This window comes from Dicentrarchus labrax, unplaced genomic scaffold, assembly GCF_905237075.1.
Source record: "Dicentrarchus labrax unplaced genomic scaffold, dlabrax2021, whole genome shotgun sequence".
NCBI classification, from domain to species: Eukaryota; Metazoa; Chordata; class Actinopteri; family Moronidae; genus Dicentrarchus; species Dicentrarchus labrax.
In genome coordinates, this window is record NW_026136709.1 from 15,214,115 (window position 1) to 15,323,077 (window position 108,963).

A 108,963-nucleotide genomic window follows, 5' to 3' on the forward strand; every position below is an offset into this window, starting at 1 on the left:
TCGCAAAAATTGTGTGTCAGTGTGTGCGTGTGTGTGTGTGTGTGTGTGTGTGTGTGTGTGTGTGTGTGTGTGTGTGTGCATCAGCGTTGTCTGGACATAATGTATGGACTCTGCTTGCTGATGGGTGTTTGCATCAGTGTGAGTAAGCCCTTACCTATTTCTAAGAGCCAACTACAAGAGTGCATTATCCCACTATTCAACATGGTGTCATGAGGTGCTTTCAGCTGGGACAGAAAATCATCAAAATATTTACGATCTCTCCCAGCAGAGTTCTTAAACTGCTTAAGTTACTGACAACATCCATTTGTTGTTCCCTAAAATGATTTGAGAGAGGCATAATTGATATATCTGGAACTGAATTTTGATTCACTTTGTTTATTGTAATGATATTTACTGCAAAGAGCAAGCTTAGAGGCTGTCATATACATTTACATACGTAAAGTTAGTCTGTGGTATCTTGTTTTGCACAGTTTTGAAAAATACATACAAATTACAAGGATAATGAATAGTATATAGTGCAGGGAGAGGCAAAAAAAACCCCAGGTGGGTTTATTTGAAGCCGCCACCTAAAGTTACAATTTCACAGTATACACACATAATTAACATACAGAAAATAGTATGACTTTAGATTAAAAGTAATGGCAAACAACAACAACAAAAATAATAATAGTAATAATAATAATAATATCTTCTTATTAGATGTACCATCCCTTGTTTCACAACCAATATTTAACAGTATGTTGTGGCTGATTAGTTTCTTCAAGAGGCATATAAAAATGTTAAAATTAATCAGTAGGAAAAACCTTAATCAGCATTATAACTGCAAATTATGAATCAGAGATTGTGTGTATCTGCAGCTAATGATGCATGCCAGCAATTTATGGATTCCTCCTTGTATACAAGTAATTATACAAAAATTGGTCATGCTTTCCTGCATTACTTATTCTGTGCCTGATTTTCATAATGCTGGTGAGAGAGGGATACCTATCAAGTTCCCCCCAAGAAAGTCTGAAGATTGACATTGCTAAGACACAACACTGCATAAATGAGTTATTTAAGGATGACAGTAACATATAACACCCGCTGTCAGAGGCTAGATTAAGATTAAACAGATCAGTCCCCGTGCTGACACATCTAAAGGGGGAGTTTCTTTTGTGAAAAGCTAAACGAAGAGCACCGTAAAGCCCATCAAGTGAAACCGCTGCAGCGAACTCTGGAGACATAAACTAATCTGCAAATGATTTCACCTTGGTGATTAGTACTTTAATAAGACGTGCTAGACTGTGACTGACTGCTGATGTCACCGCACAAGATCTTACAAAACTAGTGGCTGCCTTTGAGTATGACTTAACCTCAGAAAGCTCCAGCTGTGCTCTGACATTGAGATTGTGTGTGGCTACAGACAGTTTAAATTTGGATAAAAGGCTCAGACACAAACGCAGACAACAGGGGTACAGATGTTGCAGACATGAGTTGTGCAGATAAAGACTGCAACATGGCACATTACACCGTGTGACATAACACAAATTTGTCTTGTGAAGAAAATGATTAAGGGGATGTTTTCAAAAACAAAGCCCACTTTCTTTGTGACTCAGATGTTTTCAGCCACATCTTATGGCCTTCCTCAGCAGATGGAGACAGTTTAGTGATTATAATGTGGAACTTCAGTCTCTTGATGTGGTCTTATGTGGGGTTTATTGGGGGCAGATGGAGTCTTTGTAACCTTCGGTGTGAACGAGGCTTCAGGACATCACTGCTGTCAGCCCCAGGTCGCCATCAAAATAGTTAAAGCCCCTAACTCTCTGTAAAACTACAATTTGTTGTTTTTACATTTCTGTTTGTGTACAGATGAGTTACAACTTGTAACTTTAGCTTTAGAGGTCCTGGTTGGTCAATTTTCTTTTCCCAGGTTTCGAATCTTAATGCAAAGCTAAGCTAATTAACTAATTGAGCTGAATACTTAGCACACAGACATGACAGTGATATCAGTTTGCTCTCAGTGAGAAAGCAATTAAGCATATGTTTCCCACAATGTCGAACTATTTATTTGATCTGAGATAATACATCCTTTGTGTCTATGTGCATATTAGATATTTAATAACTGATTTTCTGGCCCCTTGGGAGCAGCATACACAAGCTGTAAACACCAGCATAATATTTAAACCTTTTAAGTTGATATGGCAAACTTGTTTGCAAACAGTTTCCCATTTATACACCCAGTGGATGTGGAGAATCCTATGCAGTAACTTCACAATAGTTGCTTACTTAATGCATCAAAACAGTAAAATTGTGGTCCATAATATCTAGCATTAAAATGCTGGAGCTCAAGCTCAATTATTCTCAGTGGGTTCATGTGAACAAGTAGTCATATGAGCTATTTTTAATATAAAAAATCAGAACCACTTTCAGAAAGTGTTCTCATTACACGAAAGTCCCATAAATACGTATAATCAGTATACAGCGAGCGTATGGTCGCCAGGCACACTCATACAACACCCTTCAAAATCCACCAAAAGTCAAACTTTATACATATTCTCTCAAGTGGTGAAGGAGCCTAACTCATCAACATCATCCAGTTGTTTATGTAACATGGGGGCCACAGTAATTATGCGAGTACACCATTGTAATTTATGGGAAACGTGTCCTATTTTGATGTAGAAGGATTAAGAAGCCTCCAAGGCTTTTTGACACCAATTCACGCAGGAATGAATGCAAAAACATTCTCTGCATGTCACCAACAGCAAGATCTGCATCAACAACATTGTGCTGGGGAAAAGATTACACTGATGATGTGTGCCTTCAGTGAGTGTTGTCATCCAAACAGTTTGTTACTTTTTTTCCTTGATGTAAAACAGTCTGTCCTCATTTCTCCAAAACTGTTCTCATTCCATATATATATATATATATATCAGTAGATTTTAAGTTAAATACACTTCAGGTGAGACATTCTTTTCCACTACCTGTCATTTAAAGTGTAGAGACCTTCCATACACCTGTAAAGTCCTGCTAGATGTAATTGTGTATGTAATAAGATAGAGGATCCAAGTTATCCACTTGCTGTACTTGAGAGCTACACTATACCGGAATGAGATAGCTATGTTTCAAAAGAAAGTCTTCATATCAAATAATTGCATAATTAATTGGAATGTCCAACATAAGAGTGGCATTAAATATTCAGCTATTTAATTTGAACATTCTCTCTCAACAATTTATTAAAAAAAATCACCACTTCAAATTAATATAAAATGATGCCGGAGGGTGGGCAAGATTTATCTGGAATAAACAGACACTGCTCTTTGGGCAATGAGTCTCTACTGTCATCTTTTCACAGGGACTAAAAATCCTCCTGCTCCCACTTAAAACATCAACAACTCCAACCATGTGGGCAGGGTAAATAAAATGGTTTGACGGAATGATACGGCTTTTCTAGCCTGACCCTCAACCCCAGCATGTTTGTTTTCCTTTCCTGCAAACTTTTGCGTAGGTTTGATTTGTCGGTTTCCTCTTGTGTGTCTTTTTTTCCTCCAGAATGAACATGAAACCAAAGCAAACAAATTTGTTTTTGTGATATCCTCCTCAACAGGGGCTCCCTTTTGGGAGACACGCAGAAAAAAAAGACCTCCCAATAGTTGGATTGACACAATAATTACATCAGAATTGTGGTTCTATGCATATTAGTATTTCATTCCACTGTTGTAGATTCTGACAAAAAATTACATATTTGTAAATATTAATACTGATATTGAGCTGTACAAGTAAAGTTGTTGTTTACACGACATTGTTTTTAGATTTATATTGGCTTCATCCATTGTTATGAAGCCAAGATCTATATTCATTTACTGTCAGATGAGGACTGCAAAAAGATTTTTATATTAGCAACACCATAACAATCTATGGTGTGGACCCATGATTTATAGACTCACTTAAAAATGGATTTGAGCTGTAATAGAGAGGCAAAACATGTTCCTTTAAGGTTCACAGTACAGAGACAGACTGAATGAAAGTGTGTCACACAGCATAATCCCAGTGATTGTGTTCTTTGCCCAGGATGGTGCCATTGTTTCATGGATCTGTTGATGGCTGGTTTCCAGCACAATCTCCTTTGTCACATCTACAGCTCATCATCCCATCTCCCTCTTTCTTTTCCTGGAAGCAGCCCTCTTATCAGGCTTTGCCTCTTCCTTTCTTCCATTGCTTTAATGCATCTTGTCAGATTGAGTGTCTCCGAGTCACAGCTCTCTCATTTTTTGGATTATAGAGCCCTCGAGGGTTTGTTTTTTTTCTGCAACCCCGCCTCCGCTCTTTTTTCCTCTTCAACTTCCTCTTCTTTATCCTCCTGTTTTTTCTCCTGTGATGGTAGACTGGTATTCCCAATAAACCTCTTACCTCAGACCCACACTTTCATCTCTCTCTGTGTCCTCATTGCGCATGACGTCCATGATATCCAGGAAAGTCCATACTCACTCCCTGGATCATGTTGAGAAGGGTTGAGGGTCTCCGTCACCTTAGAGATCCCTACGTCTGCTATGCACAGTTATCAGTGGCTACACTCGGCATTCAGTATTCAGCCGCGCCGAGTGAAAGCACATCTATATCACAATCTCTTCCTCTGCTAAACCAACAGTTTCCCCAGAACGTGCGAGGCCAGAGCACAAAAATAAAGCAACAACTCAGCAGGAGTGGCCTACTTAAGTCGGCAGTTTGATGTGCTTCCGTTTGACTGATTTCACAACTGCAAGTTCCAGGAAGACTTAGCTTTTAAACCCCACTGAATGGTCTTGAGGGTCCAGACCTCACAAAAAGATCAACTTGATGTCTTTTTATCTTTAATGTCTTTGGTTTCACTGTAACAACAATACATTTAAAATATTGATAAATGGACTGAGAGCTGTAGAGGGCACTCAAGGTTCTGCATCAGTAGACTCAAGGAATGCCCTCTTTGTTTTTCAGTTTTTCATCTAGAATAATGAGATTTGTGTCATAATGTATGTGGTTTAAACTACAATCCCCATCAGCCTTTTGTTTGTAATGATGTGTTTCACACACATACGTCACAGTAAGATGATTCCTTGTGGTCTTAGGAGTAGATTCAGATTTTCTGAGCGAGGCCAGTGAACCGCCATTTATTCTGATTTTTTTACCTCAGCTTCTTTTTCATCACTGCGGGAGGTAGTGTTTGTTAATTTCTCACATCTCTGCACAGGATGGAGCGTGTGTTGCCGGGATGAAAAAGGAAACTTTCTCCCTCCTGTCTTGTCCCCCCGTTCTCCTCCCTTCACTCAGCTCAGCACCCTATGGCGCAGCAAGGCTAAGCAGACGGCTGTCCAGACTCCCCAGATCATTACACAGGAATCACACTGGGAGAGGTGTGTGGGAAGTGGCTGTGACTCAATGTGTGCACCAGTATTTACTGACATTCATCTCCATATGTCACGACCCTGGCCAATCAGAAACCACGGACGTGGATTTGGCTTTGGGGGTATAAATACATGCAGTTGCCTGTGGTAGCTGCATGTTACACATTTATTATCACACTAGATAAGATTGTATCTCCACAGACACAGTTAATTTACATTCCCTATCTGATAAGTTTACATTTTTCCCGTTTTGCACCATGCACACTGATCTAGTATAGGCAGGGTGAAACATTCTGTTTAGACAGGGAAAAAAATCGCAAACCGCAAATGAACACCCTCAAATCTCAAATGAAAACGACCAGCTCTTGTACCGACTCCAATTACATTTTGGCATATCAGTATGAGAATACATACTCCAGAGCAAATTAAACCCCTTGCTTAACCAACCTCCCCCCAGCAATTCAATTCTATGCAGTGCTGAAATCACTTCCCTGACTGCACTGCCAATCTCTCCATATTGAGGGGAGAGATTCACTCCAGTCTATTTCTGAAAGTCTAATAAGATGAACCCTCACACTTGCCATGCTTAGATAAGGAGTCGCTTGAGTGTGTTGAAGTGTTTACCATGGCTCAAGCCTGCCTTCCATATACACAATACTCCCGCTGAATGTCTTAACCCTTTAATTTCCTTTCTAGAAATTAGATTCTAGGACAAATTTGTAACAAACCAGCATTAGAAAACTTCCTTTATTCATAGCACTCCTTTACATAATGGATAATGTTTCAGTCCAGTCAGAGCCAGTGTTTAGGTTGGTCATTTATAGAGATTCGGGGTAGCTATAGTAACACTTCAGGGCTGACCTAAGGGGAGATTGGAAGAGGTAGAAGATAAAGAGGTTGTTCAATTGGTGTTCTTCTGGCCTCACATCTTATTATTAACCTTATCAGCTTCAAGGCATACATTTCTACTCTGTTTATGTATTCCTTCTATTATTGAGCGCCCATAGGCCATGCAGCCATTTCATCATAGCCTGTTAAATTGCAGAGTTGAAAGATAGCCTATCCAATCAGCTAGACCGCTGTGAATCGCTTTTTTTTGTATGATGCAAAGCAGAAAATGTCATCCTCGTGTTGATTCTTGTGCCCTCCGAGAGGCCAGATCCACCTCCAATTTATACGCACCAACTTGCTCTCCGACTCCCACGCTGGCACATAGCTCACCGCGCAGCGGCTGGCATTTAGGTTGTTTTGAGGAGGCCATGCAAAGTGCATGAGCAAAATGCGGCGTGTTAGTTATTCATTAATGAAATTATTCTGTCAAGTGGGCAGGGAGAGGTTTGCAAATATGCCTCTGCGTGATCATTCTTTACACACACTCCCACTCGGACGGGCTCAGAAGCCTAAAATGGTCAACTGAATATCTCCATTAACTCATCTCTCAGTGTGAATGGTTGAACTGGATAACACAGAAAAGTAAAATATTTTTTTCACTATCTGATGTTTTCTATACTTCATAATGTTCATCCAGAATGATTCTTGGAATTACTTTTCCTAATGAAAAAATGCTTTTGATGATTTCTGTGCACATATTTATAAATAGATTCCAGCAATGACCAACGTCTATTTATAAGCACTGATTGCATGATCACTAGGGCACAATCAGGCTGAGCCGACGTAGCAGAACTCCATTGGCTGATTGTTCTCTTTGAGCTACTAGTTCCCTTTGATTATTGCTGATGATTGCTACAGAGCGAATGCAGTCACACACACACAGCTGCACACACTAACACATGTACTCTTTGTACTCTATAACTAATTCAAAATGTGACCTGTAGTAATCAGTGTAACTGTTTTGTAATCACTGACTGGTTGATCTGAGTCTGGATGAAGGAATGAGTTTAAGTAGAATACAGTAGAGTCAGCCACTGTTTAATCTACTTGGCTCCTAGGTTGTAATCCTCCTTCTTATACCCTGACCTCCAGGGCTTAGAACACACCAATCTTATTCAGATGATACAATAATAATAATCATCTCTCCTCCTTCTGTCCCATACCCAGCCTGCACCACATGCCATCATGGATCTTTGTAATTATCCCTGCGCTGCAGATGGCAAAATTTGATTAAAATCCTCTCCAAAAAATCACGCTTTGTGCCCATTCCTCCGGACAACAGAGTGTAATACTCCACCTCAACGTTCAAAGTTACAGTAGCTGAGAGGGTGGCTGCTGTGAAAGTGGTTTATCACAGTAATTGGTGCTTTTCACATTGGCCCAGGGTGTGGAATGGAAGGTAACAGATGTCTGTCTGAAGGAGATGTAGGTCACTGAGTTTCCTGCGCTCCCATTGATCCCATCAGATAAGGAGGAGGTTGTTTCTAAGGCTGCTTCCCGCCATGACACCCTATCAGATCTGTAGCCCCATATTACTTCCTATGTTTGAGGAAAATCCATGTCTTTTGAGACTGCTGGAGAGGCCATGTCAGAGTAATTACCGCACCATGATATCATCTACCCCCACTTATCCTCTAATGGCAACAGAAGCTAAATCCCACTTTTGTGGCCTCCTTTTATGTGCTGTATGCCTGAATGTGACAGGATTTTATTTTGAGAATTAGTAAAAATTTGTATGTATAAATCAGGAATAAACACGGTGATAAAAAAGCATGGCTGATACGGTGTTGTTCCCACTTCCTATAAATATGCTTATCATTAATTACACCAGACAGTACCAGGGAATCCTGAACATGCATCCTTCTAAGCATCTCTCGTGACACTTAGGTTGGTTTCGTGCCACGGGGTTAACAAGGAGCTTAATGGTGTAATCCTCATCGGCTGCCAGTCTGACAGACTGTCCTCCCAGTAACTTATCCGCTGAGCCACAGGTCAAAGTGCACAGCCTGGAAAATGCACCACAGTCCAGTACAACTCCATGAAAACCTGAGAAAGTCGCAACATGTGATCATTTCAAGTGTGTGAAGACAAATTCTTGATTGGTTTCTACGGACAGATGTTTCCTGATGTTTTCCATAAAAGCCACACAACCCTAACACCTCTGACCCAACTGCTCACCCTCCCCCCTCCCCTCCCTTACACTCCTGCCAGCACATGGCCTGCACAACCCTCACCATCCATGGTGGATTATGGGAAGGCCTCGGGGCAGGCTGACTGGCTGGTTTCACTGTCTGCTATCTGGTGTGACCCACATCCTTCTCTCCGGCTAATCCTTTTGTTCCTGCGATCTCTGAGTGCCTAACCGCATCTAATCCTTTGTGCTGCTTTATTTCAGCATTAGATTTCATCTCATCCAAGCGTCTTCCTGATGGTACCCTTCATTCCCCTCATCAATTGGTTTTGGATGTGCATTGAACCTTTTCTGCCACAGGTTCAAATAAAGGGAAAGGAGTTCTGGTAATTTGTAGTGTTATGTTCTGATCGCATCCTATCTTATCAACCGAAGTACATCAGATTAGTGGACAAGCAATTATTACATGCATGTAACACTGAGCTCACTGTATACTGTTTGTACTGTTCATACCCTGAAACAGTCCGGGATCAGTTTCAGACAGTGAATTGATTCATCTTCCCCTTAAAACGCTTTGCTCCATTCAATACATCATTAGTTCTTCATGACTGTGGATCTGAGCATGCCGAGTTCCTACTTGTTTTTCGTCCAGACAACGTGTCAGAAGACATATGCCACGCTATATTAACCCCCATCTATTGATCAGTTTGATACAACAGTTAATACAGTGTGACACATTAATGTTGACATATTTATTTCTCCTCATAAAAGGGCAAGTTCCGGGATAAAATATGGAAGAAAAACTTGGCTTCTTGTTTTGGCTACAGTAACCTGACTGGATTTCAAATCTCTGATGGAGATTCAAATCATGGTGGCTTTCAGGTTTAATGTTTTTTTAATGTTTTTTTAATGATACTACAAAGAGAATAGTCCATATTTATTACCATCTCTCGCTCACGCAGACACATATTTATGCACACACACAAGCACACACACACACAAGAATTAAATTGGCCAGAGCCCCTTGAGCCACTTGGAGCCCCTCAACAACAAACCCAGTATACATTAATAAATAAATAATCTATTGTACATGAATATACTATATGGACATATGGAAGAGATAAAGCTACATATTAAACCAATGCTATTCTGAACTGTAGGTGAATTATTATATATTATTTTGTGAAGAATCAGTTGTACACTCAACAGAATGAAGAACGCTTTAGCAGAAGCAAAAACAGATGTAAATGTCAGACGACATACATACACATGTGTGCACAATCCTCCCAAATACACAATTCGTTCTTTCTTTTCTTAGAACTAAAGTACATCCAATGCCAACTATGCTTTCATAGCCCTCTGAAATGCCCTACAGTATATCTTTCCCCTCTATTTGATGTTATCTGTGAGTAAAATTGGCCTTTCTCCTCATCTTTTCTGTCTTTTATGACCTTTCATGACCAGTGGAAGGGAAGCTTCTTCCACAGACTTTAATTCTCTCTTGATTAAGGTTATATTGAATATAGCATATAAAGCACCTTTTTCACATACCCCTTCACCACAGAACAGTTAGTAGCCACAGTCAATTTTCCATCCAAGACACAATTAACAACACGGCAGAATTTCTTTAAATCTTTCAGCATGGCTCTGGTGGGGCTGTTGTTTAGGGATCTATGCTTATATCATTCATTTTTAATTAATCCACAGCCAGGCATTGGAGCACAATGAAAAAAAGACTAGATACTAGAGTGTATAGATGCAACAGCTGATGATGATAAAAAAGCTTTAACACATATACATTTAGACAGTTTACAACAACACTAGAGGCAGATTTTCCAATCAATTTCTTTTAACGTTTCTAAACATTGGATCTATGATTTTAGCCTTAAAGCAGGCATCTAGTCATTACTAATGATTTTTTAAACAACATTGTACAACGGCTGTAGATAGCTAACTAAAAAAGCTAATGTTAGCTCCATCCACACACTCAACATCCACGCCAATTAATAACAGAAGACGTGAATATAAAGAGAAAGCAATGCAAAGTTCATTTATTTATCATTCTGTAACACAGGACTGTACAGTGAAATGCAAGCTGTAGTTCCTTTAAGCTACACACAAAATAAAAAATAACTATTACTACTACTATAGGGTTTGAGTCTTGCAGCTTGAGGAAAGAAGCTGCTCTGTAGTCTGGTGGTATTGCAGTGGATACTTCTGTATGGCTTGGCAGGCAGCGGCAGGGCGAACAGTGTGTCTAGTACATACTGTAACAATTTATGTATCCTGTAACTCCTTAAAATGATGCTTATGTTGTATGAAAGGGTTTTTGGGTCAGGGTACTAGATATTAAGATAGTTTGATCTGCTAATAATATGTAGATAAACATTCATTTTTGGCTCTTATATTTTTGCTTTAGGGTAGTATTAAAAGATATACCACCATCCAAAATCTCTATTCACAGAGTATCGCTCTGCCACCTGTACACCGCTTCAGATAATGATTAGACAATTGCTTTAGCGAGGTAGCAGGTTAAGTGAACTGTCAATTACAAAATAAATCCTAAAATCCAGAATTTCACTCAGTCAGAATTAATTACATTCCTTTCTGGTTATTCATATTTTCCAACTCTCAAGATGGAACTTTTGCCTCTTTGGGTAAAGATCATTAAATCTGTCATGTCATGTCAGGGCAGACTTGACACATGGTTTTTCCTTGTAGGATACTATGGTGTGAGTGCTGAAAATCACAATTTCACCTGCATAATTGAACACCAGTCCTGTTGCAAGCTCTGTGTATAAAATCAGTCATAACATTTAAAACTTAGCATGAAATGCAAATGCAGAACATATTTAATAGATAACAGGGTGTAAATACCACCTCGAATATCAGACTGCATGGTCCTTATACTTCAGCTCAGTAAAAGTCTGCAGTTACTTTCAACACCTTTTTATATCTCCCCTTCGTTCCTGTAAAGTCTCTGATTGGCCAGTCAAGATCCAATTTGTGCAGTATGTCACTTCCAAGGTCAGACTTTTGCACTTTGCTCCCCTGTGCTCAAATCTAATTTTCTCTTAACTCTTACTGTCCTGCTGTTTTTGATGCCAACTTAGAACGAATGAACCACCAAACTGGTCATCTGGAACTCACAATTGACCAGAGATAAGCAGTTAACAACCAGTACTTTATTGTCAGGATTAAAGGATATAATTCTTCTAAAAAAATCTTTGTATCTACTATCTTTATTATCTATTTTAAAGTTAAAGAAGAACTGGTTTAAGATGAAAAGAATTCTTCAACTTCATATGATGTTTTTCAAAGCCAGAAGGGAGCCATAAAATGAAAGTGTGGGCTGTTGGCGGAGGAAGACAGGGGTCATGTTTTGTCTGAACATGTGGATGCACTCACACACCATCTCCTTTTTTCTCTCTCTCTCTCTCTCTCTCTCTCTCTCTCTCTCTCTCTCCACACACACACACACACACACACACACACACACACACACACACACACACACACACACACACACACACACACACACACACACACACACACATACTTACGCAAAAGGCAAGACTTGGCAGTCAGACACCATAACTACTCAACAAATTGCTGTCCAGCCCGCTGTAGGCCTGCGTGCATCATGTCTCAGCATTTGAACGACAGCTTTGAATTGCTTATTATGCAGTTTCTCTGGAGTGCTCTGCTTGCACATGCAAGCCACAATCTCTGTGCAGCAGCAGCACCAGCAGCGGCAGCAGCTGACTAGGGAAACTGTGAAAATAATTGTCTGTCGTTCCTTGTTGGCTGCTTTGACGTCTGGTGAATCCCTTTGTGGTGCACTAACATAGTTGTTTGAAGTCTCTGTCAGCGTGGTAGGCTGTGGCATGGCGCGAGTGTGCGCTACATGCTAGTTCACATCTGTGGTGCATTCCACGATCCGCACAGTGTCAGACTCGCTGGTGGGCAGATGAGAGGTTGGAGGGAAGAGCAGGCTGAGCATAATAGCTGCAGGTCTGACCCTGGTAGAAACAGCTTCTGAATGGAGATTTATTTTTCAAATATCATCTTGCTTGCTTCTGAGACAGGCCAAACACACAGACAATAGCAAACAGTGGTGTCCAACCATGCATCTGTTATCATTTAGAGTGCCAGAGCTGCTGCTTGATGATGCACATGGTGAGATTTCATGTGAAATTGATCATTTGCGGATGTGCAAAAGGCGCTGATTGTATGCATATAATGATGTTTTTAGACAATTATATATTTTTGCTGCTGTGCTACTAGCTTTTTTTTTCCAAATTGGAGTTTTTGAGTCAACATATCTGAAGCATTAATCAAAAACTTGAGAAAATAAAATAGCCTCAGAGGTCACTATCGACCCAAACGATAGATGTGTGTCTGGTATTTGCTCAAGCGTTGTTTTTCAAATGTTTACTCCTGTAGTGCTTTAAATCAAATATGTAGAGAGCTGGGAATCTTTGAATAGCTGTAATCAACATTTCATCAATTTTGCACTTGTCAGAGGGGAGCTATTGTTCATGAAACAAATGCACATTGGCAGAAGAACAAGGAAGGATGCATGTTTTCCCAGGTCACTTTGCTCTATTGGAAATAAATACATTTGACTGCAAGTAACTTAATCATGGTGCCTGCAGAGTGGAATCATGATGAGAGGGGGTGTGGTGTACTTGTTTCCAGGGGTATCCGCTTTCATACTACCTGTGCACTGTTAATTCCATTGCAGAGCTCACACGGAAAATTCAGCAAGAGGGACAGAATCATCGGCTTATCAGCTTTAGCCAAATGTCACTCAATGAGGTGGACAGTCATCAGAGAAAATGTTCCATTTTGTCCACCCAAGTGTCACTAATTGACGGATGCCTCCAGAGTGAGCTGGACTGCAGTTCGGCTGCTGCCTGCGGGCCAAATGTGTAAAGCACCAAGGATTTTAGCACTGCTTTTCACAGGCATAAGGGAGATGCCATGTGAGGTCACAGAGGGGTAAATATAGCCCAGAGAAAGTGTTAAAGACCTCGGTCTGGGTCCAGGCTCATGTCAGATGTGCCGTCCTTTCCATGCTCTGGAGGGCAGGGAAACTAAGCATATCATTGTGTATCAGTGTTGGTGCACCAACGAGGGTAGGACAGGTGAAGGGCTGTAGTCGGTTATAGGCTTTTACAGCCATGCAGTTCAGTCTGTTCATATAGACATGTTTGATTTATCTTATCTTGAGTGCTGTGGTGGCGTCCCTCCCTGCTAACAGTCAGTAGGTTGCCTCTGAAGTGGAAGCGTGAACAGTTACCACAATCAGTGCAAATGTCACCTAGTATCATCTCCAACTTGCTAAATGCTAATTACATCTTGCTTGAGTCACAGTGTACCATATGGCAAGTGATAAGATTTATTATTTTTTTTACAAAATTCTTATCTCAGCTTCACTGCAGACGCCCTGAAAAATTGAAGTAAAGCCTCGATTTTGAACAGATGTGCACATCAGAGTTTGATTCATTGCGCGACTGTGTGCGATTGGCATCCTCTGCTATCTAGACTGCCGGTGCTCATACTGATCTGCGTGTGCCGTGGATAATATTTTGTCTTTAGTGGGGATGAATACAAGCCTGGATAAGTGAGTCTGCTGAATAAATGATGTTTATAATCATAGCCCTGGGTGTCAGCTAATGTGCCTGGGGAGACGTGGGTGGGGAGTGGGGGGATGGGAGATGAGTTCCAATCATTTGTCCAAGCAAGCCCCTCCAAGGCAGATGATAATGTGGGTCTAAACTGCAGCACGGGTGGGTAATGGGATTGTGAGCACGCTGGTCTCCTGCTGGTTAAGCTCCCCTGATAGCACCACTGACCTCCTCCCCCCCGATAGCTGGGAGAGGGATGCACAGCGCGGGCTCCATTAGGTGTGTGTGTGTGTGTGTAGGTTGCAGGTATCATATATGATACAAAAGGGCAACAGTAGATGCGGTGTTGAGATGGTGAAGAGGCAGGAGCTGTACACATTTCCCCAGCCAGAACAAATAAAAAAAATTTTAAAAAGGGAGGACGGTTCAGGAACGAAGGCCGAGGAGGGGTCATATTTGCTGTGATTAAACTTCTGTGAGATTTATTAAAGCTCATGGAGGATTCTTGTCCTGGCTGCAACAGTAGGAAGGCAAAATTATAAAGAATTTAAATATTGAAGCAGCAAGCTCACCATTCAAACACTGTTGTGAGGGAGTTTTTGTCACCCTCCCTGTCATCTCTCTGTTGGTTGGTTTCAACTCGTGACAGTTGTTCCTCTTTGTGTGTGCAGCTTGCCTCACTTGGTCATGATTTTCCAGACAGTTCTTCTTGACATATTGAGTAATTTGGCAGTTTTTTCTGTTTGGACACAGATGATTTGTCCTCTTTGGAGCTCTGTTGGTTGCCTCATGTTGCAAACTGCCTGATTGCCAGATCTCTTCAATGGCTGACATATGCTGTTAATAAGCATTCAACTGAACATGACAACACCTTCGCAAATGAGATTAATTCAAAGTGAAAGTCATTTTTCTTGAACTTGAAAGGTCATGTCATTCACCCTGAGTGCCCTTGGCCTTTAATGACAAGATTGCTTTCTTGGGCTCTCTTTACCTCCATAAGCGCCTTTAGATGTCAAAATGTGCAGAACTAGAAGATCAACCTAAAACCAGCTTAACTTACTAAAAATTAAAATAAACTGACTCTGAAGATGAGTCCTTTTAGCCCTCGTCAGGCACGGTCGCTGTACTTCCAAACAACAAATAACTTCAGCCGTAAATTTTTGTGTTGGGCTGAAGTGTGCGACAGCTTTAAAAAAAAAAAAAAAAAAGGAAAGCCTCAGAAGCAGAGTGCTATCTAAATGAGGCATAATAGATGTGAGAGTGACATAACCATGTTGAAGGGATGTAAGCAGTCTGACAGGAACATTGCTTCTAGCAACTCCTGTGTTGCATTAGTGATGATTTTCCAGGAGGCGCTCACAAAGAGTCTTCAGAGTGTTCTCCTGAGCCCCAGCCAAACCCGGAAGAGCCCCCAAAACAAGAGACCATGTGCACACGGGCGAGCACTGCCTGACAGTGCTTCACACGTTCCCACCCTCAGCACTGGCCAAATCTACCCCCCACCCCCCACTTCTAAAAAAATATATAGGTCATTTTGGTTCTAAAAATGGTTGCCTCTCCCTGGGGCTTGCCAGAGCATGAAATAGACTTTACATCACGTTAGCCAAGCAAAAGCAACCAAGAAACTTTCTTTTTTTTGTCGTTGCTCATTTTTCATCCCCTTTTGTTGCTGTAATCTAACATATGGCGGGCTCTCTCACTCTCCCCTCCTCTCTTTCAGTTTATGACCTGAATAAGATATCAGCAGTTTGCCAGGTTTGGAATATGACAGGCGAGGCTAAAGTCATGTAGAGATTTAGATAATATGGTTGCGGAACACTTTACAATGCCTTTCCACCTCTGCCTTTCAGACTTCCCTCGTGCTGATAAGCTGGAATTCGGGGGTGGATTTCAAAATGCTTTGGATTTGCAGAATGCTTGCTGATATGACGAAGGCAGTCACATGACAGATGGCACAATCGCTTCCTACCTGTTTGTAATGCTACCCCCATCCCCTCCACCACTGGTAGATGAAATAGAACTAAATCCACTCTTCCTTTGGGGTCGTGGATGCAACGCTGCAAAATACGCAGAAATAAGCCGCTCTCGCCTCCGCTGCGGCTTTGACAACTTCGACTGCAATTTATGGAGGCGAACTCACTTGCAGCAAATTGGATAATGCAGCGAGGAAATTTCTGGGGTTGCATTTGCTGTAGTTTAGAGTTTACACATTTCCAGATGCTTTTCCTCCACAACCATATTGTCTTTTTAAGTTTGAAAAAACAAAAAAAACTAAAACATTTCCACCTCCTTCCTCTCTGTGTCCAATGCATAAACTCCCCAGTGGCTGGCCCTTGAAATTGCCTCATGTTTATTTAAACTCAGGGCGGCAGTGGAGTGCCTGGTGCCCCATTCCTATTTTCTGTGGTGTTTTCTTATAGCCAACCAACCCCGGAGCCATTCATCAGCCGGGGCTAAGTGTAGCTACAGTGCAGAGGGCTAAACAGCACTTCACCACAATGAGTGTGACATCAACTCTCCACACAAACCAGTGGGTGTGTCAAAGAGAAGCACAATTACAGAGGAGACGGAGAAGGGAAGAGGTGGAGAAATGACCATGGAGAGAGAGAGGGAGACAAAAAAGAGACAAAAAGGAGAAGCAGAGAGTGTCAGTCATGTTGCTTCTAATTTTGGTTCTGGCTTGAGCGCTACTTTGTTCCACCACAGGCTTTTATGCTACGAGCATGAGCTGGCTCAAGACAGACAGAGGGAGACCAAAGAGCTTTTGAATTAGCAAAGACCACACTCACCAAAAATACCATACACACACGCACACACACACACACACACAGAAATAATAAGTAGGAAAAGAGTGTTGAAATAAAAAAAAAAATTCAAGTGGTGGTGAGTGTTGTTGCATGTGTGCCAGCATACAGTAATGTTTATCTTGTATGTTTTATAATTACAGCTCCTCTGAATGTCAGGCTTCAAAATTGTAATCTAATGTCCTTGTAAAAAAAACATTTCACACAAAATTCCACACAGCCACAGTAAACCGTTTCAAAAATGATCTCCCCAAATAAGGATAAAAGAGAAGGACTTGCATCCTAGTTGAGTGGAGAGCACAACAAAGGGAACTCGGGCTAGGATCCAAATTAGAGGAAAGATGAAGATATAAAAGATCAAAACCAAGGAGGAGGACTGAGAAAAAAAAGAACAGGAATTGGCAAACACTGACATCCAGCTGTGCCACAGTGAATCAAATTTTAAAAAGGCAATAGGAACTAAAGCCAAATCGCCTGTAACTTACACAGGAAATGATGAAAAGAAGATTGAGACAGAATCAAAGAGTCAACACAGCGGAAGTGAATATATCTATATATATATATTTATATATATATATATCTTCTTTTTATTTTAATATTTAAACCCACTAAAAGTTGTCAATACAACTTTTGAATGAAAGGCACAGGAAAAATCAGACAATGCTGATATAATACTCAAAAGAAAAATTACAGTACAAAAGTGGACAGTTAGTTACGCACGTACAAATCCCTCCAGGTTCAACATCCTCCAGACAGGGGAGACATATCTGACACAACAAAGAGGGGTTGGGGGGAGGAGGGCTATTTCAAAACCAGAAATCCATTCGCCAAACTTCTCTTTATTGCTTTTCCTGACTGACAAGGGTCACGTCAGTTCCCCGGGTCTTGCAAGAAGGCCAAAAAGCAACTGATGTGCTTTCTAGTTTCCCCGCAGATGGAGTGGCTCATATTTACTTGATTATTGACCGTGATACACATCACTCCTCTGGGCATTTAGCGTCTGATTCACAATATCAAGACAGACAACCTAAATAACAGATGGAGCCAGTCGTTTTAGAAAGGAAAAAAATTCATTTATGTAAGATCTCTCATAATCCGTTACCAAATGGGCCTATATTTGTGAATATGTTTTAATTTGTCGGTCCGCCAAGTGTAAAATCAACCCAACCTCTAAGTGGTGCTGAGTGTTTAAATATTCAACAGAAATTTCTGGGCTGCAAAATTTCTAAGTGCAGGTCAGAAGCCAGTTCTAGAGCAAAGAAGTAATTTAGGATATCTTCATTCCCTTTTTTATTTTCCTCCAACATTTACTCGATAGAGCTTACTGCACTCGACACTAGTGGGAGAAGTTTGACAATAGGATTCATTTATCAATTACAGACATTTTAAAGAGAATTTGGCACTGGAAGCCAATACTTTGCTGTTTTATTGTGTTTACAGTCCTCTTAAGAATCACCTCATCTCCCACTCTCATTTAGTCAACATATTTTTTTCACCTTGTTGGAAGAAAAACATGTCTGTGCCTATCTGTCTTCGTTTGTCAATCATATGGGAGACTTAAAGAAGAGATGCCCAATCTTTGAATTGCATACTTCTGGATTAGGTTTTTATTGGGAAAAGTCTTTATGCAGACCTGCCAGCTCATATAAGATTGTGTACACATTACGGTTCCTTTGGATAGCTCTAGTTGGGAACAACTGGAGGGAAAGGTGCTGTCATTCTGTACTGCTCAGGGTTCTTAATATTATATATAGCCTCTTTGGTATAGGCACATCTGCATCGAGGGACCACCACTGTCCAATTATTCCCTTCCTTTTCCTATGTGCAGCTGTCTCACTCTCTCTCGGTTTCCTATTAAAAAGGGGAAAGAAAAAAAAAAAACGCACATATAAAAAAAAAAAAAGATGATTGCCACAATCTTGGAACCTGGAAATCAAGTGATTGATTGGAGTAGTAGGAAATTAGACTTATATAGCCGTCAAGGGTTTTCTTTTTCTCCAGCGTGAAAACCAAAGCTCCAACCCCCTGCCTCTCCTCTCTACCTTCTGTAGTTTGGCCTTCCCTGCTGCCTGACAGCAGGAGATTCATGCTACCTTCGCCTTCCCTGCAGCCATTCTACAGAGAGAGAAAAAAAAGCCATGGCACAGCAAAATTGTAAACGCACCAATCTACTTAAATTCAGCCCTGAAAAAAAGAAAACACAAAAAACAAACAAAAAAACAAACGAGTTCCTGGGGGCAGAATGAAACCGGTGTTAAGATTCAATGTTATGAAACACAACAGTTCTGATAGATTGAGTAGTGACCGGGAGGACGAATGTGGTCAGGGCTGTGCGATGTTGTTGCTGCTGTTGTTGTTGCTTGGATGCTCTGGTTTGCGGTAGCCTGGGTCCAGTGAAGGACGCGTTTGCCAGAGCCCTTTCTCCCCCTCCCCACCCCGAGGGTGGCAGCCCACCCTGGGAGAGAAGAGGTTACCTCTATCCCCTCTCTATCCTGGTTCTAACTGGAATCTCTTAGCGCCACACTCCTTTTTTTTTACACAAGAGCACAGTCAGGTAAAAGCCAGAGCTTTAACAAATCTGCTTTGAAGTTTGATTCTTACACTTACTGATGCAAGACCTCTAACACTTTCCATCTCCAGTGCACAAAGGGGGAGCGAATGACATCATGTACAAGAACCAGGATCTCAAGAGTCCGGAGATAAAGAGTACAGGATCCAGTCTGTCAGTGCGTCAGGCTAACGCCGACTCCATTCATTACCTGGCCGTGGCAGAGGAGGAAGCGGCAGCTAGCTGCGTGAGGTATTCGCGCAGTTCCTTGGCCGCCTGGAAGCGGCCGTAACGCTTTTTGGGTTTGGTGCACTCGTCCAACAGGGCCTCGAGTTGTCCATCTTTGGCTATGTGGGCAGGGGGGTCGTGGAGGAGGCCTCCAGTGGTGCCCCGCCACGTAGCGTACCGCGACAGCAGGTTCTGGCACACGGCATAGTAGTTGTGGTCCACGGTGACCCTGGAGCAGAGGGAGTCCTTAGAGAAAGACAGGCAGGCCTCTCTGTCACACTCCTCAAAGCGGCTCTCGTACCACACGTCGTAGTTTTCTGGCTTGTCTGCGGGGAGACAGAGAGAGAGAGCGGGAGTGAGACACAGACACAGACACAGACACAGACACAGACACACACACACACACACACACACACACACACACACACACACACACACACACACACACACACACACACACACACACACACACACACACACACACACACACACACCGCAGTAAAAAACCTACCGATCATAAAAAATAGTCAATAATATTAATAGAGCTGTAGGTGCACAACATTCATTTCAAATGTATAAAAACATTTATTGGATTGTAAGCTTGTTTCTTACAACCTTCAGGAGGTGAATATGTAATAAGATCTTGCAAACGTTGTCTGATCAAAACTAAACAGTCAAAATGTCCAGGGACTATTACAAAGAAATACGCATTTATATTTAGTTTTTTGCATAAAGCTTGGGAGTTCCAACCAGTTCGAGCTTGCAGCTAACATTTTAGATGGCTTCCCTGTGGAGTAAAAAAAAATTGCTTTCACCAAGATAACTGTAAAAATGTTAACAACTATGGAAAATGTGTAGCATAACCAACTATTTGACTGCGTCTGATCATGAAGAATAACTATTTATTCAAGGTTAAAAAGTATTACCAGAGAAATGAACCTGACCAGACGCTGACAAGGCTGAGGTGCCACTTTTGACATCCCACGGGCACTAGCAGGAAATTCTTTTTCAAAGCACACAGCCAAACAACTCATCTACCGTTTCATTTGACAGAAATGAACCACTTTCCAGATTTATTGAGCAAATAAAATTCTTTCTCCAGCTCATTTCACGTTGCTTTTTCTCTTTAGAGGATTGTGCTGGGAAAGGAGGGAGCCAAGAAAATAACCTGGAATGATGAGAGAGCTATTGGTTTGTGCATTAAAAAGCAGATCAATAACATTGTGGGGGGGGGAATGGAAACACATAATCAGTGTATCAGCGCTGTAATGCACTTCTCCTCTGGCTCATCAGAACAACTCAATCAAACACCCAGCGCTGCCCTGTTAGCAAGGGGCCCCTGTGGCCCCCTGAAAGAGGAGGGGCACATCAACCTCAATCAGTGTGGGTGATGAAGATGGATCTGCCTGCGTATACGTGCCATGAGCGTGCGTGCACACACACACACACACACACACACACATATATATATATATAAAGATGGGAGCGTATAAGCAGCAAGGTGAGGTGAAAGCAATTAATGTTTCAGAGCTGGCCATGCATCACACCTTAGCGTTGATTGACAGATGGCATCAGGAGAGTGTCCTATTCTTGTTCACTCGCACTCGAACGGAGACACACACACACACACACACAGTAGTCAGACACAAAGCCTAAAAAGAACAAGATGGGAAGAGAAGGTTCATACTCAAGGACGAAGATGAGCACAGCAAAAAAACTACTTTGAGACTCAACTGAAGGCTGAAACAGGTCTGAGGCCTATTTACTAGCAGCACAATCCCCTCTGTTCCACTCTTACTGCAGGCCTGAGTGTAAAAAACACTCCAACATTTCCAAAGCAAACGAAATCATTTCCAATTCAAATGAGCGGGAGAGCGGTGGACGAGGGTAGGGCTGCCTATCCCTCTCTCATCTCCTGCGTATCCGGTACCTTCCATGTTAAGGAGCTCAGGTCGGACTTGTATACATTCACCTCACTCCCTCCTTCCCAGGGCTACATTGAGAAGGGACACTGGGCCTGAAATGCTTGTTAGCGTGGCCTTACTACTGGCATTCAAGAGTACGAGCTAGTTTTAACAATGCATGCCTGTGTTAGCGTGCATTATTGAATGTGAGAGAAAGAGAGAGACAGAGAAAGAGAGACTGTGAGTGTTTCAAGTGCTGTTGCAATGGTGTGTGTGTGTGTGTGTGTGTGTGTTTGTGCAAGCCAGCGAGCGACCGTGTCGGGAGAGAAGAGAATGAGAGTGAGTGAAGTGTGTGTTACATTAAACAGCATGTGTTTCCAAAAACCACTGGGGGTGAAACCATCCTCAAATGCTATAAACTCAATGATGGGGAATGGTTCCTTTCGCACCAGTGGACTGTGCAAACACATGACGCACGGCACCACTTGAGCACGGCGTGCGTTTTTATCTCCCCGAAAACCCCGGCGCATCAATATGGATGCCACTAACGAGTGGGTGGAACTGCGCGTGGCTTTCTGCGTGTTTGATTTGCAAATCAATTGGCCTCAGTTTAGACTGATGAGATTGGCACCGCGCACTTTAGCTGGCTTTCAATCTCAGGCTCTAATTGTAGGGATTGGATTCTCTGCTTGTGGAGCCTTGGGAGGTTACCGCGCCTATTTCCTACTGCTGTCCGACACATGGCCGTGACCTCGTAATGCTCATTACCGCCGTCATCCCTCTTTCTTCCTGCTGCGTCCCGGCACTTGGCACGCACAGACACACAAACAGATCCGACACACAAACATGCGAGAAGCACGTAAACATTCTTGAGGCTTAAACTCTGAATGGCCAGGGTAAGCAGCTTGAGTTGTCAAGCTCCAAATGTGTCAGCCAGACAAAGGCGGTCTCAACCTGGATTGTGCTTTGGGGCTACTGTGACAGGGTGGAAAATTGAAGCTACTGGCAATAAGGTGAATATATACACTTTTGAGCATGGTGCACACACAGATCCGACACACAAACCCCAACATAATCACACAGGAATTGAACTCGAGGGGAAAAACTACAGGGCATGTCAGAGTACCTTGACATGTTGTACATCTATTTGCGGTTTTCTGGTGTCAGATCTTGTAATTTGGCAAAGCGGCACTTTATCACAGGATAAATTCATCACAATACTTCCCCTCCAACCACGTACATACACACACTCCCTTTCACACGCATGCACACACACACACACACTCCCTTTCACACACACACACACACACACACACACACACACACACAAGTTCATATCTGTCACAGGGTACAATGGTGGAACCTCAGTACCTAACGACACAACAGTTTATCACTTTAATAGGATTTCTGCAGTAAGGGACAAATCTAAGAGCCTGGCTGGGTGGCCGTCCCTCTCTTTGAAGTAGCCCTGGGAAGGGGGACGGAGGGGTAGGAACCTGCCACACCGAGTGTGTGATGTATAGCTTTCTCTGTCCTTGTTATGAGGTTTATTCTGAGAGGCAAAAAAAAAAAAAAAAAAAAAACTAGGGCAGCGGAGATGGCTTGTTATCCAAAAGATCTATGCTTTGATGGGGACGAGCGTGTCGGAGGCAGAAGGGGTGCTGGAGGAGTGTATTCTTAGAAGAGAGGAGGCTTCGAGCATGTGCAGATTTGCCCACAGCCGCCTGTCTCTCGAGACCTTTCCTCGACCCTTCGTTGCTGCCTCATAAGCTACAGTTGGCAATTATAGTTCTGACATAAGAGTGCGCTGTTTTCTAGAGAACCCAAGCTGTGGTCAGTGTTTGAATCGCACTCTGGCTTTTGAGGAAGTCTGTGATGAACAGTTTGAGGACTGTGGAGGAACAACCACTGCATGACTAGACATGTTATGAATAAAATTAATGGTTAATTATCCCTTTTACAGTTTTAGAGAAGCAATCTTACAGTATAAAAAACACCTAACGACAGCTGCATAATTTGAGTGTGAAGTAGTTGAAGTGTTAATGTAAATACTATACTGTGCAAATAAACAGCATTTATCTTCTTATATAGCTCCAGAGCAAGTAATGCTTAAAGGCGTGACACACATGCATGTTTGCGAACAAAGAATTGTCATGGCAACTGGAGAAATGAGCTGCACTAGGCATAACTCGCAGACATATGGACATACACCCACGCACGGCGAGCGCATGTGTTCAGGTAATGATGGAAGCCACTACTCACTCTGCTTGATCAACCTTTTGTCTGCCACAAGAACATTCTCCGCGTCAACAACTATGACCTTCCCGTCGCGTGGGCCGACCGCAAAGTTGTCAAAGCTGACATCGAGCAGGTAGAGGGCAAACTCAAAGTCGTTGTTGGTGAGCTGCTCGGCGATGTCCATCAGCTGACGCGCCAAGTCTACCCTCTTCTCCCAGGGTGCGTTGTAGAAGCTCCACAGCTCCTCGCCCACGTAGTTGACAGCTACCATGCGCCCACATGCTCCCAGGTACTTGGCGAACGGCCACCCTTCGTCTGACGGAAAGCTCTGGGAAGGAGAAACAGATGAGACCACAAATGATTTAAAAACATAGATAAAAAGAGGTCAGGCTGTGTAATGTAGAGTTGGCTGGAAGAAAGACAGAAATACCCAACTGGCTTCCAAAAGCAGAGGCTAACAAATGAATGGTAAGAACCTTCACATTGTTAGAAAAAAAATTGTTAAACAGAAATCAGTTTCTCAATAAAGAGAGACAAAAGACAAAAATCCCAGATGCCAAACACAGAGTTGCCTTGTGCAGACTTGAGTAATGTTTGATACACAATTCTAAGCACAATAGTTGAAAATCTGCCAAAGGATCATATGAAACAGAGCCAGCACTGGGTATAATGGATTAAATTTAATAAAAGAAAAGAGCAGGTTTGTGTTAAAGCCCTACAGCTATGAGCTGATGTACGCTGCTGTACGCGGCTGTACTCAGTGCTTCCAGAGAACTGATAGGAGGTGATTTGTGGTAGCAGCAGTTAGCAGGAAAGCCTCATGTGTTGTGATGCAGCAGTGGGGCGATTTAAACTGCTGCATGACGTTGGCTAACCAAGTTAATGCAGTTTGGGCAAGCTGACAAGAAATCGCTGTGTATTACAGGTTAAAACTGATTAATAATAAAGTAATACCGTTAGTAAGAAGTGGTATCACGGCACAATACCCTAATCTCACTCCGATTTGCTCAACTTTATTGAGGTCAAACAAAAACAGGCACACATGCGCAATCATCTGCCATCAGTCAAGACAAGTGGTTCCGTCTGTGAAGGCGAACACACACAATCACAGACAACTTAAATGAGTGTGAAGCAGCTGCATAGATTGGCAAACGTGCACGGCTGCTAAGGGACTGGATTCTGTGTATCACTTTACTGCTTCCATCTCTCTTCATGAGCTCTTCATGAGCTCTAGTGTCTCACACTTTCCCTACATCACTTTCTTTTCTCCTGGTCCATTTCACTGCCACAGGCTGTCACAACGGGTGGACAAATTAATGGAAAATAATAGAATGAGATCCGCCCCCCCCCTTTTTTTTAGCAGCCCACACGAGTTCTGTGACACGTGATAAGCTTCCATATTTCACAATAAACCCCCCCTGCCATTGGCTTCTATCTTTTACAATAAACACCCGGCCATATGCTAGCTTAGTGATAGCCCACAGTTCCTATGTAACAAATCTCTCCTAGGCTGCTGGTTCTGGCAGGCAGCCGCCGCACAGACACAGAGAGAATCAGGAGTGCTCATGTTTCACAGGAGCGTCTGTAGCCCTCCCTTTCAGAAACCCAGTTGCATCGGAGATATGGCAGGGAATGCGCCATGTCACTGCAGGTAAGGTGTGAACTGCTATGACTGTTGCGTTTCACGTTACACTAGTGGTAATTCAATACTTCGCCAGCCTTCAATTTCTGTCGAAATGGAGGATTTTAAATATGCATGGCTGCCCTAACTTCCTTTAAACTTTAATGAAATACAAATTATTTAAAAACATACATTTAACCCCCCCTCCCCCTCCCGCCAGCCATGCAGCTGCTGTATCTCAAAGACAACAGCTGGACCCCTGCCACATAGAGACTGTGGCACTGAGTGGGGCGTATGTGACAAAGAAACCATGGTTCTGAGCGGATGACTATGCAGCGACTTGCAGGTTCACTAGTGCACCACTGACTAGTGTGGAGACATTTGTATCTTAGACGCTCCTCAAATTATGCTGTTCTTAAGTTCCTTTATTAGGCTATAAAGTGTATTGAAGGCCAAAGCATATGGACCCCCCCCACCCCCCCCCACTGTGCTATAGTAGAAGATGTATCAAGCTGAATTCAATTCTGAGTGAAGCTAAGGATACCTAGGGGTCATTGACTGGACAAACAACCTTGGAATAATCTCAAGGATGAAAAATCAAGATCTTGATGCAATAATTATGACTCAACTTTCTGCAATCTTATCAGAAACAGAGAGGCAGACTTTTACAGTCTATCACAGTCTGTTTTAGTGCTGTAAATCTACACCTTAGGCGTATCTCTTGTTCCCATCAGTTTTAAGAAACATCCACCACCAAGAGGGGAGGACAATGATAAGTTGCATGCAATGCAGTTTTGGTTGAGCCCATTTCCCTGAGGTGACCCAATCAATTGTGGGCCAGACAAAAGTCTGTCCAGGAAGCACTACTGGCTTCCAGCAGCCTGTCTGTCTGTCTGTGCTTGTCATGCTTAGACTTGGCAATGACTCACCCCAACTTTCCCCAAAACTCTTGGCTTAATAGCCTTCCTCCACATTTTCTGATAGAGCAATCTTGACAGGAATAGGAATCTGAGGAAGCAGACATGTCTCAAAAAGTGAAAAAAAAATCCAGCGGATGCTGGGAAACAAAAGATAATAGTGGGCTGAATGACCTCCCAAATACTGAGTCCTGGCTGGGAAGGAGACAATCCCAGACTACTGAAATGTTGCTAGCCAACAAGGCAATCCTACATGAGAGATTCTGGGATTAGAGACTAAACAGGCTAAATATCTAAAATGGCTTTCTAATTTCTGAAGTTGGTATGGAACGATTAGGTTGAAGCTGGATCAGTTGGTGGTACATCCCTATTAGGCCCGCTTCCCTTTGACCCAGATTCAAACCTCAGATCGTTTTATGTTACTGCAAATCTAAGCGGCTCTCGGCCTTGTTGACAAAACTTAGCATGCCCAGTGTTACGGCTAAACCTGCTTTGTAAAAACACCATCCTCCCTCTCTCACCCCTGCCAGGCGGATGGATGGTTGTGAGGGAGGGGTGGTGGTGGAGGTGGGGGGTGGGGTTCGATGGAGACAGCAAACAGAAGAGACAAACAGAGTGTCTTTCACTTCTCCGCTCCAGTGGACAGGAGGATAAAAACTGGCAAAGACCTGCCTGCTAAACACATCTCTCTCTTTGTTGTCAGGTTGCAGCCTGAATGGGAGCAAAAGTAGAGCGACGGCAGATGGGGGGGGATGGCTGATGGGAGGGAGGAGAAGGATGAATGCCCTAAGGCTACTTTCAGACACTGTCAACGACTGTTATGAGAACGCCTTCATGTCTGCCCGGCCCTCGTCCGCAGTTCTTAACATAGATGTCGCTCATTCACTTCTCTCGCTGACAGGCTCATTGCGCTGCATCAATTACCGGCTGTCTGACGACTCATACCTATGTGCCATCTTTATGAGCTTCCTATATTTAAGTTTCATATGCAAAGTCTGAAGGTGAGAACTACTGTACAGTGTAGGCAGGCACATGGGAGTGAACACCTGAGCTTTGGATTCACCTATTGCAGAGGTTGATAAATACTCCACGTGTCCCACCAATCATTCTCCCTTAGCGCTCTTTAAACGGTTACTCTGCAGAAGTCATTAAAGTCTGCAATGAGGCGTTGAGGGGGGGAATAAATTGGAAAGCCCAGCCTAATGTTACATCCACCGCACTATCTCCGAGCAGAAATGGGAGGTACTGTTATGTGTGTGCGCTTGTATGTGTGTGTACTGCACAGGTAGTGAATTTTACCAGTTCAATTCCCAATAATGTTATGCTATTGAAAAATGCTGACGGTGCAGAACTGCCAATGACACATCCCAGCGACTTTTACTGCTTTACAGCTCTTATCACTTTCTTGTTCATGTCATTGGATAAAAACCTTTTATGTCCTGCTTAGCAAAACCTTTAACTTGTAGAACTTTATGCCAAATCCTCTTCTTATTTTCTCAAAAAAAGAGAAAAAAAAAGAAAAAGAATTTCTTGCAGTGTTACAGAAATAATGAGGCCTGGCTCGAGAGACAATGAACACGAGGGTAGAAAACAGACCAAAACAGAATAGTCTCATTAAAGACGACCTCACAGTGACTTCTAGGCCCAAGTCTAACTAATCTAATCTTAAAGGTTGTGCCGGTGCCCGGTAGTAGCATTGACTGATGGGGGGGGGGGGGTTGTGTTTTCCACTCCCCTCCCTGTAATACTACAGACACACTGGCATCCTCTTGGGGGGAGATTGGAGTGGGCTGAAATGAAACAGGGCCACAGACAAATGGGAAGCCTCTGGAGAAGAGGATGAAACGAATGGAGCAAGAGGCACAGGAACACACACCTGCGTCCTGACATCTGCTGACAAAGGCATGCCCTTCTACTAGGCCACTCGGGGGAGGGCGTCGGCGTGTGCGTGTGTGTGTGTGTGTGTGTGTGTGTGTGTGTGTGTGTGAGAGAGTGAGAGAGTTCGAAAGAGGCTCTTTGTGCGTGTGTGTTTGTGTGTCTATGCGAAACTGTATCCAAGTGCATGTGAATGAGAACATGCAACGTGACCAGGGCTGATAACAACCTCTATTCAGGGGCCGAGTAAACATGAGCGGCTCCCAAGATATTGCCTTGGCTGGCCTGCAAAGAACACTGTTCAATCAAACACACACATACCGTATACATAGAGAGACGCACACACGCGCAAATACAGCGGGCACACAGAGCTGTGTGTTGCCTTCTTCCTGAAACCACAACTACTTAAGGCAAAAAGGAAATTAGTAGTTTGCCACAGAAGTGTTTCATGTGTGCAGCTTGTTAAAGCCCTGAGCAGGGTGTGGTAGAAATTCTCAACATTTTCTGTCCTCAACAAAACCCCAGCGCTTCATAGCAAACAAGTCAGGACAGGACTCGTCAGGAGTCCGGAGATCAAAAGGTACAGTTGAGGAAGCGTGGCGGACAGACGGATTCAGTCAGACAACAACAGCAAAAAAAAAAAAAAAACCCTCAACAACCCTGATGTTGCAAAGTGAACATTATTCAGCCCGTTTATCAAAGGGGCTTAGCGTTAAGAAGGAGTCACATCTGCTCTGCAAGGTTGGGGCTGCCAAGCTGGACTTAAAAAAAAAAAAAAAAAACATGTCGCTTTTCTGTGCAGCTCTCCCGTTGACCTTATGTGTCTGGAGGATGTGTGGCGAGCCCCGTCTGGCATTTTGCTGGCCATTTAAGTTTAAAATCCAGTTGCTTGGTCTCCGCAGCAAGAGCTCAGGCCCCACAGGGGAGCCAGCGCTAACTCCTCATCCTGGCACACATGGCGCTAGCCCTTTCTTCTCTTTTGCTCTCGTCTCCTGCTGCTGCTGCTGCTTCTTCTGCTAACCCTGCTTTTTCCCTCTCTCTTTGTTCCACCCCCAAAACCTGCAATACGGGGCAGTGATGCTGTCTGTTCCAGACATGGAAGCCAGGAAATGCCTAGTCAGAGCACCAAGCTGAGGAGAGAAAATCTGTGTCTGTCTGTAAAGGAGAAAGGATAGCAGGGAGAGACAGAGACTGTTAAGCGTATGTATCTGAATTTAGAATAGGCCCTGCCTCTTTCTTTACCAGACATGCAGTTCAAAGAGTGCAAAGTCACAGTGTGTAGAGCTGGCAGCAGTCTTGGGAAACAGGAATATCACTGAATGAAGAAGACTGAAACTAGAAAGGACTGCTGGTTGTGCGCGCTTGTGTGTGCATGTGCATGTTTGTAGAAGTCAGAGTCAATGAGAAAGTAAGAGGTCAAAACACTGAACTCCAATAAGAAATAAAAACTCAGAGGTCAGGTAGATGGATCGGGTAAGACCACGTACAGCCAGCAAGTGCAGCGCAGAAGGAAAGAGCATGCACATGATTCAGTGAGCATCGTCGAGTAGTGATAGAAATGGGTTAGCTAGGTCTGAGTTCTGCAGGCCTCTGCTCTGTAGAGAGAGAGAGAGAGAGAGAGAATGAGAGCAGGATGAGGAATGGGAGCACAGGACAGTGCAGCTCGGGGCTGCTAACACTCCGCCGCTAGCTGATAGCTGAAACCCTTTGCCGACCTGAACCCGAGCCACAGCGCACAGAGCCACCTCATAAATCCCCTCCACTGGAAGACGAGGAATGTATTAAGTCATAGGCAGTGGTGTTGACTCAGTCTAGGTGGTATTGCCGCCCACACGGCCGGGGAGGAACCCAAGTGAAGCTTGGCCTGAGACCTGAGGGCTGTGGGTTTGAGGCCTACATCAAGGGTTGTGTATTTCAGACCAGGCTCCAATTATCCCGGGGGCAGCCGGGCGGTGTTGTGAGTAGGGAGACTGCTGTCACTGACCCTGCACTCTAACCTCTCTGCAGAAGAAGGGCAAACACGGAGAGAATTTCCCCTACAAGGAGCAATTACGTATCTCACATGGCAGAAAAGACGTCAACTAACATAATAAGAGCTGCCAGCCCATGAGGGACTTATGACTTCACATCTAGACTACCAGTAAGGAGTTTGATTAAATAACAGTTGTTTTTTTATTGAAGATGCTACAGTATATCCCTGACCGCTCACATTTTCTCTGAGAGGAACTAGGTACCTGCTTTAATGCAGTGGATGATTTTATTACTGCGGGCAAACTGATGGGCTAAAAAGCATATTCTTTCTCTAACGTTAGGCTCGACGCTCTCCAGGGGATACGGCAGCACAGTAAAACAGCCACTCGTTACTGATCCATATTGGCCGTCTTAAGGGGCCCAGGGAGAGTTTTGAATGGGGTTAGACTCTCCAGCGTTGCAGGACTGCATCTTCAGGAGCTGGGCATAACGTAGGTTGGGGTTCAGGCTGTAACAGTAGGAAGCTAAGGGGAGTGGGGGGGGGAATCTAAAAAAGGAGCTGGTGGGTGGGATGAGTGTGGGGGGGGTTCCCAGCCACAGGCATTTACCTAACCAAACACAGCTGTCATGCATGTGTGTGTATATATGTGTGTGTGTGTTTGGAGAGAGGGGAGAAGGAGAAAGGGGATTATGGTAACACAAGCAGTCTGGCTCATTCAAATGGGGGAAAACACCACAAGGCTCTGGCTTGTACAACACAAACTCGCTCACACAAACCCTCCACTCCTCTCCTCCTCCTTCTCTTCTCCCCTTTCCACCAGGGCCTCCATCCAGCGAGGGCAGCCAAAAGAGGGGAGTCGGGTCCAGATAACTCCCTGTCTTATCCTAACAGGATTCAGTCTGTACACAAAGGCCTATAAGAATAATGAAAGGGGGTTTGGGAGCACTTGAAGCAGGGTTAAGCGGCGTACACAGCCTCCTCTCTTATGTGCTAAGAGCGTCACAATCCCCCCAGACCCAAAAACAAAGGTTCTAATCACAGACTAGCAACTTAAATACCATTTACCGGTGGACCTTAGCCACTGAGCCGGCCTTAGAGACAGAAGGCTCTCACTTAAGCCGGGATAGCATGCAGTGTTTGTGATTACATGAAAAGAAATAAATAAAACTAAAAACCAAACAGGCTTTGATCCTCTTTGTAAAGAGGCATGACCCAGAATGCCAGACCATAAGATTGTAGTTTTTCGTGCAAAGAGTCTACATTTCCTTTGTGCATCCTTTGCCTAATCATGTGGATAATAGAGTTACTTTTAATGTGCATCGATCAGCCAAAACATTATGACCACTGACTGGTGAAGTGAACAACACTTATGACCACCTGGCACCTGTCAGTGGGTGGGATATATTAGGCAGCACGTAAACATTTAGTCCTCAAAGTTGATGTGTTAGAAGCAGAAAAAATGGGCAGCGAGAGGATTTGAGCGACTGTGACAAGGGCCAAATTGTGATGGCCAGACAACTGCAGCTCTTATGGGGTGTTCCCAGTCTGCAGAGGTCAGTACCTATCAAAAGTGGTCCAAGGAAGGAAAAGGCTTTGGCTGATCGGTGTACATTATTGTATAAATGTTGTACCACTTCATCTATCTTAGCTTGCAAAACCAGCATTTCCCACTTGAAATACAACATAACCACAAACTACCTACAGTATATAGCCTCTGACACAGTGTCAGAAAAGACAATAATCAACCTTCATAAAAGATTTACAGCAGGGCTGTTTCACTGTTCCCATTCTGCTTTTCCCATGTATATTTCATGCACCATACAGTAACAATAATTGCTTTTGTGTTACAGATGAGGTGGTATGTCAAAATAATTTCTTTGCAATAATGACTTTTTTTTTAGCTTTATTGATAAATTGAAGACATAGCTTAACACTGTCATTTTTTCAATTAAACAGTTTTAAGGTTATCTGCCAAATAGCTGGTGTAGGCAGGTTGCACATCGGCTCATGATCTGATGCATTTAAATGCATTTTCGTTATTAAAAATAAATCAAGGTTCAGTAGGTCACAGTTGAGGTACCAACTTTACCTCCGCTTGCGCCAGGAAAAACCCTGAATTTATACCATTTACTTTGGCTTACTTTCCCGAAGTGGATGAGCATCGTAATAGATTATGCAGAGCCTCATTAAATCAACAGCATAGCAAAGAGGCACCCCCCAACCCCCATTTTAAAAAATTCAAATATGCTGCTAGTGTGTTTGCTCAAAGCCCTATGAATGTTTACTTTCACATTTGCGTTAAAATGCTGCTGTCAAAAATCTTGGGAGGAATACGAGATAAGGTCATCCATCTAATCTCTCTCTTCTGTCTCTTCTCCGATTTAGTATCAATGTCAGATGTCTGTGTTCTGGGAAAAAACAGACAGTGTTCGGTGAGAGGCTCATGCCTTCTGACGAGTGTGTCTCTGTGTCAGGTGAGGGCGGGGTGTTGAAAGAGGAAGTGACTCTGTGAAAGGTGGGTAGAGACGGTAAAACAAAGAGGGAGAGGGGTGTCTGGGAGTGCAAAGCTTTGAGTCTAGAGGAGATGACTGAGTTAACCCCACAGGCCTGTCACATCCTATTCTCAGCTTCACTGAGCAAGACAGGGCTGAGGACCAAAAAGGGTGCGAGCGCAGTCACATGCTCCTGGCTAGCTCACCAAGCTTAATGATTTGGAAGGGAGGACTAGGCCAAATCGGACTAATTTAAGGTTGGGCCAGATGCACTCCATCAAACACAACCATCACCTGATGAATCAGTGAGTCATCTAGCCATAGGGAAAGAAGCCAAGGATGGCAAACAAGATTCTAGCCGGCAAAAACGGGAAGAATTTATTACCCGCTTTTTATGCAAACCAAGTTATTGTCGAATAAGAGGTAAAATTAAACAGCATCATGTAATTTCTCTGGTTGGCAAAGAGGCAACCCCTTGACACAAGTAGATTTATCACAGAAACAGAGAAGCGTTTCCAGGCCAACTCTTCTGTGAAACTAAACTTAAGAGGAAATAAGAGAGAAAACAGATGAAGTTGCATAAGGTGCCTCTCACAGCACAAGGATTTTCTTGTTTGGCTGTCGTCATTTTGTCTTCCAAAAATATTTATTCCCCAAAGCCAAATTGTCTTCCACGTGACAGAGGAGAGGGGGTGGTGTGTGTGTGTGTGTGTGTGTGTGTGTGTGTGTGGTATTTGTGTGCGCGTGTTCGCTTGTGTACCGCAGAGCACACAGAAAACGCATTGTTGGCCAGACCCAAAACAACACAGCAGATTGTTTCCCACTGACAAAGAAGGTCTGGTTTCTTATAGTGAAACAGGGCCGATTTACTGCCTGTGGCTTCAAAAAGACTGGAAACAGAAGCCATTCTAAAGAGAGAGAGAAAGAGAGAGAGAGTGCAGCTCACTGAGTAGACAGCAGAAATGTTATTGGCATTATTCAACTGTATAAAGCCAGAGGAAAGAGATAGAGAAAAACCACAAAACCACAACACTGGCAACCAACGACAGTAGGGAATCATTTACACTAAATATAGCAAACTTAAATTATACACTGAGTGATAATGGCCTCTCCAACTTCGTGCAGAGACAACCATGCAAAATGAAGCGTTGCTCTAGGCCTGACAAGCAGCCGGAGTGATAAATAGTCGAAATAAGGCTCAGGTTTCATTAAATAACTGGTCATGAAACTCAGCCCACATTCCTCTACCTTTTGTTAAAACCAGTCCCTAACGCAGTAGCAACAACCTCCGGGAAAAAAAGGAGACCAAGGTGTTGTAGTGCACCATGTATCCTGTTCAATCTCTATAGAGACACCATTAATTCTTTATGGTCTACTGCTGCCCAACCTTGTGTATAGGGTCTCTCTGCAATTTTTCTCCTCATCTTTTGAGTTCAGTGATGCCGACGGAACAGTCAGGGCACTCAGGATCTGTGAATCTCTGAGATGTCTGGCACATTTCTTTGTATATCATCCATCCACAAAAGCCTCGCTCACCATCTGTTACCTGGCCTGGTGCACACACGCAGACCCTACGATTCCTTCTTATGCCTGCAGGTCACAAGTTCAGGGTGAGATAACAAATTTAAGAGTCTCTGTAAACATGCAAAGGCTACACGGAGCAGAGAGTGAAGAGAGCTGTGGACAATGCATGATGTGTAGCTGTGTGCAAGATAAGGATGGCGGGGGTGATTCACCGAGCCTCTGAACTGGGGCATAATGGCATTAAAAACACTGATGGGAATTAATCTGGCTGGAATTTGTGGAGCGTACACGAGCGGGCAGGGAAATATAGGGGGGTGGGGGTGGGGGTGTGTGTGACACAGATAGAAGAAAGACGTACTAAGAGAGAAAAGAGGAGAAAGGAACAAGGGGACAAGGCAAGCGACCACACATGGCTAATCAGATTTTATAGATTGACTGGACTAAAAGGCTGATCTGGCCTTTTGTCCTCCGAAAGGCCTGGAGGTGTGCAGCCCTATGTGTGGCAGGGGGGGCTGGAGGTCAGCGTAAGTTATTGAATGTCTACACGGCCCATGACCATTGTTGTTCTGTCCCCTCACGAGACACAGTCAATGCCTGATTGAAATTGAAATTGATTGGTTGCTTGTAAATCAGTGACAAAAAAGGATGGGGGCCGTGCTCACATGATATACAGTGTGGCTGCTTTGACATGCAGTATGACGTTTTCACAGGCACCATTTTGATTTTATCAGCATGTACCATTTGTTAATGAACTCAATGTCAAATTAAAGATTTCTAATGTTGTTTCACAATGTTATTACACTAAATGCATTAAAAATAGTGTTTATTTTGAAACACATTTCAACTCAGTCTTATTTTTTGTATTGCAATGCTGACATAATTACATAGGTCAAAAACTTTTTTTCGGAAGACTGGCGAAGGAATATTTAGGATACCACTTAGCAGCCTTACAAATGCCATCTCCCACAAATGACGAGAATCCAGTGGACATAGACATATATTAAAATTAAAAACAACTTGGGCCATTTACAGATGCACCCTTGAATAATTCAAAACTGCCCTACATATAGTGTTAAATATGCAGTATTGCCGCCAGCCAAAATCTCTCATCTTTTGGGAGGCCACCGCTTTTAAACCCGTCTCTATTCTAAGCAGAGACATATTCGTGCTCCAGATAGCGGACGTGTAGCCTAGAGTTTCGGGAGGGTGTAATGGCTTGTCTCAGATCTATGGGAGAGGAAGGAAAAGGAGGATTCCCACCCTGTAATTTACTGGGGGCTTTGTGGGCCAACACCCTGGCTTGCTTTGTGCTGATGCTCTTATCCTTTTTGTAGCAAAGGTAATCCAGAAACTGTGGCTTATCAACTACTCCCAAAACACCTGGTGCCACAGATCAGCTGGCACACATCTCTTTATCAAGATGCAATATTTTCTTCAAAAGACTGTAATAATCAAACATCACTCAAGAAAAAATAACCTTAAAAGCCTCAAATGGTATCACACACAAATTGCCTGTCCTGAAAACACACAACTTTGAAAAAAAGACACAGTACCTGTAGTACGAGCGGTTCCGGGTTGAATGCCAAGGTCATGAGCAGCTGCATTCTCTCTGTGTCCTTGAGGTTCTTTAGCAGGAAGCTGCCTGAGTCTTTGGTCTCGGCGTACCTGCGGACCACGCGGTCCAGCAGCCTCTGAGAGGGGCAGTGCACCAGGTCTGACCAGCCCTCCACCACCTCTGGAGTGAGCAGACGAACGTCGCCATTGATCCGGGCAAATTCAGTCTTGTACATTGCCTGGATGAGGTCACAGCGCGGCCTGCCTGTGGCCCTCTTGCAGATTTTCTGGTCTATCTCGGCCAACTCCTGGTTGGAGCCGAGCCGTTTGAGCACCACGCGTCGGGTGCCCTCCCTGGGCTCGCCGTACTGGGCAAAGTAAACATTCTTGACATTGAAAACATCTAGGAATCGTAGGCGACCCCAGGTCTCAAAGGAAACTTGCCCGTTCATGAATTTACGGCACCAGCTGGTGCCAAAGCAGGCGGGACACTTGTTGAGGTTGATGAAGCGTCTGTCAGTGAGCTCATTCTTCTGGAAGGAGGCGAACAGGTTGTGGGTGTTCATCAACAAGATGACAAACAGTCCCACCACCAGCAAGAGCTTCAGACAGCGGTACAGGCGGCCAAGTTTGAGAGGCAGGAAGCGCAGCATGATGGGGACGGGGCAGGGGCGGGGATTCTTGAGGGATAGGGAGGAGGAGAGGTATTGAGATGATCGTCAGGGAGCGAACCTCAATGCCTCTCCGTCATGGTGTACTGGGGTAGCTTCTAAAGCGGCAGGCAGGGGCGAGGTTGGCACAGCTGCCCCGTGCCAGTCTCTGGCAGGGGCCAGTGAGTCATGTTCTCCCTTCTTGGTGTTTGTGTGCAACGGCGAGCCAGCAGGCCTGAAATCAAGCAAAGAAAGAGAGAGAGGGGAACTCATTACATCAGGGCAAATAAAAAAAAAGCAACATTTGATAACACCGAAATTGGCCCTTTTGGTCATGCATAACAAGTGAAGGGAGTTTATTTAATTTTTCTTCTGCAGGGGCTACAACCTGAACACCTGAGTCCTAACATGTGATACCTCCTATATAACAAAGAAGCACTTTCTCTGGCATATGAGATTGTCTCACAAATTTGAATTGCTTGGGTCATTTGAGAGATTTCATTACTTTTTGAGCAGAAATTAGATGGCCCACAGCCAATGCAATAAACCTGCCTGTGCCTGTTTGAGATTTTTCTCTTTGGGAAATCATTTCTTATATACTCCCCAAACATAAGAAAGATAAATAAAAGTATGGAAAAGGGGAAAATAAAGTGTCAGTGATCAAATTAAGAGGAAATGTACAACATCCTCTCCTAGTATAAATAAAATGTGCTGCACTCCGCGGATGATTCCTTGGAGGACCTCCCTCTGTAGCTACAGAAGTATCCATCACTTTTCCTCCGATGCACAGCAAAATAACATGCTGTCTGCATACCTCAAGTTATACCAAGCTCAGAAACCTTGATATTTTTCTTCTCACTTCAAATGGAGAAATCTCACTGCATTGTAAAGAGAGTCACGCTGTGCGTAGTTTAACCTTTGATCAGAGTTGCCCTGCTTCGTTTTAATCGCGCTTTGAAGTTGTTTCTTTGAAAATGGCTGGTGTCACTAAAATAAAGTCTGTGGTTGGGGGGGAATCTGTGAATACCTCCATTAGCTAAATCGATGTCAGCAGAGAAGGGAATAGTAAGAACCAAGCATGGACGAAAGAGACAACAATCTGGGCTCACACTACGAGAACAAAGCTCTCAGAAGCCCCCCCCCTCCAAGTCTGGCCATGATGAAGCCATGTTAGACCCCCCAATCAGCTTTTTAGCAATGAGTAAGTCTTATAAGTCGCTTTAAAAAAAGACAATGACTCAGGCCATGCAAATTAGCCATCCTCAATTAGAGCTCATTAGGACATGCCTATTAGGACAGCCGACTTGAGAGGGCATGGCTAACGAGCAGACACACTAGTGTGATTAGTGTGCATGTCGATGGGTTCCTTGCATTTTGCTTTCAGATCGAAGTGGCTGAGATTTGGAAAAGACATGGGGGCTCGAGGCAGCCAAGAGAGCAGCGGTTTGCGAGAGATGTGCAGCTGTGGAGTGTCAGATAAGAAGCTGAATACACTAGTTCTTACCTCACACCTCTGTCTGAAAATACCTCAAGCAGATCAGGCCAACATCACTAATGTAAAAATAGACCATATCCAAACAGACAGCTGCACTAAATAATTCTTTTTTAAGGAAAATAAAAATATTATTCATGCATTGTTTTCTATTCTTGCTGCAAATATAAAAGTCTAAGCAATGTGACTAAACAGTGAGCAGTGTACCATAAATGAGACGGGGATAATGAGAGTGACTTACTTTACATCACTTAAATAGAAGCAATCCTAAATCATTTTTAAAATCAATTAAACCAACTAAACCAAATAGCCACTCTAAATCTTAAATGGCAATGTTTCACAATTTCCCAAGACATGGGGCAGCATCTATTTATTTATTTTATGATAATAATGAAGCACAAAGAAAATGGCAATGGCAATTTGAAGCTTTTACGAATTAATCATTAGTGGACGCTGTTTGAATGTACCACTTTAGGCTCGCATTAACCTGCGAAATCTCAGAAGCAAAACTGTCCTTCAGTCTGAAACAGCATTTCATTGGGCAATTTTAACAAAGAACCTGTAGGTCCATGTTGAGCCGACTTAAAAAAAAATGCCTCTGGTGCGATAAATAACCAAATAAATGGGAAATCTAACTGGGAAAGAAAGATGCATTGGTACACGGTAAGCAAAGAAACAAAGTCTGTATGACTAACAATAACAATTTCAAGTGAGTCAAAAGGATGTGTGCCTTGTGCCTTCTACTACAGGGAGCGAGAAGAAACTGATTGCTTGAGGGGAAAACTAAAATATCCCATTGCTATAAGATGTTGATTCAAGTGCCATTTAGCATTTGACACAGGCAGTCAAGGCACAGACGTGGCTGCGAGATCTTGGGAGCAGATATGACATATAACTAGGATCAGTAAGAGGCTCAAAGAGGACAAAATACAACCTCTGCCAGGCCGAGAAGATGATCACCTCTTCACCCCTGAGAGAAAACGACAGAAACAGGGCAAGCTGGAACAAGCCCCGAACAAGGCATGGACACAGCAGAGTAATGAGATGCACGAGCTGGCACAGGCAGGATGCATAGCTTCCCCCTGTTCTCCAGAGAAAGTCTCGGGCCTCAATTACCTACAGAGCGTTACCTGGATTATGTCAATAGCCGTACTAATTGCTGGAGTGAAAGGATAAGATACAGGCTGCATTTTCATTCTGTTAACGAGATACAACCAAAAGGTGTTAGAATACTTTAAAATGTTGACAATGAAATGCACGAACCTGCCACCGAGGGCTTATCCTTGATCCTGTACTTTTGTTAAGCAAGAAGCAGGAGAGTATAAGAATTGAAATGCTACTAGATTAGGAGTTTTTATAGTGCTGCTACACACAGTAATACAGTAACTGTGTGAATGAGACCAAAACATTCAGCTTTATTGGAAGGATGGCATGGTCATTTAAGAGGGGGATATTTTTCCCTGGTAATTACCCCCACTAAATTGCTTCTTGTGAATTGTACACCTGCAAAAACATTTATTTAACTCCCTCACTGTCTATTGCCGTATGCCACCCCATGGCTGAGAGTTATTTAATAGGATGTGCAGAGAAGTATAGAGTTCTATGGCAAGGTTGCCTACTCAGGTTTTTGACAAGGGTAAAGTTCACTTAAAGCTATAATCACAGCCAGATGCTTTGTATTCTAACAGATGTTACCCACCGGAATAGAGGGGCAGTGAAATTTAAAGCAGTGTTTTCTTTTAGACGAACCTCATTGTGCCCACAGAAAACTCTGTTTTAAATTAGACCCCCCCCGCATTCCTCCCCCCATGTTGCCTCTGCTCCTTCTGCACTCTTGCAAGAAGGAGGGATGCACAATACCAAGAGGAAACCCTATTTAGAATAAGCACCAAATTACCTCTCATCATACACAGCCACTGCCAAAACTGGGGTAAGAAAGTTTTTCAGCGTACTCAGTCTACAAAGTACTGCGGTGAGCGCTTCGAAAGAGAGGCAAAGAAAAGAGGGCAAATCAAAGGATGCCTGACTCCTCATGCATGGGAGATGAGTCTCGCATTCAAAATGTTCCAAGTTTGGCAGATGTTAAGAGCCGCAAAACGGCTCATTACTGGGACAGAAAAGGCGCAAGATGAAGCAATAGGCCCCATGTTGGCTTAAAACAGAATGACAAAGGTCGAGACAGAAGAAGATGACATCGTAATATCCTAATATATCAACTTTTATTAAATTTAGATTTTGACAGAATAACCCAGATAAGAAAGAAGGAAGTTGAAAAGGAAATTTTCCTTCTTGAATAATCTTTTCCACAGCTCATTGTGTAAAACTGGTTTCAGATAATAGTGTACGAGGGCAAGGCTACTTTCGGGCTAACCCATTTCCTCCACTGCACCTGAGGCTAAACTTCATTATGATATAATGAAGTCAAGCCACACATGAACATGCCTGATTAATTCCACTGGAAATGCAAAAGAGAGTGCGAAGAGGAAGTGGTGAAAGAAACTGGAATACAGTGGAGGAGTTGGGGGGGGGGGTGGAGAGAGAAACAGAGAGAGGAAAGACAAAACCGATGTATAGCTACTGGACAGCAAGGTGAGAGAAACGTATTGCTCTTGTGATGAAGATGAATGGAAAGAGATCACTTGAATACAGAGTAGCAGTTCTCCACCTCTAAATGGACGCGCACACACACACAAACACACACGAATGTGTCTACCCCCGGAGACCACTGGCATTACCACCAAGCCCTACTCAAAGCTCGGAAAAAGCCTCCTCTGAACCACCCCCCTCATCCATTGCAATGTGCGGCTCTAGCTGGAGAGAGGAACTACTGTTGCCAAGGTTATCGACTGGGGGAGTCAATAATGTTTGATCACAAAAACATTCAGCCAAAGCCGAAACGCCTCAGTACAGCAACCACGTAGACAGTGATGGATAGATACAAATGACAGTAACATTCGAATGCCTAATGGAAAATTGAGTCCTCAGAATATAAGCACCAATTAGCAGCATCCCCACATGAACATTAGTCCATTCATCTCTGGCCCAAAGCAAAATGCTAGAGGTTTTAATGAGAATATCAATGGTATCTGCTTTGCGCCAAACTGCCGCAGCTGTTTGGAAGTACACACTTGAACTGGGGGAGACTTGCTCTGGATTCTTCAACTCATAGCAGGTTTGTTTTGTTTCATTTAAACAGCTGCACATTTTCACGAGCCAGCACCACTCTGCAGAAGTTTGAAAAGTTGTCACACATTTAAATCTCATGTTAATGCTATTGCAAAACAAACGTGTCCTCTCAGTGAAGATAGGACTGAACTGATGAAAACAAGCTATCAAAACAAGCTTCAGTTGAAACAAATGGAAAATATGTTCGGAGTTGGTGTGTGTGTGTGTGTGTGTGTTGTGAGGAGGCGGGGGATTAAATTGATTGCCTGACAGACATTTATTATTTCATCTAAGGTCATTCCTTACGTAGCTCCATCTGCCGTAGAAGTTGCTTTAACCAAGAATGATTTGTTGAGTTTTGGAGGTCAAAAACAAAAATATACTGCTCCAGTGGGAGCTTTTAGGCTACAATTACAAGACGTTGCCCTGCTGAGCGCTGAGAAACATTCAAATCAACCACCAGCAGAACGTCTTAAGTGTATCGGTCTATTTTCATTGTTCCCTTGTCGACTAACCTTGCAGAAAGGCTCCACAATTAGTCTCCCGATATGGAAAAATTAATTCTAAGCAGCCCATTCTATTCATTAGACTGCAAACAGAAATTCCTTAGGACTGATTAAAAAGCCTTTTTCTGGACCAAAGCGTACGACTGTTTGGGGTGAATGTTTTTTTCCCTTAAAAGAAATCAAGGGTGGAAGTTTGCAAACAGTGCACAAATCTCAGAAATCTCATGGTCGACTCAATTGAGTTATTACTGCAAATTACGCTTTTTCATGTTCAATGCCTGAGCCTTGTCTAGTCTGATGGGCCAATGGCTCAACCTGCCGTTAGCTCACGCCAACAAGGAAGACAAATACATAGCAAATCAATCCAAATCACGTTGGCCAAGTGGAAACCTGTTGAGGTACACTGTTTATGAGTAATCAAAAACTGCAGTGCCAAGTGAACGGGGAAGCAATGCAAAAGCCTTGTTGGACTTTCAGTGAGCAGATCTTAAATGTGAATTGTGCCTAAAGGGGGAATAAATACTGCTTTAACTTAAGTCTACATCTTAAATAACAAAAAGGAATATATATATATAGATTAACAAAAAAAAAAAAAAAAAAAAGGGACAATACGTTTTCACCTATCATATTATGCACACCTGTCTGGCTGTACAGGCTGTGCATGATGACACCCTCACTGCAGCTTGTGCTTATATACAATATTCTGTATTTCGACATGAGGTTGCGGGTTATGTACCCAAAAGATGGGCAGGACTGATAAATAACGGAAAGATAAAAATAATTCCGCTCTGTACTAACAAGAATGACAACACCACAGGCTCTATTGGAAATATTACAGTTCGGCGGATGCGGGCATCTGATAAGAGTTTGTTGCTAGAAAAAAAAGAAAACAAACTTGTCCTCTAGTGTTTTATCTAATCGGTTAATCATTTCTAAGTGTCAAGCATCCTAACACATACTGAAAACTGTTATTACTTCTAGCTTTATTCCCCTTTATTAAGTCAAGGCTCCAATAAATAAGAGTAAACAGCAACTCCTTTAAATTCAACACTGTGCCAATACCCGTTATTAAAAAGACTCGGCTCCATGTGAGCACGGGCTGCAAAAGAGGAGGACAAAACTGTGAAACAAACCTGTGACTTTTTTTTTTTCCTCTCCTCTCCGGGTCTGTAGTAGGGAATTGCTTAGCGCTCAGTTGATATCATTCTTCAAAGTTGCGGCCACTTACGAGGCGTGCGACGGACACTTTAAATCACCGCCGACAATATCTAGAGCAAAAGCAGCTTCCCTTCAAAGCTCGACGGAGATCTCTATCATGCAAACTCGCCCGGGCTTCCCATGTCTAGCTCCTGGGGTATCTTAGCTCAGCTAGCCTGCTAGCTGGCAGAAATAAACAGTTGGGATATCGAGTCTTAACTCTTCATATACCGGCTCTTTCCGACCGGACGACGCGGTCCTCTTCACAACAGACAACGGCGTCCGTGTCGTGCGTTAACGTCCATATCTGTCCGCGTACCATGAGTCCCTTTGTGGTCACCAAATTGCCCTCTTTTCTTCTTCTCTCTGGCAGCAGCTCACTCCTCTCCAACACCACAATGGGTTCTGTTTCGACTCTTTTCAACACCAGCCTCTTTGCAGTTTACGACACCCGCTGTCTGTTTACGGCCGCGGTTGCTAAGCGATTGTTCTAATATTGTCATGTCTGAAACGCCGCCCCCGGTGCTAAGTTTGCCCAAAATGTCTATTTTTTAACCAGCTTAAAAACAATCTCTTAATGGAGAATAGTAGTATAATATGAAATTAAAACGTTCACCTGGACGCTAGTTAATGTGATCGGAAATAAATGCTGACATTTGGGGATTAATATATTTTGTTTTTCTTTATCAGACGACATAATTCAATTGAAAGTTTAGATTTATCTATACACCATCAACTGTGTCTGCCATAGGATTAACGGGATTAATTCAACCTTCTTAAATTCAGTGTTTAATTTTGCGGCCAAGGGGCAAACCACATGTATCTAGGCTTTTTCTTAAATGAATGTTATTATAATTATTCTTTTACATTTTTACTATTTTTGTACGACAATAGAAGTAGATGAAAGATCAGAATAAGTCATTACAACCAAACGATTAATTAATCCATTAATGAACTGCTAATTAAGGGCCATAACGGATTCACTTAGAGCTAAGGGACCGAGAGTGGAGGTTCAATGTCCTGCCTCTCACTGTGGTCTTTGAGGAGCTATGCGTGCATTAGTGTGTATTTACCGCCATCTGCTGGAAAGCAAGAGACTGACACCCAATGAGTGGTGCCTTAAGGTACTTTGGGAAATATAGAAATTATTGTAAAAAAAAAATAGAGAAGACATGACATAAGCCGAGTAATTCGGAAAATGTGATTTTGTTTTTAAACGTCTAACAGGCTTTCATTTCGGGTCTCTAAACGCATGGTAATTAGTTATACGTTTGCTCTTGCATTTTAGCACGCCTCATACACATGTAGCAAAATTGTCTTACGCATTATATCACATGATTTAAAAAATAAGGTTATGCTAAGCAAAATATTTTCATAACATAATCACGTTTTTTTTTTCATAAATGCGACAAATAACAAAACAAAACAACAACATATAGGGGCAATTCCCCACCTGTGAAAGAGAAATCAGAGCTTTCCGAGGGCAAGTAAAGGCAGCACGGGCTCTGGAGCGCTGCTGATTGCGGATGTTGCTGGTGCTGAACTGAATCAAAAGTCGAGCAGTTTTTTCCCACAAGTTTGACTCAGCTTTGAAGATGACGGGCGCTGTGAAGCACAGACATGACAATGCAACAGCATTGGAACTCGCTGCAATTGGCCTGGCACTTATAACCATTCTCAGTGTGTGGAAGTTAAAGCAGTTTAAATATAAACTTCTAAATGAAACTGGAGGTGCAATGTTTTATGGTAAGTTGCCTTAACTGATTGCCTATCTGGAGAGCACGGAAGCCGTTGCTCAACAGCACTTCCTGAACTCACAGTTGAAATAATAAATCTTTTTTTTTTTTTTTTAAAGTATGAAGATAGTTTTGGTCACAGTTTGTCGAATTTAGATAGGAATTTAAAGGAGGGCCACATCATATAATTTAGCTTTATCCACCATTTGTTCTGGAGTTTAGACTTACTAATGATAAACATAATGTTGGAAACAATTTAACCAACAGCCACTATCAATCTGAGCTCAAACAATTGCTCACAGCTAAAGGAAATCAGGGATAAGGATACTTTAAAGGTATGACATGTGATTGACATTTGTATATGTGGGTGATTATTTAGCCCTGTGGTGATAAATTGTACTTGATTCGACATTTTAATATAGCCTACCATTACACCAGGGTACATGAATTGCCAGGTAGCTCCAGATACCATAAGGGCTCACCAACTAGCAGTATACTTGGCTCTTGCAATATTTAAGTTGACATCAATGATTCATCACTATAATAGCATGATATGTAGATCATTTTCCTAAATGTGCTACATTCATGGCCTTAAAGTGGGATTCTTGTCTTTTTATCTTCCATAGGACATATAGTGGCTCATATATAGTGATTCATTTACTTGTGGAATATTTTTGTAATATCTTTCCTAGATGTAAGATGTGAAAGGATTGCAGAAGTTCTCATAACATTATTTATTTTTTGTTCTGTACAGGTATGCTCATGGGGTTAACAGTGAGATACTTGTCACCTGCACAGGGAGAACACGGGGACGATGTGGCGACGATGTGCAGTTGCGGTGGTCTTAATAGCACTCCTCACATCTTGACAGTCAACATCACATCCCATTTTCACAGTTACAGACATACTGCAAAAGTCAGCCAACGATACCCACCGGTCTCGATCCATCATACGGTAACTATGGCAACTTTATTCTGACCTGCACTTCAAGTACACGTTACAGAAGATAATCTTTTATGTACAGGTTGTGACACAACAGAGACACTAGCTGTTAATCAATATTACATAGGGGACATGTGAAAACAAACTGCACCATACAGGAGCCTTTCCTTTCCTCTGATGTAGTTTTATTTAGTCTGAAATAACAGTTTTTTTTCCTTCACTGCCTTTCCTTTGATCACATCTATATTTTGTCCCCTGTGTATGTTGGGTATTTACATCAACAGTTTCCTCTAATGGTTCTTAGTTATTGGGTTTCCTCTAAATTACTTGCATGGTCTGTTTGTTGTTAAGGAATCAAGAGAGTGGATGGTACAGAGAGAAAGAGAGCAAGAGAGCAATTTAACCTATATTGAGCATTTATTAAGGAAGAGATAGGGGAGATTACATTTTCAGGTGTGCTGTGCGGACAAAGGGAAATGAGCAGACAACTTAACACAGAAACCAATAAACAGACTGTAGTAGTATAGATAAAGCAACACAAAGGGTCCAATCAATAAGCAAAAAAAGGACTTTATATAAACATTTTCTTAAAAGCATGCTCCTGCTGACAACAGCAAACATAAACAGTTTGAATACAATCAGAGAACCCAGTTTATTTAGTCTTGAAAGGTGTGTACCTCTCAAGACATTTTTGTGTGTTTACATGCAGAATTTCCATAATGAGATGCTCTTGCAAGTGACATTTGTTGCCGGGTTGCTCTGCACTGCAGGGAAGGATGTGAGAGAGTTAGGTGATCTCAACAGGCACTGCAGCTTTTTTCCTGTTAGATGGAGATCTCAGCCTGTGACACAGAACACACTAATGGATGTGAATGTCTACCATCTGTTATAAAGTGGAGGGGACTGTGACACTGTGAACAATATTCCATACATTAATGTTTTCTCGCACTGCTGTTTATGTTTGATGCTGATTTAATTGGCTCTTACTGGCTTTTATGAACCGTGCTGACTCAAACAGAGCTTTGGTTAGAATTTTGTAATTAATGTCTGTAATTAAGAAACCTTACCTAAGCCCCGCCCCTTTTTGTTCTTCCTCCTTTCTTGTACTCTCATGTGCTAGGCTCATCTATGTTGTATGTCATCTATTGTCTATGTAAGACAACCACATTTTAACCCTTGTATTATGTTAAGGGTCAATTTGACCCATTTCAGTTTTTGTGTTGATCAAAGTACTGGTTATCCTTTCTTTTTCTTGCTGAAATTTGGTGACTTTTCCTCATCTAGGGTCATTAACTGGTGTGTAAAATCTGGACACTTTGATGTGTAGTGGAATGTCTGTGCAGAGTTGGTATACAAAGATGATGTTGCGGGTCATTTGACCCAGACGCTTTAATGTGGGTAAATAGCTGTTCAGATCCAAAATAAACATGTCTCTTTGATGTACTTTTTACTTTATATATATACAATATACAATTGTTTGTATTTTGATTGCCTCTGAGACCCAGAGCCAGGTGTGTGAAGAGAGGGAACTTTCTCACACTTGTCCTTGTCACTGTTCTCATGTCATCTCTTTGACAAACTCACCAAAAATGAGCTCCAGAAGGATGACAACTGAGGAGGCTTTATCACAGATTTTTAACTGGGATAGTGATGTAGAGGAAGAGATTTCAGAAACAGAGGATTTTTCAGAGACAGAGGACACTGTTATTGCTGATCCAGATTGTCAATTTTCCTACGATGAGGAGGATTCAGAGGAGGAGTCTGCCGTTGTTCCTCAAACAGATGAAAACCAAGGAATGCAGCAATCATCATCCACAGAGGGGACATGGGCATCTAAGGACGGTAATATAAAATGGTCCAAAAATCACCACACCCAAGCCGAGGCAGACTATCATCTTCCAATGTGATCAAAATGACTCCCGGTCCTACAAGATTTGCTGTCACACGAGTTGATGAGATTCAATCAGCATTTCAGCTCTTCATATCCCCTCATATCTTAGCCCTTGTGCTTTCTTTGGTCAAGGAAGGAGGAAGGGAGGAAGGAAGGAAGGTAGGAAGGAAAGAAGGGAGAAAGGAAGGAAGGAAGGAAGAGAGAAAAGAAGGGAATAGAGGAGGATGAACAGAGAGAAGGAAAACAGGATGAGAAGAAGGAAGGAGAGAGCATGGCAGGAGGAAAGAAGGAGGGAAGAATTGTCATTTTGACCGAGAGGAGGACAAGAGGATTAGACTAAATATTTCTTAAATATGGTGTTGGAATTAAAAATGTATTGTATGTCACTTTTCTAAATGTTTATATAACCTAAAATAAAGTTGTTATTGGTTTAACCTGTTTTCTTGACTGTTTTGAGTGCATTTACACAGTACGGGTCAAAATGACCCGCAACATAATCAATGTCATTTTTTCAACATAATACAAGGGTTAAAGACGGTTAAAAGATTTTAAAAAAAAATAACATGTGATTGACATGTTCTAATATGAGATGATCAGATGTAACCATGACTGATATAAATGAACTAGCCTTTTGCTAATGTTAGCTAACTTAAGATAAGACTGTATATATGTTGTTTTAACATTTTAACCATCAAAACTTTCAACATATATAAGCCTAGCACATAGCATATCTAAGTACAGGAAAGGACAACGTTTACAGAGGTTTTGACTGAGGCTTGCTCAACTGTTAGTGTCTCTAACATCATTTGGTTTCTATTGGAAGCATGAAATTGAATCTCTTTGCTAATTTATGTTACACATTTATAGCAGAAATATAATATAATATACTCCATACAGTTTATTGGTATGTTAATGTTAAGACTGCACTGATAACCTTTAAAATATACTTTATACCTATAATATACTATATTTTTAATATAATAAATATCCAGTCAAAAACGTGTTCTCAACCAAAGAACAAGAGATTTTACTTATTAAGAGTTTTCTGTTTTTTAATACTGAAGGTCTCGTTTGAATTCTAGGTTACAAGGATTATTAAGTACATTTGTATCATTTTTTTGTCACTGAGGTAGAACAGAAATAATGTTAGAACTAGACCTTAAGCCAGACAACTACTTTCAGCAATTTTTTGCTATAAAAAGAATTAGTTAGAGACTCTAATATCAGTGTTAAGTAGCAGAGCATAAGCCTTGAGATGGGCCACTGTTGTCATTAGTATCACTGTTTTCTGGCTCGCTTTCATATTTTAACAGCGCTATCAGAGAGATTTGTCATATCAAAGAAACCAACCAACAAGCCCGGGATTCAGCCACATCATGGCCAAGAAGCGTGAGAGGATGTGGAATGAGTATATTTGAAAATGTAATTCTTCATCTCAGAGCAATGTTTCAACCCGAGTAAAAGGGAGTAAGTGAACCATGAACCTTGCAAATCATCCAGGCCAAGTGTAACTCTTCACTAATGGCTTGGACTCTTTGGCCCCCTTTGAATGCTGGGGTCTCATTAGCAAACCAGCAGAGGCTACCACAAAGGCCATTACATCGGTAAGACCATTCTGTGTAGCCTTCACGCCATTAAGTCTGATACATATGGGGACCTAGCAGAGAGAGATAAGGATTTCATTGCATTACTGAGTCCATTATGTTCCACTGGGGAGTAAGGCATTAAAGTTTGTGGTCTGATTAAATTTAGTGCTGCTCAGCTGAAGAGGCAATTAGTGTATACAACACACCTCCATCCTCGACTGTGTTGTGCAGGTGGCCCTTAGAATAAAACCACCAGCATATGCATAATTGATTGATTTCAGTGTCTGTATTGGTCTCAGTTATGCAGTTTTGTATTTGTCATGCACAGCCTGCACAGATGGAAAAATACATATATATTGTGCTGTGTTGGTAATTGCAGCCTCAAAAAGGTTCTTTATATTGAGCCATGTGTCAGTAGCTGAAGGATAGGAGCAATTTGTAGCTCTAGCAACCATTTCAAATGTGAATTACTGAGAAAACTTGGTGGTTCTCCAACCTATATAGGGGTTTTCCGGTGTTACAAATTATAATTTAAAAAAAATCTTACAGATGAAGGCTTATTTTCATTCATTCAAATAATCGTGTTATTCAGCCCGCTTTAACCTTGTGTCTGTTAGTAAAAAAGGCCTTTCTCTAAAGGTCTGTGAGCGCAGCCATATTTCTGCAAACATCATCACCACATCTCTCTATTTGGCCTGAAATTTAATTGAATTGAAATTTAATTCCTAGCAATGTAATGAGACCTTGTGGGATGAAGGAATCAGGAAAAAGGTTGCACTGTTTTGATCTGAATTGAATATCACTGCCGTTTGATCTTCAGATTGTACATACAATAGACATAAAAAGGATTCCAGGATGAAGAACATGAAAGGCTACCTTTCTGAGCAGCTAGTATTACATCATACTGGCTAAGATGAGAAACAGACAGAAAACGTGCACAGTATGTTAAAAAAAACAACACCCATACCTTGGTTTCTGTTTGTGTTAAAGGTAATATATGTTGCTGTTATCAGTAGCTTGAATTGCGTTTAATGTTAATAACTAAACTAATATAATAGGATAAACTAAAATGTACATGCTTGTTCCCAATCTAATGAATGCTTGGAGCCTCTATGGTGAGGACTGATGCAAGCAGTTAGACTTTTCACTTTGTATTATTCTTTTCTTTAATAAGATGTGGAAGTCTGAGTCAGGGCACTTGGATATAATGCTAGTGCAGTACACAGTAATTACATTATTATATTAATATTATAGGCATGGCTTTAAGGTGAAGTAATGCAACAAGCCATACTAAACTTTTAATGTTTTCTGCTTAGGGAAATTTGTAGCTTTTCCTATAATGTAGGTTAATGTTTTATGTTTTTTAAGGGGCAAAGTTATGATTTTTCCTATGTTTTATGTATTTTCCTCCCAACTACAATGCTCGTGGGTGGGAAAAAAAAAAACTTGAACATTGGCACACAAGACTGGAATGTCACACTTTCCCATTATTCCTATTAACAGCACGCAATAGTTTTCGTTTAGTTTTTTAGAAAAAAATGACAGTACAGTATAAGGTTGCTGTGGTACCTGGAGACTATTGTGACATTGAGAAAAAAGAACTTGTTCCTGTCTGCCAAAACAGAGCTGCTGAAGTGAACGATGTGTGTGTAATATCTGTCTGTCAGTCAGTCACACTGAGTAAACGGAGTCCTCTCACTCCCCACGGAGCCCTGTCAGTCACCAACACAACAGTTCTGTCTTTTACAGGAGAACTTTGATCCCGAGGTCCTTTTCAATCTGTTCCTGCCACCCATCATCTTCCATGGAGCTTACACCCTTAATCAGGTAATACTTCTATCCTGACATGCCTCCAAGTAGGTGAATCAAAGGATTTCTTCCTTTTTTATGGATACTCACATAAGTGTTGCCTTATTGTGTGCGCAGCTATTTGTTACATGAAATTTAAGTAAACGTGTTGCATATTGTTGACCTGTTTGTTTGTTTGCTGTTGTTAATTGGTGTTCCCTTTTTATTTCTGTCCAAGAAACGATTCATTGAGAATCTCGGATCCATTCTGAGTTTTGCTTTTTTGGGTACCATAATCAGCTGTATGACCATTGGGTAAGATTTATTTATTTTTTGTTCATTCACAATAAATGGACACATCAAACAACACAATAACACACACAAAATGAAGGTGCAATGTACAATAGTACAATAGTGTCCTGAAAACAGTGGCTTTTCACATAATAGCATCACAAGATATTTTGGTTTCATTCTAATTCATTTATAAAATACATCATGTCTGACATTTTCAGAGATAGAGCAACAAAGTCCTGGATTTATTTCAGTCCCTCTCCTTGGTGATAACACAGTCCTTCAACCTCTGTCAAGATGGATACAGGCATTCAGTGTCTGACATATTATTATATAAAATATTATGGAGTAGAAACTAAAGATGTAGAAATTATAATCATAGGAACAATCAATAAAAAATGCTATTAATGGTACATTAAGCTGCATTTCATGTATAGACAGTTACATTGCAATAGAAAATGCAAAATAGTTAATTTTCTAATTCCCTCTTCTTTATTGTCACATACATATGTTTTTGTGTTTCGATCATGTTGAATTATAATTGTGTTCATTTTCAACTAACATGTTCAGTTCAGTTTTCAGAAATGATACTTTTTAAAACATTACCTCCATATTATGCCATTTGAAAATTAACACGTTGCGTCCCAGTACGTAACTGGATACTATTCGTGTACAGTATATACTAAATACTAACTGTTGTAGCATATTGTTTTTGCAGTTAGTATATAGTACATTACATCAATATAATTTACTATTTTTACTAAGAAGTTAATTGTTTTTTACAAAGATTGAATGAAGCTCCTTCAGGAGCTGTGTCATTTAACTCAAGCTGTGAGTAGATCCTTTATTTGCTCAGTGCATTGCATTGTGGTATAATGAGCCTTTTTGTCATAGCAGGAAAAGCACAGGTGAAACTAATAACATTAATTACTACTTTGTTTCAAGTGACCCAGTAAGACAGTGAGTCAGCGTGCCCAATAACAAGGCCCTTGAACTGAGTGACACACATGAAATAGAGTCATCATTAAGGTTATTAATCACACCTGTGCTTTTTCTACTATGGTAAGTCAAAATGTCTGTTATGAACTAGTGTATAGTGTATGCCGACAGCCCACTTAAAAATTAAGCATACTTAACATAACCCTCTAAATAATGAAAATCTGCTTAGCCTTAGTATGTATGGAACTGGGACATAGCCGCTAGTGTGTAGCATTGCTATTCTGGTCTCACAAAGCTAGATGGCACCCTCAGACTTTAGAAGAAATTGAGCTGTTGGACTGATGCACTAATGTGCACACAGAAAACCTCACAGCTCTAGTGTTGTTGTTTTCCTGTTAAATCTCCAGGATACTATTATTATTATTATTATTATTATTATTAATTGTTGTTGTTGTTATTATTGTTATTATTATTATTCAAATCACACACAGAAATATACACTCAGTGGCCACTTTATTAGGTAAATTTAATGTAGTCCAGTACAATGCTAATTACTATGATAATATAAAATGTTTTAATATGTTTTATATTCTCCTTCTCAAAGCCGCCACTGGGTTTAAAATTTACTTAATGTGCTTGTTGTTTATTCATAACATTATTTCCGCTGTCATATATAGTTGCTAACTGATTCACAATGTTTTATATCCACGGAAAAGGTTCATGCCCTCTAGATATTATTGCTGGAACTAATGGGCTTCTGCAACCTGCTGAAATGCAGTGTAATAGATGTTGTCTTTCCTCCATTCACCGGGAGAAGGACTCCCTTTTGTCAAACACTCCTCAGTTCCCCTGAGACGCCAGGCAGGGTTTGACATGTTGGGTCACGTGCACATTCTTTAATGCTAAGGCACCACACCTGACCAATCCTGTTGCCTGTTAGTGAATCTGCCGTATCCTATGGGGAAATGAGAGCCTCAGGGGAGTGAGGGAACCTTACTGACTCAATTGGCAAAGTACATCCCCTTCCTCTCTTTCTGTCTGTCTGCCTGTCTCGCTCTTTCTTTGTCTGTGTATGCACACACACGCACACACTCACTGAACATCATTACCATAACCTCAAATCTCCCTTTAAGATACACGAATAAGACAGCTTAGTTGCTCAACCTGAGGGCAGTACTTTAAATCCTGGCCTTGGGGACAGGTCGTGTGCCATCACCATGGTAACAGAGTTATGCCAATGGACAGAAAGGTTCCTCAGAGGACACACTGGCATACTGATTATTATGGGATGCCTCACAGTAACAAGATTAGTGCTTAACACACATCCGTTACCAGTCAATAGCTGGACTACAGTGTTGCTGAATGCTGAATGGGCATGTTAGTAAGTTTTTTGCTTATTTTTATAAGGGAGAGCATACAGTGGTGTATTATCGGACAGTTACATTTTAGATTTGCTTCATTGCCATGTCCCAGAGCTTATATTTTTGTTGCAATGCCCTTCACAGAGTCATGATTTTTAGTCTTTCGGGTGATTTTGCGCACACACACACGCACACACATACACATTCAGAATCCTGGTGCCCTTTTATTATGTCAGAGCGCTTTTAATACTGTTGTCAGAATGCCAGAGGTGAAGATAGATAGGTGCTGAGATAAGCTGTCTAACAAGAGTATTTGTCATGTGTGGGCGTGTTATGCAGGTGGGTGTGGGAGATCCACACACACACAAACACCTATAAATGTGGTTAAATTTAAAGCTACCCAGCAAAGTCACAGCTTTACGTGTCCACCTGTGCTAAGCAGCCGCTGCCTAGAAACGGGTCAGCTCATGTTCTGGTAGTGTCTGGCCCCATTACCCAGGCTACTCTGGGGGAAGCCCTGCTGTGGTTAGAAGGATGACTGATAGGCCTGCTCCAGCCAGCGCTCCCTTATGACCTCACTGTGTGTCCTTCTGTTTGTTTGTCCTCAATCCCAGGGCCTGCGTCTATGGCTTCACCAGACTGATGGTGCTGTTGGGCCAAGCAGCAGATGGAGACTTCTTCCTCACTGATTGCCTGATGTTTGGTGCCATTATATCAGCCACTGACCCAGGTAGATGGCATAATAAAGGACATCCTACAGTCACTCTCATCACTTTTAGTAGTAGTACTGATTTTTTAAAACACTACTGGTTTTATACAGATATAAACCTGTGACTCCTCTTGCAGAATTTTACTCTCCTTTACAAGACTCACATTGCTTTACAACACCAAATATTCTCAGGAATGCTTGGCACTTGCTCACAGTGAATATGTTGCAGGCACATCACAGGAATCTGCTTTAGTTAAACTCATACAAATGAGTTAAAGAAAAAATATCATATATAAAAAAGATGCACGGTGTGTGAAGACCGTTCAACCAACTGTAGATTTATTTATTTATGCAGTTTCTGGGTTATCAAACAACACGATAAGTTAACTTGACATAATGTGTTTAGAAAGGTCAAACCTGGCTCATGCTGTTTTTCCACTCTCTGTACCTATTTTCTTATTGCACTCATGATACTGTCAGGTGTAGATCTATGTGTGGCGCAGGCTATGAAGATAAGATTTAACATTGTGATGTTACTCTGCTTGGACATCCCTCTCTTTCTTCGTCTACATACCTTTGCACAGTGATGGATATCAGAGAATTGATGTAACTGCTGTGAAGTCGGTGCACCTTTTTCCTTAGTGGAACCACAATATAATCTGTGTTCTTCAAGAGCAGTCAAGTGGGATGCCATAAGGCATCCTGCGATGCCGCGACAGGGGCAATGTTAATGTCCTCATTTGGTAATGAATTATGTATACCAATAAGTGGTTGATCTGGGTGAGTGTCAAAGAGGAGCTGTAAATCATGGTGCAGCTGCCTCTCTGACTGGCGTTATTTTCCCTTGCTCATCCCTGCTGACCCCAGCGCCCTCGTTACTTTGATTAGAATCACAAAATGTAGTGCATCGATGGCCCAAACACCAAGACCCCTAGGCTGTCTCTCCATCTCGTGCTGTCCAAATATAGAGCCGGCTCTCTGATTTTCTGAAAGGGAGCCATTAAAATGTCCCTGTCCATTACTCTCCTTTTTACATTTGCATTCACAGGGGCCAAAAGCAGCAAGACACTCCAGAAACAGGCACAGACTTATTCTCACACACATACATAGGCACAGTGACTCTCTCAAATAATTTAGTGCTGAGGAATAAAGCTTTTTGTCCATGTCATAACCCTTGTGTGACAGCTCTCTCGTTTTGTCGCTGTCTTATGATGGAGATCTTGAGAACACAGGAAGTCAGTCAAGCTTTGAGTGTAATGGAAGCCCAATTTATTTGCCACTTTGCTTGCAATATGGGATATAACAGAGGTAGCTGACAGGCAAGGTTCTCATCCCAGCTATAATGGATAGATGAAATGAATGCTAATTCTGAGAGTAGCAGATAGCAAGCAATAGTCCTACATATGTGGATGTTGCCATTGCTAGTATTGCTAGTTACTGTGTTATTTTTTTTACTAATCTGGATGGTGCTAACATTGAAGACGCCAAAGTTATTTCCTCTCTATAGTTTCTAACATTCTTCAATTATAGATAAATTACACATGTTGGCCTTTTTTAAGGCTGATGCTAGTAGTTTTAGAGGCAGTATCTTTAAATATGAGGAATATTTCTCTCCCAGAATTATGTTTTTGGCAGTGTGGAGGATTCTCTCAAGCAGCATTTATTCCATTTTGTAGGGAGATATTTATTACCTTCACCAAGGAGGTTTGTTTTTAGTGCCGTTTGTTCATCTGTCAGCAGGTTTACTGAAAAACTTGGTGGAAGGTTGAAGCGTGGGCCAAAGAAGAACCCATTAAATTTTAGAGCAGATCGGAATCAAAATTATTTTTCACTTTCGTTAACATTGCAAGATGAGTCAGTTGTAACACCGATGTCTATGGCAAAATTAAGTGAATTCATTGCACATGCACAAGCCACCTCAAACACCACTGTAGAAAACAAACAGCTCAACACGTCAGTATTACTAAAATCCTGGCTATGACCCTGATTTCTTCTCATGTTCCAAAGACATGTTACTGATCTGGTTGTTTGAAGACTCTAAATTAATATCATTGTGAGTTTGTCGTCCCTATATGAGTGAGGGATTGACTGCAGCTATTTGTAGTAATGGCACCAGCAGATCTAAAGGTAGATACAGTTGTAAACAGCATCTCTATGTTTACATTGCTTTTGTACTTACTAGAGCTTTATATTCTCTTATGATATACAGACAGAAGCTATTTGAGAAATTGAAGATTTTATCAATCAGTTTGTTTACTCTAGAGACAACCAATGAGTAAAGTGTTCTAGTCTTTAATATCCCTATTGATTTGAAAATACGTAATTAGGCACAAATGTCCCTAGCATGTAGTTATTTGTTCCTTTCAGCATTGCACCTATTGATTTTTAAATTGTTGGTTTTATACAAACCCCTGAAGCTCTGTAGCCAACAAACCTGTTCTTCTCCGATTCAGAATAAGACACATGGTTCAGGTCACAAAATGGAACGCCTGCTGCGCAGTATCCTCTAGCCTCAGGGATGCTTACTAAAGGTCGTTGAAACCCTCACTTAACATCTCAAAGGAAAGACTTTTTTGGAGGCGCTGAAGTTTTCCTTTCATCTTTGAGGTTGTACTTATTTATGGAGTTCTCTTGAACACTGCACATACATATTTCTCTTTCAGTATGTCAGAGCTGGAAATTATGTCAGAGTTGGCAATGTCTTGTTTACATCTCTGACATCTGTTTACATCAGTTGTAGCAGTAACTACCCAGATCTAAAGTGAATATTGAAAATACAAGTAGACATGTATGTGCACATGACTCAATATTCTTACTATATTATTGCAACATAATTGAGTCTTAACTGTCACAAACTCTGATGGGTGACTTGTAACACCAACTAGAGAAAGACAAGCATGTAAATTCTTTGATATCTTTATTTCTGTAAGGCTCTAATTGATAAAAAAGAAGCACATTTACTCTACTTTCCAACTGCTTTAAAAAGGTAATTAGAATTAATGGAGATTTTAAAGAGACCTTATCCTGACATACCAAGGAACTACTGTGAGATACAGACTTAACAAAAAATAAACCGTAAAAAACCCTCAAACTAATTATAAAGTGCTTGTTTGCTTGCTTTTAAACTGTGAGAAAGGTTTTTCTGCTGCAGCCTTGTGACCCCTGTTTGCGCACTTGTCAACACCTAAAAATTTGAGCACTTTTCACGCGGAGCTGGAGAGATTACAGTAATTCCCTGTTGACCGTTATCTCTTTCCTAATGCATCGCTTTCAGTATTATATCTGCCTAATTTGGTCAAATCAGTGAGCAAATCCCATGCTCTCTGACTGAGATGGCCGTGAGCTTTGCCTCCACTAAACCTCTGCAGCAGGGTAATTTGACCTAATAAGGCTTCCATTCGACCCTTTCAACTGTATTATGTCTGAAATAATTGTCTACTCTCTCCACCTTATGGTGTTGCTGTGGAAACTGATGAACACTTGACAGCTGTAGGACTGGGTTGCCATGACAACACAGCCAACCCGTATCCGTGTGTGTGTGTGTGTGTGTGTGTGTGTGTGTGTGTGTGTGTGTGTGTGTTTTTGTGGGTGTGTGTATGGCGTTGCCCCCATCTTGCAGTGTGACTGGTGCACGACATGCTGTCATCAGCCAGGCATTATGGGAGCAGGGAGATGGAACAATCCTGACTCCAGGGCCTACCTCACCCTCTCCAGATAAAAGATTTTCCCCAACCAGGAAGCGCTTTAAACCTGTCAAAGACCAAAGAGCCAAATCTGTCAAAACAAGTCCTGAGGCTGCTCTCTTGCCGCTGCTCTTATTGTCAGTCTGGTCATATACTGACTGCGATGCCCTCGCTGGCCTGTTATTCACTACAGGGCCAAATGCTGCTATCAGAGTAGACTCATTATTCATATCACAAATTTCCCTGAAACTAATTTATAGGATTCTTTTTGCATCTTGGGCCTCAACAGGTGGAATATGAATCTCCCAGGAGCTGTTATTGTTTTAAATAATATTGTTTGGCCTTCAGAATGGCACCACGGTTCTCATTTCCATGCCTATATCCTCATGAATGTGTTTTGTGTGCGTGTATATGTGTGCATTGTTTTTCTCCATATCTGACATTGGTTTTTTTATATGATAATTTTGTTTTGCTTGTTTGAAATGCCTGGTTTCTCTTGTGGCGGTTACAGTAAGGATTTGTGACAGTACATTTGTCCTATCTACTGTATTTAGATACTGTCTATCTATGTACCCATCAATCTATCTAATCTAATAGATTGTAATCTAATCTAATGTCATCTTCATATGATGTAATCTAATCTACAGTATCAGTAAACACAGAGCCAACAAAGGTACAGTCGATATCTTTCAGGAGATACCTGCGGTGTCACAAAGTGCGGAGCTGACAGGCACGTCACCACCTCGTCCGTGTCAGTATTCTCCTTGTCACTCACTGTCAACACTTACTCGCCCTGCAGTGCTGAGCATGTTGTGTGTGCACACGCTCATTCATATGCTCAGCATCTTCCGCTTGATGTTTACTGTTGGTGAACTCACCGTGGAGTTCGGCTCATATTCCTCTCAACAGATGCAGTGTGTTGAGAGATGCAGCTGTATAAATAAATGAGTAATAAGTTGTTCGTATTTTTCGCCACAAATATGAATTTCATCACAAATGAGCTGAGAAATTGCTCTTCTGCACATGATGTGGGATGCAAGTTAAACGTTGCTTCTTCATTAAGATGAAGAAAAAAGTGTAGAATACCTTATTAATACAGCATACGTTTGCCTTTTACTGATTACTGGTTTCAAACTGCAACCACTGTCAACATTCAACATTCAGTTATATTTCAGTTATTATACATTTCACATATGGCCCCAAAGAATGCAAGCTAACTCTTTATCAACTTAAGTTTCTGCCACTCCCTGTGCTATGAGCCTTTTACTACTAATCCAACACTGAAGGCAAATTAAATGTTATTATGAGAGAATGAGCAAGTAAGGCACAAAAGACACAGATAAAGTGCAGAATTAAGGGTTTAATTTTCCCAGGTTTCACTGGCAGCCGTTTGAAATTTTATATTTTTAAATGTGGGAAATTGTTGCCCTTCAGCGTCTCAGCTCATCTGGGTTTAAACCAGGATTTTTCCTGTGATCTGTAACCTCATATTTGTTCTTCCTCGCGGCACCAAAAAAAGGAAACAAAAAACATGGAACATCTTATACTGCAAAATGAAAGCCAATTGGACTTTCTGTTACATAGTCTCACGATGTTTTGCCTCTAATCTAAGAGGTTTCATCAGCTCTACTGATTCGTTGGGGTTTACCGGCATTTAACCGCTATAGCTGACTCACGCCTTGACATCCTGTAAGAGTTGAATCTCCAGAGGTTACAAATGCTGACAACTCCCTTTCAGATGCTTAGCAGCTCACCCCTACACTTAGCAGGCATCTATGTCTCAACCCTGTATAGCAGTTTGGCCTACATGTAGAGAAACAGTAAACAGCAGTGTTTAGTGTTATTTCTCATCAACAGTTTGTGTTTCTTATCATGGTTTACAGTCATAAATAAACGTATTGATTTAATCTTCAAAATGTTTAGTTAACCATTTTTACAGGCTCATATTCAAATCATTCCCATTACAAGTTTTCATTGCGTCTGTGCTCCGTGTGAGATTTTCTGTAAACTGTGAACAGTACCATTTATGTGTTGCATTCCACTCTGCATAAATATCCAGTGTCTAACAAACTGCAGGCACTCTGTGTAAAATGTCTACTTAAAGTCAACTGAAATATGTGGGGAGGAATTCTTTGTGTTGCTGAGCAGTGAGTGTATCTTACATTATTTAAAGCATGGAGCTCTCTGCCTTTAGTTCCCCTATATTAGACTGTAATTGGTTCCTTTTGGATGTTTTAATCAGCTTCAGCATCTTAGCTTTAATCTCTCCCTTTTCCCACCAGTGCCCTCTCAAGATTCCCAGAATCCTATAGGCTAGTTGTTATCCCCTGCTATATCGAAAATCGCAGCAAAACCCTGAAGACACATTCATATGAAAGAGAAAGACCAGCGGCACTACACCCAAAACCTGCATATATATACAAATCATATCAAGAAATTCAGTCATTTGCTTTACTCAAATGATTTGCAATGTCTTCCCTTGTTACTGATGCCAGAAAATCACAGAATGCCATGTTATGACTACAGGTGGTATGACTATGATTTACAAACACAGGAATACACAATCACACACTCAGACTTTTCCTTGTTTGTTTTTTTTATGTAATTTATATTGCCATATTTATATTTATATTTATAATGTATTATTTGTTCATTTGATTTGTGCCGATTAGCACAGCATTTCTTTCTTTTCCGTTTCCTCTCTAGACTCAAATATTGTCTTTTCCAAAGCATTGTGTATTTTGTTCAGGTGAACAATGCTTGGTTTAGTTACTCTGACTACTTCAAGTGTAAAAAATCCTCTTTCCAGTGCTGTCAGTGTGCTGACATTTTGTGTCAGCTTTTTATTGTTACACTGTAACCTTAATTCCCCTGGTTTTTCCTGTTTGTAGCAGCAGAGGTGATACTCCTCACCACTTTTTCTGTGTGATTAGCAGAGGAGTTATTGCACTTTTGCACTTCCTGCAGTCTTCAGTAGCAGTAACTCTTGTTTTTGTTTTTTTGTAGTTTCAGTCCTTGGCCTCTTGTCAGACCTCCGTGTGGATGTGGACCTGCACACCCTGCTGTTTGGAGAGAGTGTCCTGAATGATGCCGTGGCCATCGTCCTGACACAGTGAGTGTCTCACATTAGGATTTGTGTCTGCCCTCAGAATGCAGTATATTTCTAGGTTTAATTGTGTGGGAGATCAGTCTTTTTCAATTGGCATTATGGGGGTGGATGTGTGGGGGAGGGAAGGCAGGTGGATGCTGCCAGCTTTAAGGAAAGGGGTGTGATTGGCAAAACCGCATGAGCGCCTCAGATGCTATGCAGTGGACTGCGTAAGCGAGTTGCCCCTGGCACTGTCAGCATCTCATTAAGGTACTCAGTGGAGAGACTCACTGCCAGAGTAGAGACACACTCCCAGCTAACGAACTCAGCTATCACAGCTACTGTCAAATTCAGACAGGAAACAGCATAAAATCCTTGGAAGCTGAGTCAAACAGCCACGATGTAGTCATGCCTTGTCCGTGCATTTCAATTGCTTCATTCATTTCCCTCGACTTTTCCCCTTTTCTCCAGCATTGCACTCAAATATGCATGTTTGTCCTGCTCACACACACATTGCAGTCATTGTCTGCTCTATTTACACGTTGCTAGTGAGCAAAGCCGTTCAAGTAGACGTGTTAACAGATGGCAGGATGGGGAGCAGGGAGATGGAGCTGGGAGACAACTCACACAGGTCCACATTCATGGCAAGGCAATCAGGTGAAAAATGGAAATGGAAAGGAGGTGACAGGGATAAAATCTGTGTCCATATTTGCATATTGTATTCACACAGACTGACACAAAACATGTACAGTACCTGCTCACTCTGACTTCTCTTTCTCCGATCACACAAATGGGCCCAGACAGGCAGGCAGATGGAGAGAAAAGGAGGCGAGTGTGCAGATTGTTGTGTTCATGCCATGGCTGCTGTCTCTGTGTACATTGAAGTGCAGGGGAGGGAGCCTGCAATGTCTTCCCGGACAAACAGTCAGATAGTGCTATGTTTGTTCCTGGAGTGGCGTGACCGGCCTTCATGCCATCTCCTGTCACTTGACTGGCTCGCTAGCCTGCCGGTCGCCCTGGCTCCACATACAAAGCCTGCCCTTATTAGTGAGCCATGCGGGGTCCTGGCACTGGAATTTTAACAAGCTCCCAGAGCAGCTCAACCTTACGCTGATGTGCCCTCTCACAGGCACTAAGCTTCCTGCTCCAGCAGCCCTGACCCAGCCACTATTCAACCAGGTCCTGTGTTGACATCTTGAGATTTTTGACTGGGAGTGAACAACCCGAGATGCCTGAGGGTACAGTCTCTAGTCTAGAGGGTCACACTGACCAAATTATTTAGTGGCCAAATTTAATGTGCCTGCACAATTGGAGTCTTTTTCATGGAGGGGATAATAGATTTTCCCTTTTCAGCTTGCTGAGCTCATTAGCGACAACTTGATTGATTCTTCCCCTTTTGCTGTGGAGATTAAGGCATGTTCTGGTGTGCGCTAGCTCATTTCAACCTGACAGCATGAAAGGTGGAGATACATTACGGGTTCATTTGTCAGACATTTTCTTTGACACTGTAAGGATCTTCAACAAACCATTTTCTTGGTAGCTGGAGTGTAAAGTAGGTTTGAGGTTTGTGTGAGTTGCACCCTGGCTATCAGAAGGTGTGTCTCATAAAATGTAGGAAACAAAAACAACAGCCACCGCTTTGTTTTCTGCTGACTCAATGGTTTGACATTAATTTCAAACTGTCAGAGTCTAAGGGGGATACACAGGGAGGGTCTGTGTTGGGTAAAGAAATGTTGTCATTCCACAAAGGCAGCCAGCTCCATCAGCCACTCGCATGGGTGCCTGTCTCTGCTTGCTTCACCTCAGGCCCTCTCTCTCTCTCTCTCTCTCTCTCTCTCTCTCCCTCCTGCTCCTCCCTGTGAGGCCTCTTTTGCACTCAGTGACTTCCATGTGGAAGTCTTTCCCTTCCCCCCACAAAGTAAATATTTATTGCGGTGTGAATAGCACGATGCTGCTGTCTTTGTGAACAACAATAGTATTTCCCCTATTCCCCACTAACTACTAGGGGACGTCTCAGAGGCAAATATTTCAGAAAGGATTGTTTCTCAGGGAAGGATTTAACTTCTAAAGAAGAAGGCCATGTATTCTTCCGAATGACTCCAATAAATTGCGCTTAAAGGCTTAGCTCAGCATAATAAGCATGTGAATTTATGCTCACTGCTCCAGACCGGTTTACACCAACAACCTAGTGGGCCGTATTTCTGACAACTGCTCTTGTTTCAGAGCCATAAACCATGTTGCTGCTTTAGTGTTTCAACATCTGAAAAACACTCATATTTACTCCTGTTGTAATTGTGCTATTGGCTTCTTTTTGTTACACAACAGTTTGTCTCTTTTTTTTCATGTGTATAACAAGTTTTTTTCCATTATGTTCTGTCAATTTGTTTTCCAGTGCCATCACCACCTATAGCCAGATGGGTGCAGGACACAGCTTTAACCCCCCCGCATTCTTCCTCTCCGTCGGTCATTTTCTTGGAGTTCTTGCCGGCTCCTTCCTCCTGGGTTTCATAGTCACAGTCATAACAGCCCTCATATCCTTTCATCCCCTCCCATCTCTGCCTCTGCCTCTGCAACCCAAACTCAATTATCACCTCAGCATCCGCTGCAATCTATCCACTTCCTCAACTTGGTAATTGCTTCTCTAACAAACCCCCTACTGTACCACCATTATCAACAATAGCAACGTGGCTATTTAGGTCTAAAGTCTAAAGCGCTCCTGCGACATTAATGGTTGCAGAGGAGTCGTCAATCAAGCCAATAGCCTCTGATGAAGTTTCGACTTGCGCTGTTGTCCAGCGTTTCTCTCTGATCTTCTAGTAATAAGACTTTAGGATGAAAAATGAGAATGTGTCATGAGAGGTTTGGGGCACAGCTCAGCTCTTATTTACAGTGACTAATCTCTTGGTGCAAGCAAAGCACTAAGTGAGCATTTATTAGATTTTGCTGATGCTAACCATGGCACCAGCCTGCTCTTTTGTGCTGTCTCTTCAAACAGTAGTTTCTTAAAGAGGTTCACTTTGACAAACAGTAGCTCAGTTATCTTTTAATTAATTGCTGTACCTGTCTGTGTTAATTACAGAAACAATCAAATTTGGGATGGTGGTTTCATTATTGTAAGCCAAAGGAGGATTAAGGGGGGTCAGTAGCGCAGAACAGCAAACTGTAAATGATTAGCAGTCCTAAAATGTTTTGATTTACAATATCTAAACTTACTCATTTTCACTTACTGTGAGACTATCACAAACACAAACCTTCAACCTGTGTTCTTTCTGTGTAACACTGTGTAGACTCTCTGGTCTACAAGGAAGTTTTGCCAGAGGGGATGTGGGACAGTGGAGAAACAGGAGTGGGATGTGGACTTTGTTATCTGTTACTGATCTAGCAGAAAAGATCTCATTTAGACCCAGTGGTTTACTGTACATGGCAGATCCCCTGGCTTAGTGAGCACCTTCTGCAGTTGTGCAACAGTTTTTTGTTTGCAGATGCTGCAGTATTTCGTCACAGTGACGAGTACATGTAGTCTGCCACAACAGTCATAAACTGTATTTGTGTTAAATACCGTATGATTATCCTTGTGTACATCTTTAACTCTCTTTCCACCTCACCAAATTCACTCGGCTGTGTGAGAATCCACTGCTGGAAACATCAGTCTTCTTCTTGCTGTCTTGGAGCAGCTTCCTCTCAGCTGAGGCCGTTGGACTTTCAGGTGAGCGCTGTATGGCTTATATGTTGTTATATATGTGTGTGTGCGTGTGTGTGTGTCTGTGTGTGTGTGTGTGTGTGTGTGTGTGTGTGTGTGTGTGTGTGTGTGTGTGTGCGTGCGTGTGTACGTGCGTGTGTACGTGCGTGTGTGCGTGTGTGCGTGCGTGCGTGCGTGCGTGTGTGCGTGCGTGCGTGCGTGTGCGTGCGTGCGTGTGTGGCCCTGTTGGTGCTCTTGGTGTCAGGGAGGTCAGACAGAATACAAATCCTGTTAGTGAACTGTTGCCCTTTTCCCCTCAGGCGTCCCTTTCCAACTGCATGCACTCACTTGCTCACTACTGCACAGTATCAGTGGCACGAGCAGCTGTTTTATTGGCAAGCTCTGCTGCTTCGAGGCATCTCTGTGACCACTGGCACCCCACAAACCTGGGAATGAAGTGTGCACATTCTTCATTGTCCGGACATGACCATTTGCACAATTTCCTGCTCAAGAACAAATGCAATTTCCTTCTCATTCAACACACACCAGCATTATAAGAAGGCCTTTCCATTACATGCACACACATACCCTCTGAGAGTCCTTGGCATTGTAGTGTGTCAATAACGTACAGATGAGAAAGTATTAAGCCTTCTCCTCTCTACAGGGAACTACAGGTACCAATCCCGTTCTGGGCTCAACCTCCATAACTCATTTTAAAATGGTGTCCACCCTCCTCTGTCTGAGCATGTTCATGCCTTTAGTATGGAGATGGCAGTCCAGATAATGGCATTCTTGCCCTAGCTTTATGCATAGGTTTCCTGGAAAGTCATGAAGTGCTCAGGTCTCATGTAAAAATGGATATAACATAACCAGCCTCACCATTCTTGCCTATGATTTCTCCATCCATTGTCAAGTGGAGGTTGAATTTTTATTTTGTTATATTTTTCAGTTTACTGATTCAAAGTATCTTAAATGTTGGGTAGCTCATGTTTTTGAAAAACAACAATTACTTGGCTCAGCTGCCCGGAATTGTCTTTGTCCATTTCTTAATGTAGTTCTGAAATATGAATGTGGTGTACATATGCACGCATTAGGGTTGTTGTTCCTCCTGCCCTGGTTGTGTCAAAGGAATTGCACTCATTCAACTGATGTTGTAGAGTTCTCTCTTACTTGGCAGTACTCCCTGTGGCCTGTGGAGGAGGAGAAGACAGTTTTAATGAAATAGCATAACCTTTGTCTATTGGACCCAGATGCCCTGTCTATAAAGTACACCACTCTTAATGCTCTCCAGTGTGGGAGGCACACCGCAGCAAAACCAATGATTGTCAATACTATCTGTTGCAGAGTCTCTGGTATTTTTAGTGTAGCTACAACTTGTACTATGCTGCATGTGCTATGTTACCAGTACTAAGGGTAAAAATACTTTCTTTTGACCTTAAACCCGCGGTGTTATAAAACCAACTTTGATGCTGATGATTTGTTACAATATCCTTAAAATGAGTCCTATCGCAATCTTCAATATGCTTGGTACAAAATTGGACCCCACAGAACTTATCTGTGGAGTGCCACTCTGTACAAAGGCCTTTAATGGTCCATTTGGGAGAAGTGGCACCTCATACAGAGCGACCCAGTGAGCGATGCGAGTCCTCCCTGGTGTCCTTTGGTAATTGAGATTCTTTCTGTTAATTGCTGGAGTTTAGTGAGGGTCCGCCTAATGACCCTCAGCCTTGCAGGGAGCCCTGCTATCATTAATCTTATGCCCCTCAAAACGGCTCATTATGGGATGCATCTCATCTGTTGCCAAGTGCCCTGTGTAGGAGACCCTTTGTATGGACTATGGATGATGTGTTACCTCTGTCAGTGTTGTGTAAACCAAGGAGGTTGCCGTTGCCCTAAACCAAATGGAACCAAAATGAGATCTGCCATGCTGGCATGCTCCATTAGACTTTGTTGAACAGTGCTGGAAAGGACATTGTGAACAGGGAGTACTGGAGCTAGCATAGTGCAGGTACAGGTCAGCATCCTAGTGTGAAACCGGATGGTGAAGAGAGAGTAATGGACTAGCTTCACTTAGCAGCCTGAACCACAGGTGCTATCTTTTCTTTGCTGCCATATTTATTACTGCCAGCTCTGTCCTCTAACTAATGCTACCATCACAATAATTTCATATTTTTCCATCTTCTGTGATTCTCTCTCAAAGTAGTGGGAGCAAAAATGTGAAAATTGAATTTCTGCAACAAAGCAAGCATGTCCTGTGAGGCAGCAACCCACCTTTCATGCTATGCGTTTCAAATTCCAGCTCTTTGCTCCAGCCAGCCTCCTCTTTACCAGCAGGGGCCCTAATCACTCCCTCCACCCTGTTTCCCCTCTCTGGGCTGCCTTTCATTGTCTGCATTTCTTTCCCTTCTGTACTTTTGCTTGTCATTTGTTTGCCTTTTGTTAATTTCTGCTCCTCCGCATTTGGCCCGATCCGCAGCAATGATGTCATTCTTTAGCATTTATCAGTCCCAGAGCTTCATGTCTTGGCCAGAAACATGAGGATACTTGAATTGGGTTTTAAAGCACATTTTGATGAAGCTGTTTATTCAGCTGGACTTTCCTGGAACAGGACATTGGGTGGATACAGGGTTGGGCCAGCCTGATCTGGTGTCACATACATTATACTCAAATGCAAAAGTAGCTGCACGCAGGAGGATTCAGTTGGATTCATTGACTTTTTGGACATTTTGACTTGCATTGTTCTGCTAATGTTTCTCACATTGTTACCATCCTTTCCAGGTTTTGTTTGGAAATCATGTTTTTGAGCTAAACTGGAGGTCATTGCATCTCTGGCTTGTGGGTTTTTGAAAATGCTGGGTTGAACCATGCAGATATAGACTATTGGTACTACTTTCAAAAAATCTTTTTGCTATGATGGAAGAGCCTCCTACAGCATATTCTCAACATGAAAACCTCCACGGCGCTGTGTGTTAACCAGCACACAAACATACGCATTCCCACAGCCTGATTGCATAATAAGTGCATGTATAAGCGATTTTGCATACTTTGTACTAATTAGATGCAGCTCATTGTTTAACTCCCTTCTGTCTACAGAACACTCCTCCATGAGTTTTGCCCACAAAGTGTTGACGCTCACTCATTTTCTACTAACAGATGGATGTTTAACATTTTAACAGCTATTTGGTTATTCCCCATTTTGAATTTTATTTCATTTCACTTACATTTTTCTCTATCTTTTCAGGTATTGTGGCAGTGCTGTTTTGTGGCTTAAGCCAGGCAAGGTACACAATTCACAATTTATCCTCTGTGGGCAGGACCAGGACCAAGCAGGTAGGTCTATGGAGGATGATTGAGCCCTATTTCACTGTTGTTTTTCAAACTGCCTTTTGATGCCAATGTTTGTGTCTTGCGTGCGAGCGCAAGCAATCATTAATTGCCATTAGTGCTCTGGTTGTCCAGTGGGTGACTGTGTGGGAAGCCAGTCTCCAGCTATCTGCTTAAAAGGCTGAGCACAGATGGAGGCCAGCACACTGTCATACTGTACCGGCAAGCTTCACAGAGGAGCAAATAAATCAGAAATACACACATATACTCATCTATGCATTTATTATTCATTATTGGTGCCACAGTGGAGCTAACTGTTTATCATAGAAAAGCCTTTTAAAAGGCAATGCAGCACAGTTGAAGCTTTTGCTTATAAAGTGGATTGGCTATGCAGTAGTCAATGCGTATGTATGGTGCAGTATGTTTACTTGGCAGCATGCCTTTATCTACATTTTTATGATTTATACGTGCAGCTGCAGCTCAAAGGAAAAGACAGAAAGTGATTTAGTGTATTCAGACACTAGTTGAATAGCTAGTAGGATAAATATTTTTCAGTGTGGCATCTTGTCCTTGTGTTGCGAGGCTCTTAAGGGAAAAGGTACGTTTATTCAATTTGATATTTTACCAAGCTTTTAAACTAAAGCTGGTGCAACTGATAAAAACAGAAATTAATAAATAATTAATGAAATCATAACATCTGCTCTAATTCAATCCAGATACAACATAAGGATGTTAATAAATATTTAATTTTTGATTCAGAAATGCTTAGAATGATTCAAATTTAGTTTTCATCCACAGTAAACGACATCCAAGCTCTTTGATTGACCTGAATTATTTTTGAAAGTGTAGGATTGAATTGTAATATTCATCTACCAGAAAGTATCATGATAAAGGAACAAGTTATTAGCTGTCTTTTAAAGTCCAGAAAGCTATCTTTTATTCTGTACACGCTTCCTCAAACGGCATGTTTCAAATATAATCCAAACAAAGAAATGATGACAAAAACATATCTGGTGCTAAGTGGAACCACATTATGGCTCGGAGCTGTAGATGTTTGTTGAGGATCAGGGAGTAACATCAACCCTTTGATTTGTCGTGTTTGTACAAATCTAAGCCTGGTTACCCATTTCAGATATGATCCAAGTCCTTTACTTTCACCCCATACACACACAAACACACAAACACACATATCATCATCCACCCCATATCCCTCCCCATCTCGGGTGACCTTGTCCCTCATGATCCTCTCAATCCCTTTTATAATTTGCAGCTCTTTGAAGTCTTCAACTTCCTTGGGGAGATTTTCATCTTCGGCTACATGGGATATATATTGTTGACGTTTCCTCACCATGTCTTCAAAGCCTTCTTCATTTTTGGCGCATTTGTATCCTTTTCTGCTACATGATGGAGCATCTTCACACCCTGCTGTGAAGCCTTTGGATCCCACTCAGACCCCAGAAATTGTGTTCAGTTCTGTTTTGTTCTGTCTATTCAACCTTCTGTCATAATTCTTATTTGCACAATCATCTGCCACTTATTTGACCAGAGTTGTGTTCATGTTTTCTGTCTTGTCTTTCTGCTGCAATGCAGTGCAGTATCTTCCCGACTTAAAAAAAAAACAAAACACCTCAGCACTTAAATTGTACAGGTTTGACACGGTGAGCTCTGCAAATGTCATTCAGCCAGTCTCCTATGATCACCATCTCTGCAGATTAAGATGCTGCAGTGCAGCGTTAGCTCTGAGGAACGCCTATGAAACAGAAATTTAAATGGCTCTTTAATTATTGTTACTGCTGCTTGTTTTCTGTTCTCTAGCAAAACTCAGCGGAATAAAGATGTTTGCCTGTTTGAAATAAGCTTACAGTACTTTAATTTGTAGTGGATTAAGCACTGTATCCCTGTTGAGGTTGAAGATTAAATCTTATTAGTTCTAGAAACTGTAGTGAAAGAGGTTCCTGCTGTTCTTTATGGTATTCCCATCTAATTTCACTAAAAAAATCTCCTCTTAAATACTATTAACACTATTAAATGGCTATTTGTAAAATACTTTTTTTTGCTCGGAAATGTAAGATGTTGTTTTGTGGTGTATTTATCTCATCATTTATTTACTGGCTAAATGTAGAAAAAGAAAATTAACTGAGAAAGAAATGTAATAATCAGTTCTCAAATGTACTAATGATTGATCACCATTTATATACTTTAGTTTAGGCTCTGGGATTTTGTGATGATGAGCATGTTTTCACTATTTTATGACATCTTACAGGCTAAATGATTTTTTGAATAATCAGACAAAATAGTTGACAGATTAAATGATAGTGAAAGTAATCATTTGTTGTTTATCTTCAATGTAGTTTGACAGAAGAAAAAACAGCAATGGTACATGATACACAGAATCAGAGAGCAAGAGCTTCTCAGTCGTAATATTTTGCACCTAGACTCAAAAACCTTGCAGGTAGAAATCAGTTTCTCCTCTGACAGGAGTCTCTGCATGCTGCCACAATACACGTTGTTATCAAAAAGCCACCAGTCCCTTAATGATACTCATTGCATGTTTAAGTTCCACTATCGCAACAGATGTCTCATAGTCACAACTGTTGTTGTATCTGTCAGGTTTCCTTCCTGGGGGGAACGGAGGGGTAGTAATGGACTGCTGGTTACAATTGTCCTTGCCTGAGAGCTGGCATGACCGTAGCGTATGCCTGAGGAGAGGCTCTAGTGGCCGCACTCCAAGGAGCTGTTCTTTCACAGTCCAGTGCCCAGATGGCCAGCAATTATTATTACAATCCATCTTCCACCATAGGGTCAAAGGGAGAGCCAGAGAAAGAGTCAACTGAGCAGATTTTTTTCCATTGCTCTTATGTCCAGTGTATACGACTGCCAGTGAGAAAATGTTTGACTTGAGCGCTGAGCCTGTTTAGCTTTGTCCTGCACTGTGCTTCCATAACAAAAGCTTACAGAGTGAAAAAATCTGGCTAACTAAACCAACTGGAAGCTGACCCGGATCTACAAACAGGAATAAATGGAGGTCAAAGTCTACTTGTACAGTGCTAAAAGTGTCTATAAAAATGAAATAACCCCAGTGATTCAACCCTGTTAATCGCTCTTTGGTTACGCAGTAGATTTTAATCGCCATAGCTCGCAGCCTTTGCCAGTGACAATGGAGATGGGCTTTATTGGAAATGAGGCTCAGATGAAAGTGCTTAATTACCTCCTTTCAAATAGCTCAGAGGCCTTTGATAAAGAGAAATGACTGCTTTTGGTAGCAGGATATTGCTTTTGAAAATCCATAGGGTGCATGAGATCTAATATTGACTGCAGGGTAAGAGGGGGCTCTGTTTTAGTAATAGCCCTGTCAGGCTAAGGTCCCCTGCCTAAGATATTGGCCCCTTATTATTCCAGGAATCATATTTAGACTTACAGTAAAATAGCAAAAATTCCTTCTCCCTATGATGCTAAAGCAGGGGTTCCTGCCTGCATATTTATTCACCAAAATTTGAAGAGAAAAATTAGTTTTTTAAAACAGTATTTAGTAGATTGCCTGATTTCCTCCAGCCCAGCCTCCTCTGGTTTATAGCTGTGATTTTGGTGCCACTAATAAGAACCTACTGAAGGATCTTAGGCTTCACTCATGCACATACGAGAGTAGGAGGTTATATGGGGCTAGAGTAACTTCTTGTAAAAGTTTGACAAAAGATGTTAAGTGTATCCAGGACGGCAGCTATGTCCCCGATAATTGTACAGATATCCTCTCCCTAACTGCTGCCCAGGACACTTAGCATTCAGTCCCATCCGATGTGAAACATCAAAGTGTGTGTGGAGGGCAGAGACAGCTGGCAGAGCCTGATTGGCTCCATGCCTCGGCATGGTGCCACACTGCTGTGTTTGCATCCTAAACAGAAAATATTCTGAGATTATTTTTGTATGTGTGTGCACGTGCTAATATGTTAATATTTAATGGGTATACTTTTACAGGCTGATCTCACAAATAATTTCTACTTCTGTATTTAGTTTGGAAGTTACGTGTATTTTTCTGTATTTTGTGGGGGACTTTTTTAGAATAAATAAAGCAAAACATCAACTGAACATATGATTTACCTTAACCGTAACCTGTACTTCAACCTGTGAGTGTGTCTCAGTCATCAGTATTATCCTTAACCTGTTCTCAATACAAACAGCTCTCTATCATTATATCAAGAGCCTGCAACATCTACCCTTTGTCATTCCTCCTAAACCTGGGACGCACAACCAAGATACCTCGCAACTTCCAGCACTTCATGATGTTTGCAGGTGATGTTCTTAAGATCATAACAGCATTGTTTATTGTGACTTATTTTCATTTGTTGCAACATTTTGCACTTTTGGACCTCATCACTGGCAGCTATTTTAATAAATGCTGGGTTGGGGATGATATTGCTGCAAGAAACTCAAAATCTTACCATCATTTTTCCTATGAAAACTCTCTTCACTGCCTGCAGCTGAGGGCATTCATGAGGATGCTAAGAGAATGTGTCCCCTGTGGAAGAAGTGTGTGTGTGTGTGTGTGTGTGTGTGTGTGTGTGTGCGTGCGTGCGTGTGCGTGTGTGTGTGTGTGTGTGTGTGTGTGTGCGTGCGTGCGTGCGTGCGTGCGTGCGTGTATGCATAAAGTCAGATAGGTGGACACAAAGATGGGTCTCATCATCAGGTTTCATAATGATTCACTACCCTCATTACAGTAGGCGTTTTCACATTAATCGATATCGTCTGAATCTTTTAAGAAGAATCTCAGCCTTTCTATTTTTGTAGCTGTTTTTTGGAGAGGAATAAATAAAGCATCGCCTCACTTTAGTATCTCAGACTAATGGTTGAAGCTCTGGATGGTCTGATGATGCAGGAGAAAGGAATGTTTGATGTGATGTAGGGTAGCTCAGCAGCAGCATGTTCTGCTGCCTGCCTGACCCACTTTACCTCTTACGCAAGAAGGTTTCTTTGTAAAAAGCCCTTGTCTTGCTATTTTTCAAACTCCCCCACCGTCACCACTACCTCCCCCATCTGTTTCCCTGGAATTTGCTCCGGGAACTGTTTCGGCTTTGAGCATTAAGTCACCACTGTACAGCAATCTATAAGTTTGTTTTTGGGGCTGTTTGCTGGTCAGCAACTGGTCGATAATAGTGATAGTCAGAGTGTAATCTGTTACTCATGAACAGTTATTAACTGGATAGCTCTCTCCTGCCTTTTTCAAATAATTGCCTAGTAGATGGTTGTCTGCTGGTTTGATGGATGGCAGTAATCCAGCTGTTTGCTCAGACATGTCTTCTCTGCTCTCAGGCTTGAGAGGGGCTGTGGCATTGAACCTGGCAGCAAGAGACACATCCACGGAAGTGAAGCGCACCATCCTCACAACCACACTGCTGCTGGTTGGCTTTACCATCTGGGTGCTGGGTACGACCGCTGATCCTATGCTGCGCTGCCTGGACATCAGGTTAGTGCTAACACCTCGCTGAGTGACGCAGTCAGTGTGATGCAAGTGAAACCTATCTCTCCATCTCTTTTCACCATCTCCATCTCCCGAACACACACACAGAGAGACACAGCTTAATAGGACTCACACATTAAGTATTCGGCTCACGTAATATGCAACATCTCTTTGTAAAGCGTTTCTCTGCATGTTTGAATTCTGCCTCTCCCTCCTCCCCTTGCTGCTCAGTCCTATACGGGCACTTAGCTCTGTGTGTCTGCTCCGGCTCTGCCCTCTATTAGTGACTTGCACAGCTGATACACAGGGCTAAGCAGGTCTACAGGTCCCTAGAAACATGTTACAGAGGAGATAGCATTAAAATGCAGCTTGCCATGCTGTAAACCAGTGTATACAAAAAAGCACACTGTAGCTATACAATGAGAACGCATAGCGAATGCTGTGTTTTCTTTTAAAGTCTGCGTACTATCTGTGATTCGAGGCCAGTGGGCGATAATGACTAAGGAGTACAGAAGAGGCGTGAAGGATGCAAGGCAGTAATTAGATACTTATATTATTAAAGTGTAATCTATGGCCCAGATCACAGTGGTATAATTGACTCCCACAGTCTTTCGAGGCAGTGCTTTTGAATCTCCAGTGTACGTTTGCATGTCTGTCATTGAAGCTTAGTGTAACTGTAAGAAAAATAGAACAGAAGTAGTAAATGAAAGCACTGGTCAGAAACAAGAAGCTAGTTTATAAAAACCAAATTCAATATAAAATGGAAAATAAATTACAGTATGTATAAACCAGAAAAACATGATAAAATATACAATATGTCCAGTGGATACCCTGGGCCACTTTTGTACATTAAAACACCCTCCCTCAGAGCTACAAAACAGAGACAATGAAGCAATTTGTTATGCGGAACAAAACCTGGAGCAGCTCTATTGTTAATGAATTGCAGATTGGCTTTGGTGATTCAATCTGCCAAGTTGTTTGTTTGAGCTTTTACGGCCAAATAAGCTTCATTTCATTATAATGGTAACATTTATGAACCAGACAAAGAACCAATATCTTTGTAAAATCCCCCAGGACACTGGATTTATGTCCACAAACTTTTGCCTCTTGTTCTTTGTCAGTTGAGCAGCTTAAGGAGTTTTTGCTCTGTTGTTGCTAGATCCTATCTTCATCAAGGCTGGACTGTAAGAATTTAGGGTCTTTGTTTACACATAGCAACTTCAGCATGCGGTTTTTCAGTGAAAACACAAATACAGAAATGTCTAATGTAATATAGCAAGCCGTGTTCTAACATAAGCAGAAGATCATGTGTCCATGTAGAAACCCAATGCTTACAGAAACAGCTGATTGAGAAAATTGGTTTCCAGGGCCTTTAAATTAGCACATAGTGCCTGATTGTGCAGCCGAAATAATAATGAAAATGCATAATGTGACAGATATTTTATTAAAATATATTTATTGGTTTAATTAAATTTTTATGGCCCAGAGCCAGCGTCCATCCGCCCGTCTAACACGATAACTCAGGAAGAGAGAGGGAATTTCTTCAAACTTGGCACAAACATCCACTTGGACTCATGGATGAACTGATTAGAATTTGGTGGTCAAAGGTCAAGGTCACTGTGACCTCACCTTCTGGCCAAAACTGACCATATTAACAATTGGTTGGATAATGAATTGGTGACACTTTTGAATCAAAGGTCACTGTGACCTCAAAATGACTTGGACAAACACATTTTTGGTCACAACTCTAGGACTGATATTGTAATTATGACCACATTTTCACACAGATGTCAAAGGTCAACCTCACTGTGACATCACAACATCCTGGAAAAACCCTTTTTTGCCCTTTAATCAACACCATTGCTCAGGAGCAGAATGGGAGCTTGTGACCATATTTCACAGTTGGTCGGACACTGAATTGGTGACACTTTTGACTCAAAGGTCATTGTGATCTCAAAATAGATGTCATACACGTTGACTGGGACACCACAATGAATGAAAAACAACTGGCACAGTACAGGTTTCCATCTTTCCATCTCATCCATTCAGCCTTTCACAGGAGTGTCAACAGAATCATTTGATTGCCAACAACATATTGTCGTGATCCAGTATGTGAGTGAGTGAGTTTCACCTACAGCTGACAAAGAGCACCACATTTTGTATAGCTATACCCTATATAAGAATCCATCTTGGTGTAATAATCAATTACATGTGTAATTTATATTCACTGGAATCATACATATGTAACATTAATTTAGTGATAACTTCCATTTAGCCAAAAAATACACTTATCATATACCTATTTACAATTGCTTCCAAGTATTAACCACATATATTATATGAATCTGTGCAGACATGGATGTAGACTGCGACTTGACTGGTTGGTGGAGGCATGTAACTGCAGCGCAGTAATTCTAGTTTTAAATCATTTACCAGCCCTTGGCATGCAGTATATGCCAAAGTCTTCCAATGAATCACTATCGGAAACCCTTTTCCTTTACACTTCTTGACTTCTACCTCATACCTAACATCCTTGCATGTATGTGTGTGTGTGGATACAGTACATCTGTACCTGTGGATATCTGTCCTGAAAAATGCAACTGCCTTTGACTGCAAATTTATATCCCCATGACACTGCTGTCTTTGTGGGTAGTCATCCCATCACAGTACACACTGCGTCAAGCCTTCAGGGCTGTCATGTTTCAGAGAATAGCTTTGTTTTCCTCACTTCCCAAACTCCCACCTCGACTTCCCTCCTCATCTCTCTTCCCTCTTCCCAATTGTATGTAAGTGAAGGGACAAGTAACAGCTTTGAAAGACTTCATTTCGGTGAATAATACATTACATCTCTTCACCTGGAGCAAATTTAACTTTCATTCCATCTCTGAAATGGTTTTTTGGAGGAGTCTTTGAAAGTTGTACTCTGTGTGAAATTACTTCGGTAATTTTTTTCTTTTTACCCCTATAGCTACCTCAAAAGACCTACCACTGCAGGCATCAAATAAAAGAGGTAGTAAAAAGTCTTTTGTTTCCACTCTGTGAAATTTGTTCATGAAAGCTGGTATCCCCGATGATGTGGTGCCTGGTGTATGTGTGTGGGTGCAGTAAAGCGGGCCACCCTGAACTTTCACACAGTAAAAACAGGAAATGGTGATGATTATCTTTTTCCTTCAGTCTCATGTACCTACATGTATTTTGCCAGAGATGTCTAGTGCAAAAACTGAAGAGGGATATGTTCTCATTCATCAGGTGTTTACAGATTGGAGTAGGCAGCTGGTCATGTGTCATGTGGGTCAAGTTTCAAACCACAAAGTGAGCACCAGAATTCAAGAAGGAAAAAGAAACTGAGCTTTTGAAAGTGAGGCCCAAAGGAAAAAACATCAACAACAATCTTGGCAATATAGGATGGCATTGTTGTTCCACTATTCTGCTATCTTGAGACTCTCACTGGCAGCCACTCACACACACAAACTCATTTATACAAACACTCACTCAGAAATGCATGCCGTGCAGGGGTGAGCTGAGCTCAGACAGATGAGCTGTCTGTCACACTGTAATGTAAAATTCATGTGTTCGATGTTTAGATAGATAGTTAAAGCTCACACCAGACGAGAACTACATAGTAAAAAAATACTGCCTCAGTTTCAGTCAGACATCAGGCTTCAGACAAAATGTGCTTTTAAAGCAAAGACTGTCTGCCTGTCCTGCTCTTGCCAATTCCTCTCTTTTCCTCTCCATTTCAGTCTCAATTTCAAGGTACATTATTGCCCACACTTGAGAGTTTCATCATGCCGCTGCAAAATAAAGTGATTATTTACACTAAATTGCATACAGTAATGAAAATACTATTTTCCTGTATTGTGCAATTGATAGTAATTACTGATATATCTAAACACAACTCACCATGAAACTGGATAATGGTCATTTTTCTTTCCTCTGGTTCTCCTCTGCATTGTCGTGCCTGTTGGTTAACACCAAGCTCAATCTCCGGGGGGGACATTTGCTTTCCAGTGCACAAACCCACACACTTGTCAGTTAATGGTAGTTTTACTCAGCAGGAGGCAAAAACAAACTTTGGAAAAAATTATACCCATATGAGAGAAATGTCCAAAGTGAAAAAGAACTATGAGAACAATAATTGTGTAGAAACAAACATAAAAATGCAAATGCGAGCTCAACCAACCAACCACAATTTGTTGAGGTGTCCAGAGATAAAAGCTCAACCTTGGTGCAGTGCAGCACAGTCTGGAAAAGAGCAGGATGAATATATCATTAAGTGTGACCAATGCTTTCTCAGCAGGGGGGGGTTGAGTGGATTTCAGTTATAGCCAATCAATTAAACTCGTTTTTAATCTGCACAATTAGTGCAAGTCTGATATGTTCTGTAATTGAATTAAACATTTTGCCAATATGTATATCCTTATAGGTTATTATTGAAATATATGTTAGGATTTATAGGAAAGGATTCCCTTTAAATAATCTTACATTAACTGTTTGTAGTATACACCGATCAGCCATAACATTATGACCACCTCGGCACCCTGGTGGTCGTTGCCCATTTTTCATGCTTCTAACACACCAACTTGAGGACAAAATGTTCACTTGCTGCCTAATATACTGCTGATATATAGGTTGAGCAGCATAGACTGCCTATGTCTCTTCAAGCCCACCCTTGTTTGGAGCCATGAAATAACTAAACAGAGGGGAAAACGTTTTCTTGTGGCTGATGAAGCTGGCAATTTGCCAGCATTTATGCCTCCATCAGCTTTGAACCAGCATGGAAAATAACTATGTTTGTTTTTGTGTTCAGAGCCACTATTTGTGGTTGTATGCATGTTGATATGATCTCTCCTTGAGGCTTTATCAGTCCTTACAGTTCTGTAGTATTAGTGTAATACAGGCCACTCACACTCTTCTGAAATTCACCAAATTAAAAACATTGCAAAACGCTTTTTATTAGTCTAATTCAAATCTGAGGATTAGTTTTATGCCCAATTTAAAGATACTATAATGAGTTATATAGACGTATATCTCTTAAATGTTACAAATTGACACTAATACAAACACAAATTTATGACTAAAATTATCTGCTGCTCAAAAACAACTTTAAAACAAATTATGTCATTTCACAGTGTTTAAAATCCATTCATTCGTGTTCTGTTTGTTTGTTTCTTTTCTTTTAGCCTGTGTAACCCTATGCCCAAGCACTATCACAAGCACTCAGATATACACATGCAATGTCACACTGCCGGTTCTCAGTCTCGGTCTGTCTCCTTGGCTTTGATGAGGGCCGGAGGTGGCAGGGAACCCCTGGGGAGATTTGAGACCCAGTCACAGTGAGCAGTCTGGGGCCCCCAGCCTTTGAATGTTGGCCAGTTATGTCCTCTTCAAGCCCTTTCAGTTTGAATATCATTGTTTTTCCTCAGTCCAGCACAGTAATATTTATAATATTTTTACTTTGCTTTTAGCATAACACGTGCTTATCTATTATTAGTGGTAGCTGTAGCTGTACATATACAGTAGCAATCACAAGGTCTGTGTCTATTCTTATGCATCTGCTCTGTGTTCACTGTTTGTAGCTTGTATTTGAACAGCATTCCTGCTTTCCATACCTAGGCTGCTAAATGTCATGAAAAGGGCAGATACTGTGTTCTGTGTATTGTTAGCTACTTTAATGGCATAGGTCTATGGATGGCCAGGTCAGACAACCACTTTGGTCCAGACTGAAATATCTTAAAAACGGACAGATTGTGTATTTTGTACAGATTTTGTACAGACATATATGGTCCCCAGAGGATGAATCCTGCTGACGCTGGTGATCCCCTGACTTTTCATGACACCATCATCAGTCCTGCGATTCAGTTTGGTTTTATGACTGTGGTGTGTCGGGGGCTTTTTTTCTTTATTGGATAGGACAGCTGAAGATAGACAGGAAAGGGGGAGGCAGAGAGGGGAGAGAGGATGTCGCAGGTTGGACTCATACCCACGGCCTCTGCAGCAAGTACTTAGCCTTGGTACATGGGGTGCCAGCTCTACCAGGTGAGCTACCAGGGCTCCCCTAACAGGCTCAACTAAGATGGTTAACCTGGTCAATATTATCTACTGAAAATCAGCATGACAACATTGTTACTGTGAGCATGCTGATGTTAGCTTCTTGCTAAAAGCAAAGCTGTGCATAAGTACAGCCTCACAGAGCTGCTTGCATGGCTGTAGTCTAGTTAATTTGTATACTCCACTGCTGGGAACATAGATATGCTCCCCTCCATGGCAAGAGTGATGGAAAGAAAGAACAAGATGAGAAAACGCCTCACATACGAGCCGTTTCCACTTTACAGTTTTGTGAGATGATGTCATTTCAAAATGTGTCATGGTGGTCACTGAGGGCAACTCGTGTAGGACAGACAGGAGGCCTTGCCGTTTGCTGTAGTACATCTGTGTGTGTGTGTGTGTGTGTGTGTGTGTGTGTGTGTCACTGTATGAGTGTATGTGTGCGTGCTCGTATAAATGAGCAGTGTTCAAAACTTGGAGACTAAGACATAACAGCTGGAGGCTGGCTAATGACTGGCCTGTTTGTTTTGAGTGGACAGATGGACGGGTGGAAAACCATGTCTCTGATGTCACTCACTCTCCTTCATGCCCCACTGACCTCTTTTCACTCCCTCTCTTTCTCTATCTAGCTGTCTCTCACTCACTCACTCACTCACTCACTCACTCTTTTTTGACATCCATCTGCCTGTAGAGCTGTGATAAAAAAAATTCTAATTGTTGGGACTGTGTAATACAAGAATAAGGCCACCCACACCCACACCCACATATATACATATACATGCACACACACACACACACACACACACACACACACACACACACACACACAGACTTACACAACTCCTCCCTCTTAATATATAGTCGTAACAGACTGAAGGAGAGAGGAAAGTCACCCCCATATCCTCATGTACACAGGCAAATACACACTGCCCATAATAAAAAGATGTCAACCCGATTGGATGGAAGATACTTCAAAGGAGTCGAAAGATGAATGGCTCCTGTATAGGTTTGCCCCTACTGATAAGGAAAGGAAACAATAAGACAGGGGAAGAGAGGGAAAAAAGCCTTCACTCCTTCATTGGTATATTCTTTATTCTGTTCAGTCAAAGTGATTGCTTTGTAACAAAAGAGAATGGGAAAATATAAGAGAAGTGTGAATTAGAAAACCAATCTGCAGCAAGAGATGACTTTGGAACTTAGATGGGGAACAAAGGCTTTTCTGTCTGCTTAAAAATGTAACATATTCTTTAATGGAATTTACAAAGCAATCTTTGTTGTACAATTGCTTTCAGAATCTGGAAACTTATGAATTGATCCATCTTTTGTCCTTTCGGGAATGGATCAATATGCTCAGGTGACTGTCTCTCTAATTTTGTGCGCAAAATCCCTCTGTTATTATGTCCACGAAACACATTCATTATTTATGTTGCCTGATGATCTGTTGATGGATTGGAGCTATAATACTCTTCCCAGAACACTTTGTCACCGTTATTTATCAAAACAACCTGCAGTTGTTGTTTTTTTTCCTCTCTATCTCTTCTTTTCTTCTTCCCTTGTTCCTCCTTGGGTGATTTTCCCTCCCTCGCTGTACTGAAAGTTAAGTCTCATTTCTCATTACATTGAGCTCAGCTCCAGTTGGCGACAAGGTTTAGATGTGCAGCACTAAGTCACAGTGGAGCCCCTGCAAGTTCAGCCAGCCGCACCAACCATTGATTATGTCTCCGGAGCGTTGAAGAACCAAGCTTTATTTTAGTATTTCAGACGGTGCCTTTCTGCTTTGCCATCAAAATTCAGCCCGTCTGGTGGTGGCTTTCAGCTCCAAATTGACATGACCCCAAGCCGTCATTTGCCATTTCTGTCTACACCAGGCAGCACAGCATTGTCACCGCTCGAGTGTGGCTAACTCTGTTTTGTTATGGCTGAAGTTGCCTATGTACTTCACACTCATTCTATATTCATGAAGGGGAAACAAGTAAGTCAGTGCAACTTGTAGGGTTGTAGGGTGCTGTTGAGACTTCAGCACTATATCCAGGGTTTGAAAAGAGGCTTATTCCCAGGATAAGTAGAGTTCTCTAATTGAGAATGTTGCTGTTGGGAACATTGTGAGAGAGATGGATGCTGGGAGAGGCCAGTGAATTATGGTTCTGATGCTGATCAGACGTGAAACGTTATCTCTCCGCATTAGCCCGCCAGGGTTACTCTCTGTGGCACCAGATACAGATAGTCCTCTCTCAGCTCAACTATCAACACTCCTATGTGTGTTGATAGTAGAGCTGTGTGGGTGCAGACAATAAACAGATGAGAGCTTCAGAGCTCACAGAGTGCATGTGTTACTGTTAACGCACTGCTTTCCCCTCTGACACACAGTTCAATGGGTTCTTCTCACAGTGGATTGATAGTCGTGGCAGTGTGCGGCGAGATTGGACAGATTGCCGTGGTAACTGCGTCTGTCAGATCAGCCAATATGGCGAGTTTATCAGGTGGAGATTGACTCTGGACGGGGATCTCGTACACTGGAGTCCTGCGCTCCAGCCTCCACTAAAAAGGCCCAGAGGCACAGCCTAATGGATGTGACGTCAATACCGAGAGGGAGGAGAAGGGCCATTAAAAAGAGCATCAGGGCAATAAAAGTGTCCACTTGTGTGTGTGTGTGTGTCTACTTGTGTGGGTGTATGAGGCCAGATAGAGGCTCTAAATGCAGAGCCAGTGAATTTAATTTTGCATACCTATGCAAATGGGATACACACAGATACAAAGTGGTTTGTTGAGGAGTATTTTTGAGTTTATTGTTTAAAGACAGTCTCAGTTAAGCACCAGAGAGGGGGGATGGAGAGAAAATATAGCGAGAACATCAGTATGTGCTGTGTGTATCTCTGGCAGGTGTCTGTGGGCTGAAAGAGGATCCACACATGAGTATGAATAATAAAACAGACACAGGGTGTCTCTGCTGCACACTGTCTCACACATGCATAGATGCAAACGCACATGCACACACATTTTTTCCACTCCGCTGGTGGATGAACAATGCTTTAAGAATGTGGCCTGCATGGAGTCCTCAGAGAGAACAGGAAATTGGTAATGAGGGTTGATGGATGGTACTGATGGGGCTAAATTTGCAACACTGCAGAGAGCTGCGGAGATAGAGATAGAAAGTGTGTTTGAAACAACTCGTGATCCCAACACTGCACGTGTGTGTGTGTGTGTGTGTGTGAGTGTCAGTGTGTGTTGTTTATGAGAAAAGCGTGCCGTGTGTTTGTGTGGGAGAGTTGTGGGGGCTACTCTTTGGAATCGGAGAGCACTAATGAATCCAACTTACCCAGCATCCCTAGCTGCCTAGCGACCTCGCCTCTCAATCACTCTCAATGGGCACCTCTTATTTATAGAGCCATTATTTTTAGCCCTCTATAATTTAAGCCCTGTGCCTCTTGAAGAATTAACAGAGAGAACATTGGAGGGGAAGATGGAGACAGAATTGGAGGTAGAAAGACAGCCTGAAAAGTGGAAAAGATAGAAAAATGTTTGCATGAAGTACATTTTTTTCACAGTTTTCGGCAGTTATGAAAACATTTTACTCACAAGTTAATTGCTGAGACTTTGCACGTAAGAGAGTCGGGGGAAGAGACATGTAAGGTCAGACAGGTTGTAGACTCTAAGTTTAGCTATACGATCTAAAACATTTATTTGGAAGCTCACCCAAAATGTTGGTAAGAAAATGTTGCTGCATAAAGACAGTTGTTGAAAATATGATAAGACCAAGTCCAAGGCCATACTAGCAGCTCTGTGAGGCTGCAGGCACAGTGGTGCTTTTAGCTGAATGCTAACATTTGCTAATTAGCACTAAACACAAGCAGAATCTGATAGGAATGGCATTAGCTTTGCATGTATTTTGTCTTAAAGTATTGAACAAATAAAAAATTAGACCTGCTGACAGCGAAGGTAGTAGAAGAAAGGTTAAGAGATCACTAAAGTTAGTAAAATTTATCTTGAGGGGGACATGGATATCTAATTTTGATGTCAATCCATCCAACAATAGTCCGGGTGTTTCATTTTGAACCAAAAATGTCAAACTTAAGGTGGCACTAGACGAAAGGTTATGGTATTGCAGAGTCAGTAGGCGTTATCCATTAATGCCTGTACACAATTTCATTGCAATCCATCCGGCAGTTGCCAAGATATTTCAGTCCGGACTAAAGTGCTGGAAAGGCCCATGTTGCCATCTATAGAGCCATCCCCGTAGCTAAAACTTTAAAGAGAAATTGTGTCTATAATGTAATCGACATTTACACATAACACATTTAGTAATAATTGTAATAATAATTTATTTTGATTTCCAGCTAAAGTCTGGTGAAACTGGGAGTGTGTTTACAATTTGCTCATTGTCTGATATGACCCAGTTCGTGAAAAACCTTTAAGGTCAGCAGTTGGAGAGGATGCATTAATCTCTTCAGACACTGATCTATTGTGTTTCCTTGTTTGGTGACTTCTTCCATTCCCTGTCATTGTTAAGGCACATGCAAACTCAGGTATCCGTCAAGGTAACACTGTGTCATCCCTGTGAGCTATTTATGATTTCTGTGCGTCTCATGAATAATGATCTGCTCTGCCCTGAATGTTAAGTTCGCCACAAGGTTGAAACCCATCCATTTTTCTTTGATCGGTGCTGTGAAATCCAAGCTCCTTGAGGTGGTTCTTGTTTGGTCCCAACTGCTTGTTCTTGAGGCAGGAAATCATTGGCCAGAGAGAAAACAACAGCGTTGGCCAAACATGGACTCCCAATACACAGATGAGAAAAGAGAACCAGATTTAATGGTTCAGCAGAATGGGCACACATAGAGAGAAAAGAGGTGAGGGGAGGGGCGAGGTACAGAGAGAAAAATGGATGTCGACTAACTCACTGTGAGACAATCAAGTGAAACGAGAGAGTCAGTGCTGGAAGATGGTCATTTATTCAGTCTTGAAAGCCTCCGAGCATTGGCACTGCACAAATCAAGTTCATGAAATCAAATCATCATTGAAGGCCACTGTGAGAAACTGTTATGTAACTGGTCAGACAGAAACGTAGGCTTGTGTATATGTGTGTCTGTGTGTATGGCTTTCTGTCTGTTTTCTAACCCTTCTGACTTGGACTGTAGACCCCTGCCTGGAGGCAGAACCAGAGGAAAAGAAGAATAGACTTGGCAGGCCTTGAGTTGGCCATCTGTTCCTGTGGATGTGGTCAGTCTGAATTAGGCCCTTCTGTCTGTCTCACATGCATAGACACACACAGACACACAATACCATCCTCTTTCTAACTGGCTTTCTCTAGTACTCCATTTCATCGAGCCTCTTACACACACAGGCACAGTGCATCTGGCTGTCCAGTCTGCCGTGTCCCGTGGCCATGTGTCTGGACTTCTGTTCAGAGGGTCTGTGGTTTCAGGGAGAAAAAAGGGGGAGGCGGCGGTGGCGTTGGTGGTGGGGAGGGCTCATATCGATTCATACCCGCTAGCAACGCGCCAAGAAGCTGCTTTCATAATGCTGCCTCTTAAATAATTCACCACTCACACTCAAAATTTCATCAGCGCCTACATATAGAGAACAATATCCCCCACAGCAGCAGCATTGTGAAGAAGGTGAGTGTATGAGAGGGAGGGGCTGATGAGGCAGCAGAAGAGTGAGCAGGTGGGAGATAGTCGGGTGATGATCCAAACCCGAAATCAACGATTACAGACCACTTATGCAGCTGCAACACATGCATCTGTGTATCTATGAACATGAAAGTATACCAGCTCCATGCCTGGGGGGGTGTGAGACAGTTGTTTGACATTTTGTCTGATTTGTCAGACAGATTTAACTACTGGTCATCTGGAACAGCTGGCTTCTATGACAGCACACACGCAGCATTACAACTTTTCTTATCTTCTCACCACTCTTGTCATCTCTTGCTGTTTCACCTGCGTCAGTTCTTCGTGGAAAAAAAAAAAAAAAAATTCTAAGTAACACAGTGGCCACTGTATCCTTTTTCAAGTCTCCATCCAGTGCAGGTTTAATATTGCCTGAGGCGAAGTACAGAAATACAAAAGCAGGCCAGTGTTGTCCCTTTTCCTTTAAAAAGACCATGGAATCCTTCCAGTCAGCTCTACAGCAGGAAGCAATACAGCCATTAACCTAGTGCCTCGTACGACACACAAAACAGGCTACTGTAACTGCCTCCTTATGTGACCCCCACATACCAGTAAGTCCTTTCTCTGAGATTCTCCTGATATATTTAGCTGTTGCCAGCAGACATCACCCTTGATCCTCCACAATAAAGAGATGGCACTGTCTAAATGTGACAACAAAAAACAGCATCAAAACACCCCTCAGAGCCAGCCATGAAAGAGTTTCACCAGCATTATCAAAAAGAGGCATTTGATCTCATATCATAGAAGTAGTTTTTGGCAAGAGTGAAGAGAAGGAAGAAGGAAGACAGGAAGGAGAAATAAAGCCATATATATATATTTGTTTTGTGCCACAATTATGAACTGTCTGGCAGCTAAAATACACTTGCAGGCAAGCATCATCAAACTAGTCCAGTTATTGAAAGCTTCATCAACAACCTTGTTTTTGAGATTGGGTGGATTTCACTGACCACAGCCCTTTATGTTATGATTTCCCAGTTATTTCCCAGGCTATTATTGTATTTTCATCAAATTGCTAGTCATTAACAATCATTAAACAGCTTGAGGCTCTAGAACAATTCACAGAGGACCTGACTTTGCCTGTAAAGGGACTTTGGCATAGAAGTCCATATTTATGCACAACTTACACTACCATACAATCATTGGTTGTTCTTGCTGATGGCAAAGTCTACATCTGTGGAGGTACATGAATTTGCTTTAATTTACCTAATGTAGAGCTTGTAGCATTTTGCCCAATTATACAGACTAGAAAGCATTTGAATAAGAAATAAAAGTTTGCATTGCATGGCTTTGTTTCCATGTCAGTAGTGAAATTTTTACTTGAGCAAAGCTTGTGAGCTAGTGGTATATCTGCCTGGTAATGTTGTTATTCCTTAAGGGAAGTAAATCTGCACCACCAAAACTGGTGGTTGGAGTGCTTTTATTCAAAAGTAATAACTCACCTCTCATTCCTGTGTGCAATCATGGAAACAAAGTATGATGTCTATAGAGGATACACATGATTCCACACTGTTTCATTTAAAAAAGCTAGCTTGGTCTGAAAACATTACAAAATGAATAAGATCTTTTGGCCAAATAAAGCAAGCACTCCTTTGTTTCATTTGGAATTGAGATACTGTTGCTGAAATCGACACTATTATTTTTCTCCTAAAAAATAAATTCATTAAATATAGTGTGTATTAAAGAACATCTAATATTTGTTTGATGTGTTATCTGTATGTTACATTTTCTCCTCTCGGGCAGTGACTGTTATCCAACCAATTCTTGTCATGCTTCGTATCCTGCTAACTCCACTCGCCTAAATTTAGGCCATTTCCCTGTGTCATGTTGAGACATCCAGGTGAACGTTGTGAGATGGGAAATTAATTCTGTGTGATAATAATATATTTGGCTCCCACAGCCTCCTCGGCTCCCAACTGTCCTTGGCTGTCCACAGGCATCCAACTGGAGGAAATGCTAAAAGACCCCTCCTGCTAAAGCGACACTGTTTGAAACATTGATGGTTGTCAGCTTCACCGGTGGAGGGGGATGTCTTTCTCTCGAGCAGTTGACACAGTGAGAAAATGTAGGCGAGGCAAGACGAACTTTAAGACAGAGAAATGATCATATTGTATACGTAGCGCAGTCTGATCCTTTAAAGATGCTCTTTTGCAGATTTTTGTTATCTTTGGACAGAGCAATGCTTCCTGTTTCCTGTCTTTATGCTAAGCTAAGCCAGATGGCTATAGCTTTATAATTAGAGTCCAGAAATGAGAGTTATATATATCTATATCTACCTAACTCTCAAGTAAAGCAGAATGTCCAACTTTTTCTTTAAGACACTGTGCACACATTAATACATAAATAATTGAACACATGTTCACTGAAAGGGCAATTCTTCAGAATGAATATGAAAGATGTATCTTCATAGGCTCGCTCTGGTTGATACTGGTATTTTCAGCCTTTCTGTAGCATTGGCAATTCAGAGCCTTTGCTTTTAATTAAGTGCTTACACGCTGCTGTATTATCACTTTTATCTAACCTTACCTGAAATAATTGAACACATTTAAATTGTGTTAGTAGTTAGCCTCAGGTCACGACTAGCAGCAATTTCCAACTTGGCATTATATAATATGCAGAATTATTTCTGTCTATTATTATCCCATGGCTCGGATCAAACAACAGAAATGATAACATGATATTTGGACATCTGTTGAGTGGGTGATCAGTAGTGTGCAATATGGCTAAACAAGTTTTGCCTGTTTAGATGAGATATCTACCAAAGGGTATCTCTTAGTCGATAAACCATGCTCTTATGTGAATGCTTTGCACTGCCCACTGCTACATGCACAGATTAATGCTTGACTAGTTTCACTGATATACTATTCTGCCAACTTTATTTTTACACCAGCTGAAGTGATGTGAAATTTAGGCTAAAGCTGCAGAGTGAGTGGGATTCTCACTCTAGGTTTCACTAGATTGACCTAAATACTGCAGTCAGAGACTTTGCCATATATGGATTGTTCTTTTGTAACACTGCAGTAATAGGAATGGAAGCTGATGGTTCTTTGTTTTATCTCCTCATCCACTGCAGAGTCGTAACACTGAGAGATGTTGGGCTCAGGACACCTCATGCATGACAACTCATATGCAGTTATGTCTCTTGTAAAGCTTGGCACTATGACCTAAAATTCATATCCAGTATAAATGGTAAACCTGATGGTAACAACACAATATATCATTTTTCCCTCATATAATTTCAAGAGTATGTGATTTAAGTGCAGTGCAAGATTCAGGGGATAGTAATTATTATTTGCCTGGAGTTATAGGTTTTTTCAATTAACTATTACAATACTTGACATTAGTTATGGAGGCAGAGTTTCAGTTAAGGTGAAGTTTGTGGTTTGTTACTACATACCACAAGTTCAGTGTTATTTTAGGATCGGAACCTGCAGTTTGATGGGCAGCTTTTAGACTAACTCTAGACAACAGTTGTAAATGTTTTCATTAAAACAGACTGTTTAGTTACATATTCAAATGCACTTGTAATTTATATGTACATAAAAAGATTGCACATTGTTTCTTTAAAGTCATCTATCTCATCTATATATTTGGATGAGGGCCATGTCTACAGCTGTAGCTTTTATTAAGTCCTTCCACTGCTGTTTTTTTTTATCACTGGAATCTTACAGTCAATACACTGAGATTTTTTTTTCAGTGTCTGAGTCACTGCAGGCACTGATATCTGCAATGTGTGTGTGTGTGTGTGTGTGTGTGTGTGTGTGTGTGTGTGTGTGTGTGTGTGTGTTTTCTTTACCCAACTGCTACTTGTGCCAGAGCACATTCTTTATAAGTAACATGTTTTCTTTTTCAGTTGACATAAGATGTTGCGTGGATTGCCTCCTATGGCAACAACTCCTGCCCTACATAGTCTGCAGATACATGTATTCTTATTGATGTGCTTTTTAAAAACCAAATTATTAATAAGGCGCCCTTTATTCCAACAGGTTGTTTAAATCATTTGGTCCTGGCTCTCTAGCACTTGTAGCTCTAGCTTCCTTGTTATTTAAATCTAAGCTTGTTTTTAGTTTGCAACGCAATTTATATGATGCAACAATTGAAATCCATGTTATGTGGGAAGTAGCAATGCCATAGTGTAGGAATACTCTGTTACTAGTAAAAGTCATTAAAAGTTTTACTTACTTTTATAGAAATATTAACATCAAAATATACTGAAATTACAAAAAGTAAAAAGTACTCATTATACACAATGGCTCATTTCAGAGTAATGTATATTATATGATTTAATGATAACTATTGATGCACAGTTATGTACATTCCATTCATATTACGACTGGTAAAGGTGGAGCTTTTTTTTTTACTATAATGTAATAATAATAATAATAATAATAATCATAATAATGTACTGCAGGGTATCCTGGGAATTTCAGTACTTGATGTTGTGCATCGTGTTTATATAGAGGCTGGTTCCAAATTCAGATCTCTTTGGGAGGAGTGTACGCTGTGGAATATGAAATCCATGTGAACCCCTGGTGAGAAGAACAACCAAATGGGATTTGCAAACAGGAAACTGGGAGGATGATTTGGAGCTTTTCTCTTGTCCAAACTCACAGTATAGAGCAAACACAGTCCCTGTGAGACTCCGCTCCCTTAGTCTCCTATCTCTATCTCTCTATGCTCCCCCATCTAATTCTCTCTCATTCTCTCTCTCTCTCTCTCTCTCTCTCTCTCTCTCTCTCTCTCTCTTTCCCTGTCACAACAGCAAGTAGAGGAAATTGCACAGCAGAGGGGAGGAGTGTTGTAACTGAATTTATCCTGCCTGTTGAAGTATATGCTACTTGAGTACTTGCACTCAAGAAGAAACTCATCCCAATGTTTATTAACCAGTACTGCTAATCACATCAAGTGGAGATTTTCTCCTCCTGAGGACAGGATGGCGAGGAAAATGTTTTGCCTGCATGTAAACACGGTTAATTTCTACCTGAAGACTGCCTTCCGAAATAAGAAGATATATTATAAATGAGCCATATGTGAAAAGTAGTTGACGTTTCTGTGATGTTGCAACGTCTTCTCTGGAGGCCTTGTGTACAGTACGCCTACAGCACACCAAGCAGCTTTATCAGCCCACCACTGTCAGCCTGCCTGATAACAACGCAACGGAGACACAGGCACACATGTATGTACACACACACATAATACATCATTGCTCAAGGCCTTAGTTATTTTGCTCCTCTTCTTTTTCTCTATGAGGCACAGTGGAAATATAAGCATGCAAGGAGGTGTTTATGGATGGGCGTGGGTGCTTTCTACATCCTTCTCGGTGTGTAATTTCCAACCTTTTTATGTTTATATATGTGTTGATAAGATATAGTACAGATGTAGTAAAAAAAAATCAGCTACTTTCTCTGACAATTTTTAAAAAGCACAAACACAGAAACCTCACAACGTGTTCATATTAATAGCAACGTTCTCCAAAAGCCTGGATGAGTCGTCAGTGAAGGCCTTGTGCAGCACGCTATGTCATCCTGGAATGTGCCCAGAGATATTTTAGTCACAGTGGAGCTTGGCACAAGACAGTTGAGATGGTATCAGCACATTAAGAGCCCACAAACAGAGAAGGAAGCATAGACTTTGGTTTTAGAGGCTGCAGATGAGTGGTAGAAAAGCAGACACAACTCAATCTTACAATCTCGCCAGATTGCGGGATATTGAGTTACTCCATTGTGTATTTCTTTTTTGACTGAATCGATTGGAGGGGTGTGATTTCCCTGCAGAATGGAAGGAACTCCACCTCATTTTGGGAGTTAACTGGGCCAAAGCAGGATTGCATACCTCTATGGAGGCTCATTACAGAAGTATCAGTGACTCAGCTCTTGTATCAGACCCTATTTCCTGAAGTAGATATACATTTATTCAAAGTTTACAGACTTTCCTCCTCTCTCTGTCCTCCTCAAATGTGTCTCTGGCAGTCCACTCATTTGCGGATTCATGTCTGTGAACTAGAGTAGTTAGATTAGTTTAGATTTGACTGTGTTGAATGTCAGTGTGTTGCAGAGAAGGGTAAAAGGGCAAAGGGTCACATCAGTTTAAAAAAATGTGATACTGTGAGAGCAGGCTAGCTGACAGCGAAATATTTTCTCCGAAGCAGACCGTCATCCCATGCTTGCAAACAAGACACCCCCCCCCTTGCCGCTTCTATTCTCTTCTATTCTCTTTTATGTCCTTCTGTTAGTCAATCTTTCACTCACCAAACTCACCATTTCTCCCTCTCTCCAGCAGCACCTACTCATTCTGTCACTCTCATGTCACTGCAGACTATCTCACTCACCATCGTGATCAGGTAACTGGAACTCACTCTCTTGTTTTTGCTCTCCTCCCTTTATTCTTTTTGCGCTAGCCTCAGTTTGTGTTCCTCTTCTTGCTCTTTCACCTCACACCTTATCTGCCCTTCCGTCTGTTTATCAGCCTGGCCTCTCAGTGACAGAGCCTACTGCCATGGAATGTATCTCACCAGCTGAAGGCAATGCGTCACAGCCACAACACTTTGCACTACACCAAAACAACTTGCTCGAGTGTGGACCCAGACAATGTTGCATAATAACGACAGATTCACAGAACAGACAGAAGCACCTTCTTTATATTCATCTGCAATTTTAGCACATTTTCAACCTCAATTCCTCTTTTCTGCAGAAAAGATACATGTGGTGGGCAGAAAATAAATAGAGAAGCAGAGAACCAGAGATGGTGGTAGGAGGAGACAAAGAAACAGAATTAAGAGGAGGTGGGAGGTGATAAAGACAGGAAGAGTGATCTGAGGGAGTGAAATGGATTTTGAGATGATAAAAAGGGAGAGAGTTGGATGAAAGTGGAAGACAATGAGACATTTCTAAGAAGAGCGAGGACAGCAAAGTATTTTGTAAAACAGGAACAGAAAAAATATTAGGTTGCAAAAATAAAGAAAGAGAAAAAGATTGATGGGGCTTAGATAAAGAAGGGCGTAGAGAGGAACTTAAAGGGGAAAAAAACAAAAAAAGAGAGGAAGAGAGAGGGACAGATGGTGAAAAAGAAAAACAAACTGATGGATGGTTTGTTAGGATAGGCCACAACCAGCCAATCAAATTAATGCCCATGATGTTTTATTGATAAGGTTCATAATAGCCTCCATTCATACTGCATGTGAGAACCAATAACAAAAGGAGTGATGGTAAAAGAAAAGAAAAAAGAAGAAATTGAAACACCGCAAAGACAAACATCGGAGATGTAACATGGAGGGACGGCAGCCAAGACAAATAAAATTAGCACGACCTTAAGTAGCCTCAGCGCTCTAACGCTCTGATGAGAATCACCTCTCTTGTGTGTTATTGCACAAACCTCTCAGTGAAAGGCTTTGGCGTCAGCACATTCGAGATTCGCACAAAGCCAGACACACACACACAGTGCACAGTGATAGTGGTATCTTCAAAATGTCCTGAGCCTTGCAGGAGTAATGCTAGGCTATTAGAGTTAACTGCTGACCTGTAAGAACTAGCATCGACAGCCATCTCGCACTCAGCATCCCACTGAGCTATGTGAGAAATTACACACCCACAGTTTACTGAAGGAAGGACTTTGATGATGATTTCAGAAATTATTATCACGTGACTTCAGAAAGGAGAAGAATAAAGTTATGATGGGGCTGCAGTGTGGGGGTTCTGTTCAGTGTATATAGATGCAGGAGAATGCGGGCACACGATGAGATAACGCCCTTGTTTCCGCGATGAAGCAGCTCACTAGGCTGTCACTGGCCAGTGCTGAGTCACTTTATTTCAATTCAGAGCGAGCGAGCAGCCAGTGGGCCTCTCCTCTCAGCCCTGCTGCTCAAGCACGCCTGCAGCAAACTGAGGTTCACACCTTGAAGGGGTAATAACCACAGCCAAACTGAATATCAAGCATAATTGCTACGCTGTTTTGTCATTTATCAAAGGTTTACCCAGCTGACATTTTCTTGGTGTGATGTGGAAGACGAGGCTGATTTGGATGAAACAGTTTGAAAGGTCATGTTCAAACTGAGCCGAGTTTCACACTGACTTTCCCTTTCATTGTGAAGTCAAATGCAGCGCTAGACAGACAGTTTGAACAGGTATAGCGTCACATGTAGTGGAGGATCAGACCCTTGGGATTTGTCTCTGTCTCTTTGTCATTTTTATTGAATTGAGTCAGGGCTTGATTGTACTTGGTTCATTCTCTACAGAATGGGGGTGGATGCAGATGAAAATCCAGAGGACCTTTCTTTTGAGGTAAAATCACCTTATTGTCACTATTCTGTAATCCATATTTTATCCACTCTGTTTATTGTCGCAGTCTTTGTGCTTACTGCCATTTCAATATGAACCTGGGCAGTTCTGCTGCAAGTGGCCCTTTGAAATAGTCATGCTTCAGCAGCTTCCATCTACAGGACTGCATACAAAATATGATGTCCAGTAAATCTCTGTTCAATTATGTAGAAAGTATTCATAGAACTACCTATTGAAAGCTTAAATAAGTGGAATTACCTCACATATTGCGTATGTTGCAATGTAAAATGCTCTTTTTTTTAAAGTAGGTTATAAAACATTAATTTTGTATATACCAGACAGCAAAGCATAACTCTGACGTCATTGTTTAATATCATTGTACCTCCATTTAGCTGTGGGATCAATTAAGTCTATCTTATCTTATCTTTTCTTGATAGCTCTTGTACATTTCTCATCAATCCCATTTAGAGTTTTGAGCATTAGTGCTACTCAATATTATTGCATTACACTACAGTCAGTGGTTGTTTTTGTGTGCTTTAAAACATTAACATTAACATCATTGCGAACAGTAGGCCTAATGATCTACCTAGAGTTTTATGTGATTCAGTTTAGGTATTCAGGGGATTAATTTTTCATGAAAAGTCCCTGCCAGTATACATAAAACTTTAAAAACATGGAGCTAATTTTCAAAATATGGAGAGAAAAATGACAGATGCCAGTAGGAAACATCTTACAAAACCTAAAACGACGCCATAAACACTGATGAAATGATTTTCATAACAACATCTTTAAAGACGACCAAAGAATTATAATTAAAAAGAAACTCTGCAGCTTAATTTGCTTTCCAGATGACTTCAGCAGCTTCTATTCTTCACTTATTCTCAATACTCAGCTTGTAAAAAGTGATTCTACATATGTATACAGTGGACTGTGCTATGAGCTGTGGTTTCTGCTTAGTTGCAGCTCTCTGCACTGGAGGGAACAAAGTGGGAGAGCAGCAGCCGCATTCAAAGACAATGAAACTTAATTTGCTTAAGAGCTATTTTTAATCACCACAAAAGTGCTGCAGGGCTGTACTGCGTCACATTTTGAGTGTGTACATGTTTACTAAAGGTAGTGTTTTGCACGTGCTGCACAATACGTAGCATTTTTACACATTATGTGCAAAGCGAGGATTTGCCTGCCATCCTCTCCCAGTGACACATAAGCTTCTACCCTTTAATCTTGGCTCTGTTGTTTATTTTAACACCGCATGACATCAAAGTATAAAAGAGGTTCAAGAGAAGGAAATGCACTTTTGCTTCCTGCTAAATGATAGTCTCTAGCACATCCTTGCTGGCACGCAGACCTTCTCAGTGTACCTTTTTTGTTGCACAGGCACATCCACCCACACTCCCTCCCCTCCCACCCCACCATCACTGTTTCCCAGCACTCCATTCCCTCTCTTTCATCTTCTTATTTGACCTGACTCTTATCCGCACGCTGTGAATGGGACATGGTCTGGGCAGCTCCCTGGCATTATGAGGCCAGGGGGGCAGGCAGAATAGGCAGCGTGGCAGGTAAGTCTGGAGGAGAATCCCAGTGGAGAGGCGAGGCCGAGCTCCAGGGCTCTTTCTCATGGAAATGGATAAATGTAACCTTGCCCTGGGTGAAAGTCCGCTGGGGGCATGTTCTTACTGTAGCAAGAAGGAATCTCTAGTGGCTTTGCAGTTTTTTGAACAGGATTTTCCTATATAAGCACAGGGCCTGGGGTTTTTCTTGTAAAAGTGGAGGTCATTGGATATGGCCCCGCTGACCATCCAGGGGTGCATGTTACCAGCATTTCCATCAGGCAGCATGTATAGCCACCCCAGAGGGTCTGTGTGTGTCAATGAGTAACAGTGGTTCTCTCATGGCCTACAGGTTGCTACAGGGAGGCCAGACACAAACCGGAGCCTATGGCACTGTCTGGACTACAAGTATCCTTTCACTGCTTTCTTCTCCGGAGCACTCTCACATCTGCTGGCACTCATAATGGTTAATGCACTGGAGTAGTATTATACAATGAGTACAAGGAAAAAGACCAGAGTGCTTCGTTTCAGGGAATGTGAAGAAAGACCCATATGTTCTTTGATACAGAACAAACAGAAAGTTTGTGAACTACTTCAGGTGGGTGGTCCCCAAGCACTTATACAGTATATATGTCAACACAGTGGTATCAAAACAACTTACATATTATACTAGTTTTCCATTAAATGTGTATTAAAATGCATCTATGTATGTATGTAAGAAATATTTTTGACCAACAAAATCCACTGACCAGCACTGCTAATGTTCACAAATTAATTTATTATATTACATTTGTTTAATCAAATCAATTTGAACAAAAATGTAACCAGATTTAAAGTGCTTAAAGAAGAAACTGTGGTTTTACAGTGGGTTAAACCACAACAGCCTTTATTCTAAGCTAAGCTAACAAGTGGCTCGCTGTAGCCTTTATCTTTGTCGTATGAACATGAAAGTAGTATTGATCTTTTCATCTGACTCTCGGCAAGAAATTGAATAAGTGTATTTCCCGAAATGTCAAACTATTGCTTTAAAGTATTTACTGTTGACTGCAGGGTGAACTGGGTTCCTGTAAGCAGAGGATATCGTTAAATCATTTGGCAGTAAGAAAACGGCTCTGTCCCCTGCAGTGGAATTTCATGAGGACTGCATTAAGTTTAAGCTAATCTAATTTTACCAATTAATGGCCCCATGACCTGGCCCCGGTGTTCGGTAAGGAGCACATCATTTTACTTTATGGACTCTATCTCCACTGCAAAACAACGAGATACAGGTCTGTTAGTACATTAATTTAGAGTATTCATTTAATGCATGAGTGTGTTAATGTTAAAATTGGATTTTTAGAGGAGTGCATTTAAAGTGAATATATGATTGGCCATTGTTGGTAAACCATTAACCATCACTGTGGATTAGAAAAGTTCCAAAACAGCAGGTTTAGCTGTATGTGCTCTGTTCATGGAAAACAAGACAGTCTTAAGTCAACGAGTATGTTGGATTATACAATCACAGGAGAGACGTGCGTCATACTTAGGCTTGTTGAATCTTGTCAATTTTCTATGACAACAGTGTGACACTCAGTAGAGCAGAGTTTATGAGGAAATGGAATCTGTATTAACAGTGTCAACAATTTAAATCCCTCAATGTTTTTGTATTTTGTGGTGTCGCAAGAAACCTTTTATGATTGTATTAAGAACGGAAGCCTCAGCTTTCAACCAAAGTAATTAGTTTCTCGAGACAAGTTTGGCAGCGATTACAGCCTCAGGTTTTTCTGGTTTTGTCTGTATGGCCTCCTAGATTTGTAGATTTTTTTTTCACATTGTTCCTTGTCATCTCAAACATCATCAAACTGAATAGGAAACCTCTGTGAACAATTCCTTAAAGTAATTCTTAGATATTCAATAGGATATTTTCATACATCGTTGCTCCGCTCTATTGTCTGCAACCCTCTGAAATATTCTTTGAGAAGTGCTTCTTCCTTGTTCCTTTGTGTCCTTACAAGTCGCCATTGTCCCTGCTGCTGAAAAGCCTCCTCACAACATGATACTGCCACCACCAACATTTTTCACAGGATGGTGTCGGATGAGAGATAAACTCTGCCAAGTCTCTATCAAACCTTGTGCTTCACATTATAAAGGAATTCATTTCAGCTCATCTTAGAAAATCATTTGTATTTGATTTATTAGCAAGGATTGGAAGTTTCTAATCCAACCCATTTTCGGTTTAGGCTCTTAAACCACAAAATGCAGAAAAGGTGAATGTGGTTGAAGACCTTAAAAAATCCCTGTGAAGCACAGAACTTAGTGTCCCTCCTGCCTTTTATTTGACATTACGTGGTTTGTTGTTGCACAACCTTGCAGCTTCTGAGAACATTAATTCAAAAACGACTTTTCTTAGAACAGACTACTTGTTTTTTATAGTTATTGCCCAAAGAAATAAAGAAACTCTTACTCTTTGAGAAAAAATACTCTTAATTAAAGGTTCCATACAGCTTTGAACTGTTGAAGGCGTTTTTCAGACAATATTTGATGAAATTTCAAAAGGATTAGAATCCAGTTATCAGCAGAAGGTTATGTGACATAGAATTATACACACTTTCTGACAATACACATTGAATAAAAGTCTAGACGGAATTGAAAAAGCAGCTGAATAAAAATACTTTGTAAAGCATTTTCCACTTGATATTTGGAACATTTGCTTATTATTTGCTTATTCACTTTGCTAAGAGTTAGTTGAGAACTTTAATACCACTTTTAGATCTATATGATAAATATAGCTTAAATGCTGGAAATAAGAACAACAACTCTCCTGAATCTGCACCAAGGTAAGAAAATCCACCTACCAGCACCTTTAAAGTTCACTAATCAACACATTACATCTTCACACATCGGAGAATGGTGGAGGATGCCATCATCTTCCTGACACACAACAACCTTCTCACACCTGGAGAAGCAGGGGAGCTCTGTGAGAGTCATGTTTTTCGCCTTCTCCAGCACTTTCACCACCATCTGGAGCATACAGAGGACTGATGGAGAGATTTTACCTGAAACTCAATCAGTAAGACCAAAAGGCTACCAGATGAGCAGCAGGCTGGCTATCATGTAGTGAGAGAATGTGGAGAGGGTGGACTCATACAAGTACCTTGGGATCCAAATCAATGACTGGACTGATCTCACAACACTGATGCCTATTCTTCCTCAGACTCATATCTTATAGTGTGTTCAACAGGGTCTTGCAGACCTTGTACCAGTCTGTAGTAATACTGTTCTTTGCTGTGGTGTGCTGGGGTGGCAACATCAAGGCTGGTGAGGCCAGCAGACTCAACAAGCTAGTTAAGGAAGGGCAGCTCTCTGCTCGGGCTAGAACTGGACAGTCTGGAGTCAGTGGCAGAGAAGAGGGCATGAAGGATAAGATCAAAGCCGTCCCTGGAGAACACCCTCTCCCATTCTCCATGATAAAGTGTGGCAGATGGGCAGCTCATTCAGCCACCAGATCACCCCACCTAGAGCAAAACTAGGTCTACCAAAGCAGCCATACAGTTGATAAATGTGCTAGCACACACACATATAATATGACACCCTGAAAACACTGGTTACACAGATTTCAAGCTTTCATTACTTGCAACACAACATTGCAATCTGTGTAACCATAGTAACTAAACAAGAGTGTACCCATACCCATTGGCTATGGTTAAAAGTCTACATAGTGGGTTCATTTACACATTTGACAGAATGTTTGTGGATGCACGCAAATGTGAGCAAGAGAGAGGAAGAGTGGGAGCGAGGGTGGATGAGAGAAGCCGTGAGCAGGATGAAAGGCGCAGTCCTGGCCACTGTTTCCTATTGATGGAAAAAAAAAAAACGTATTATGGAGATGCTTTGATGTGGACCAGGTGAGAGGAGCCTTAGCCTGGATCCTGCTGCCAGGTAATTGAGCCTCAGCCTGGCTCGCTGGTGTCTCATCCTAAAGGAATACTGTACTGCTGCTTCCCTTAACTGTTTCCCCGTCAGCCGGACTTTAAGGCTCATTAGGACAAACGTTTTACTCTAAGCACTGATTTTGACAGACATCAAAGCCTGTTTGATCTTTGCTGCTGAAGGGGGTTTGCAGCCTGTGGTTTTGGGGCTGGAAACCAATGTTTTTGTTTTGACATTGGAATCTCAGGGGCCACCCGTGTTTAAGACACCCAGGGTGACTGCATTACATGGTTGTCTTGGTGATTTACATTTATGATATTATATAATATACCACAGTAGCAAAGCATAAACAGTACCATACAAAAATAGAGAGAGGTGGCATCAACTGTAAATATGAGCTGCTGACATTTTGTATTGTGTGTGAGAGTAGAAGTACTCATTATAGAGTATGGCCCCTTTCAGAGTGCATTATATTGTTGGATTTTTATTACTGATGCATTATAAGCAGCATTTTATTGTTATAGCTGCTCAGAGTGAATCTAATTTTACTGTATATACTTTACACACAGTTGGGTAGTGTAATCTCTCACAATGCGTTGTATTGATAAGATGATAATATGAGTCATATGTAAAAATTTGAATCTGCAAGGGAAATGCAGATGTCAGATAGATGTAGTGGGATAAAAAAAATAAGTGCAATATTTCCCACTAAAATACAGTTACAAACAAAAATCTGTCTACTTCCTGGGGTCTGGGCTGGTTATCTGGCAACTTCACGGTGAGAACAAGACTCCGGGAAGCCGCTATGCATGAAAGAAATAGAAGCAAACCACTGGACAGAGACAGGCTCGCTAATCACTGAGCTAATCTAACGGCTGCAAGCTGGCACCTCATATTTAACTGATATGAGAATTGTATTGATCTAACTGTCTAATTAGCTGCAAAAAAGGGAATAAGCATGTTTACCAAACTGTTTGTTTAATGTGGAGATATTGTCACAGCCCAAAAAAATTATGTTCTTAAATTAGAAATCATCAGATTCTAATTTAATGTGTTAAAAAATGGTTTATCAAGATGCTTTTTTAACATTCAAATGAGATGCCTACACTCTTTAAACAGACATATGTTTCAGATGGTTTTGGGTTATCTCCACGACTACATGAGAAAAACCTAAACAATAATACTTGTATTGATCTATTCATCTTTTATCCATTTAATTGAATTGTTTTTTCAGTTCATCTTCTTTATTTTGTTGTTCTTTTAAGTGTGAAGTACAGTAGTGGAGTAAATGTACTCAGGTACCTACTTTTGCCCACTGACTGATTAGAGGTCAGGAAAAGGTGACATGTAGGAAGGGAATGAGCTTTACTCGACGACGGCTGAAGCAGCAGTTGGGCTTCTACCTCCACACAACTACTCAGCACCTTTTCCCACACACACACACACACACACACAACACACACACACACACACACACACACAAACAACCTGACACTGTTGTGGAGCAGAAAGCAGCTCCAGCAGTTATAATTACCATCGCTGTCTAGTATGATGCCGGCATGGAGCAGGAGGACACCGTGCCGACAAGAAGACAACTCACTCCTGCAGGTCCCAAGGAAGTCATTATTCCCTCCTTTTCTACCTCTTCATCTTCCACCCTCTTTTCTCTCCCTCTCTTCCTCATTTGAGACATTTATAAATAAATCCAGTTAGCTGGCAGAATGGTGCCCATAATTCCCACCTCTTGCATATTGCTGATAACAGCACTAGAATGTAAGAATTGGCACCAAATAACAGATCAGTTTCCTCTTCCCTTTGTTTCTGTGCTCATGCCAGGGGATTGTGTACTTGCGTGCCACGTCTAAGTCCCGCATTATTCATTATAGGCTCTGGGGTACAAAGGTTCCTTTCGTCCAGAAATTACAGGATTGTTTAAGTATTGTTTTGTCTTTTTCCAAGTCACAAGGAGAGCAAAGTATGAACACCTGCAGGAGGGCTTTATTAAGGATCTGATTATTAATTAGAACTGTTGTTTACAGCTAAAAGCTAATAAGTGTGCTGCCATTTTTTAGGGCCTACAATGGATAGGATACAGAATCAAGTGTATTACAAGATTGGCTGTCACCAAGTTACTGTTTGCAGAAATGTAGGCCTGAAAAGAAGTAGTAGTGGGTGTGTAATATAGCATTGTTGTTATCAAGTGACTGAATACCATCATAGGTGTTAGGTGATTTTAGCTCACAACACCTCCAGAGGACTAACATCTGGCATCCAAAAACAGCTTCCTACTCCCGCTCTCACTAATTCGAGACATGCTCGCCGCTATTGCCTTTTATCAACACTTTAACACATTTATAGACCAGTTCTGACCTTGCCTCTGGTTTTAATCAAGTGCGAGACTGACCCGTCTTGCCTGAAACAAGATAACACGGCCTTTTTTCTGTGAGTAAATTATTTTTTATCTCTATCAAGCCCTCTGCAGCTGTGCTCTTGTAAGGCGCTCCCTCCTGGAAAGTCTTTTGTTGTAATTTTTTTGTAAAAAGATTAATTTTTGCACTTTTATTGCCTTTTGCGTATTAGATAGAAGCAGCTGAAGAGAGACAGGAAGGTGGGGAGAGAGAAAGAGAGAGAGAGGGGGTGACATGCAGCACAGGGCCACAGGTTGGAATTGAACTCAGGCTGCTGCAGTTAGGCTCTACCAAGTGAGCTACCAGGGCGTCCTCCTTTATTGCATATTTTATTGTGGGCTTTTATTACTTAAGACAGCAGCAGACAAGAGCTGGTATGTGTATATTAAATATGCTAACATCTTTACAAACTGGAACAAAAATAGCACCTAAAGCTTGAATGACTAATATCCAGCTCTCTGCAGTATGCTGTTTTGAAAAAGCCACTAGCACTTAATGATGGCAAGCTGACAATGGTCATATAAGAGGAACATTATGCTTAATATAATAGCATAAATGTTTATCATTTCGACATTGCATTAAGGGAATGAGTGCAGTGATGTCAGTGAAATCTGAAAATGGCTGTGTCATTGTTCAGCCTCTCACTGCTGTGCCTGGTGGAAGTGTGGCAATCTTCCTTGTATTTTATATTTTAACTTTTTGCTTGCATTGTAAAAAACAAAACAGGAAATATGGTTAAAAATACTTCAGTGACATGCTGACTGATGTGTATTATGTGTGACAGTGACTGGGATTTTTCAGCAGAGAAGTACTTCTGACAGCTGTACATGGTAAAAAAGTCCCATATTTACTGTTCCTATGTATATCACTTCTGTAAAAGATATTCTCATTTATGGATGTGTGTGTGTTTTTCTCCAGAAAAGAATGACTCATTTTAGCCAATTCTTTCTAACATAGTCAGTGGCCTCTGATTTGCCCTCCCACATCTGGGGCTAAAACAACATTCCTCCAAAACCTTTTGGTCCCACCCATAATTCACATAATTAGCTATGGTGATACAACTAAGATGTTAAACCTTGATCATCTTTATGAAGCGTCTAAAATCCGTCAGTAAAGCACTGCAATTACTTATTTTCACACATAATCGCAAAATGTGCCCCTAGTGGGATGTGCTTTGGTTCTGCTAAAATTAATTACAGTTATAACTTTGTGGCCTGGGGCCAGATCCAGAAACAGCTAAAAACAAAACAATTTCCTCTCTCCTGCTTACTGTAATTGACGCATAACTTTATAACAATGTAACCTTAACAAGGTCACAGATATCTGAAGCCGCTGCTGACACACTGTGGCCCTCCTTTGACTGACTCACTGCCACAGTGGTGTGGGGTGTTTTCGAGACTCTTCGGCAGAGTCCAAGTCCAGGAGGTAAGACTTCCCTTGTGTTGCTATATACTGTGCATATCTTCAGAGAAAAGGAAAAAAAATAAAGCTATCAATTAATATAATTAATTAATAATTTTTCACTTGCTTTTCAGGATGAAGAGCTGTGTGAGATTGAACCAGATGACTCCACCTTCATTCATTTGGAGAAAACCGAGGACCAGGTTGAATCTAAAAGAAGTGACTCTGGATCCGAGCACCAGGAAGACCTGCTGGAGGGAGACCTGGGTCTTGGCACTGCTGCAGCTCTGCCCATGGAGGCCTGAAGTTCCAGGAGTTACTTCTAACCCCAGCCTTTCAGCCCCCGCTGCCCTGAGGCTAAGACCCCTGCCTCCCACAGTGAATGGGGTCACTGGCCAGGGCATCTAAGAGGGGGCGACCGGGAGTCAAGAGCTGCAATAGCTCCGGAAAGGTCATGCACACCCCCCTTGTGCTGACATGCATGCAAAGACACACTTGCACAGAAGAAGAAATAACAATTACAAAGGCCATTGCTCTTTCTGCTACTCCGCTGATGATTTTCTTGGCTTGTTTTGCTTCAGTTTCAAGGAATTTAATAGCTGACATAGAGCGATTTGTCGCTTAAACTTACAGTTTAAATGCCTTACACAACAAACAGGAGGCAGAAATTGACCTATGTGTGCACAGTGTACTTTTGACACAGCAAGCAATGTTATAATGCAACAGTTCTGGTCACACATTAATTGCTAGTAAAGCTGCTTCGTGCTACTTGGTTACATAATGTCTTGCTTTCAAGCTTAAGGGGGAATTGCTCATGAGCATCCACTGTGATTGAAAGCTACGGTATTTCCCTTAATCAGCTGAAATGGTATTTTTTTGCCAACTTTGCTCTGCTCTTCCCCAACTCCTTATTAAACTTTTATTGCACTGTTTTCCTCCGCAATCCTTTTTAACTCATTCAAAATGTATTTCACTGAATTAATTAGCCCCTTGTCGCTCTCCACGTCTTGCTTATCATTCTGCAGCGAGCTAAAATACATCCAAATGCTTTAGTATATTAACGGCATTCAGAAAAGAGACTATCTGCATGTGAGACTTCTTTATAGATTGCACTTTGCTGCCTTCTGAGCGCATCTTCATAAATCTCAGGGCCCCCTCCCCCCCTGTGTGAAGCAGGGTGTTGTTATCTGCACAAATCCAATCTGTGAAGGTTAAGCTTTGTGAATATGCAAACTGTTTCTCTCACATTAATAAAGCCATTGTCCTTGAAGTGGGGGCTTCTTTATGTTTTGAATGCATGGGTGCATGTATGGAATGCTCCTCTGTTTGTGTTCTCAATTGCAGCAAAAACATACAATGTATTACCCTTTGTTTGCACTGGAGTTTGAATTCAGTTTTGTTCTGAGCCAAGGGGACCAAATGATAGCAACAGCCTTTCACCAGGAATCCTCCTCCATCTAATTCAGAGTACAATCTTACTAGTTTTCCTGTGGTTTGCTAAGATTTGGAGCTACTGTCTGTACAGGTCACCCAAAATGCTCTCCCCGTATGACAGCTCCTTCAGATGAACCACAAACCTTATTTTCATTGAAAACTACTCATTGACATACGCCCACCAGCTACAGCATCTATCTCTGTGCAGGAGGAACCAACTGTTCACAACAAGGCCTTACAACTTTTCTGCGTAACCTTGAGGGAAAACGCTGCCTGCTCAGGTTTCCGAGTGCAACTTTTTGGGCACTTTGATCATCACAAAACCAAATGCAACGAAGCTGTTTTACTGAAGTGAAGCTTTAACCTCAGCACATCAAAATCTAGATGTAGTAGGAGGAAAATCAGTTTTAACCTTTAATTTTTATACTCATAAGTTTGTTTTCAGGTCATCTGAGTTTATTCCCCTTGTTGAGCCATTTCTCTGAAATATTTGAGGTTGTGGTGCCAAAAAATTGAAGTTCTCAAGCGGCTGTAGTAACTACTTCTACCAACTAATTATTACAGTATTTCTGACTATTACAAATAATATATTTATGACACATACGTAAAGGTACCCTGTGGAGGTTTTGACCACTACTCACGTTATAAAGCAATGTTTCTAGTGTGTGCATTCGTGCAGATGATGTAATACATATTTCACAATGGTTTCACACTATTCCACGGATGTAAGGGTAGCGGTGAAGTACCAAGAAACACATCAATGCACCAGCAAAGGCTGGAAGAAGAAGACTGCCAAGAAGTACACCGATGTTAACCATGCAGGTTAAGAAAAATATGCTTTGCAATGATTTCACGACGAAGAGAATGCATTAAACATAGTAATTAGACCTCGAAGATACACGCCATGTTCTTTGGTGAGAAATGCTGAATGTAAACAGATCCTTTTGTTTACAGTAAACCTCCATAGGGCACCTTCAAGTTATGTAGCAAATAGCAACAAATGTGGAGCATTATTCCAGCACAATGGTTCTCAAATGGTGAGGGAAGGCACAGTGGTGCATAATGCAGTGAACTGAGGTATGCCTTGAAACATCTCATACATACAAAGAGCTAAATTATTACAAAATCTATATGTAATTAAAAATACATATTAATAGCATAGGTTTTTGTTATTCCAACATTGATTAAATCCAGTGGCTTGCCATGTTGTATTTTATTTTATTTGCATTTTTAAGGGAACCTTGCCTCATGCACCAAACTTTGAGAACCACTGACGTAGCGCTCATGTTTTTGATCATGATTTTTACATGTACAGCATTGCGGCTTGTTCAACACAGATGCATAAACTGTTTGTTAACTGTGTACTTTACTTGATGCAATATTCCCAGATCGTGTGTTTTTATAAGAGCAAGCAATTGTAAACATTTGAAATGGTAGAACAGACTGCTTACACCGACACCGAGAGAGACTTTCCAGCTCCAGAGCCATGACATTGTCCACAGTGCATGATATCATCCTACCAGGATTTGGTGACAAAAATCAAGACATCCTCTTTTTTTTTAAATCTAGAAATAGCACTACTGCTACCTCTGATGTAGCCTACTTATCACACCTCTACCTATGGCACATCAACAAACCAATTTATTGATTGTCTCTGACTTCAACCAAATCTTACAAATAAACATTAAGCAATGAGCTTTTTTTTTTTTTAAATCAGTTGTTCGTTGTTTTTTTTCTTTCATCAACTATTTTCACTTTTACAGACAGTATGGAGACTGAAAAAACAGATTTCTTGTAAGGTTTTTAACATTCAAAAATAACCCCAAAACATCCACTTTGTTGTGTCATCATAACAAGATACATGAATTATACAGTTGTTGTTTTTTTCATTGTTGCAGCTTCACTGATTAAGTCATTGTTCGTAGGCCTTGCATTGTCAAACATCCAATATTCCAGTATAAAAGGAGTGGTCCCTTCAAATACCACTGCAATTCAACTGAGGGAAACATGATACATTCCAAATGTGGCCAGTGGAGATCCTCGAACACTGATTTAAAGTAAAGCTTTAATTCCACAATAAGAGGAAACGGCACTCGATGCAAAATGAATATTAAATTAAAAGGTCTTTGGTGGTGAGTACGTTTTCACAGTTTGGAGTGTGTCAGTAGTGATTTGCTCAAGTCCTTGGCCTCCCCAGCTGTTCTGACTCTGTCGTACCCTAGAACAGACATGGCGTGGTGGCAGTAGTCCTCCACTTGTTTGATCTGTTGAATGCTGAGCACTGTTCTCCATGCACTAGCAGCTTGTGTGGCATTCCTGGATGAGACTATGAATGGCTTAGAGGAGGAGCTGGAGCCGCTGGTCATGTTCAGCGCAAATGACTCGATGTCATGGTTGGTGGTGAGGTTGGCAAAGCGGTAGATGTTCCGCAAGGTCTTAACTGGGTTCTCAACCAGGTCCTCATACCGCACAGCCATATACTTCCCTTTCAGCCAGCTGGGTGGGTTTAAGGCAGTCCTCAAAGTCCTGGAGGTGCGGTCACAGATCACCTCCATGGCTCCTATGGAGTGGTAGTCTGAGCCATCCTTCTTGTTGGCTTTGTGACCAGGATCCACAAAAGGGATCCGGCGAAGTTTAGGGTCCCTGCTGCGGACCACCTGTAAATTCTCCCTGATCAGACCGTGTCTGGATTTGATCCTGGAGTTGGCCACTGCCCGCGGGTCTCTGACCAAGTGTATCACCTTCAAATCCAAGGATGGATCCTCCATGAGTGGGGCCAACACGTTAACGTCCAAAATGCGCACCCCTTTAATGACTATGGTGCTATATTTGAGGCACTCCTCCTCCAACAGTCTAAGGCTTTGAGGGGGGCACTTTTTACACACCTTATCATCCACCATCCCCACCACCTCTTTCCTGTAGGCTGAGCAGAGGGGATATGAGCACACCACTTTATTGAGGGTGGCCCCAAATAGTCCCAGGGAGGTAAAATTCTTGCCCCCGGGGCTGTTGTAAAGTTGGAAAACAGACAGATCACAGCGGTATAAGGAGCTAAGCATGTCCCTGGCTGCCCCTTGTAAAGACACTGCATCTCCCGGGTACAGTTTCTGCCAGATGTGCCACATTGGCTCATACAAGAAGAACACTTCGGGATTTTGGTTAAAAAGCTCCCCAAAAAAGGACGAGCCTGACCTCCAGGTGGTCAGAACATAGATAAGCTGTCTCTTTTTAGCCAGAGAGGGCCTGTACAGGAAGCGAATGTCAGATCTGCTCTGATAAGTGGTGCTCCTCATCTGATGGTTACACTGCTGTGGCTCCTTAGTCCATTTATAATTAGCCAAGTTAAGCATAGTGAGGACCAACAGTAAGAAATAGGCCATAAATAACACAATCCTCTTCCTGCGGAGGACTTTCATCACGATCCCAGGCTGTGCTATTATCTTGGTATGATTCCTGTAGGTTTTAAGCTTTCTCCCAAAGCCAGCATCCTTCTCCCAAGGCGCTGTCAACTTCAGTGGTTGATGATATTGTTTGCCTCTCATCTGTACCCTCGGAGAGTGGCTCTCACCACTGGACAAAGCTCCTTACATCGACCGTGCACCGACACGCTCTGGAGAATGTATACAGCCTGTACTGGGAACTGATACCCAGTTGAATACCAGTTTATTAGGTAATATATTCACTACCAATTCGAAACCCACAACAACGATATCCGGTTTTCACTGCACTGCGCAATGTTCTTCATAGGAACGACGGATGAGAGGAGCGTTGAAGTTGTCCATGGCCAGCGTTGCGGTGGTTCTGTGGGTGGCCCGTGTTCAAAACAAAAAGGAAGGAGCCTTCATCATTGTAACAGACGCCCTGTTTGTCCATGTTCAGCGGAGGCATCCCTGCGCAGTTATCATCTGAAGCATCCTTGTGAAAGCAGCCTGGTGAGATTCAGGCACCGCAGACAATGAAACCGTAACGAGTCGGCGCGCCCGGCTGGAGCTCATATCATTCCGCATCTGCCATAACGGAGCAAAGGAATGGCCAGTATCCACAGTTTAAGAGCTGTTTGGTAAAAGAGTCCCCCCACCCTCGTTCTTCCTACTTCCCTGCTCGTTGAACTAATACAAACTAGACCGATTCAATCAGAATACAAGGAAAAGACCCGCCCACCCAGGGACTGCATTGGTCCGCGTCTTGACGTCGTGCGTCAGCGGGCTGCGCCATTGGACCCTGCCGCGCGTCCGTCTCGCTGCAGGCTCAATTGGGCTCCCACAGATGGCAGTAATGGTCGACTGTATGAAATGATGCTGTTGTTATGTTTCAGAGAGGTCTACCTCACTATCTGCATCCTTGTAACCACGCTCCACCCTTCGTTAGAAGACGTACAGCTGCACACTGTACCGGGTGCCTTACGAGATTCTGAGGGGTTCTCTTTACAAACGCCGCAACCTCACCCATCCCCATTGTCTTTAACTCTCTCTTTTGTTTGAATTCAGCTGTTTGTTTTTTAAGTTTGTATTAAGAGTCCTGCTTTTAAATTCTTACTGTGTTCTTTTTATAGTGAATGACCACAGAGAGGAATCAATATTTCAAATGTACAAATGTATTTGTTTTTCCCACTACAGCCTCAAGAGGGTAGCCCAGATCTATAAGAAAAAACAGCTCCCTGCACTGAAGGAAAAAATCCTGTTATTAATTAAAAGTATAGTGCGGTAAAATATGTTCCTGTACCACAGAGACATCGTTTGTGATGAAATATTACAATTCATAATTTAGAGTAAAATAGCCTATAACATTATGTGTACAGGAATACTGCTGTGTTTATTTCATTGACTGTAGTGGAAAACAGACAGCAACAGTGAATGACACTCCTCTCAAGTGGAATCAGCTGAAATCTGACAGCTGTTTCCCAGGAGCTGACAAGTCCTGGGAATCTGTAAGGCCATGTGTTAAAACAGAGGAAACCACATGCTCTGCAGATTGAAAATCATATTTCCTAAGAGGCTTGCCAGTTTGGGATTACAGCCCTGCACAACTGAACAGCATAAAAAGTGAAAGGGGTTAGGCCCTTTGACCCCTGATGAGAAATCTCTGGGCAATGTTATATCCAGATTGGGATTT

The 108,963-nt window shown here is 41.7% G+C and overlaps 3 protein-coding genes across 7 annotated transcripts; 1 reads left to right on the forward strand and 2 right to left on the reverse strand.

Annotated features, from left to right (window-relative positions):
• Positions 1 to 17,357: 17,357 nt before the first annotated feature.
• dipk2ab (divergent protein kinase domain 2Ab) lies at positions 17,358 to 43,121 on the reverse strand. The gene is made up of 4 exons (XM_051410592.1): positions 42,636 to 43,121; positions 35,689 to 36,574; positions 23,759 to 24,062; positions 17,358 to 19,918 (listed from the first exon to the last, which is right to left on the reverse strand). Exons 2-4 carry the CDS (start codon positions 36,340 to 36,342, stop codon positions 19,572 to 19,574), a joined length of 1,305 nt encoding a protein of 434 aa, XP_051266552.1. The 5' UTR covers positions 36,343 to 36,574; positions 42,636 to 43,121; the 3' UTR covers positions 17,358 to 19,571.
• Positions 43,122 to 44,221: 1,100 nt separating this feature from the next.
• Positions 44,222 to 103,349, forward strand: LOC127369321 (sodium/hydrogen exchanger 9). Of its 5 annotated transcripts, none has more exons than XR_007886055.1 (16): positions 44,222 to 44,445; positions 45,190 to 45,389; positions 50,604 to 50,681; positions 50,881 to 50,957; positions 53,848 to 53,963; positions 60,632 to 60,737; positions 63,106 to 63,249; positions 64,319 to 64,419; positions 67,634 to 67,722; positions 68,987 to 69,100; positions 71,892 to 72,003; positions 73,021 to 73,174; positions 91,153 to 91,216; positions 93,107 to 93,152; positions 95,052 to 95,107; positions 102,336 to 102,429. XR_007886055.1 is itself a non-coding variant. In XM_051410572.1 (16 exons), exons 1-16 carry the CDS (start codon positions 44,295 to 44,297, stop codon positions 102,720 to 102,722), a joined length of 1,821 nt encoding a protein of 606 aa, XP_051266532.1. In that variant the 5' UTR covers positions 44,222 to 44,294; the 3' UTR covers positions 102,723 to 103,349. The 5 variants fall into 5 exon arrangements, 1 of the variants encoding a protein (XP_051266532.1); XR_007886056.1 differs by having other exon boundaries at positions 91,156 to 91,216; XM_051410572.1 differs by lacking the exon at positions 91,153 to 91,216 and adding an exon at positions 102,552 to 103,349 and having other exon boundaries at positions 102,336 to 102,441.
• A 1,700-nt stretch (positions 103,350 to 105,049) lies between these two features.
• Positions 105,050 to 107,979, reverse strand: chst2b (carbohydrate (N-acetylglucosamine-6-O) sulfotransferase 2b). The gene has a single exon (XM_051410583.1). It carries the CDS (start codon positions 107,391 to 107,393, stop codon positions 105,996 to 105,998), a length of 1,398 nt encoding a protein of 465 aa, XP_051266543.1. The 5' UTR covers positions 107,394 to 107,979; the 3' UTR covers positions 105,050 to 105,995.
• Positions 107,980 to 108,963: the final 984 nt, after the last annotated feature.

Excerpts from the sequence above, each read along its gene's own strand:
- dipk2ab (XM_051410592.1), bottom strand. The coding sequence starts at position 36,342 with ATGCTGCGCTTCCTGCCTCTCAAACTTGGCCGCCTGTACCGCTGTCTG. Across the intron at positions 24,063-35,688 it reads CGGAACCGCTCGTACTACAG|AGCTTTCCGTCAGACGAAGG; the intron begins GTACTGTGTCTT and ends TCTCCTTCCCAG. Across the intron at positions 19,919-23,758 it reads CAAAAGGTTGATCAAGCAGA|ACAAGCCAGAAAACTACGAC; the intron begins GTGAGTAGTGGC and ends GTCTCCCCGCAG.
- LOC127369321 (XM_051410572.1), top strand. The coding sequence starts at position 44,295 with ATGACGGGCGCTGTGAAGCACAGACATGACAATGCAACAGCATTGGAA. Across the intron at positions 45,390-50,603 it reads CGGTCTCGATCCATCATACG|GAGAACTTTGATCCCGAGGT; the intron begins GTAACTATGGCA and ends TGTCTTTTACAG. Across the intron at positions 63,250-64,318 it reads GTCATAACAGCCCTCATATC|CAAATTCACTCGGCTGTGTG; the intron begins CTTTCATCCCCT and ends TTTCCACCTCAC.
- chst2b (XM_051410583.1), bottom strand. The coding sequence starts at position 107,393 with ATGAGAGGCAAACAATATCATCAACCACTGAAGTTGACAGCGCCTTGG.